This window comes from Lepidothrix coronata, unplaced genomic scaffold (assembly GCF_001604755.1).
Source record: "Lepidothrix coronata isolate B3197 unplaced genomic scaffold, Lepidothrix_coronata-1.0 Scaffold74, whole genome shotgun sequence".
Classification (NCBI taxonomy): domain Eukaryota; kingdom Metazoa; phylum Chordata; class Aves; order Passeriformes; family Pipridae; genus Lepidothrix; species Lepidothrix coronata.
This window is the reverse complement of record NW_016690254.1, coordinates 2,791,164-2,935,342: the sequence shown is the minus strand read 5'-3', so window position 1 is coordinate 2,935,342 and position 144,179 is coordinate 2,791,164. Positions and strand designations below refer to the sequence as shown.

The 144,179-nt window shown below is 40.9% G+C and overlaps 4 protein-coding genes and 1 long non-coding RNA gene across 11 annotated transcripts in view; 3 read left to right on the top strand and 2 right to left on the bottom strand.

Annotated features, from left to right (window-relative positions):
* Positions 1-36,860, top strand: part of ADARB2 (adenosine deaminase, RNA specific B2 (inactive)) — a 303,731-nt gene extending 266,871 nt beyond the window's left edge. The window contains exons 6-10 of the mRNA XM_017819415.1: positions 476-627; positions 16,745-16,913; positions 27,371-27,552; positions 32,720-32,898; positions 34,642-36,860. Coding sequence (XP_017674904.1) covers positions 476-627; positions 16,745-16,913; positions 27,371-27,552; positions 32,720-32,898; positions 34,642-34,818 — 859 coding nt within the window. The 3' untranslated portion in view covers positions 34,819-36,860. The remainder of the gene's footprint in view (positions 1-475; positions 628-16,744; positions 16,914-27,370; positions 27,553-32,719; positions 32,899-34,641) is intronic.
* A 28,924-nt stretch (positions 36,861-65,784) lies between these two features.
* WDR37 (WD repeat domain 37) lies at positions 65,785-111,074 on the bottom strand. 4 transcript variants are annotated; one of them, XM_017819409.1, is made up of 15 exons: positions 110,912-111,074; positions 105,713-105,744; positions 101,693-101,870; positions 98,225-98,321; positions 95,648-95,743; positions 95,421-95,485; positions 91,635-91,770; positions 90,259-90,330; positions 88,272-88,316; positions 85,952-86,028; positions 84,136-84,373; positions 83,464-83,605; positions 71,603-71,737; positions 70,811-70,925; positions 65,785-68,958 (listed from the first exon to the last, which is right to left on the bottom strand). In XM_017819409.1, exons 3-15 carry the CDS (start codon positions 101,828-101,830, stop codon positions 68,827-68,829), a joined length of 1,488 nt encoding a protein of 495 aa, XP_017674898.1. In that variant the 5' UTR covers positions 101,831-101,870; positions 105,713-105,744; positions 110,912-111,074; the 3' UTR covers positions 65,785-68,826. The 4 variants fall into 4 exon arrangements, with proteins under 4 accessions (XP_017674898.1, XP_017674900.1, XP_017674899.1 ...); XM_017819411.1 differs by lacking the exon at positions 105,713-105,744; XM_017819410.1 differs by lacking the exon at positions 110,912-111,074 and having other exon boundaries at positions 105,713-106,076.
* Positions 111,075-111,143: 69 nt separating this feature from the next.
* Positions 111,144-112,260, top strand: LOC108499507. 2 transcript variants are annotated; one of them, XR_001875553.1, is made up of 2 exons: positions 111,144-111,378; positions 112,067-112,260. It is a non-coding gene; the product is annotated as an uncharacterized LOC108499507 (long non-coding RNA). The 2 variants fall into 2 exon arrangements; XR_001875554.1 differs by having other exon boundaries at positions 111,144-111,427.
* A 4,684-nt stretch (positions 112,261-116,944) lies between these two features.
* Positions 116,945-123,523, top strand: LOC108499498 (isopentenyl-diphosphate Delta-isomerase 1). 3 transcript variants are annotated; one of them, XM_017819396.1, is made up of 5 exons: positions 116,945-117,057; positions 117,950-118,110; positions 119,108-119,200; positions 120,483-120,613; positions 121,659-123,523. In XM_017819396.1, exons 1-5 carry the CDS (start codon positions 116,957-116,959, stop codon positions 121,974-121,976), a joined length of 804 nt encoding a protein of 267 aa, XP_017674885.1. In that variant the 5' UTR covers positions 116,945-116,956; the 3' UTR covers positions 121,977-123,523. The 3 variants fall into 3 exon arrangements, with proteins under 3 accessions (XP_017674885.1, XP_017674884.1, XP_017674886.1); XM_017819395.1 differs by having other exon boundaries at positions 117,947-118,110; XM_017819397.1 differs by having other exon boundaries at positions 117,048-117,141; positions 117,947-118,110.
* Positions 123,524-124,914: 1,391 nt separating this feature from the next.
* On the bottom strand, positions 124,915-135,919 carry GTPBP4 (GTP binding protein 4). Its single transcript, XM_017819394.1, has 17 exons — positions 135,795-135,919; positions 135,014-135,184; positions 133,664-133,767; positions 133,452-133,588; positions 132,729-132,829; positions 132,244-132,336; positions 131,538-131,729; positions 131,385-131,450; positions 130,576-130,665; positions 130,020-130,130; positions 129,682-129,759; positions 129,521-129,572; positions 128,832-128,932; positions 127,771-127,968; positions 126,807-126,872; positions 125,595-125,729; positions 124,915-125,112 (listed from the first exon to the last, which is right to left on the bottom strand). Exons 1-17 carry the CDS (start codon positions 135,840-135,842, stop codon positions 124,960-124,962), a joined length of 1,896 nt encoding a protein of 631 aa, XP_017674883.1. The 5' UTR covers positions 135,843-135,919; the 3' UTR covers positions 124,915-124,959.
* Between the last annotated feature and the right edge of the window lie 8,260 nt (positions 135,920-144,179).

The window sequence follows — 144,179 nt, the reverse complement described above, 5'->3', positions numbered from 1 at the left end:
CTTCATCAGAGGCCCTTTTTGGTGGAACATATAAACTCATATCTTGGCTGCGGTGACTGATGTTAATGGTATCTAAACATGTGCCTCAGCATTGTGATGAGCAGAGCTGACGTGTTCACATAACAGCCTAAGAGAACTTTTTTTATGCACCAAAACCACTTTAAAATCAATATGTTTATGCATCCCACACATGTGAGGAAGGAGAGTTATCCTTCAAAAATCCACATGTTTTATCATTCAAATGTTTTCTAGGTAAGCTAGCCAAAAGCACTTTGGCAGTTTTGACCCCCTTTACACATTCCTTCACTTGGAGAAGCTTATCGTTTTCCTCTTGTCACTAGGCAAAATATATGATGCCAGGTGCTAATAAAAACAAACAAACAAGCAGAGGGAGAAAAGGAGAGAGAGAGAGAGCACAGAAATGTTTCTGATTTGGCATGTAACAAATGACCTGGAACCTCTCTTGTGATCATAGCAAACGGCGAGAAGACTGGGAGCGATCAATCTTCGTGCGATTAAAAGAAGGAGGCTACAGGCTGCGGGAGAACATCCTGTTCCATCTGTACGTGAGCACTTCACCCTGCGGAGATGCGCGCCTCAACTCCCCCTACGAAATCACAACCGACTGTAAGGAAAAAGCATCTTCCCTCTTCTTTTGGTGTGGGCTTTGTCTTTTTTTTTATTTTTTTTTAAGATCAGTCTTTCTTTCTCTCTTTGTTTACTGGCAGAAAGCGTTTTGCTTGAGAGCAAAAACAGTACTACGAGTTTTGGGGAGGGGGTGTGAGTGTCTGTAGAACACACCCCATCTGCTGGGGCAGCCAGGGTGTGCAGGGAAAATCAGAGCTGGGCAAGGCAGTGGGAGACTGCTCTGCACTCCTGAGGCTCAGTGGTTCTGCTAGGGAATACATCCCCAATAGCCTGCATTTCCTGCTAGGAGATGCAACCCTAACAGTAAATAAATGCCTTCCTGTGATGAAAGAAATCCTTGAAGCCATGGTCATAGGCTGGGCTAGAGGATCGAGACTCTAGTTGGAGATGCATAGACTCTTCTCAGGGTTCACACAGTATGTGTGGTTTGAAGGGCTGCATCTACAATAAACCTGTGCTGTCCAGGCTGCAGCTGCTGCAGTAATGAGATGGTATGATATGATAAGATATGTTGTGATATGATACGATGTGATACAGCACATCTGTAGTGTTGATTGATGGTCAGACTCTCCAAATACTACCTGCACTTGCAGCGAATAATGTAAAAACCCTTATGGAAAGGATCCTTCCCAGGCCATCTTGCCTGTCAAATCAACTGCACAGTCACTGCAAGGCAGATGGGCTATTTGGAGTCCACCAGGTCAGCTTTGGAGTCCCTAGACCCATATCTATGGCATTTAAGCAAAAACACAGTTTTTCAGGGGATTTCACCTCTAGAGGTGATCCTGCAAATGAGGCAAATAAAACAGGTCTTGAACCAGTGTGTGCCACCAACAGACCTGCAGGGCTTGTTGTCCATGAAGACACATCCCATCTCCACCACATGACCCGGCACTCTCACCTCATCACTCCCCCAGACACGCATGTCCCTGTCATTGCCCTGCCATGGCAGAGGCATGTCCTTGTTGCATTCCCACTGCACCAGCTTTGCCCCTGCCTAGCCACAGGGAATGCCCCCAACAAGGGACAGGGGACTCCAGGGATCTGTGGCTTTTTTATCACACATCTGTCACCCCATGATCAAATACACAAGGTGAAAGGTACACTCTTATCTCTGCCCTTAGGTATTGCTTCTCATACATGCATTTTACAGTGCTGCAAAACCCACAGTGCTGGATGCCAAATGTACACATGAGAAATAGTCCTTGCCCTGACTACCTTGAATGTGAAGCAGGCAAGAGAGAAGAAAAGATGGAGGAGGAAGCACAGGCAAGGGAATGTAAAATTAGACAGAAGAATAGATGGAGGAGGAAGCACGGGCATGGGAATGTAAAATTAATCATCCAAGGTCACACAACAACCTCACCTCCTCACAGGCAAATCCATCAGATGGTAGTTTCACTCCTTTCTGAATTCGTATTTGTATAAGTTATTTATTAAGGATTAGGTATTATTCTGCCCAGACTGGAATCTTTTTTTCATATGTGAAACATGGGGCAAGAAAGCAGAACTCGCCTATTCAGGAAGGAAATGCATTTCCTTGCCTAACATGATTTCTACATTCTATCAGCAGGGTTTATAAAATGAAGAAAAGCAACTAAATGCCTAAAAGGCAAAAAGCACATTGACAAATTCCTGATGAGGTAACAAAATGAGAAGACATAGCAACATCTTAAAAACAAAATTAAAAATAAAAAAGGGAGTGATTATGAATATCAAAAACCAATAGTGATTTTTGGCTTCCCACTTTATGGGTGTATCAAGAGACATCTAAAAAAGCTTTTTGTTTGGTTAAAGGCCCTCATGTTTTCCAGAAGGCAGGTTTCCTAGGATGCTCTTTTCTTGACATCACAAGTGGAAGCACCAAAATCTGTACTTATTTTTAAAATGTGGTCCATTCTCAAGAACCTTTAAACAGCCTTCTCGTCAAAGGCTGTCCAGGCTCAATTCTGCTCGTCCATGCATGACAAAGCAGGTGCTTTGGGCAGCTGACAGCCAGTGTTGGCCATTGATAGGCAGCAGAACCCAGCCCTGCAGGTGAACCCTGCTTGACTCATGGATTGTTTCAAAGAGCACATAAATCTCCCAGCTAATGAGGGAATGCATCTTTAGATAACAATATATACAAGAAGCTGTGTTTAAAAATATATACTCACCCCATACTTGACACACACAGTAAGCACTAAACTTGTAGATAATCACAAAAATACTTTTTCTGTTGGTTATTACACCAACTATTGTCCTGATGCAGAAGCTGAGGCAGAAAGGGCTGTGTGGCTTAGCCAAGGTTACATGGTGATTCAGTAGTGTTACATCAGGTTCATAATTCACTCTTTTAAACAGATCCCTCTACCTTTGTCCAGTGCTCTTAAAATAATTTACCACTGTGTAGAAAGCCGTCCTGCCAAAAGCTGTCCTTCAGTGAGATAAGCATTTCGTTTTAGTTCACGTTATCCCAGAGACATCTGGGAAGATAAGTATTTTATAATGTTTATCATTCAGATCTTTTCTTTTTTTTTTTTTTCTAAAGAAATAACCTTTCTTTCATCCAGTAATGACAAGAAACTCCAGATGAATGCTGTTTCATTTCTTAAACAACAAAGAAGCCTCTCCTAGAGCTAGCACAGCCATCAAACGTTACTGATTATTCTCTAAAGATGCATTAACATTTAAAAACAGTGTCTCGCCATGTGGTTTCTGGTTTTGAGAAGGAATATGATAAGCCTTTATCAATATAAGAAGTGAGTAAAATCCACTTCTCAAATCTCCTTCCAAAAATTTCCTATTATCCACCGTGTCTTTCCAGCACCCTCAGGGAGGCCTCACATTTCCTTCTTATGAGCTTTGTTCTGGTAAGGGAGAGGTAAGCTAGCATGCATTTGAAACCCAGTTTATTTCTTACCAGATAGAGGAGGGTACAAAGTTAGTGGCATGTGTAAAGTCTGCCCTTCCCATGGTTCATGTGAACAGCTGCAATGCAGAAGAGAGGTCCAGGGAGCCCACACCATGCCAGGTTCATGCAGGAAGATAGGAGATTAGGAACAAAGAGGTAAAATCTCACTTTGGTTTGCAGAGATGGCCTTCTTGGATCTGTCAGTAAGATGACTCATTTGTTAATACCTCCTGAGGCAGCTCTAAAAGAGAGACAAAATCCAATTGGACCAGGGCTGCTATGAGCATGGAGGGGTTTTATATCTCTTTTTTGGTGCCTGCAAGTCAGGAGGTTGGAAAATGTTACAGGGGGAACCAAGTGAAGTCAAAGCTTTGAAAGAATACACAATTTGAAAGAGTAGGGGAGGAGGTTGAGAGGAGAGGGGCAGGAGCTGGCTGGTGAGAGCAGGAGAGGAGACCAGTCAGGGTCGGTGGTGTTGCAGGAATAGGAGGCTGGGAAATGCCAGAGGAGTTTCAGACGTTTGTGAGAGTTTTTACAGGTTTGTTCTTGCTCATTCTCTCCAATCAGTCTCCTTCCCAAGAATTTTTTCAGCATTTTCCAAGGTCAACCTCAAGGTCGTAGCACAGCTATATGGCAAAAAGGCAGCATGTTCGCAGTGTTCTCACACACTCAGCTTCTGCCCCTGCTTCAGTTAAGTGCTGCAGGACAGAAAGCCTGGCACATCTCCCTTTCTGGTACCTTCTCCCTTTGTGTACATCTGAGCCAGGTGTTCCTGGATTTTTGACTTCTTCCAAGGACAGTATCATGGCACCAAGTTAACACAGGTTTCCTGAAGGTTCTAAGGGGGCTGATGTTTCCCATTACAGCATACATGCACCAGCTCATGAGGTGGAGCCCTGGGGGCAGCTAGCCCTGTAGTATTTGTTGCATATTTTACACTTTCTCCTGAATCTAGGTCAAGCCACAGAATAATCAAGCCCTTGATTTGCTAAAGCACCTTCCTAGCTAATTTAGTGGTTCTTGACTCATTGGCTTTTTTTAAGCCTCTTCAAAAGCAAAATGAATTGCTTGAAAAACTGAGCTAAAAAGCCCTCTGCTTCCCCACTCCCCTTCTCTGGCAGGATTTTACCTCATTGTCCATCTTTTTTCTAGAGATGCACTCTCTCTTTTTCACTACATGAATTGCCAAAGAGGCAAACAGAGTCTGCCCCAGGGCTTGTCTCAGTTCTTCTCCCCTGGGCTGCTTTTCTATCTCTTGCTAACATGCTGTATTGCCTTGTACCATTGATTCCTTGATAGCCCAGCTCCTGTTTTATCCCACACTCCCTTTAGGTCTGAAACACACCATTGCATCTGCTCCACATGGGGTCTTCCTCCTGCTTGTCTATTAACCTACAGCTGTGCTGAAGCTCTCATGCACACACATTTGACAGAGCTCTCATCTAAGCAGGATCCACTTGCAACCACGTGAGCCAGATCATTGCCTTAGTAGGTGATGGGATGAGATGTGCACTGCAGTTTTCAGAGAGTTGGGAAGCTGAAGAGTACCCAGGAAAACAAGTTTGTGCTCTCTATTTCAAGTGTGCTTTCACTGTGCAAATCTGTGCTTTCCCTGCTTGCGACCCGGCTGCTGGATTTTCTATTCCATTCTCAGAAAACATGCTCTCTGTTAACCCCCAAATCCAGGGCTGCCTTGAAGAGTTGCCCTGCTCACACCAGTAACTCAGCACTCTGTGTTCAGATGGGGCTGACCCAGAATTGCATCACTGTATGATCCTCAGATCAGATAGCCTGAGCAGACTGGATGGACAGGGCCAGATTCAAACTGAGGCCATCTAAGCAGGCTGTTGTCCATCTCCAAGAGATGGACACAAATGATCTCCCACAACTGTCAGGAGACTGTCAACCCCAGAGCCCAGAATTCAGGGTCCTGTAGGCAGCTATCAGGATAGAAATACAATGAGGATGTTTATGGCAGCAACTGAGCTAGTATTACTCCCAAAACCATTGGGTTTGTTGAACATCTCTGGATTTGCAAGGGAAAGAAATCTTTGCCTGCCTTTTGTCAGTCCCATATTTTGTTTAAATGCACAAATTATGTTCTCATGAGTAGATAGTAAAGGGGGAAAGCATTTCAAGAAGAACCATCTAGTTAACTTAGGGAGCTGATAAGAAATTAGATACATGTAACCACAAAAAAAATCAGGTTCTAACAGATTGATATACTTCCCTGTTGCAAAAATCAAGGGTAACCATAGGTCATCCCTTGGACTTGGACACTATTATTTTTTTCCACTGTACGAATGCTCCTGGGTATCACATCTCTCTGTCACAGCTGTTGGCCTGCTGCAGCTTGGGAAACCATCTTGGAAATTTGTAGCTATTCACTGCATGGAGCACCTTCCTCCTAGGCTGTAAAGTTGATTTTATGCTGATGAATGGCCCGTCTGTGGAACTGGGATGAAGGTGCATTATTTTCCTATTTTTCATATGACTGAGCAGAACAATACCTCAGGGGATCTCAGAACAAAATTATCACAGAGAGCCATGCCCAGAAGTAACACGAAAGAAAAAAAAAATGCATGCAACACTGTAGGCTGTAGTGCTGAATACTGCCTCGGGAGAAATAATCCTAGTGCTGGATGAATTATTGCGGTCAGCCCAGATCGCTTTGTCATGTAAAGGATGCTGCAGAAATTGCAGATACAGCACGAGGCTGTTGGATTACTTCAGGGGCTAGGGAATTGGTTTTAAAGAAAGTGGAAGGAAATTGTCCTTTCACTTCATCAAGGCTGGACTGGGATGTATACAAAAGGTGTGGGTTCAGGTATAAACCCTTTGTCAAACTTCTTTAAGACCAAGTTCTGTGGAAGCAATGGCCCCTTCCTGCTTGTGCTGCTGACACAGCCTCAATTTTCCTAAGTAAATACAAGGGGAATTAAACTATATTCTACAGTTAACTACAAGCTGGTCTGTCAAGAGACTGTGTCCCTTCTCAGGACTGTTAGCAGGCATTGGTTTTATACGTAATTGCTCTGTTTTCTAACTCAGTCCTCCCAGGCTGCTGAAATGCTGTTTCAGTGTGACTGCTTTCACTCAAGTTAACTTGATAGGGAAAGAATGGTCACAGGACAGTAGTCTCGGGTGAATTCGTTTCACCACTTACACACATCACCACATTGTGGCTGGGAGCAGAGGTGAAGTGTGCTCCTACCAGGATGGGCAAAGAGGACAGCAGAGCCCAGTCTGGATGTAGTGGTCCTCTGTGCCCCCAAGCACTGCGGGTCTGAGCAATGGCTGGATTTAGCTCAGGGCTTCCCAGGTGTGGAGGTGGTACTGCATGTAGCCAAGCTCAAAGATTTCTTCCCAGCATCTAAAATAAGTCCACACTGGGACTGTGGGGGAGCCGCCTTCTTCTGGGGAAGGTGGACAAAGGGATCTCAGGAGAAGGAAGTGTGGCTGAGAGGGATCAGTGGGACTCTGGAACAGGAGGGCCACAACAACGATGGAAAAGTTTGAGGGAAGGTGGGTCTGTGATGTTCAGCTATGATAAGGAAGTGGGCGAGAGACAGCAACATAAAGCCTGTGTGGGGACTCTTCAAGATGGGTGGAGCCCCTCTGCTTCTTCCAATGCACAACACCCACACAGGACCTGCAGGCACTGGTTTGAGCCATCTCCAGCACTGCAAGAAGCTTTTCCTCCCCCAGCATCTCCTACTCACTCTCTGCTCATCCAGGGCTGCAGAGAAGATAGAGAATGGAAAAGGGTGGAAAGATTCATGTCAGGGGTACTAGAATGAATAGAGATGGTGACTGGGCCAAACTCTTGGCTGTGAATCCTGCAGCCCTTCTGATGCCCCCGAGGGGAAAGCTGCAGAAGCAGCAGCTGTCGCATCTCAGTGCTCAGATGTACCCATTGCTCAGAGTAGCAGTGCCAGAAGGTCTGGAAAACCCATCAGTTTGGATAATCCAAAGGAGAGGTCCGAGGCCCTACATGGCCTGCCCTGATAAACATTTTGCCAGTCACTAGGGTCAGCTCCAGCCCCTAAACCTGACAGAGAGACCAGCAGTCTCCAGGCTTAGGAGAGCTATGAAAGCACTTACAGTTTTATTTGTTGGTATTCCAGGCTAGAGCCTGGAATACACCTCAGAAAGAGGCTCTCATTTTGCTACATTGGAAGTCCTGAAGCTTTCAGTGCCAATTAATCAACCTGTGAAAGTTGCTCTTGCTTTTTATTCCATTATTAATCTCCACTAGGTTGGGTAGTTAGGTTTTTAGTGGAGTTTTGCTAAAACTGACTAGTAAATAACCACTTCATGGACAATTTTCAGGTCTCAAAATACTGACTGGCTGGAAAGAAATCAAAACCTCTCAGGCAAATTTTTTTTAAAAAATAATTGTGTGAAATTGGGATCTCATCTTTCATGTCTCCTGGTCATCAGCACAGTAACAAGGGGTAGAAAAACCCTATTTCATTTCCTCTCGTGCCTAGTTCAGGGTGAGCTTTTTCATTCAAGGCCACTTAGAATCAAATAAAAACTTGAATCTGTGTCTCCCAAGTCGTGGATCAGTGAATTCCCTATCAGCTGAGCTAGACAGCTCCCTTTCTTCAGTCTCTGTTATAAAACTTTGTCAGAACCGACACATCACGAGAAAACCCTTTGCCTTTGACAATGCATTGAAAATGTCCCAATTCCTTCTGCTTGTGATATTCTTGGATGCTTTTGCTTTATTTGGGTTTTGTTGTTTCATGGGGAGTTTTAAAGGAGAAAATAAGATTTTTAGAAGTATATGTCAGTGCAGGAAAAGAGAAAGAATATGCTGAAAAGTATGGATTGCTCAGAGCCAGCACTGGCCACATCTTAGAAAAGCTTTCATGTAAAGCAAAATGTGTTTGCTAGGATTCAGAAAAACAGGTTTCCACAGCTATAATCAGATCCTAATTTTAACAGAATGCTTGAATCGCCAAAGGGCATTTCACTGTATTTATTGATTCTGCTTTGTTATGGGTTTTGCTGCTTTGTAAAACACTGCATTTGGATGCAATGTGCAGATGTGATAAAAAGGCTACATTAATCAGCAAAAGACCATGCCTGAGAAATTTTCAGAATAATAGCAAAATATTTCACTAAGAAAAGCTCTTTGTCCCTGAATTTGTCCAGGACAAGGAATAGTCGTGTCTGAGGTTCTCCAAGGTCCTCTGCAGCAGGGACAAAGAGACAACATGCTCCTGGATATGGCTTCCTCCTTTCCACCCCCAACATCCCATAGCCTGCTACAGATATGCACCTACTGAAGGCACATATTTTGTGTGGAAAATATCAAACCATAGCATAGAAAAATCTCTGTAGGCAAAAACTACACTCACTCGGATCTAATTTAGTTTAATTTACCCTTCCACTGAGTTGGAATCACAGGTAAAATTCATGAGCTGAGTTTTATAAAGGTTTTCAGGCAACTCCAGGTCCAGTTAAGATCTCTGTGAGACTCCTGGAAGTCCCCAGACTCCTGGGAAATTTCTCAGATTCTTAGGAGAAAAATCTGAAGACATCTGCATAAAAGCCTAAAAGAATTTAATTCTAACTAGGACTCTGCTAGCTGCCTTCTCTAGTCAGGCTTGAGCAACTACCTCATCCTGGTAATTTCTATTTCCATCCTTTTAAAATGGGAATTAAAGGTATCCAGCTATCACAGCTCTGAGAATGGGTAATTAATGCTCAGAGTAGAATATTGAAATGGAAAGTACTATATATTCTAAGCACTATTATAACATTATTCAGAATAATTTAGTAACTATAATCTATAGATTTTTAAGCCCAACAGGGACCATTTCCTGATGAACTAGGTTTAATTTCTTCAGCCAGACACCATAGGACTCTACAGCTCCTCCAGAAGCTGAACTAGAATATATCATCAGATGCAACTAGATGCATCAGGAACCACAGCCTCTCTAGACTCATACCAACCATATGGTGGCTGAAAATTATTGACAGATTGAAGTTGTTTCTGTCTCATGGTGTTCATTTTCTGGTTTCATATTTCATTGACTTCTTTCACAACATTTTTCTTAAATCACTCTTAAAGATTTCAATTTCACAACAACAACAAAATCCCAAAGCCACATGAATAACAGCATGTTTTGTTGATAAAAGAAAGAGGGTTATGATGAATAACACATTCTCTTTATGTTTGTGTAAACTTTTTGATTAAAACATGGCAGGGGAGAGAATTGTCACCAAATGGGCAATTCCAGTGATCTTGATACATTTTTCACACAAAGTATTTTTAAAAGATAAAGCCTAACTTTAAGAGAAAACATTTTTCATTAACAAAAAAAATATAGCAATGCATAGCTTAGGACATAAGTGAACAACTGGTCCCCTGTGGCCTCCAACTGATGCAGGATGTCTCTCTCCACATGGAGCCTCCAGCCACTGCCCTGGCTTTGATTAGCTGCTAACCTGGGAACCAGCAGCATCTCTCTACTCTGTCAAAGATGAGCTGGTCATTGCTGGAGACCAGTTAATGTGCCTCTGTGACTGGTGACAAGGCTTATGAAAGCTTCAGAGGCAGAAGTCTTCTCCATTACAGAGTTCACAGCACCTGTGCAGCCCTTTGCCAGATCTCCAGACTTTCCTCTGTGGGAGCAGCTGCACTTCCAAAGCAGTGGCATGGCATATCTGATTTTAGATGAGAGGAGCAATTAGTAATTAAAAATAATCATCTTGAAGTGTTTGAGTTGCACTTTCCTTGATTGCCACATGCACAGAATCTTAATTCCGCTGATAAATCTTCTACTTTTGGCTTCAACATATTAATGCTTTTCTACTCCAGAGCAGGCTGGAGTCCACAGCCTGGATTTGTGGGTGGCACGAAGGTTCTCCCTGATGCCTGACCCAGTATGCTCATTCCTCCTTGCCTGGAACAGTTATTTATAACTCTTATATGAAGCTGTGCATGATTTTGCTGCCAACACGTGCTTTTAATGTGAATTTTAACTAGTTACTCACATTTGAATCCCAGGATTCCTCAAAGACAGCCATTATAGAAAACCTATTTGTAGGGTACATGTTTTGAGCTATTTCTTAGATCTTTTTGTTTGTCCCCTGAAGTGATTAAAGCTTGCTGGGAGTCCAGGGCTTACTTAGAAGTTAGTCCAGTGGTAAAATGGGTTTCATGTGTTAAAGTGTCATTCTCTGCTCTAGCAGTTAACTCAATAAAGGTATTTTGGCACTTCTCCCTAGGATGAGCTTTCAATAATTTCATATTAGTCTACAAAAATAATAAAAATTCACTGTAAATTGCTGTGTCATCTGAACAGATGAAATTTTGCCCCTCAGTGATCATATATGGAAGTATTTTGATGGACCAAAATGGAGAGTTTTCATAAAAAACACCACTGACATACTTTAACATGTTGGAATTGCATTCTTACACCTTCTTACAGTTACTGTCTCTAACACCACAGTTCAATCCAAAAATCATAATTTAATTAATAGGTACTTAAAACAGATGAGGACAAATAATGCAGTCATTTCCTTTATGTTCTTTTGGATTCAAACCTCAAATTTTTCCCTTCATTGGTTTTTCTGGATTAAATGCCACATATTGATAACCTATGAATGGAAAAATTGCTTTTGCTTTTACACCTTGTCAGTACATCACTTGAAACTATTGGCAGATGAAAAATAATGGAAGAAGTAGAAAGAGTGAAAACTGTTATTTGAAGATTAAGAATAGATTGAAGATAAAGAGAAAGAATAATATGCCGAAGGTAACATCATTTATCAGATGGTAGATTTTATCAAGGTAAGGACTGCTGTCAAAAGACAGTATTTCAGCAAGGAAAGATGCAGGAAGGAGAGAAAAGGTAAAGAAGTTCAATCTCAATTGTTAATTTCAGTTCAAAAAATTACAGGTGTCCCAGGTTTTGTAACATTCTCGGATGAAGTATATATTCAGCATTTATATTTGTATATAGGGCCTAATGATAAGGTCCAACATGTCAATCTGAACTGAACTCTGCTACAACATGGTAAGCAGCACATGACCCTGGGAGCAGGCAAATCCCTCCTGGGACTGCATTCAGATGCAATAGACCTCATGGCTTATATTTAAAAGTCTCATCTAGACTTTAAGGGATTCATCTCAACATAGTTTTAACCCACTTAACCTGTGCAAGACACGTGCTTGTGTTCCCTCCTGGGAAGGACACATCCCTGCACTCACCACAGAGGCAGCACCGCAGACCCTCAGACAAGGTCACTGCTTTTCCCTGTCCAGCCCTCGGTGTGATGAATCCTACCCTCAGAAGCCACAATTCAGCTTTGCATGTTGTGAGATTGCCTATTCTTTTTTCCTTAAATTCAGGCTTCTTTCAGAATACCCCTAAAGTTTCTTGCTTCCAAACCTGGCCCATGGCATTTTAGGCTGGCTCTGTGCTGATCACTAAGCACAGCACAGCAGTGATTTGTCTGACCAGCCAGCCCTCCCAGCAGAGGAGACACATCCAAAGTGTTTGCTGTGCCATGATTCTCACTTCAACACCTCCAGAAACAGTAATATTGTACATTTATTCAGCACCTAGTTGAGAAAAGCGCATCTCTAATAACCACCAAAATACAAAGGCAGTCAGATGTTAGCGTTCTTCTTTCCACCCCTTTATCTCAAACTGCTCTAAAGATGCTTTATAAACCATGCTGAGGAATGGAGGGTCAACCACGGAAAAAAAAAAATGCAAGATAGGCTGTTTTATTTCTTCCTTCCTGAGAAGAGAGCAGCTTCCATTGAAGCGGGGAAACAGAAAATGAACATCTGAGGCAGTCATGCAAAATTTCAGACAGAGTGTGATTCTGTTTAATCACCTTCCATTTCCTCTTCACTCTTTAACTAAATAATAAATATGGAGTGGGTTTTTTCATTACCATGTAAGCCATAACTGGTCCTGGAGAAAATACAAAAATAAGGGGTGAGCCTTGAAATCAGTGGGTTTCACCGATTTTAAATACAAGGCACCTGTGTACATTTCTAATCTAATAATTAATAATCCAGCACCTTTTTATCTTAGGAACTCTCAGGAGTAATTTCCACATCTGAGTGTAGCACACATCGTAAATCCACTCCAAATGATTTTTAAATTTGTCCTTTCCAATTCCGGCTTGAATTGACATTTTGTTCTGGTTGAAGTGGCATCCACAGACACCTTCTCCCCTGCAATTAGCTGAGATTAAGCAGTTGGAGAACCAGCACAGCAAAGATCAGAAGTGCTTATAGTCACTGATGCTTTGATCGTACTGAACAGCAGAACAGCAGTAGGCTGTAGTTTGTGACTTTAAAATGCATAAATAAATACATTTCTGAGACTGCTTTAAAATTATCCATAGCAGGCTGTGCCAGAAAGTGGACTGCATTTTTTACTGCTGTCATGCAGCTTATGTGCTGGAGTCTGTCTGCAGTTTCAGTGCAAAACTCACAGAGCCTCATCTTTTCCTTTGTTCAATATTTATATCTTCCTGTGCTACTTAACAACACGCTAAAAAACAACTCAGTGTGTTCCAACTGCGGATCTGGATTTATTTAATCATTGGCAATCTGAAAGTGTTCAGAGCTTTGGGTTATTAGTGTTTTATATAAATGCCACAGATAATCTTTTGGAGCATGCGTGCCAACTATCCCAGCGATGTGAGCAGTCTGAGACAGGCAGTACTGCACAAGGTTTTAATCACACCCTATTTGTTGAATTTAATAGCAGCTGAGCAGCTAAAACCCCTTATCAGAACTGTGGAAGTGTATGCTGGGGTGAGTGGACACTGGCCACAGCTGCCTGAATCCTATCAGCCAACGCCCTCTGCTCGGATGCACCCTGAGCAGAGCGTGCATGACAGGGAGTAAAGTTTGACACATGGCTGAGTTAATATGATAATTCAGAAACTGAGATGATCAGTGCACTTGCACATACTTCCTTGATGCTTTTAAAAACTTTATTGTTCAGTTTTTGGTACTTGCAGGCCAGGCCCAGAATGCTGTAAGAACCACCATACATGGAGTACTTTGGCTTTTATACTTCCTTTGGTCCTGAGGGAAACTGAGAAGACCAGATAGACAAATGAAAAATTAAATAAGCAGACCCCCCCCATCAAATTCACAGAAGTCTTTCAGATTCCTCTCCCCAAAAATTTTTGGCTTTAAATTCTCCAAGTGCTCAAAAGTTGTTTGCAGGGCTGCTGCTATTTCTTCTCCTGAACTGGTTCCTCGCCTCTGTCAGCATATTGTGGGATGCTTTGCCCCTCACTTAGGTAACATTTATATAGTGAAATCAAAGTTATGTAAATGATGGGCTGCTCATATTATACTGCAATGAGTAGAATTCCCTAGCAGTTACATGTCCTTTTTCATGTATGTGAAATGTGTCTGTATCAACATGGTGAACTGCCCAAAAAAGAGAGCAATCTAGGACATCAAGGCAGCTACAGGGGAGGGTCAGAGCAGGAGTGAGGAAGTGAGAGGAATGTATAGCAAGAGAAAATATTTTTCTTTTAAAAAAATGGAGAAAGAAACACTAAAAATTCATTTTATCCTGGGGGATTTCCAGCAGGCAGACTCCTGTGGTAGATCTTTACTGAAAGAATAGCATCTGTTTTTCATAAATAGTTGTTGAGCAGTACCTTTAAATGAATTTGCATAAGAAGGAAGCATCATTATCTTCATTATACCTGTGGGAAAGCTTAGGAAAAGAGAACTGATTTGCTTAAAGTCAAACTTTCTACCAGACAAAACAGCAATAGCCTCTTGAGTCACTCTTCACTGCTTCCCTGGCAGAGATCTAGCTCTGCCCTGCCATCGGTTCGCAGGATGTGCAGACAAAGGCAAAGTGGTTGTGTTATACATTTCTCACTCTTGCTCAGCCAGATGTGTTTGCTAAGCAGAAGTGATCACTCTCTACTTTTGTTGTCCAAATTTCATGCTACCTTTTCGAAGACTCTGTGGTTTAATAATAAAAAATGCTGCTCACCACTGTTTCAAGTTTTTAAAAAATGTTTCCCCACGGAGTCTCAAGAAAAATATGGACCAGTTCCCAGATAGCTAATTCTGTCCAAAGAGCATCCTCTGAATGATACTGCAGTAAGCACCCCAGACAAGAGGGATATAGAAAGGATCAACACACACGGCCATGAAAGTGATTTCCTGACAGTGTTGGCACAACCAGGAATTTTGAGAGTAGAGGGATCTAAGACATTTGTGAGACTTTGGCGTTTTTGCTTACTGATTTTTTTATTTGCCCATTGGTTCTTCCCAGTTTACCTCATAACTGAACTTTGAAAATCCACAATACTTCAAGTCTTGTGGTTACTGCAACGTCTCAGTTTGTAAGGTACTCTCTGACAGCTGGGCACAAGGCCCCTCCACATCCCCTACTGGGACATGGCTGCTGATGGAGATAGCAGTGCAACAACAACTCTTCCTCAAACTCAGATCCCATAGCAGCACAAACAAACCCAACAGTATCTGCAAATATTTTGGAAATGATGGAGCCTGAGTTTAGGTGGAAAGCAGTTTGGGCCATGGCCAACCAATCTATTTGATATCTGGTCCAGCCCCCTACTGGCACGCACACCCCCATCTTAAATTTAAAAAAATCAGGAAGGAAGTGAAGAGGCAATGATCAACTGGTGGGGGCCCTGCTGCCCATCTGCTGGCAGGTCACAGCTGATTCTGCTGTTCTACATATGTTTGCTGCCTCTGCTAATCCCAACAGGCTGAAGCAATTTATTTTTCCATTCCCTTTTTGCAAACCATCCATTGGCAGCAGCCAAAGTCAATCCATTGCTTCCATCAGAGCTCACAGCACAGACAATAGCCATACAAAGCAAAGACAGTACAAAGATGACAGAGGGAAGGAGTGGGTGGCTGGGGATCATGCACAGAGACACCTGCTCGTAGCCAGAGGTTCCATCAGCCCCCTCTGACACACCGGTGTTACTCAGTGCCAGGAATGCAGGCAGCCCCGTGGGCCACCGAGGAGCATCACCTTTAGCTGAGGAGCATCACCTTCACATGCAGAAACCTTCTGGTACAGCTGAGGGGGAAGGCATGGAAAAATACACTGAACGGCTGGAAATATGGGCAAAAGCCTCAGGTCTGTAGAAGCAGATCTCCTTTTCCTCAAGCACACAGAAAAGGCCATCATGTACTGTCTTGCATTATTTTCCTTTGGGCTAGAGGGAAACTGAAAGGTCTGCTTCAGGGAGAAGTTGTCCTCCAGTGAAATCCTCTGAGGCTAAGGTGGTGAGCAGAGCCATTGAATTTCCTCACTGTTCCTTGCTGTTCTCTTAAAATCCAAATACCCAGGGGTAAAGTAGCAGTGTAAGGAGGGTAAGAGTGATTTTGATCATGAACTTCAGTTTTTCTCTTTTCATAAAAATGAAGGTGAAGTGCTTTTGAAATGTCATTATCTTCTGTACTTACTGCATATCTGCAGGACTCAGTTCCTTGCAGAGCAGGACAAGTGCATAAGCTGCCCTGTGACATCCCAGAGGTAGCTGCCTTGCACTCAAATATATAATATCACTGAAGTGATAAAAGGTATGACACAAGGCAGGAGGGTACATCATTTCAGGTAGACTGCAGAAGGTATTTCAGCGAGCAGTGAATAACTAGCAAGTTTTGATTTGCTTTTGATCCAGAGTATAAGCCTTTAGCTTTTCAGAATTTTCAAAGAAATTTTGTGATAAAAAATCAAAACCTCAGTTCTGAAATTATTCAGGAAATGTCACTGATTATCGCAGTGGAGTATTGGGCTGGTTGGCATCATACAGCTGAGTCTTTGATGGCACTCATTGAACCAAGCTTTTCCAAATATTACCCCATCACAGATCACTCCTAAACCAAGAAATTGTACTGATTCTTTAAAAAACAAAGCTTCTCTGTTCTTTTTAAACATATAAGGGAAATAGAAGGGGAATGTGAGTTCTGCATGTGCTGTGTGTAAGTTTTAACTGATGTGAAAAGACAACCATGCTAGGGAGCACCTTCTTTTCTGCACTGTGCTGCTTTCATGGGCCGTAATCTCATCTAATTTTGCATCCAGTTTAAAGGACCTCCACAAGTGGTTCTGCAAATGCAAGCTATGGCATGAACACAGTCTCTCAGGTTCTCTCTAAAAAATATTTCATTACTGTCACTCCTGTGTTTATTTTGCCCAGTGAACAGCAGCAAGCACATAGTGAGAAAATACCGTGGGCACCTCCGAACAAAGATCGAGTCTGGGGAAGGAACCATACCTGTCCGGTGTCACAACGCAGCTCAGACGTGGGACGGGGTGTTGCTGGGAGAGCAGCTCATCACCATGTCCTGTACAGACAAAATCGCCAGGTACGTGACACATAATACAAAAGTCTTTACATGCGGAAATGAAGTTTGATGCCAAAGAGGACTGTGGAGACTGGTGGGGAATATCTAGCAGGTGCTGACAAGCCCTGTGGAAACAAAAACCTCCTTTGTATGCAAAAACAGACCATATAAACAGGACGGAATGTAAATAGGACATTTTCCCAAATTCTCTGTGGGTCGTTAGTCGCTTATTACAGTGTGACAAAAATATAAACTGTCTTTGCAGCTTTTTTTGCCAATAGAATTTCACTGTGCAAATAAAATACGTCCAACTCTGCGGTTCTTGGATCATTTACCCCAAAACTTGCAAACCAACTATCACACAGATAAACGTAGCTCGTTTGTACCCAACTGGATAAAGTGTCCTAAAAGCTGCTAGGAATATTTCTACTATTTCAAATGTCATTGCAGAACTCTCATGTCACAGCCCCCTCTGCAAGTTTCTGTTCTGTCCTGTAAATACAACACATATTTATGTAAATAATTTCCATACAATAAATATTTCATAATTATTCGATGGTGGCACATAAAATGTAGATACATTCACCATTGTCAACTTAGGATGTTAGCTAATGGTAAATGATGGCTATCATAAACCGAAATAAAAGTGTGTGCTCCTGGATGCTTACTTATTGCACTATTAGTATATATCTATACATGCATGCATACTTATGCTCATAATTATATACATATTAAGTGCAGTAGCCATAGATGTTTACATGATCTACATGTAAAATATATCAAATTATAGCTACAAAAATGTAAATGCTATGATCAAATTCTCTGCTGAAATATCACGCCTAAGAATTCAGTTAAATCATATCAGCCAAGAATTTGGCCCAATTACTAAAGGTCAATATAAACATAAACTTTTAAAAAAGTATAAATCTTTTGTTTAATGCAAATGCATAAATTCTGCTCTTTGCTTTAACTGGATGACCTACTGAAGCTAAATTAGTCTGTCGGCTTAGCAATGCCTGCCATTTTGGCATAAAAATGTAGGAGCAAATCAACAAATGGAAATACTACCACAATCACAAAATCCACCCTCTGCTAAGTGTAATCATCACAACTGTTATGTTTAAATGAAGGATAAAGAGCTACTTCTGCTGTAATGTTTTCATTTATTCATAAGGAGATAACAGGAAACCCAAACTGTATTCAGTGGATGTCCTGCACTGGATTTAAGTGCAGCTGGGTTTTCCAAATTCAGAATCATATGGACTCAAAAAACTAAACAAATTTAAGTTCAAGAACAGAAATACTGCATTCTCTGTGGTTTTGAATTACATTAGCTAGTGAATTATATATCAGCTTTGCAAACACTAATACATTTGCTATTGATGGGGATGGTGACAATAATGCACAGTCTCAGGAGCTGGGTTTTCTCCAAGCACATCTGCTAAGAACTTTCAGTGAATCCTTTCCTTGTTGCCACGCATCTGAACAGTATTAAAGCTGTGAAGAAAAAAAGAATCTGCACAAAGATTTTGCAAGATAAAAAAAAAATCTCACAGCTCTCATCATTAATATTATTATTTCATAATTGTACAAATTACTGCAATTTTTATTATTTATTTGCACTGTAATTCAAATGAGCTTGGATTTGTCTTAAACCAAAAGACTTATTATTATTCCCTGCTTCTAACAGCAAATGTTTACTCTCACCAGTAAGGGCCAGTTAAAAAGAGGCTGAGAAGAGAGGATACGCCATCTGCATTATGCTTTATCCGAAATTTCAGTTTAACACATTAAATGCCATCTATGATAATTTTTTACCATTAGTATCCTCACCTGTAAGGGGGAGAAATCAAAAATTTCTTCATTTGGCCTTTGTATCAGCACATACATGACTGTTTTCTGCCTTCTTTACCTCTGGTAATAGAAAGTGCAGGCAGGAAAGGAGTTCAGTGGACAAAGAGATTGCTGTGTAAGGACCTTTTTCCTTCTCCTGAAGAGATCAATAGTTGGCTTCTGTGCCACACTTCAGACACCAAATATTTGCCCTACCACGTAGGTAGCTGACTCTTCAAATGTCTGCAGGATAGAGGAGTCTGGTTGCACATCATCTGGGCTTGTCTTGCGACGAGAAAAAAAAGAGATCTCTGAAACTGAAATTCATGTTTGTATAAGTGAGATTTGACTAAAAATCTGGCTTGTATACTTTGGATTTTATTACTTGTAAAAGTCCCTCAGGAGCACTGGGCTATTAGAGAATGCTTCCTCTTGAGAATCTAGCCAGTAGCTGCTAAAATATACATCATCTTGCATTATTTGCAAAGGACATTGCTATCAGAATATCAAAGACCCAAGAACATAGAGAATTACTGAGAAAATCAAATAATATTCTATAAATCACATATCTAACAATTTATGTTCTTTCTTGCTCACAGGATAGCCATAATCACAGAGTAGCTTAATCAGATTTATTTGTTATTCAAAGACATTTAGCAATTTTTATTACTATCACCATGAGTTCGAGAGAATTTGATGCTTGATATGCATTATTTGTGTTCTGTGGTTTTGTTGATACAGGCTGGTATCATACCTGTTCTCTCACTGAATTAAAGCACAAACCCTTCTGGTATGAATAGTCATGTTATTTGGCTCAGGCAGGGAATTACAAGGTGAAATTCTGTGGCTGCATTATAAAGGAGGTCAGACTAGATCTTGGTAGTTTCTTCTGGCTTTAAAACCTATGCATTTATATGTGTAAAATTAAATTTTGGGCTCTGTGAACCCTAAGAGAGCGTCAGATTTACACTCACAACTGCTGTGAGTCTCACAGTGCAGCTGAAGTGAGTTCAGCCTTTCAGTGCCATAGAATTTAGTATTAAACCACATTCTTTAGACCCATATTTCATTAATTACGCTAACACCTTTGACCTCCATTTTCCTCTGTAATGTATACATTTGTGAAAAAGCAGCAATAACATAGGAAAAATAATTTTGAAAATTATTATCTGGGGGTAAATTTATGTCATTTAACATTTTCTTGATGCTAATCATAACCTATATTAAAATCTTTATGTCAACAGAGACATTACAGCCCTAGGGGAGTTTAGGCTTTTTGTGACAACAAACCCATTCAATGGGCCAAATTAAACCTCCTTTCATCTCCGTGTCTCACACTAAGGATGGACGCAGGAGCAGTTCATACCTTGCTTATTAGAAGGTCAGTGCAAGGTTAATGCTGCTGTTGCTGATGAAGTCTCTGCAGTTGCTATTTGGGAGCAGACAAATGTTTGAAGGAAAATTTTCATATGCACAGGCATACACACACACAAGCACACGCATCTAGGGGGGAAAAATAGACGTCTCTAGAGCTCAGACGCTGATCCTCTTTGAAGATCTAAACAATCTAAACACAATAACCAAACACTAGGAAGCAGCAGCACTACATTCTTTCTCTGATCCTCCAAAACTTTCAGGACTGATTTGTGCACAGGTTTCTGCCAGCTTTAGGGGTGGCACGTGCAGCACATCGTGGGGTCTCAGGGACAGTGGCTCTCTGTGTACCCTTCAGTGACATAGTCTCCAGATACACAAAGCCTGCCCATCTCTGAGCCTCTCCTCCCTGCTGCACAGCCATGCTGGCTTCCCACAGCACACAGTGTGTATGTGTATGCCAGATTTGCAGGTGACAGTTCACACAGTCAAATGTTTGCATACATAAAATAATAATTTCCAAATGTCTCCACTTCTTATTCCTAAATCAGAAGAAATATGAAAGACTGGACAAAATATCAAAGAACTTTGCACTTCTTCTAATTCCATCACCCCTGTTGACTGCTTGTAGATGAAATTCAGTCTGTCACAGAGTAGAGAAACCATTTTCCCTTCCATATGCTTTGTGCTCTGACTCAGAGGAATACTGTCTGAGCTTCAGGCTGGTCTCCTTCCACCATGGCTCATCCTCTAGGCCCACCATGCCCTGAATTTGACAACACACATCTCCATTCTGTATAAACTTTCCTGTTCTGTGCTCATCTATTTATTATTTATTCATCTCATCACCAGCACCTGGGTCCCTTCTTCTTCCATGCAGAAAACTGGAGAAATTCCCTCTCCCAGTGTCAAGCAACCCAAAACAGCAAGTGGTTCTCCTCTGCGTAGCTGTACAGAAAGGTTTAGTGATTGCCATTGCCCGTGGTTTGGTACGGAATTGCAGAAGTGCTGGGAGCACACAGACAAGGCCACTACAGCTCTCCACAGCACAGCAGACCCATGGCACAAACAGGAATTTCCAGGTCCCATGTCACCACATCAACTCCACTACCATGCGTGCAAATTATTTTGAGGATCTTGGTGCAAGTATTTAGCACTAAGGATTAATCTAAAAATTAGTTCTTGTCTGGGTGTCCCAGAGTTCTGCATTGCACTGCTCTTACCCAAACCTTCTTCCTTGATAGACCTTAGCAAGGGGACTGGCAACCTCATGCTATGGTCAGGGCAGAGCACATTCACATTCACTGGATGTCTAGCTGGTGTATTCACTTTGGAGAGAGGCCAGCCTTCTGTGCAGCAAACTTGCATCTTACACACTAGCAGTGTGTAAACTTATTTGTAAATGCATGAAAAGTGACATTTGTCCTCTTTCAAAAGACCCCTGACAGCATGCAGGCTGAGGAATGTGCTTTGTGTATTGCAGGATTTGAAGGGAACTATCCTCCCAAACACTGTCTTTATACAGCAGATAAAAGCCAGGATTCAGTGTTTATTTTGTAAGCTCCGGCCTTAAAATTGTTGTCTTACTACCACTTCTCAAAAGGTCACCTTTAAAAGACTGTGTATTTTCTTGCCACCAGGTTAATGGTCATCCACTTCCTCGTACCACACAAAAAAAAGTGACATTAAGCCCGGAAGTCAAATAAGACCTTGAACATCTAAATTATACCTCACCTACAAAACAAAACAAACAGTAACAATGGACCTCCAAACTTTGCCTTACAGCATGAGCAGTCTATCCAAGTCCCATGGCTAAGGTTTGTGGATTATTTGAACCCACAAGCTAGAGAATAGGAAGGAATTTTTCTTGAGAATATATTCAGAGTATGGCAAGGTAATGTAGCCTTAAGGCACCGTTTCAGGAGTTAGCAGTGGGAGTCTGAAGTAACATTTTATAAGATGAGTTGAGTACATTAAGCTGTATTTAAATGTAGCATATAAAAATGCAAGACTAGAAGTCAGTGTTAGAAACTGGCATTCTTAGATCTATTTTAGTGTTAGCCTGTCGACCAGAGCCATTGTTAACAGAAGGCTGAGCCTGACAAGGTAACTTAAGAAAAGCTACTTCAAAGGCTGCATATTAATGCAAATGAAAATCAATTAACACAGCTAGATCTTCAATTAGAGATGATTTGTGCCCATAGTTTGTAATTTTCTCTCTTAACCCCTTTCTGTGTGACTGAGAGTTCAATTTCAATCTTTCACCAAAAGGTATGTTCCAGAAAACATATATAAACCACCCACTGTTAAAATACAGATCAAAAACTAATGCACTAGTTCCAGTTTCCAAACCAATAATAGCTAAATGGTCATATAAATAGGAACACCACAGGTGTTCTGCTGAGCACAGGCCACCCTGAATAACAATTTTTGTTGTGTGAAGCATAGCTGGAAATATTGGTAATAGAGATTGTGGTACAGGAGGTTAACAACACACCAAGTGGATAAGACTTAAAGCTCTTAATAATGACCAAAAAAAAAAAGTATTTTAGAAAAAGCCTTAACAAAATAAGCTTTGAAATTCATCAGTAGTGCTTTTTAATGGGCAAGGTTTCCAAAGGTCCCAAGGAAACACTTCAGCTGGACACAGTTCCCTGAGATGTTTTGAAGCCTTGTGTGAATTTCTCCACATTTCAGTTTCAAAGGGGTTTGAGGGCAGGAGCATGTCAGCCTTCAGCTCTGAGTAACTCTATGTGCAAACCAATGCTAGAAACACCACCAAAGGGATTCCAGGTGTCACACCATGTCTCAGCAATGGGCAAGGAACCACATGCTGACCTGAGGAAGGCTGCAGCCCTCTGCACCCCCACCGGTTTGCCTCCAAACCCCTTCCTCATTAATGTTATCATCCATATTTCTATTGGTCCCAGGGAGGGGGTGTAGACAGATTCAGCATGTAGAGGCTGTGCTGTGGTTCTGGCGTGGGGGCACATTTCCCTGCACACCTCACTGGTGGTCCGAAGCTGTCAGGAACATGGGAGCTGGGAGGGGCTGCTATGGGGTCTCACCCCCACCCGCTCTGCATCCAGGATTTGGGGAGCACGGCATTTAATTAAAGAAAGGCTGCTTGCTCTGGGACACCTCCCAGCTTGTCGCTGGCATTTCTGTGATTGACAAACAGGCAAAAATATATTTATTCAAGGATTATCTATATTGAAAACTGGACGCGGGATTTTGTCTTTGTAAACAGTGCAGTAATATCTACTGTTTGAACAAAAGGAAGGCTATACTTTCCTTCCATTTAAAGCACAAAAAGCTCTCCTATTTGAGTGAAAAGGGAAGACATTCTGTTTTATTGATCCAGCTTGCTGAAGATTTGGGGTTTTTTTAATAAGATCTGTGACTAAGGGAGCAGTGGGTTGATTTTCACTTTATTGGAAAGGTTATTACAAAGCACATAGCATATAAGTTATTAGAGAGATGTGTGTCCTTGAAAACAGCCCTTAAAATCTTGAACAATTAGGAAAATTCAGAATGATCCAGCATATTTCCTCATAGCGAGAAAAGTCACTTTGATATATTGAGGACCCAAAATGTAACACTGCATTGCTTTGAATAATAATTTTATTTTGAAAAGCCACATTTGAAGAGAGTACTTTGTTACAGATGGGAACACAGCTACTTTCATGGACCTAAATTAGACTACAGAGAAATAGCTCCTTCAAAATTAATACCCTTATTGATAGTTTCATTGTTGCTCAGATGGACCTTTCTCTATCATCTACCTATAAAAAATCCCATAGCTGTTCATATATCAAAGGACATCAGCCACATGTGTTGGTCAAGGGATGAACAATACAAAGGATTATAAAAGACATTCCCCCAAATATTTGTCAGTAAAATCTATTGTTTACGCACAATACTGGACTGGCTGCCCTCCAAGGTAGGCCTTTTTAACCACAGAACAGCAGCAGAATGAGAAACTGAAAATTTCCCCCATCATTAATGTGCTTTTTCTGTGCTCTGATGGTCAACAGCAGCAGTGCCAGGGTCTGGTTTTGGCCAGCTCAGCACAGGATCTCACCTTTCCTAGAACTTGTGCTGACTTAGTGGGACTCACACATGCTCAGGGCTGTTTTCCAGAGAGAAGCAACTGTCTAAACACTTTGACAAACCTGGGCTAGATTTGGAGGCAAAGCTCTTTCTCTGCTTCTTCATCCCTTTTCTCTGATTGAATGCTGCTAAACCAGCACCGTGTTGAACTGGGAAGTGGCCACTGTACAGGTGGCCATCACCCTCATCCCCTTTTACACCACCACCATGCTGATGCTGGACATCAGCCTTGGCATAGCTCAAGAAGACCCAGCAAGCAGTCCCTATCAAATATTGCCTTCTCACTGTCAGCACATTTCCTGATTTCTCTGTCCTTCCAACCTTGGGATGGTGTCTGATATTGGGACAGTCTCTTTGTGCACCACATTCTACCCATCAGGTACTACTTGCTTTTGTGCTCTGAAGTCTTTGTTAAATTTCTTCTTCCTCATTTTTTTAGTCTGGTTCCTCTGTCCAGTTTATCTTGGAGTCAAACTTATACCCTGGAGTCAAAACCCACTGTGTGTGATACAGAAGCTTCATCACCCCCTTCACCTGCCTGTGCCTTCTTTTGGAATGGGAAAACAGAATTGTCTCAAGGAACAACTATTTTGTCCAGAAGCCATGAACTCTTGCAGACTTCAGCAAATCATGCTGCCTTTCTGCCCTGATTCCTCAGGGCTTAAAAATGAGGCTTTACCTTACAGCAGCACCGCAAGGATTAATTCATGTTTATGGAATGCTTTCAATACATAGTGGGTGACCTGATCATGCTTATATTATGATTTCCAACAATGTAATTCCATTGACATTTGAATGGCTTTTTACACTAGGATGAATATGCCCAGAATTAGGCAAAGAAATATGTCTAAAGAAAAAGCAGGTTCCTTGTGAAGAATTTAAATTAAATAATCATTATAACCTTCTAATTTATAATCTGAACACAGTCCCATATTTTGGTAAATAAAGCTCAGATGATTTCTTGTGATTTGCATATTGCTAAAATCCCAATATTGTTGAACATATGTTGTTTTTCTGTTTAGCTGCTCCTTTTCTCTCCTTCAATCCAATATGCAAGGCTTTTTTTAAGAAAATGTCAAATGTTGAAAACAACACTGATATCTTACAAGTTTCCATCTGGACAAAGATATATGTCTAATTTTTTTACTCTCCTTAGACACTGGTTGGAGGCATAGTACTGTTAGCTGAATTTAACTCTGTTTCTTAAGCTTGCATTATTAATTTTGCATCATGATAAGATATTTATTCAAAGAGGCAACTAGTTCTTTCTTTTAAAAGTGATGTTATTGCAGAAATGACCACACTTTTTTTCCCCAAAATGAAGTTATGCAAATCTGATCGACTAAAGTAAATGTTTCATAAAACCAATGACTGTTTAAATTGTGGGACTAAATTGTTTGTATATAAATATTACCTTTTATATTTCATTTGAGTTTTATGTAGATGAACACATTACTTTAATGGCCTGCATTTACAGAGGGAGACAGTGAGAGTCTGACTCTGAAATCCTCAGCAGCCAGATGGCTGCCTTTTCTTGCATGAGATTAAAAGATGTTTCTCATTCACAGCCCTGCTTCGGAGGCAAATTAATATAGCCAGCTAAATTGCTTGTGTTTTTGGAATAAAATTTAAAGAGAACTTTTTAAAGCAATTGGTGTCACAGGTTCCTAGAGCAGATTGCTCTCCAGGTACAGCATGCTGGTTTTAAACATTCAGTAATTAATGGAAAGTATTCCGTGTTAATTGACTGCTTCAGGAAAGGGAAATATAATGACTCCTTATTAATCATGAAAAGAGACATACAGCACGGAGGCACTGCAATAATTGCACTAACGGTTGAGAAATGTTAATTAATGAAAAGAACAATGATGTAAGAAATTAGCACCATAATGCTTGCTGCTGATGGAGATTCTGCTTTAAACACATTATTTAGCATGGCAGCCACTGGATGATGCCTTAAATAGCAGGCAACTCATACCCTTTCCTTCAGTCAGCTACGGAGTTCCAAATGTTGCTGGTGTTTTGGTTTTTAATGAGCCAAAATATACTCTCCAGAACTACATTTTCTGAAGCATTTTCAGTTTGAACTCCTGAACTCAAAACTATTCAAACAGATTGACTGGTTTTGACTTACATAAAAATATTATCAAGTGTAAGAGAACATGTTAGCATTTGTGTGGAGGAGAAAAACTTCTTAAACGGGCTGAACTGAATAGGTTTGCCAAGAAGATAACTGCAAAATTACTTCTTCCCCCTTTTTAATTTTTCCACTTTTTAACCAATTAGCTGTCCCCTGAAGAATTTAGAGCAAGCGTGCTGTCATATTTGTGTCTTGCTTGATGTAAAAAATCATAGGCTACTAAAATGCAGAACCATTCTGGCAACTAATCCAACACCAGTAGCATGGAGCTCACAGTCATTAACAGGCAGAAGGCCCCAAGGTTTCCACCACTGCTTTGCTGCACCTTTAAGACAGCAACAGGGTGAGACGTATTCATCACTCCAAACATTTTAAATCAGGTCAAACTATTGGTTAAAAATTAATTTCCTAAAATTGTAAGTCCTTCTTTTTCTCTATTCAGGGCCAGGATTTAATTCTTATGAATGTCTTCATATATTCATGGTCATTTCTGCAAAGAAATGTCAGCCTGTGAGGCATTCAAAAATTTTGTGTGAATTTTGGCCACTTAAGTCTTGTGTTAGCTTGACTGTATGACATGGGGATGGTAATATATGACAAACGGGTAGAGTAGTAAAAGCTCTCATTCTAGCTCTACCATTGCAAGTGAAAAACTATAGACGCAGGAAAAAACATTAAAATTCTGCTAAAGACACACTAAACGAACATCCATTGAACACAAAATGCTTTGAGAAAGAACAGCTCCCAATAAGAAGTCTCTGCTTGTAGTGACACAAGACAGAAATACATCCCTTAAGACAATGGCACCACAGCAATCGAAAATCATCACAGAGGGGGAATCAGACCATGGGTGTATAATAACCCAGCAGTGATTTGTGTAGCATAGGACAGGGCCAGGAAAGGTTTCATCCCTCATCTCTCTAAGCCATGTGCTGCCCTATGCTGATTTTTCCAGGGTAGCTCTACTGTGGCTATTCCTCCATCCATGTGCTTTATTGCTGCTGAATTTCTCTTTCAGATGGAACATCCTCGGGCTCCAAGGTGCTCTCCTCAGCTCCTTCATCGAACCCATGTACTTGCACAGCATCATTGTGGGAAGCCTCTACCACACTGGTCACCTTTCCCGGGTAATGAGCCATAGGATAGAAGACATTGGTCAGCTGCCAGCTTCGTACCGGCGCAATCAGCTGCTTCTCAGTGGTAAGCAAACACCTGCCTGCCAGACAAATGATCCCCTCTCCCATCACTAACTGTGCTGGTCACCAACAGAAAAGTTTTTTGGGTTTAAGCAAACCATTATCTCATGTCTTCTTTTTTTTCCCCTGGAGAGTGTGAATTTGTAGAATGAAGAAACTGTTTAAATCCAGGTCTGTTTTTCATATGCAGTGGCCAAAAAAAGGATCAGTAGTTGATACAAGCTGACTAGGAGAACAACCACTGTACACTGAACAAAGTGGGGGAAAAATGTGCCACCACTTTTCCTAACCAGTCCCTGTCCCTACCCCAGGTCTCTGGTCCTTCTTCTCCATCCCCCTTACTCCCACTTCTTTAACCCCCATCCAGTAATAGCACTCCAGCCTCATCCCAGCAAAATCCCATGAAATCTTGAATGCCTTGAGGTCCTCATGAGGCATGTGAGTGATAAGGGCCACCAGTTCTGCATCAGATTAGATCCCTATTTTACTCTTAGACTTCGATAATTGTTCTTTGGGAGGATTCCCTGAGACACCAATAAAATGTCAGCTTTACAGAGCTGGGACGTCAGGAAGCTTTAGTGTAGTACCATTGCCTTTCAAAGTCCTCTAAGTTCCTCAATCAGGAGAGTGCTGGTTTATCCTTATCTATTTCATGGGCTTTTTTTTTTTAATATGTCCTTGTGACAAAATTAGTTTGGCTGAGGCAGAAGTGATAGTTTAGCCACTGGGGAAATTCTCAGTTTCTGTGTGGTTTAGTACATCTGGCAAGTGTAATATTCATGTAGGTGTTATGAGGCGAATAGGTCAAAAGGCTTATCTTTATTTCAGCAGCTTATCTCCATTTTTTAACTCTTCAGTGCAGCTAGCCAAAGACCGTGCAGTGCAAGTAGGCAGGAAGCTGTGCTCCACACTCCCCCTCCAGTCTATATCCCTACCTGTCCCACCTACCCTGTTCCAGCATGGACATGACCCAGCCCCCTCTTCCTTCCCACATAACATCGTGGCAGGGAGGAAAGGACTCGCAGCTGGTCAGGAAATATCTCCCCATTTCCCAAACCTGACTGTTATTTTGACAATGCAGCCCTGGCTGCCAGAAGCCTCTGCATCTTGCACTGGGAAAGCGGATCTCATCCTGTGCCAGCCCTAACTCGTTATAAGTGCTCCCATACATTAAGATCAAAGGCACACACACCACCACTGTGTCTGCAGGATGTACAGGGAAACCCACTTGAACTGTGGGAGGGCTGAAAACACATTAGAGGATTTTATAAGAGATTTCACCACACAACAGCTATTTCTTTGCAGGGCTGGCCTTGCAGAGTAAAAGCAGTGGGTAATACTTGGCCCAAGTGTGTATGTACGCCAAGAGTTGTTGCCAGAGTTTTCAAGGCAATTCAAAATGCATCAGAGGGGCCCTTGTGCCACTTTAAACATCTGCATGTTTCAGGGCTGTCTTCCTCCTTCCGAGAGACTTCTGTCTGGAAAAGGATTTGCTTTGCTTTTGGTTGTGTTTGTGAGTTTTCCCCAGCCCAGGAGCAGTGGGAGGAATCTCTCTCTCTCTCTGTCTGCACTGTTTTTGTCTCTAAAGCCATTATTTGTAATCTTCCCTCCCCCACAAATCCCAGGGAGCCAACGCTGATTAAAACTTACATTGCTGAGGCTTATGCTGCAGTTCTTTTTCCTGGGAAACTGTGCTGACAGCATATCCAGTGACTAAGGAGATGGACATTGAGCAAAAGACACGCTGAATGCATTAGAAACCAGACCTCCACAATCTCAGCCAGGCAACTCCACCTCCCATACTTGTCTCAGAGATCAGACCAGTCAAGGATTGCAGGAGTCCTTAAATTATAGGGGTGTCAATTATTTTGTCACTTGATCATAGCGGTACAAACATTTCAACGGAGAGGAGAGGCATGGCGTGTGATTAGATATCCTGAGATTAACTCCTTGGCTCCACTGAAAAATAATCAGTGAGGTTTTCCACTCACACCAGTCCCAGCGAGATGGAACTCCACTCATTCACTGATATTACTCTTGGGTGTAATTTTTAGAAGAAGAAAAGCCCTGGGTATTTTTTATATCCTCTTTTCTTGAGACTGAGGCTGTTCTAAAGGGTATCCTGAAGAGACACGAGGTTTTGCTGGGAGAGAGAGGACAATGAGGACAGATTTTAGTTCATATCCCACAGTACTCAAATTCATATTATTTGTGCAAAGATGTTTCTTTTCCTTCCAGTTTCTATGGCCTTCTATTGTACTCTGTCATGAGGATTTTAAGGAGGATGTATTACATAAAGGAGATAAAATCATCTAGGTTATTTGGGTGTTACTTTCCAAATAAAATTAGAACCATTGAATCAAAAGGAAAATCTGGAAGAAGTGTTTAAAAACGATAAAAAACCAACAGAGAATATATCTAGGCTCTATATTTGTGTCTGTCATGAGTTTCATGGGTTTTTTCTTTAAAACATCTTCTCTTGCATTTGGAAAATGATATGAAAATATCTTCTACTTACCTAAATACGTATACTTATATATGATAGTGGGAAGAGAAAGCATGAAAGCCAAACCAGCCCAGAGGGTTTTCCAGGTACTGGTACAAGACTGGACTACTCTCACAGTCCAAGACCAGAGGGAGGTCCTAGGCTGGGCAGGGGTGCACAGCCCCCATCTGATGGGCATCCACAACCTGCTCTGCCCTCCGTGCAGCCTTTCCTTCTGGCCACTGCTTTCACAACATTTTTATGTATTTAGTGGCCTGTGGCAATTTTTCATGGCAGAGTGTTTGCCATCATGTTTTTTGGCACTCAAATGCTCTAAGCTTTTGGATGCTATCTTGACAGAGAGTGATGCATAGTGTCAAACAGCTGATTTTGATCTGTTTGCATATCATTCTGTGTAGAGGCGCTCTTCAAGCGCCACACAGCTATCTGATTTTCAAGCTCTCAGTTTAAATCCTGTTGCCTAGGTGAACCGGAGTTTTAGATGCAGACTGATCTGTTATCTCAGGGGGGGAAAATTGAAAGAGGTATTAATACGACATGAATGTGTTTACAAATCCTGGGTGAGGTTATGACTTAGCTGTAATTCTCTTCTACACACGACAGTGAGTTCAGTCCCAGTGACTGAGATGATTTCTGCTGTTCCAGCTTTGTCACCAGTACAAAGTAAAAAGTGCTTGCGCCATATAATTTTTTCCCTCAGTGGCCACCTTTCTGTCTCTCTGTGTGCTGAGTACCATCTGGCTCTTGCAACTCCCTCTCAGAGCAGAGGTGACCGGGGAGAGAGCGAGCATGTCCCTCACTGCCATTGCTTCCCATGATGCAGAGGGGGCCCAAGTAAGACACAGGGGCTACCTGCAGAAGCAGCATCCTGGTCACCACAGACCCTGCACAGCCCTCTGCTTCTCTTGTGGTGTCTCTCAGCAGCTTACCAAGCTCAACACATTCGGCACAGCAACAGGTGCTGCATTCCCACCAGCTCCCATCTCCTCCCATTCTGCCTGAGACCAGCACATGCTTATGGTGTGAATCTGTTTTGAAAATGAGATCCCTGAGTGAGAAGGGGCACTTTGGAAAGGAGGGGCTTTGATGTCTTTTCTTTAATTTCCTTCTCTCTGAACAGCTCATATCAGCACTTCTCGCCCTCTGCAAAAGTTCTTTGTAACTCTCTCAGTAGAAAATTCAAAGGACCTCTCTCTGCTTCCCTGCACCCAGGAGCAGTGAAAGCAGGTCCCACCAAGCTGTGCAAACCATGAGCTGTCACTGGAGCTGCTGCAGGCAGGGGCTCCAGCAGGAACTGCCATTTGGAAATAAAGACCCAGCCCTGGCACTGTCCTGTGCCAGCGTGGCTGTGCCAGGCAGCTCCTGCCTACCAGCACAGTCCCCACCTGCCTGCTCACCACACTGGCTTTTGTTTTCCAGGTTTGCAGGCTAGTGGCCCATACAGCAAATTAGCAGAGAGAGACACAACAGCTGGATCCAGACACATCATCCCATGTTTTCAAAAATATTCAGACTGCTTCAGGTCACTCTGTTTTTTCCAGCCTTGGAAGCTCTGAGTGTTGATTCTTTGCTCCAAAAGCACTAATGAGCAGGGCAAGGCAGAGCTCGCTTGCATTTATCCTGTGCTGGAAAAGAAACCAACCAGTTCCTTTATTCCTCTTATTTTCTTGCAAAGGCTAATCATTCCCTTGTTTCAGGTACAAGAAATGAGAAAGCAATAGGATTCATGAGCTACACTAAATGGTTAAAAAGAGACAGGAGTTTACCTGATTAAAAATAACTCATGTACATACCAACTCCTGATCTTGTAGCCCTGGTCTGCATTTAGAACCAGGGGAGATCTCACCCATGATGCAGTGGTTTAGTATGTAGCTCAGATGTCCAAAACTGTCCATGTGAATGACACTAAGGTCATGCAATCACTTCAGGTGACTGTAAACCTTATCACTGCAGCTGTCTAAAATTAAATAAGATTCATTCCACCTAAAGATGTCCAAAATATCACTGTTAGGATACTAACTAGTTCTTGAAGAGCTGGTGTTCCCATACGGGGTAAGAATCTTACAGGCAGACACAGGGCTGGGATCAAAACTATTCTGTGTAGGTCTTGTGATGTCTAGAAGGTAATTATTAACTCAGGTCTAACAATCTCTCTGTGATGAGGAAGTGTATGTTTTGTATTTTCTTATTCCCTGTATATATCCCCTGTGATCTCGACATCCCATCACAACAAAGGCCCTAGGAGCTCATAGCAGATAAATATGCCAGCATACTGTGGAAAGCTCACCTGAAGGGACACATGGCAAAAGCACTTTACTGCTTAGTTCCTTTTAAAAAGCTGTTATCCCATTAAAGCCTTTCTGAAAGATTTCACTCAGCAACTGTCACACTGCTGTCAACAGCTCACACTACAATCCAAAGGCTTTCCTTAGGCTAATGAAAGGTTTGCCTGCAAGGTGGAAAAAATCTATAGGAATTGCTAAATTATGTCTCTGCAAGGCAGTTGGTCTGGTAATGTTTAACCAATGGTGACAAGAGCACGTGCAGTCCACGATGCCAGCAGGTTCACTCAAGGATGTCCCATGCGCCACAACAACCCGCCACATGTCAGCACCCTCTGAGTGCTTTGAACCCTGGAGGTTACTGGTGTCCTTCTCTCCTTCAGGGATTAGCCATGCTGACGCCCGGCAGCCCGGAAAATCTCCCAGCTTCAGCGTGAACTGGATTGTAGGGAACACCGATCTGGAGGTTATCAATGCCACGACAGGGAAGAGGACCTGTGGGGGTCCCTCACGGCTCTGCAAGCACATGTTCTTCACTCGCTGGGCAAAGCTTCATGGCAAGGTAGGTCTGATGCACTAAGAGGCTTGTCAATAATTGTCCTGCAGTCCATGTAGAGTGAGAGAAGGTGAAGACGAGAAAATATTATTTTATTAAGTGCCAAAACCTCCTTCCTAGTGGGAAATGAGTGGAAACAAACAAGACAGAGCAATGGCATGGAAGTGTGGAGACACTCCCATCAGTGAAGTCATTAAGGAAGGAAAATGAACCTGCAGGGTGGCAATGTTTGATGACAAGCCCAAAGTGTTGTTCTGCTCTGCAGGAGATCCCTAGGGAGGGAGGCTGATGGCATGGTCTGTCCTAGCAGGGACTCTGAGCCTTGAGGTAAACAGAAGAGACTGACCTGGGCTTTGTGCCCAGGGCTCAGTCACAGTTCAGTGACACAGGTCCCAGCCTATTTCCTGCAGAGAAGGTGGAAAGCAGGGCGAGGAGCACTCCTGCCACCCCCAGAATGGAGTGATCCTCACAGGAACAAAATCAGGGCCACGGCTGGAACTATGGCCGAGAGAGCTGGACTGCATCTGGCTCACACCAGAGATGAGGTCGGGGTGAGCAGAAGGCTCACAGGTGGCTGAACTTGTGGCTGAACAGAGCACTTTGCTCTTGACAAAACAGCGTTTGATAATGTCATCAGTGTCCACCTCTGGGGAGCAAAGAGAACAAAGAGGCAACCAGAGAGAAACCACTGCTACCAGGCCAGCTTGTGGCTGGCACTGTCACCCTCCCTTGCTGACTGGGCCAGTACTGCCCCAGCCAGTACAACTCCATGGAATGCTGGCACACGCAGATGGGAGCAGATCATTGCAGGCTGCATGTTCACGTTCTCCTTTAATCTGTCTCTCAGCATCTCTCCTGTTTAGAGGGAAGGAAAAGAGTGCTGTTTGCTCACCAGGCTGTGCTTTGAGGGTCCCTTTCCCTGTAGGGTGCTATTCCCCTATCATGTAAGCATTGAGCATTCATCCAACTGCTTGTTCCAAGGCATTTTTCAGACTTTGGTTTCTTTTGCAAAACATCAAAGCCTCACTGCTGGATTGGCGCTGTAGAGACTTGGGCAGGAGTCCATTTATTTAGTTATTCTGCAGAGCGAAAGGTGCTCGCTCCTGCGTGTCCTTCCAGGGGATGAGGGGTACTGGACACTGGTTTGGCCTGAGGTATCTCCTGGTGGGTGACTCCAGTGCTTGAACAGAACACTTGGAATTCCTGCACCAGCACAAAACCCGATGCCTGATTTCTGCCCCGTCCAGGGCATGTTTCACAGCATTTTCACCAATAACAGGTTACAAAGGTGAAATGGTAGAGTGTGGAAGGTCTTCTGTCTCTTGGCATTACTTGGAAGCACTGAGCTGCTCTGCTTCCCTGGCTAAACTGAGTACATTCTTCAAAGATCTCCAGAAAGGATTTTTTTTCCTTTTTGTCCCTAAAATTCATCTTAGCTGAGAAATAGCGTCCTGCCTTTTTAGAACACACCAAGATTTGCTACTGCCTATGCCCAATCCAAGGCAAAGCTGTTCACCCCTTTGCTCCTTGCAATGGCTCAAAACCATGCCATTGGCATTTATTGCTCCCCTGTTTTTTTGGTTGTTAAACTAAAAGCAAACACACAAAGCACAGTGATAGTTTGTTTTCTGCTTATGAAATGTAAGAAGATTATACAGCTATTGAAGCCTCCTGTTTCTTTTGGCTCGTTGGTTGTTTTTTTTATTATTATTTCATTTTTTTTCCCCTTTCCTGATTTTTGTTCTGCAGCTGAGCACACGAGTACTAAGCCATGGAGACATGCCATCAGTGTACAGCGAGGCAAAGCTGGTGGCTCAGACGTACCAGTCTGTTAAGCAGCAGCTGTTTAAAGCATTTCAGAAAGCTGGTCTGGGCACCTGGGTGAAGAAACCCCCAGAGCAAGATCAGTTCCTACTAACTGTGTAAATCACTCGGCATCTTTGCTACACAACTGGATCAAATCAGCTGGAGAGAAGGCGAAGCAGGACGCATGAGCAGAGAGAATTGAAGCAGTCTGAGATTTAATAGCAACCTCCATTGGAATATTTGCTTTTAATTCTGTATTGGAAATACATAAGTAGAAAGGTGTCTGATGCACTGAACTCAACCTTAGAAAACTGATTTTTCATGATCCCTTCCCAAGAACGTACCTGCCCAAATTACAATGCCATCCCCACCAAGATTCCGCTTTTCATTGTTTATTGCTGTTGGTTATTACTGATTTGAGGTGTTAGTGGATCTGATCAAAAACAGAGTTTGTTTTCCCTCACACAATCAGTGCAAGAGTCATCACTGAATAATGGAAAATAATGAGCAGAGATGGAAGTACCCCGGGCACACAGCATGGCACCCAATAATCTCAGAGCACCCAATAATCATTCACAATAAAAGGTGTTTAACCTCTATGCAAAAATCATTCTGTTAGATGCCTAAATCTGTGATAAAGAATTTGGACCTCAAAGATAATGAGCACTTTTAAATTCCATTTTCCACTGCTGGCTCTGAGCACAAAGCCAGGCGTCAGGATGCCCTTGGTTTTTACACATATTCCCTCTGACGCCCTGGACAACCACTTCCCACCAAATCTTCAACTCTGGTCACAAGCCTCTGCATGCTGCAAATTTTACTTTTCCAGGCTCAGTTCATCACACATGCCCTTTAGACACCAGCCAGGATGCAGATCCTTGTCAAGAGGGCAATTCAACCCTGCGCTGCCTGAAGACCAGTCTGACGATGCTGCTGGCTCTGGATCTTCAGGTAGCTGCCTAAAATCAGGCAGGCTATAGTCAGGACCCAGAGCTTCAGATTTGCAAGCTTCTGATGATCCACAGCTCTGAATTAAGTGGATGTGAGCTCAGGATGCTCCATGCATCTGAACAATCACTGGGTTGGGTACCCACAACTAAGACATCTCCAAACGAGAGAGCACATTTGATACTTGGCTCTTTCCTGCCTCAGTTTCTCCACCTGTCAAATGGGGATAATACTGCTTAAATGCTTCACATCTAAGGAATTTGGTAGGATCAAAATGCCTGGTCATATGCAACAGTGTAAGCCAGATTCTGTCACTTTTGCAGTGAGTTTTACCTCCCCATACAGTCCAATTGACATAAGCACAGCAGATGCAACTACAGGCTTGGGTAAGGTCTTACTCAATGCATGAGCTTTCAGATTCCAGCTCTTTGTAAATGCCAAGTATTATTATTATTATTCATGTTCATCTGCAGCCTGAAAAGCAGATGGAGTTTTTCACTTAGGAGACAAGTATACCCCAACAGTTAAATATTTTTTTCATAACTGTGGCTGGGTCTGATACAATCTCATCTTTGAACCATCCCAAATTTCATCAGAATGCAGAAGCTACAGTCATGAGAGAACTGAGCTTTGGTAGTCCCATTGCAAAACCAACCTTCAAATGCCCTGTACATTTCTCTAAGTTTTTGGGTTTTTAGATTACAGGATTTGCGGGTATATGACTACAGTTTTCTTTTTATTCCTGTGATTCTCTTTAAATCTGTATATAACATGCTGCTACTGATTTGTGATAATTGTCTTGGTATTTTCTCAGAACTGTCAAGCTGAGTTACTTTTCAAACAACACAAGGCTCATATTTTCCATGTAATTTCCTTTACACGGGAAACTGTTCCTATCAATAAAGATAGATGCTCTTTGTATAGGGTTTATCATGTTTGGAGAGCCATATACAGTAAATACATTGTTTATTGATGCCCACAATAGAATAGCTACAGTATTTTGATGAGATTTTATTTTTAGATTATAAACTACAAGATGTATCTATAGTGTCTTGTATAAAAACAATTGTGATAAACTAGAATTTTTAAATTAGATAAAACAAAGCTCTCCCCTTCTAGAAACCTTTTCAACAAAATAATACATTCCATATTAACTACCAAAAATATTTAAAAAAAGTATCCTTAGAGTAGAAATAGTTTAAAAAAAAAAAAAAGAAAAAAGAAAAAATCAACCAAAAATCTGAGATGTTTCAATAATGGAAACACCTTGCAGTAATCACTTTCTCAATACTTTGACCACTTTGTAAGTTCTGCTGATGAACATTCAGAATATTTTTGGCACCTTCTGGAGCTTCCAGGTACCTCTACATGGTCCTGTCCTCTAACAAAGCTGTCACTGGTGCAGACCTCCAGTGTGATCTGGGCACCAGAGGGGCTGTGGGCAGGTGGGGGGCCAGGCCAATGACTGGAGGTGTGGGACAAGCTGCTGGTGACATTGGCAGTGGTGGTTCCAGGGGCTGTGGCTGCTCCCACCGAGGGAGAGAAACCACAGAGCGACCAGAGAGGAGGACAAGATTTCTCATGCAGAGATCCACAGGGCAGGAGGAAGCACATCTTCTGCTTTTCCTCTCCAAATTTGTCCTTATCTAGCACAAAAGAGACCTCAATGGCTCTTCCTTACATCTCCCTGCCCTCATCCATTCTCCTCCAGCTGTGGCATGACGTCAACTGAATTAATGCATATGATTCCACAGGCTGGTGTTGCAGCTACTGTGACAACAAAGCACCATGCCTGGTTATTTTTAAGGACATAAAGAAAAGTGCGATGGGACTGAATTAACCTTTGTTGCAAGAAATACATAAATGCAACCCTGGATTCAGCTGCCAGAATGAATTTAATACTGGGGACCAAACCAAGTCCCCCCTGCAAGTGGGCATCATCTCATCTCATTGAAGGCAGTGGAGTTGCACCTGCGTGCACCAGGGTTGAATATGACCTTAAATATCTGTTTCTTCTCCTTATGTGCAGCAACAGTGTGATGGGACCTCATCCCAGAAGCACACATGACCTACATGCAGCATTTCCTGAAGCAAAGGAAAAAATGCTCAGTAGTAATTCTGCAGTGAAGATTCTGTACATAATACGCATGAGTGAATGGCAATACTGTACTAATGGATGTACATTTGTAATATTTGTAAAAAAAAAAAGAAAAAGAAAGACAAAAGACAACAAAAGAAAATAAATCTGAATTTACATATGTGAATTTGCTGCTAAGTTCTGTAAATTGCACTTCAGTGATACCTGATAAGTGAATGTTTCTGTTAAGTGAATAAAACACCAAGTAAAATTGTTCTTTCATTGTTTGTTGACCATTTTTCCCTATGATTTAGCAATCAATTGGAACGTGCTCCAGAGTGCTAGTATGTACTTTAGCACACACCTACTGTAGATCTACAGACATGTTCTTATTCAGTTTGGATTTGATGCATTGTGGGAATGACACCCTTGTATGTCAGAGAGAGGGATCTGCCTGCTTATGTAGATGAAGCCATAAAGGGACATAGTGTTATCCTGGAAGAAGAGTGAACTGGGTACATCTCTAATTTAATTCTTCCAGGTTACTCTCAAAGATCTTTCTTAATAAAAATTAAATACATTTTTGCAAACTCACACTACACGGGACTTGGTGTACAAATCTGCTTAAGAAAACTGAAGTGATGAAGAAAAGGTCAGTACCTCTCTGCAGATTTCTGCTTCATTGATGGAGTGGCCTTGGATTACTCCTGCTTTGAACAATCAGTATTCAGCTACAGCAGGCTAATGTTACACTGAACCCAAACCACACCATCCCCACAAAGGTTTAACATTGTTGTATGAGCATCACCTGATGCTTGGCCAGTCCTTATAGAGGTCATTGGTGTTACCAAAGCATCCCAGGCCTTTCAGCAGCACTCACTGTCAAAATATGAATATACTAACAGTGAAAATTGTCTAAAAAGAGATTTCCCCATCCCTCTCCTTGTGAAGATTTGGTTCCAAAATGAAATTAGGACCAGCAGATCTCAGGGAGCCCCACCAGCTCACTGGCCCCACAGTTCCTTGGTTGCTCTCGTTGAAGAAGTTGGTGCCGGACCCTCACAGACCATCCCATGGGTTTCATTCCCCAGCAGGGGCTATACTTAGCTTTATTTTCAAGTGAAGACTTTGCTGCAGTTGTATTTCCTTAGCTTGGATCTATGTCATTAGGCGTTTGGGCAGGATAAGGAGGAGGGAGAAGAAAGCACTGACAGGGTGAAGTTGTTTGTGTGGAAAAAAAGTCACTGTGGGCTGACCTGATTCCATCAGCCATGGTGGATTTTTGCCTTGAGCAAAAAAAGCCACAGGTTCTCAGTATTTGTCAATCTCAAAGTGTATTTGCACAAATCAGTTTTACTGCTTTAATTGTATATATGTAAAGTAAACCCCACCCATAGTCTCATCCTTACCACAGCCTTCCTACCAGTAGAATGGTCACAGCAGTATAACACTGTCTTAAAGAGACAGAAGAGAAGCAACACCAGTGGAAAGGCAGCTTGTGGCATTATCCACCCTCAAGATGATGAGCTTATTATTTTTGTGTTAAAAAATGTGAACACCCGAATTCTTCACTTGGCAAAAGCCTCGCACAGCATCAGCTCTCTTTGCAGAGGGGCTATGGAGGGGACGTGCTGAGATCAGCTTTGGTCATGAAGGGCAAAAGGTGGAGGTGAGGAGGTCTCTGGGGGGCTTTGCACAGCCTGGCAGTCCCTCAGCCCACTCCTGGGCAGTATGCCCATGGCTGGGAGCACAGCAGAAGGCTCCCAGCCTGATTTCTCCTCCAAAAGTAGCTGCTACTGCCTGACCATGGCACACACTGTGACACAATTTGGCTGCTGAAAACAACTACAAAGCAGTCATTAGGGTGAATTGTATGGATGGATTCTGTGTTTAATCTCATTAAGTTTAAAGGCTAAATACCAGAACTGCATTTAGAACTTTACAGGTGTTCACCCCGGTGTTATCAGGCACATTTATTTCTTTTCCAACTGTATATTGGAAAAGCAAAAGCATAAAACATGAACAAGATGATATATTGACTAATAGAGGGTTTCAGAGAAGTGCCTGTTTCTAAGATAAAACAAATAAATCCTTCCACTGCAGTTAAAACTTGATAGCCATGCTCGTGTGTTGAAGAATGAAATGGTAATTTAAGAGCTTTTTAAGCTTTTTGATTCATTACCATTATGCCTACTGTCCAGCCCCTTGATTACTTTGGCTGGTTTCAGCTTGATCATGTGGATACACGAGTTTAGCTGGAAATCTGAGTAAAGTCAGAGAAAATCTGAGACTTTTTAAAGAGTAGTGACAGTCTGTTTGGATGCAAACAGAAAAAAAAAAACCAAACAACACAAAGACATACAAGCAAATGCACTCCCATAGATACATGTGGTTTCTTAGTACTCCAGGTCCTCCTGAATAAATGACGTGGCCTTGGAGAAAGGGGATTAATAATCATCGTCTTTTCAGCAATGAAATAGTTCTGCTCAAATGCTTCATTCGGCCTGGCTTTCCTGGTAATTAAATCCTCTATTAGAGAAGTTTATGTTCTATTTTATCAACTTCCTTTGCAATGCAGAATTACTACCACTGGACCATTAAAGTCTTGTTCTGCCATGGAAAGGAAAAAGTCCTGTTCGTTCTCCTCTGGCATTGAACAGATGCCTTTACAGCCTATAACACTGTGAAATTATCCAAGCCAAGAGGAGACAAATCCTTCCTTTACATTCAAATTTACCAAAAAATACCTCCCTCAAAGGAAAATAAATATGTGAAGAATGGTACCTACTGCTGTATTTGACCAGTGCCTCTGACAGGCTAACTGGTGCCTACTTCTCCATCTCTTGCAACCTCAAAGTCATACTCAGGTGTTTGCATGGGCTTTATTTGACATACCATGAAGGAAGTGGTGTAGGTGCAGCACCCTTCCTTCCCAGCACCACCAGCCCAACTACACCCAGCCCTGCCTTCCATGGCACACTCTTTACTACTAATTGCTTTTATTTCATTTTATTTTAACAAGTAAATTCAGTTGTTTACTCTTTTAAGAGTGTTAACTCTTAAATCTATAAGACAACACATTTTTACTGTGGATTCTAAAGTAATTTTTTTTTTTTAAAGCAAATAGTTTATTCACATCCTGGTCTCAGTGGTTAAGGGAAGTATTTTCAGGAGTAACAACAGCACCCCCTTGTCACCACAGGCTCCTAAAATTCTAACTATCACACAAAATAGTGGGAGGACTTGGGCTCCTAAATCTCAGGTTTCAGTAAGAGATGGGCTGATATTCAAAAGGGACTTGCTAACCTAACTTTCATTATCAACTCTAAACCCCACATCGTTGGGTACCAAATCCCTGCTCAGCCTCTGATGTTAAATGTCCTATAGAGTCTACAAATCTTCTTCTAGGCATGCCTTGACTTGGCTGCCTGGTCTGTGGTCAGGTGCTGAGCCCCACCATGCTTTGACCTATCCAGATCCATGAACTACACCTACACTTTCTACCTGTGATCCTCTCAAAGCCTCTACAAGATCACATCCCAGCAAAAGAGGAGGGTTCTTTTGCATCGAATGACTCAACTGATAAACCCCGCAGGCTGCTGCCTAAAGGGACAGGCAACCACCAGAAAGTCACGAGAGAAAAAAGCTGTGAAGAGGATGTGCCTCATGCTTATATCATTTCACAATATATTATAATATAATAACCTTTTGGCATGAGAGAGAACAAAAGAGACTTGATAACATAGCTGGTTTGGGGATACTTACCTGGGAAAGAAGAAGACCTGAGTTCTTGTCTAGATTTTACCCTCTGAAATGAGGAAGAGATGAACAAGTGAAGACCACCAGAGGGGGGAGCAGCTTCCCTCCAGTAACAAGTTCACAGCACAGGAAATTGCTCCAGGACCATTTTCACCTTAACCATTTCACCCACCCAGAGGACAGGTGCTTAGTTTGAATCCATTTTGGATCCATAAGGTGATTCATGCCACTTAAAACAGTGTCTAAGAGACAAGGAGAACTTGCCTTCTCAAGGGTCTGCTTCTCCCACTGAGGAGAGAGGGAATCTGGACTCCTGCATTCAGAGGGCTGGGCACGGGGAGATGACTACCAGCGAAACTATCTGCAAACCACAGGACCTTCTGTTTCTCCATTTTAAAAACCAGTAAGTATTCCTTGTCACAGGAAGCTGGCTTTTGAGTATTAATAATATCAGGCTGTAAGAAAAGAATACAGTATGCATGTGTATATATATATTATATATATATATATATATATATATATATATATATATATATATGTGCAACAGATTGACCTGCTTTTAACATTGTGTGAACATTTTCAAATTCTATAAAAAAGACGTTCCAGCCATCAGTTTTGGTGGTTGACTAAATTAATATATACTGTGCCTATTCAGAGTTTTGGTAAAGGACTTTATTCTTAACATAACTTTGCTGCCATTGACATCATTGTAAGAGTCATTACTGGCAGAAAGCAACAGGGTTAGGTGGATACCAGATTCATGTTTCAACTTGAGAGCTAAGAGTATTAATTCCATGTGAATGATTTTTTGTGCCAAATCTTCATTCCTAGCCCAGACACATCTGTACACACTGGAAAACCAAAATCATACATCACTGCCATCTGAGCTTTTGCATTAGAATTTCCCTGTGGTGGCTCAGCATTTCCCAGACCTAAGTTTTTCATCTGACCCAGTACCTCTTTGACCCTCTAACAAGTGAAAATACATCGGAAGAACCTTTCTCATTATTTGGGACATTTGCTGTAGTTCAGCTCTGTTTTCCATGTGTGGCTTTCCTAAAATACTCTTTTATCTTCTTTTTCAGTTACTTGAAGGGTGAGGCACAGAGCAGAAGTAGCTAAATTGTACATCTATTTGTCTCATAACCTACTGGTCTTACTTGAAGAACTGTGGCAAAAGAGAAGACTGAATCATTCTGAAAATGACCCCTTTTTCACTCAAGGAGGGATGTGGAGATCACTCTATCCCAAAAATGTTAGTGACATGCAAAAAAAAAAAAAAAATTTGGCTCACTAAATGGAATTGTCCAGCTAAGGTAAAACTCTGCCACCTAAATGCAAATCTATGACTTCAAAGGACTTAGACTAGTGCAACTGAGCAGAATTCAGTTTATGAAGGGAATTAGGGGGTTAAGGTCACAGGAAAAAGGTACATGAAAAGGCTTCATCATTCCCTCTCCTTGTACTTTCACAGAGTAACTCAATGATTTGCACCACTGAGCGCCCAAATCAGCCTGTGAGTGTCTCCAGACAAGGCTGGCTGAAGATTACCCTGTGAAATGACATTAAACTGGTGAAGCATTTTAGTGCTTATGGGATTGGCCAGGGAGTGCCATACTTTACTCCTGCTGCTAATTTCTCTCCTCCTTTGTCATTCTTCATGCAGTTTTCATGGGGAAAAAGCTCTATTCAGCTGCTGCAGGTAAGATTAGACAAACCTTCCTGGGAAGATGGAAAGGACAATGAAGTGTCATCCCCTCATCACAGCAGAGCAGTGCCTCTGTCCCAGGATCAGGTCCATAAGGTCAGCTTAAGTTTCCATAAACATGCTTAGTTACTGCTGCTGAGCTTTTCTCCTTGCCAACTCTCACTACAAATTTACCTGACAGAAAGATGCACAATGATGTCCCAAACCAACTGTTGTCAGAGCCACAGTGCCACTGAGGTCAGGCGCGTCTGTGTTCCCCTGCTAGCACTGCCAAGTGCCTACTGCTAATATAGATAAATGTAAAACAACACATGGAGAAACAGTAAACCAAACTAAAAATACAGCTTGAACTGAGCAGTTCTGTGTGTCTTTTACAGGGAGGTTTGAAATAGTTCCTGACTTCACAGTTATTCTTATTACTGGGTGAATAATTTGACAGCCCTTTCAGCCTTTAACCTAACTTTTTTACTGCTAAAGGCGTCCTAAACCACATGGGGACAAATTGCTGCAGAGATGCTTGAGTTACTGCTGCTGCTTGTCTTGTGCCTGCAGCAGCTGGAGAAGTGTTCATGGTCCTTTGCCTCCACCCAGCCCTGCCTGTCAGCTCCCCCCACCTGCAACAGGGCTGCAGGAGCCTCCATCAGAGGTGATTAACGTATTATTGCCACCCATGATAAGATAGATCACGCTTATGAGTCATACTGGCCTTCAATATCTGCAAGCCAGAGAAAACTGCATTAATTTATATTCATTAAAATAAATTAACAGACTAGAGCCCTTCAGTCCTTCGCCTCCTTCTCCGCAAGCACTGGCAGCAGCAGACGGCACTGGGGAAATGGCAGGAGTTGCCCAGGAAAAGCAAGCAAATAATCCAGCTGCCTCCAGCTTGGTAGGGCCAGCCTTTGGTTTGCTTTCCAAAGGAAAAAACTCTCAGTGTATCCAAGGAGCTGCTGCAGCCCATGGGCCTGGAGCTTTGGCATATATGTATGTTTGTGTTTGTATACATACTCATATTTATATATATTTGCTTAAGGACTCCATCCTGTGTGCTGAACTAGGACACTGGTGCTCCATGGCCCATCAGCCCAGAGACTCCTCTCTCAGAAAAGGTGGAGTACAGGGCTGTATATCATGCTGTTTAAGCAGTAGCTTTACTTGCATTTAACCCAGGACTACCTCTGAAAAAGGTATGGCCCCCTAAGTCTCTGGCACTGGAGTCCAGGCAGGTCCCCAGTGGTGCAGAGCAGGAAAGCTGATCCTGCTGAACACCTGGTATCCTTTTCTTTCTCTTTTTTATCCTGGGATATTCTTTCAGAGTGGATCCAAGTGTTCAGTCTGGTTCATGACAGCACTACACGTGTACCTGTGCCAACACGATGAAGGGGGCTAAAAGGAAAGCAGGAGAAGGAACCATTCTGTGCAGTGATGGCAACACTACATACACAGGTCCCCTTACCCCCTTTTATCTACACTCAGACCATCAGCCCTCACCTCCCTGTGAACACATTTAACTGAAAAGCACTTGCAAATGACCCTGGTATAACACACATGTTCACTTGTGAGGTCTCCGTATTTGTCAGAGCTCCCTACTGGGGAAGCTGCTGTTCTCCTTCTGATGTTACTTCTCTCCCTTGGAAAGAAACGTCATTAAATGTCTACATGTTTGCAGACTAAGAGACGCAAATGTATCAGGAGAAGCTGGAGAGCCTGTACATTGCAGCCCAAGGGCGTGGTGCAGGGGGTCATTCTTGTTTATCTGCGGATGGGGGTTCTTGCTGCCTGTTCTCACTGAAGTATAATGGAGTGGTTCTTCAGGCAGGCACCGTGACAAGAGCACCTGCATTTAATACATTTCTGTCAACTGGAGAATTGTGTGTATTCATGGTTCTGGCCATTTAATGTATTTTGGATCTCTGAGACTTTCCACCTCTCAGCATCACTCACTACTCCCTTCCTGCTGCCTTCCATAAAGCTAGAGCAGGCATATGCTGCAAAGAAGGATGGCAAATTTATAACCCAGGAGAAAGCAGGAGGCAAAGGCCTATTCCCACATGCTCCTTTCCAGGGTTCAGAAAAATCATACGAACCTCCTTTTTCTTCCACGTGGACAATAAACACTGAACTGTTGTTGAAGTCTCTTTATGAATGTGCTTGGGCTAGAATTGTAAGCGTCAGACTAGGAAACAGAAGAACTTTTTCTTCCCCACACCTCTAGTCAATACCTGCTCTTAATCAATTAAATCAAAAGTTGGAGCCAATCTTCTCTACCTCTCTTTGTGTACATTTCTAAAGGGCACAGCCATGTGAAGCAGGTTCAGTCATCCTCCCTGCTTGCTGCCCCAAAAAGGGAAGAATCCCTTTTGTGCCTCTCTCCACCTTCCTTTCCCTGCTCCTGCCTGCATCTACCACCCTCTCCCTACCATCCTCCCAAACTACTTCAAGTCACTAAATGGGCAGAAAACTGACACAGAAAAAAAAAAATAAGATAAATATCTCTTAGGCTGGGAAGTTGAAGTTGTTTTTCCATGGGATCAGCATGTTGCAGAGCCGGGGAGGGCGGGAGAGGGATGAGGATGGGGACACAGAGAAGGGATTTTCTTTCTCCGTGGCAAAGAGCCATTTGCTCTGTGGCTTCCTCCTTAAGCACCAGTAGGTTTTGCCCTTTTTCCCCCCACCTTTCAACATTGCATGTCTCTGTCTTTCCTCACTTCCCCAGAGTGCCCTGGAGCTGTCCTGGGACATCTCCAGCCCCATGGGGAGCGATGTGGGCACTCAGCACAACCACACCTCTGCCCTGGCAGCAGCATCCGGCCGGGGGAAAGGGGGAATTGGCTGAAATACCAGGGATACCCTGCCCCAGTGAGTGACCAGCAGTGCCATTTGCAGAGATGCTGGCAAGAACAGAAGTCTTTTGGAAATGCTGATGTCAGTGCACAAGATGGTTTGTGAAACAGAAGTGACAGAAGGACCAGCCTTGCAGACTTTCCTGCCCCTCCCAGGTCCTTTCCTCTCACCTCCTGAGTGTGCCAGAGCCCTTCTAAGACATTTCTTTGGCAAGGTTGAAGATTTTATGCCTAAAAATACATTTTTATGCATAGGTAGGATGTTTATTGTTCCTAATAGACCCATATTAGCTGTAGTACGTCTAATCCATCCCCTGTCCTTACCTGAACAGTACATATGCTGATCCCCTACTGATGGGAAACTGAGGCACAGAGTGCCAAGGTGGCCACACCAAAGTTCTGCTTCCTTTCAATACAAATCAACCTGGGAAAGACAAAAAAGATGGCAGCAAGCCAGAAAGGGCTTAAGATAAAACACATTAAAATACATTAAAGAATATTTAAATGCAAAATCTATTAATTTGTCACATTGTGTTATGGTATGTAGGTGACAGCTACAGCACATTAGTAACAAGTATATTATCAACATGTACATACATATGTATATTTTGTAATAGGCACAAATACTAACATATCATGATGTAACCCATATTTTTGGCATATCAGGAAAAAAAAAGACTAAAAATTCACAAAGATAAAATTCCGTGGAGTTCCTTGGCACTATATGACTGTATATATAGATACATAAGAACAAAAGCTATAACAGATATGTCCCAGATTCTTCCCAGTGGCAGTTCAGCACTTCAGTCCCCCTCAAGCAGGCAAGTTGTGGGGAAGCATCCAAGGTGATGGGAGCTGGATTTAATTCTCAAGGGTTCCTCAATACTTCCAGGCTCAGGACTGATCTAAAATAAAGCTTCCAGGTGTATTTTGTTCTTACACAATCATTATGGGCCTGAGGGGCTGAAACAGCCTTCTCTGAACTCACAGAAATCAACAGACCTAAAGAGCAAGTCCTGAAAAGAGATAAATTACAAAATGACAACTGTGTAGTGTTTCAAAAATATTCTGGATTATGTTCTTAGTCATATGGTTTAATTTTAGGTACTCCTTAACGTAGCAGGGAGTTGGACTTGATGATCCTTATGGGAACCTTCCAACTTAAGATCTATGATTCCACAATTCTATGTCTCTCCCTGACTGCTAGTAGCTATCTGGCATCCTCTGTGTTTCAGTTGAATTTAGTACAACATGTATTTTCTCAAAACTTTCTATCCATCATCCATAATGTATAGCTGAAGTGTTTGGCTTCAGTACATTTACATGGTAATCAAATCATTAGCCTGGGGGAGGCATAACACATTAATGACTTTAGAAATGTTGGTTAAACTCCAGTCCTGATCAAAGAGACCAAAATTTATTGTCATTCCTCTAATAGCCATGTGGTAACCAAAATGAAATCAATTTGATGAAGATAATTAGGTTCCCATCTCCATCACCACACGCTTAGTACAATTAGGTGGAATGAGCTTCCCCTCCTAGCAATATGATATTCTAGCACAGATGAAAATACTCCAGCAGCACCAGCCAGGAAACACTTACTGAAACAACTATTATTTTTCAAATTAAAAGCTGTTGATTCATCAGAATCTGAATACTCCCAGGAGTCTCCTTACCACACACATAAGTCCAAGGCAGAGCTCACAGGCAGACACAAGCAGAGCTGTTCCCTAGAGCAGAGAGCATTATTTTAGGACCTTGCCTGGGCTGCTGAACGTGTACAGTTGGATCCTGGATCTCCCTCAGGAGCCTACTCCAGTTCCTGTGGGGCTGAGGAGACAGTGCCCACCCCAGGGGCACTGCTGGTCCCTCCCTGCTGAGCCAAGACCAGCCATGACTGTGAGTGGGGTTGGTGGCTTTTTGGTGATTCTTCTTGCTGAGTCCAAGCCAGGTGCAGGAGAATGCTGAGGCAAAGCTCTGCAGGCAGGAAGGTGGCTGCTTTCAGCAGGGATGAGGTTGGGAAGCTGGATCCTCTCCAGGTATTAGCATATCCCACCAGCTGGGATGTTTGCACACTCTACACCCTGTGTCTCCACATGCCAAGCCCTAAGCACAATTATTTTTCTCACTGAGAGGTCTTTGTATCAGCTTGGTGCTGAACAGGAAAAGGAATTTAAATCTTTGCGGAATAAGAAAACCTTTTTCCAGCTCTGAATTGACTGGGCTCAGCATTCATCTTTGCATCATAGCTTCATAGGCAGAATATATTAGTGCCCCTGCTAATCAAATAATGGGAACCCTGATTTGTTAACATGCTCATTACTAAGTAGTCAAAATACATTTCCAGTTTTCTAAAAAATAATAGATTCCATTTGTGAATATTCAGCAGATACTCATTTAATTTATTTTGAATGTTTGAAAACTTCAATAATTGCATGAATTTTAGGAGAAATGACCCATATCTTTTCAGTGCAGACCTTCAGCTACACAATAAGTATTGTCAACACTTTGAAACAGAGGTAAAGATTAAGTGACTTAGGAACCTAAAACTGGTTTTTGGTCAAAGCTGTTGAAAACTATTTTTGAAGTTTCATTCCTCATGTTTTATTAAACAAAATATTTTTCTCTCATATTATCCTGCCACTCGGAAGTAAAAGTCTTTGTATTTCCCCAGATTTTAAAATCCTACAGAGTATCCATATCTTAAAACCTGACTTTCCAACAGAAAACTATTTACTACAACTTTTCTATGCAATTTCTCTCTTCAGATTTTCAAAAATACCCTTTACAGAGTCAGAGTCCTGTGTGTGTATGATATTTGACAGAGGTTTTCCAATAGTACCCATTGACATCATAGTGAGAGGATTTTATAGGTACAAGAAAAACAGGCCCAGAGAAGCTAGTTGTGCAACCTTTTTGTTGCACTCAGAGTACTTCCTAGGCAGATTTTGGACAAATGCAACCTATGCTTCCATGTCTGAAATTTCCAGCAGAGCAGGTCTAGCTTCAGCAGAGAGAGGTTTTTCAGTCAAGTTTATGGAAACTGGTGGGAGAGGAAGATGGGAAGAAAGGAGAACAGCAGCACCAGGACAGACAGGGCAGTGATCCACACCAATCCCTCCCAGTGACAGTGATGGAAATGGGTCCCACATCTCCCAACCTGCATGCTGGGACAGTTGGCAGAACATCATATTGCTCCTTGTGAACTGAATATTCTAGATCTCTCTCCTGTCCTCATAAAGGACTGTGGTTTACTCCTCTCATGATGCATATATTGAACAAATTAATATAGGACAATTCCATCTAAATCTATGAAATATAAAATCATAAACATCTCAGGAAGGTCCTGCTGCTGGAGGATGGGACAGTATTCTTTAGAAGTATCACTGCTCACTTGTCCTGTTCTTACACTCTCCTCTAAGGGCATCCATTGTCTGCTGACAATAACAAACAGTGGGGTAATTGGAGGGATCTTAGTCCAATAAAGACATTCTGTAATGTTTTTACATTAATCTTAAGGATCAGGACTAAAGCAGGCATCCCTTGGGGCTTATTCTGGCTTGTTTTGTGGTTCTCATACTTTATTAGACCTTGCTAGACCTTGAGACTGTGGCTTTGAGGTTTTTCCAAGTAGGGCTACTGGTCTGTGTTGCAAGCAGAAAATAACCTCAATCAGAAGTTGAAGAGTATAGTTTATGTGCAGGGCTCTATGCATATCTGCCATAAGTACCTCAGGAATGAAGGCTGTAAAACAATTAGATCCCAAAAAGGTGATTGAAATCTCAAAGAAGAAACTACGTGAATTATTCCTGCACTTAATCACAGCCTCTGCTATTCTCAGAGGAAATATTATGATGAATAAGCAGAGAAAATGATCAAAATTCTTGTGTAATGAGCCCTGTGTTAATTGTCCCGCTGTCCATTGAAACACAAAAGGTGCTAATGAAGCACAGTCTCATCATCCCTGACTGGCTTTTGTTAGGTCTCTACCTAAAGAAAGGTGTTCAGGAGAAACTGTGAGATACACATCCAAGTAAAGGTACTCATCTCTCACCTGGAAGTGAAATGTCCTTCACTGAGACCTGACTCAAAACCAGCCAGATCAGCTAAGGTGAACTGTGAGTGCACTGTGAGCCAATGGCCACAAAGAAGTATGGAATAATCCTCAATTCTTTCCCACATTAAAAGGTGGTGCACAACGCCCCCAACCCCTCCCCAACCATCACTTCCTTATATGCCACTAAAGGTCAAGATTTCCCAGTAGCAGGAGAGATAAAAGTAAATTTTTTTTTTTCTCTGTACTTGTTCCCTGTGGCACAAGTCGTTATCACTGGAGCTCTGTGAGAGTTCTTGCTGGATGTCAGACCACATTCTACTGAGTAAATTAGCTGTGACACAGACACACCCCCTGTGAACCTCACCAGGGTTACCATGGCCAAAGACCAAAGCAGGTGAGGAGCATGTGCCTTCAGAGCAGAGGTCTGACAACAGAGTGGTCCTGGTGATGCTGAGCATTTGCTCTTTGTTCACTGTGCAACGGTGTGGGGAAGGAGGGCATCTGGAGTTTCTCTGGACCTGCCTGAAGGTTACTTTGATCATCTGAACTGGAACTCACTCTGACTGAGATTTCCTTAATAAACCCATTGGTATTTTGACATGACACCTCTAGTTTTCCAGCCAAATGCCCCAAAATATGCAACAAACCCTTTGTACTTCTTCCATATCACGGATTCAAGCTGCAGTGAGAGCTCACCACTAGTGGGGAGGAGGATGTGGAAGGCAGATGTGTCCATTCAATCCATACACCAGCTCATGGGCTGGACATAGCAAATCCATCCCCACTGGAATCAGGTCTGGAGGAGCTGCCTTGAAAGACACAGTGCCTGCTATTAGCTGGCAACAGGCAGTAACATCAGTTATTCCTTCCCCTTCCCCTAAAACTCTCCGAGATCCCAGATGAAAAGGTACTTCAAGCACTAAATAGTTTTGCTTATAAAGTATTTAAGGCACATCAGTCTGACTCACAGAACTCATTTCAAACAAATGAACAACCTTTGAAAACATTTTATGGACATTATTTCCTCTCCAGCTGAACTTCATCTCTTGAATTTAGTCTTGTGTTATGGTCTGATTATTCTCAAAAAGAATTAAATTGGAGGAGGGAAGAAATGAAGGTATTCCCTGGAAATCCTTTCATTTTATTAAAGCCTCTGTTATTGCTTGTGTTGTTTTTGTCCAAACCACTTGTCAAGATTTCATTACCCCAATTTAAAGCAGCAGCACTATGTCTAAATGTGGTTATGACTGAAAATGAAGGTACACTGCAATATTCCCACAGAGAGTAGAGTACGCTGTTTTTCTGGGCTGAGCTCGGAGAAAATAGGTTATAGATAACATACACATTCATCCATCAAATATCACACTACAAAACAGTGCTAATGTGCTAAAAGACATTTTACAGCCCCAAAACATTAGTGAGTCAGATAGAAGTTACCCTTTTTAAGCCAGGAATGACCAGCACTAATCAGTACAAAATTGATCAAACGCTATTGATCATTAAAGGCCAAGAGTGAGCATGGCCCTCTACAAGATTAATTAGCAGCAGCAACTTCTCCAAAGGAGCTTATAAAGAAAGAAAGTCTTGGTAAGAAATCAGCCCCAAAATTCACTGAGCCAACAAGTCACACCAGCTGCCCATTGACACTGTTGGGCACAGACCACCTGTGAAAATGAAGCTTGGGCTTCAAGGGACTGAGAAAGAAGGGTACAGCCCACTTCACTGCAAGGCAGGAGTGGAGCAGGCATGAAACCAGAAATGTTTAAGAACAGACTACAAGCTGTCTGCCCAGAGCCAGCTCTCAGAAGCAGTGATCTGTCCTTTCCCCTGTGTGACCACTTGCTTGAGACCCACAGCAGGGAGGCTCGAGCAAAGCCTGTCACCTTGGGGTGATGGACATGGGCTGGGCAGAGCTGTGGTGGCCCTGCATCAGCTCCTGGACAACACACATGGAAATGCCATGGTATGAGCTTCATCATGGTCTAGCTCTGTGCTCTAAGACAGTCTCCTGCACTCATTGTCATCACTGTATGAGATGCTGCATCAGAAGTTTTGTAACTCAAAAATTTGGGAAAGAACATTTCAGATAAAATTTCTGAAAAATTGATTTATTTGTATTTATTAATTTAGCTATAGGAGATGTCCAGTTTAAATAGATTGCTGCACATTCATACTTGATCTCTGCAGACCAAAGTTTGTATTTCTTTAATAATCACATGCTTCAAGACAAACACCTAACTTAGACGTACACAAACTTATACTGCTGCTTGGGATGATGCATATTTCAGTGTTATTATTAATCTCCAGCAACTATGGATTCTTGGTATCAATCAAAAGCAAAATTCATGACTGCAATTCTACTGTGCCCATGCAGTTTGTCAAGTTTAATTCCCATTCCCCATAATTACTGAACTTGTTATCATCCTTTCTCTGTAGGAACATATCATTTTTGTTAACCGTTTACTAGAACTGTATATACAATTATTCCAGTTATTTGAAATTTACTGAAAATGTGTTCCGGTACAAATGTAACTACTGCAAAATTCTGAACAGTACACAATATCCAGATCACAGTCAAATGCTTCATTCCCACATAGTAACTTAAACATGCATACTTCTTCATTTTATTACAATTTTTGTTGTTGAAATTAGCTGAAGCCTGATGTTGATGTCAATAGGAAACATTCAAATCCCAAATAACCTTAATTCAGCAGTGTCATCCTACAACAGTAGTTTTGCCCTGAATTCAGAAAGCTAACTTAACGTGTAATTAAATTGATTCTTGAGTGCTGGTCAATGTATTTGAATAGTTTATGGCGGCAAAATCATGGAGTTGAGATAAAACTAAGAAAAAAAACTTGGGAAGCCACAGGGACCAGCTACATCACAAGGAAAGGTGAATCAAAGCAGTTCTGCTGATAGAAACCAGGAACAGCCACAGCACAGCAATTGCTGGGCAAGTCAAAGGTAACAAATCAGGTCCATGGTCAAATTAGGAAAACAAGTCTTTGGGTAGGGGCAGATGAGGATCAAGGGTGAGAGACTGAGCTTAATGCAGCTCCTGACTCAATGGGTGCATCACTTACAGATCAGCTTCTCATAGTTCTGCCTCATAACTTGGCAATTTTCTAAAGTTACCTTGGCACCATGCCCAGACATCCCTGAGCATCCAGACCCTGGGGGTGCAGGACAAGGTTGTTCCCCTATTACACAGCCATGTATCATGTGACTCTGGCCACCCTCCCCCGCTCCTGTCAGTGCACTCTGGTTCCCACCTCCCTACACCCAGCTGCAAAGTTGGAGTGTTTCAAACAGCATCATCCTTATAAAACAAAAGGTCACATTATTGCTCACCCTCAGTGCAAAGTATTACCCATCCCCTCTTCTCTGCCTAAAACCAGGAAGGGGAATGGCTGGATCCTGCTCAGCACAGGCATTTCTGTCACAAGCTGGGTCTCCATTCAAACCCTCATCCACTCAGTGTTCCAGGAAAGGCAGGAATGGAGGCTTCATTCTGGAAGACAACAGCAGTTCATAGATCCCTTCTGGGAACCAGCCATGGCCACATCTACGGGACTTTAAAGCATGACTTTCTGAGGGCTGAAAAGCTATTTACAAGTGACTATTTATGGACTACCAACTTATATTTTCTCTTTTAGGAGCTTGCATGATTTGCCAGTTAGAGGAGCACAAAGTAGGCCTAATGATTGTATTCTAAGACATTTCTGAGATCTGTAATCTATAAAGAATATAGGATAACTTAGGTTAATAGCATGGAGTGGCTGTCACTTAGTCTGGGACTAAGTTGTGATAAACACAGACCTCACTCATAGAGAAGAAAAAAGGTAAAAGAAGGGTGAGAAAAAAGGAAATAATTATAGGTAGATACTTTGCTTCTTTAACCACCTTCCTTATGCTAGAAAAACCACGATTTCCTGCCATTTTGCTGAATACTTTGTTATAATGGCAAGAGACGTAAAAATACAATAGGTTTTTCAAATTAACTTTGTGTTTTTGAAAATGTTTCATAAAGCCCTCCCACCTCACTTGCTAGGAACAAACTGCTAACTTAAAACTTTATACCTACAGAGTGTATGTGGGAATTTATCTCCCATGGCATTTGCCACCCACAAGCCAGACTTCTGGTGTAAGCTGGGGGTAAGTACCTATTGCTATCACACCTCCTTTTTGGAGGGAAAGAGCTGAGATGAATTATCTGTTAGCGCAGACAAGTGCCTTGCTGGCATGTGCTGTCAGCCCAAACAAGATCTCAGCTGCCCAGTGCCAGACCAGAGGCATCCTGGTGCTAGGGATAGCCTAAGGCACAGAGCAAAGGCACAGGCAGCAAGGCAGGCTGTTTCCCTGATTGCTCCATTGATTACAGCAATCATTTAAAGGAGGGATCAAAGCGAGCTGTGGGCATGGCAGCGAGAGAGGTGGTGGGACTGCTAGTCACGCTCAGCTGCTGCTCCTCTTGCTGCTGGCTGAATGTTTAGGAGTTTATCCTGTTTAGGGAATTACAGAGCAAGAACTTGGCAGAGTAGACAGCATGAGACAAAATTGGTCCATAAGTTTACAGGGCAAGGTTTAATGAACTCTCAGAGTCCACGGAGGGTACCAGTGCCTTAGGTGTTAAACATGTGTATTTATTGCTCCACCAGTTCTCTGTCAGAGTTTATGCATGTTTTGGCCAACCAAAACAAGTTTTTTGAGGATTTTTTGTCCTTATTGTAATTCAGCAGAAGGCTTATATTAGGAGATTGATCAGGTACCAAAGGCAGTATTGAAAACATTACTGTATCTGAAGAAATCTTCTCATAAAGTGTTTGATGCTTTTCACCTACACATTGCTTTTACAGGCACAGTTTGGACTATCCAAATATATCTATCATTTCCTTTCTGAAAGAAAAAAATAAATTTTTGACTGGATTGAAAAAGATGTTTTGGTTGACTTCAGACTCATTTCGTTTGGGAATCTTTTTGCTGCTTAGCTAAAAGAATCAAAAACTGCTCAGTTACTTTGAAAAAAACACGTTACTTTAATGCAATGCAGCTTTTCAGGGGTAGAAATTACTTGATGGATTTGCAAACTATGTTGGCCAACCATAACTACAACAGGTAGTTTTGTGTGGCAAAGTATTTGTCAAAGAAATATTACCTGAAAAGACAGCAAAGACTTCAAGCTGTCCTTGAAGTAAATCCTAAACGAGTAATGATAAACACCTTAGAGCCGCTTTCACCCATGGGTTTGTGCCAAATGACAATTAAACTAATGACAATTAAAAAAAGCCCTGAAAAACCTAAGTCAGGTACTGTTTTGTACTTTGTATCACCACCATGCCTAGGTAGAGGGTATGTGCAGGCTGGTTTACCTGTTTGGTTCCTGCAGTAAAGTGCTCAATTCAAGCCCATGGCGGCCAAAAAGAGCCATTGCAGGTGTTGGAGTTGCCACCTCCCAAATCAGCTTTGGGGTTGGATCAGCCATCTCCCAGCTGATTCCAGGTGTCCACCTGAACACACCAGGCTTTCCTGGTGGAGAGATATCACCTTACTCCATTATAAACACATACAGATAATATTTATGAGGTTCTTCCCCTGTAAATCAAGACGGTTTTAGCCAAGCGATTTTTACCTGGAGCCCAAACAACAGGTACAAGGCAGGGGGAGAGCCATTACCTATTTCTAGAGAGTAAGGAGTCAATTATGCTGGGAGTTTGCAGAACACATTCCTCTTGAGGGAATTTGAATTTTTTACATGATCTGTTCTCCCTGGGGAGAGGATTGCTCTCAGGAAAGCCCCGTCCCACCAGACAGGGGGAGCTGGCATGGAGCCAGGGGCAGCCATCTACTGGGGGGTTAAGGCTCTGCATTTTGGCATCCTGGTATCTCGGTCCAGCTGCAGGCACTCCCTGTGCTCTCTGGCAGGTATTGCTGACCATTTTGGTGGGGAGGACTGGCACTGCCACTGTGTCCCAGCATTTGTGAGCAGGGACTGAGCAAGGAACTTCAAGTCTGACCCTTGCTTGGGTTTGCAGCACGGCCCCGAGCAGTGCAGTGTCTGCTCCAGACTGGTGTCAGCTTGGTGCAGTAAGGATCAACCTCCCTCTATCCAACTGCCAAGTAAACCTGTATTTCAGTGACTCCGAGGTAAGAGTTGTGTTCCTGATCCATGAGCAACAAAAGTGCAGGAGACTGATTAAACAATTTACCTCATTAGCTAAAACATTTTACTATCTTTAAATACTTTAAAAAACAAGCTTACAGTTTTCTTTTTTTAAGTGCTACACGTTTTTCATTCCCTCTCCACCCACATCAACTCCCTTGCTCCTGGGTTGGTCTGGGCCATGGAGTCATCTTAGCACCTCATCCCACCAGCCCCTGGTCCCATCACCACCACCTGGTCTCACCAGCAGCAGTGGAGGTGCAGCAGAAGGCAAGCACCCATCTAAAGCTCCCAACCCATGGACACAGAGGGTAAGGACAACCTGGACTCAATGGCTTTCCATGGGGTCCTTTAGGCAGAGCCATCCATTGCTGAGTTTAAAATTACAGCCAATGCATTAATAGCAGTCATCAATATTTCTTTTGGAGGTGGTTGTATGTTGTTGCTAGCCAGCTGCTTGCATCTGCTGTTGCACAGACATGTGGGGATATTCTATTCCTCAGGAAGTTTCACATTTGGGTGTTGGATGTGCACAGTCCCACCCAGAGTAGCACACAAGCTAGAGAACAACTCACACCACAAACTGATATAGTGTAAATCCAGCCCTGAATTGCAAGGGCACTTCAGAAGCAAGCTAATCTATGCTGAATTCAAATGATATAAAAATGAGAGATGTATTTATTAAAAACTAAAAAGCTTATGTGCCTTTAAAATGGCCAAACTATGTTTGCACTATTGCCTCTAAGTGTGCTGGAGGAAAAGTTAGTGGAAGGGGACCAGGTGAGCCAGGGGAAGGGAGACTCTTTTCTTTCCATCAGCACATCTAAAAATCATGTTACATTCATAGATGTTTTAAGATATTTTGCTGATTGCTTTTTCAAAGCAAAAGACCACCACTGCCCTGAACGACCAATTATATTACCTTATAGTGTCCTACAGGCACATGAATTATGAACCAACAGAGTTTTGCTTAACTCCTCAGACAAAACGAACAGACACAATTTTACGTTTTTCCCATCTGCATATCTTGGCGTGCCCTCTGCTGGCATTTATTCCTAACGACACATCCCCGTGTGCCTAAACATTCCTCCCTGGGAAAGACCTGGGGCCTGCAGCTCTGCTCACCCAGGAAGAGCTTTTGGTAAACACACGTGATACGAATTTTTTTTTTTTTTTTGAAGGAAGAAAAATAAGGCAGGTGCATTAGCAACAGGGCAGAACTTGGGTAGAGCTGTCAGATGAGGGCAAACATCATGTGAACATTGAAATTGGTCTCCCCAGCCCTAAGCCAGGGGCTCCAGGAGGGGTGGATGGGGTAGCTGGAAGTGGTGATCCCAAATATGCCCACCTAATGGTTTGTCAACAAGTCTTTGACATGGGTAGGAGAGATGGTTTGGCGGCCACCAGGCACTGACAAACACCACGTTCTGGCACAAATACAGCATGTACCTGTTGCCCTTAAACAGCCAGAACATTTCTTTCATTCTTGCTCCAGGTTTTTACAGAGATTGGAGCTGATTTACCGTTTGAAAATCAGTTAAATGGAAAAAAAATGGAACATAAACACCAAAAATTAATAATTCAGTCTGGCAGATTATTTGTTAAATTACGGAGCTCTAGGGTCAGTGTCAGAAATGTCCTCATTTAACATCTTTTAAGTGTGTGCTGACTCCTGAAGAATCACATTTTTAAAACAATAGGATCTTTACATTGAAAGGACCAGGGTGCATACAGACAGGAAACTCAATCTTTTCCCTGCAGAGCCGTTCCTAATGAAGAAGAAAAGACTTGTTTTCTTCACAAATAGGAAAAAGAATCTATCTCTGCTCTCAGATGCCCCATGCAAAGCTGATGTTGGCTAACGGAGGTACATCAGTACAAAATCAGCGTCATAGAGAAGAGATGGGCTCTATTACATGGAAAAATGGCCCAGCCCTGGAGCAGGGCTCTTGGCATGCAGCACATTTGCAGTGTAAAGCCCTTGGACAAGGGTTATTCTCAACACATCTGCAAGAGCCAATCACTCAGTGAGCACATAACACTGTCCCAGTGCCTGCAGTGAGCTCTGATGGCCAGAGCTCACTTGCAAGTCTGGCAATTCACAGGTATCTTGTAGACCTAAAATCAGTAGACAAGCCCCATCACTTCAAGTCGCCCCTGCCCAGATAGTCAGATCCCCTGGGGCAAGGAGCTTGCTTGTTTGCTTCCTTCCTTCCAGCATTTGGGTGCTAAAAACTGCACACTCCCATTCATCTTCTAACTACCCCTCCACAAGTCCCCAGAGTAGGCAGTAGAGTTGCCTCTAACCACAGAGAGGGAAACTACCTACCACCCGCAGAAAAATCATAATACCAATTTTTTTCTGTAAATTACCCACCTTATGGCAGTTTCTTCAAGTCAAAGCTTGCACAGTTGATGGAACTACAGGACTGAAAATCTATGCCTTGATAGGGCTCCACCGAGCTCAGCTGGATTTACACAAATGACTTGCAGGATCAAGGTCTCCATCTGCATTTTGACATTGTTTATTTCCAGCAAAAGCTCTGTAACTTTTTGGCAAGACTGGTGGTGTTTAGAGGTCATTTGTTCTGTTGCAGCTGGAGAAGAGGAGATAACTTTAAATACTTGTAAGCAGCATATTAACAAAATGGATCAGAAGTTAGATACCATTTCTCCTATGATTTTATACTTGTAAATTTCAGGAAAACAGGTTAGAGGAAAAAATCAAAAGGATATTAGCTAAAGATCACAATCAAATTAAGCTGCATTAAAATAGCTCTACATCTTATCAAGTATAACACAAGGCTGTGTTGCAAGGTGGAGTGGACCTCCAGATAAATTAATCTATGGCCTTCAGTAAGGGAAAACAAATATAAAGGCTATTGACAGAGCAGCTTGGTTGTGGCATCACAGAAGCTGCTTAGGAAAAAGTCTGACAGGGACTTGTTCATGTGTTTGGCTTTACCTTTCTCTGTCCCCTCAAGTCACTTTTGAGACAGTGAGACTTTTTCAGCAAGGGGGAGAAATACAGTGGAAGGAGACATCCCAGTGTCTGTGGCTTTTAGTGGGAGAGCAGAAATAAGTTATATTTCAAAGACAGTTGTAGATGGTTCAAGGTAAAAACCCAAACGGGCAGATGAGACTCTTGCAAACACTTGATTGCTGGAGGCTTGTTGAGGCCAACAGCACGGCATGGTAGGATGGGGCTTGGAAGAAACAGAGTACATTTGGACACCAAAGAGCCCAACAAATAGGGCACTTAGGTACCTTTAACACTAAACAGTGTTCCTGGAGCACTCGGGGCAATGTGCAGCCGTGCTGCAAACACAGTATCTTGTTGGGGGGGAGCTTATTCACAGAGAGATTACTAGAACAAATGCTTGACCTTTGGGCAAAGTCTCTTGTATTCAGTAATAGAAACTGTGGCCTCTTTGGTAAGGCAGAAATTATTCCAATCTTTCTCAAACTTCAGCTGTAAGACAAATCTATGAGTTCAGGGAAGTGTGTCTTTTTTTAAAACTCACATGAACCTGATTTCTCAACCTGTGACAACACCAGTCAGGATCTGCCTGAACTGAGACTCGCGCCCACAGCCTCAGCTGAGTCCTCCTCAAATACATGGTGTTCCTGCTCACTGCTCTGGATCACATCAGCTCCTCCAAAAGAAAAGTAGGGCAAAAACATGATGTCACCCTCCCCGTCCCACAGCCTGTTCTTCTTTTCTCTCACAGACACTGATTTAAGTCAATTTTTTCATCTTGTAACACCTCCGCTCACCTCAGTGACTAAAGCCCATCACCTTCACACCTTCTCACCCTCTCTTGTGATCTCATGCCAGAGCTGATGTGCCCTTCCTTGGGGTCCTTGTTCCAGCCCACTGCACAGCCACCAGCCTCAGCCCTGCCACTCCTGCAGAGCTCTTGAGGGATGTTGGACATGGTACTTCTGCAGCACCACAGGGCCCTGTCATCAGTCTCTTCGCAAACACCAGCTGAGCTTTTAGACTGATGGCTCATAAAGCCACCTCTTTCCAGAACTTTTACTTCTACCCAAATTCTTGTTGAATTAATCTCTCCCAGCTCTCAGCTGACACTGAAGTAGAGGACAACTGCTTCTCCATAAGTTTGGTATTGCCTTAGATGTTACCTTTATTTCAGAGTTTAGTTCTGGACTTTTTTATTTATGTTATTTTACATCATCAGTGAATCTCTACCTTTCCCTCTTCAGCCAAACTAAAATGATGGTTCTGTTCACACCCCAACTTACTGTAAACTCCTTTCCTTTGCCTTCATATGATACAGCTCGAAATGGCATTCTCCTCTGATCATATCAAACATCTCTTTAAAAGCTCTGCAACATCATAAGTTGTTCTCTTTTATTTTTTTTTTTAAGGCTGCACAACCTCACAAGGTTCTTGTTTTCACTGCAAGGCCCTTTGCAGCTGCTTCCTCCCACCTCTCTCTCAGTTTCTTGGATGCCCCCCCTAACCTGTTCCCTGGCAATTACAGACACTCAATACCTTTCCAAACAAACACTTCTAACCAGTGCCTCGTGATGCCAACACTCTTTGTAAATCCCTTGTTATTCTTCTCCACATTCTTCTGCCCCCGTGGCTCCCACACAGCCCGGCACAGTGCAAAAGGCTGGTGTGAAGAGGTGGAAGGAGAAAGAGGGAACTTGAAAAGTTCTGAGGAGCCTGAAAAATGTGAAGGAGAAGCCTCCAATATCTGTGTGTGTCTGTGAGCATCTGCTTGCTGTCTAATGGCTTCAGCTGTGGAGCAGGAGCAACCCTTGGGATGCTGTGCTTGCAGGGTGTTTTTCTCAGTACTCCCTTGCTGGCTCTATTCTCCACAATTAGCTCTATCTGTCTCTATTTCCAGCAGAGCAAAACTTCAAGATTTTGGATGGTCTTGCCTGCTGATATTCATATTCTTCTCATGACTGCTGGCTTTATGTGGACCACAGTTCATCTCTGCAGGGATACAGCTTTAACTGGCTCTTGGTCTTAAACCTTCCTTTAATGCACTGTTTGTAGTTGATCTGTTTACAGCTGCTTCATTGCAGACCTTGCCAGTATGTTTTTCAAAAGAAGATACTAGTTTGACAAAATAAATGGAATCATTAAAAATACTAGTGCAAACACAAGCCTTCATGAAATAAGGGAGATGCTGCAGTTGAGCAAGAAAAAGAGAAGAAAAAATTCGGCATTTAAAAGGTAGATATAGGAGGCCCTTCCAGCCTAGTTATTCTCTAACTGCAAAATCAGGCTTTGCTACAATGGCTGCCTTGAGCATCAGGAACATAACTCCAGGTTTTAATGTGGACAAATGATGTCCAAGTATTGAGAGTTGGACTCAGTTATCCTTAGGGGTCCCTTCCAACTCTGTGAGTCTATGATTGAATAGGAAAGAGTCTGTGTAAATGCTTGAAGGTATTCTTAAAAATGCCTCTCTCCGAAAAACAGGTACTCCTGGGGTCAATAGGAGTCCTGGGGAAGAACAGTGCATCCTCAGCTCTGCACACAGCTTCTCAGGTCCCTTCTCTTCCAACAATCTGGTGTAAAAGCAGGCTCTTTCCTCCTGATTTCTGTACACCTGCTCCTATTTGGCCTGAACACCTGTGGAAGGCAAAGCCCTTCACTTTATTTCCATGTGGCTCCACCTATTGTTGGTACAAAAAGTTACAATCAAGTTTCATGTGATGCCATTTCAGATGCAGTAACTGACATGCAAGGTCAAGGTCCTGTGCCTGCGCCAAGGTAAATAAATGTTGTGGACTTGCTCAGTTCAAGGGAGTTGTATTTTCTGGTCAAAAACTGTTTGGATACATATGTATGTACCTCCTCTGTGACCTGCTGTTCTTACACTTGTTTTCAGACATCAAGGATGCCCCTTGGTAGCTCATCTGCAGATGGGCATCCAGTAGGTCAGCACAGGAGAGGTCTAACCAAAACCTCACGTTTTCACAAAAATACAGCATCAGTTTGAATGGTCAGAGCCACATACAGATATACAGTCAGGTCTGATTTCCTCAGTTTTGCTGATATGGGCATAAATGTGGGGGATCTTTAAATATTTTTTTAATATGTATACATACATATATTTTCAGCTCATCCTGCAGTTGCCTTTGCTATGGAAAGCTCACACTATGACGTTTGCTTGGGTAAGATTTTTGCAAGATGAAAAATGATCATCTGAAAGTGTTTATTCAGTGATCAGTAAGTAGTTATATCTGGGACTGATGCAATGTAGCTCCAGTTTTCCAACAGTAAACTCCACGCAGCCTTATATAATTTGGGAGGGAAAATCATCTCTCTGGTTTTCTTATATTTCAGTAAACCATGCATCTGTGTCCAAGAACTTTTCAGCTCATTAATTCAGCCGCAATATAAAATATATACAAAATTAGGGTATCGTTTTCAAAAACAGACACCTAAAATGAAGTTTCTAGATCCATATTTAGACCCATGAATCTGATTTTCCAAGCTACTAACCACCCGCCAGACTGCGCAGGACACTGATGGGAGCTCAGCACTTCTGAAGGTGGCTCCACTCAATGACAGCATCCAACTTTCTGACAGCCTTCTGGCAGAGACAGTTTTCACAAGCTTCATAAAACACAAAAGGCCAAAACAACATGTCCTGCAATTATCCACACTGAAAAACAATCTTAATTAATAATGATATCATCGCTACTCCCTCTATCCTTAAAGTGCCGCTGAGTTTTGCCTTTCCTTCATTCCTCTCCCTTCTCTCTAATACTTAATCCTGTACTTCAAGTTTTTATCATACCATCGACTTGATTTCAGTGCTGTTTGTTGTGTGCTGTGTAAGGTTTTACTCTTTCTTATCATTGGGATTACTCACCTTCCTATATGCTCAGCAATTACAGCCTCAGAGGACACACATTGTCCCACAATGGTTTTGAGTCTGTACAAAGCTGATCCCAGTGACACAGCAAAGATTTAGATAAGGTTTAAAAAAAACTAACAAGAAAATTGAGATCAGATTTCTGCCTTTATCCAAATAAGCACATTAAGGGAAAAAACTGAATAAAAGTATTAAATGCTAAACTCACATAAGTTTAGAACATTAATTTGCTGAAGTTAGCCAGTTATTCATTCTTCTTTCCATAAAAATGCCACCTCTGTGTAAGACTGATCCTCTTTGTATTTAAGGTGTATACTTTGACCAAAAGTCGTTGGGGCCAACTGGAGTCAGAAGTTTGATCACTAAAGCCAATTTTTTTTCCCATTGGATTTGTGAAGGAGGATGTCAAATTTTGACATCTCAGCAAGGTGAAAATTTGAAGGAAAGGCCAGTTTGGCCTTTCCCAGAACTAAGACCCTACTGAAAACACAGCAGGACCTCCCTGATGTAATCTATACATTTGGATGCCCCTATTTTGGCTCAGCTAGAGAGATTCCCTAGTCAATTCAGACTGCTCAAGCTTAAAATACAGAACCCTTCTGTACTTGAAGGGGGCCTATATGAAAGATGGAGACAAAATTTTTAGCAGGCCCTGTTATAATAGGACAAGGGGTAATGACTTTAGATTAAAAGAGGGTGAATTTAGACTACATATAAGGAAGAAGTTTTTTAAAAACTTCACTTATGTCGATGATGAAACACTGGCACAGGTTGCCCTGAGAGGTGGTGGATGTCCTGACCCTGGTCAGGTTGGACGGGGCTCTGAGCAACCTGGTCTAGTTGAAGATGCTCCTGCTCGTTGCAGGGGGTTGGCCTAGATGACATTTAAAGGTCCTTTCCAACCCAAACCATTCTGAGTCTTACTAGACAAATACAAATGGGAGAAGGGACCCACACAAAATCAATGCTAAACATGAGCAAATACCCAGTGTGTCAAGTTTTGGCAGAAGCAGGTGGAGCTGTGCATTTTCAACAGCTGGAAATGAAGCTTCAAGTAGAGTCGAGCAGCACGATTAACACACAGTTCTGTCATTCCACTGTGCAGCAGTCGCCAGCCAGACAGAAAACAAATTTCCATTTTCAAAGCAGTTCAAGTCAGAACTTTTGTTTTTCCTACTTGTAACTCCCTTCTGTTGTACACGCCATCACCAACACTTTGCACCACTTCCATTTTTCAGCAGTAAATCTGAATGCTTGAATTCTAATTTTACATGGCACGTTGAACCACCTTTCAGAAACTCCCCAAAATTGTACAAGGTGTCCAAGCTGCTAATTCAGGCACTTGGGTTCAACGCTGCAAATGCTCGCCAGCCTCACCTCTGCACCTCTGAGAAACAGTCCCTCCTGATACTCCTCAATATTCTCACTCTGAGGACTCTGACAAGCAGCAAATCTACAGAATCCCACACCGCTCCAGTATGACACCTTTCCCAGTCACTGGTATGTTTTGACCAGGATTTACAGTCTAAATTAAAACAGGATTTACTCCGCAAGCTCCTGCAGATTAGTTATGTTCCGAAAACTCTGACCTGTGGGAATTAGAAAAGGTAACATTACTTAAAAATAAAATATCACAAGGCTGAATAATTTTTTCAGTGACATACTCAGGTCTCAAAAGAGCATTAAATATAATTTCTAGACCGGCCTAAAGAGCAAACCATGGTGCATGACAGAGTGGTTCTCCTGCAGCTCATCTCTGAGTTTAAACACAGATATCTTGAAACAACTTAGTGCTATTTACTCACTGGTTTAAAAAAAAAAAAAAAAAGTTTAAGCCAGTTGACAGTAAGTCCTGTCTTGATGGGAATCCCTCAGTTAAAATCATCTAAAGCCCAGGGACTGGCATTCTATCTCAATCCAGCCCTTATGTCACCTGTGCCACCTTGTAACTCTGTTCTTTTATTTTCCCAGCATCCCTGATTAATTCCGAATGTGGCAATGAGGGATCCTAGAGCACATCAAAGGAAAATATGGTGCACCTAAAGCAAAGTCCTGCCCTCAGATACTGACCAGGCCAGCACCACTTTGGCTTCTGAAACCCAAGGCCATGGCCGCCTACAACACCAAGTTTTTGGGTTTTATTTCAACACTACAAAGCGTTGTTCAGAATATGGGATCAACCATCATTTTAACCTACAGAAAAAATGATGGTGGGGTTTCTCCACCAGAGTAGTTTTGCAACACTTTTGCTGTAGTCTAAACATATTAAAAAAACCCTATATTAAAAAACCTGCTTAGATTTCATTTAAAAATGTCAATTTGTACAGTGCTGTGAAAAGTCACATGGACAGTTTTGCATAACAAAATGCAATTACAATTTCTTTCCATACAGAACTGGAGAAGACAGTACAAATGCAGGCCTGAGCACCTTTTCACTCTAGATACCTTACTGGCAGCATGATCATTAGCACTGCAGAACTCCTGCTGTAGTAAACAGCCCTGTCCCTCTCTTCCAGAGAAGCTGTGCTCATCAATGCCTCAGAAGCAATCTTTTTGAGTGAAAAAGAGTGCAATGTGGATAGGAAGATCCTTTGACTACTAACGAAGTGAAATACTGACACCAACCTTAATGCAACACAGAAGAACAGCAACTTGCAAAAAAAAATTGTTGAATGTTTTAATGCATTTTGAATTGTAATGAAGAAAAACATTTTACATCTAAAAACAAATTAGCAGAATAATAAAAAGTGGTTCCACATAACTTATAAATTCTTTTCCCCAAAAGGTAGTTTTCACAGATTTAGGCAACAAATAAGACGTTTCATTCCAGATCTTTCTGACTCTATATTATACACAAACTTTGTGAAAACTGATGTGCATTGCTTGAGAGAAAGACACAGAAGCTTGGTTTTGCCCAGTGATGAGTTTTCTGTGAAATTCTGCACAATACTGAAACTGTAACTGCAACTCTCCTCCATTTTATGAAATGCTAGACATTGTTCAGTGCTGAAAAACACTCTTTAGAACATTAAAAGCCATGAAATGCTTTCCACACATTAAGTCAATGTTGTATTATTCACCATGGCTCACATGTTTTGCTTCAAGGGGAATGGCAGTTCTGCTTACCCTTCAGTACAGCATATAAAATTAAGCTACGTGATAGTTAAGTGTTCAGCTGATTTAAGTATTAGCCTGCTCATAAGAACGTGGCTCTAGCACCTTGTTTGCTTGATTTTTTCAAAATGAAACAATGTAATAACCCATTCCTGGTACCAGAGGACGGTCCCTCTGGTGATATAAAAAGTTTGCAGCAATGATGATTAAACTGCATAGAGTCCAGTGGTCCTGTATTACATATGTATTAGAGAAGCTTAAACAGACACTTTAGTTTAGCAGGACCAAAACCAGTGAGCCTCTCCCCCACCTCAGGTAATAAAGGACAGCCATTGCTCAAGATACTACATGCAGGCCACGCTGGAGAAACTGCTTTAACTGGCCAGACATTTTTCTCTCTATTTTTAAACAGCATAAACCTTTGTAAAATTCTTCCTGTCACCAACTAAAAGAAAATGAGTCTTGTCTTCTTAAGGAATAAAACCTGTAACTCAACATTAAACGGCTTTACCCCAGAGTTAAAAACCCAGGAAAAAAAAAAAAAGTGAAAATAAACTTTGACACCATCATTTAACTTTTATCAGCAGAAGACTTAAAACTCTGCAGCTGCTTTGTGCAACCTCACTGGTTTTGGTATTTAAGATTACTTCAGCACAGCTGTGTATGTATCTTGTATCTCAAAAAAAACCAAAAAACCAAACTCCACAAAAGAAAAAAACAAGGGGTCAAACTACTATGATGACCTGTACTATACAGATACTGCATATATATCCTCCATTAAATATTTTGAGCTTCCTTAATGCTACACTCCAAAACTATGTCTAGGACCCCTGCTTTCCTACAGTTCCTCACTGATGCATTCATCATCCAATCCCATTGCACTCCCATGCCATATATATGTTAGTTAACAGAACCAGCTAACACATCTGTCTTCATGTCATTATAAACAGTGCTGTAGAGGACATGAGCACAGCTGCAGTTTCACAAAATCATAATGATGAGATAAAACGCTCCTAATACTTCTGCCAACCCACCATAAACCCCATGATTCCCACTGTAAGAGTGTACCCTTGGCTTACCCTCACCCTTCATATTATACTGTGATATGTCAGACAGTTATAGGGGCAGCATCTCCCTTTAGCCAAAAATAGGTGTCTGTCTGAAGCAGCCTTTCTGTTCTTTTGAAGACATCAGCTGCCACCTGCATTTACTTACATCATAAGCAGCTGCAATGTAACACCCCACTGCCAGTGCAAAAAACAGCCAAGTACAGTGAGGAGCAAAACCAGAGGAAGATCATGTGGGAGAAAGAAGGGAGACCTGTGTTAATTATCCCCTTCTGGAACAGGACAGGGACTGCAGCAGCCCTTGTGTCCGAGAACAGAAAGGTAACAGATGATGTTTACTGACTGTATTGCTCCACTAGCTTTAAGTGTTAATTACCTTAAGGATCACATGTAGCATGATTGTCTTTCCTCTCGTGTCAGAGATAGTACTTCAGGCAGAGACCAAAAGTGCTTTTTTCTAGGCTACAGAGAGATTCGACACATCTTGACCAACATTCATTTTTGAGGTAGTACTCATTTGCTTTGTATTGCTGGCTCAAAATAAAAATATGGGAAGTGAACACAATTAAAAATATGCTCACTGTAGGTACATAAACAAAAACACCACCCCCCAAAAAAACTATTTCCTTTCTGGGCAGATCACCAAAAAGAAGTAATCCTTCTTACAAAGGTCCGCTCACATTCACTGGTAAAGTCAAACTTTCATAAACGGTTTATAACAACAGCTATAAACTAAAGTGCTTCAGAATTTGTTTGACCAGATTTCAGTGATTAGATTTATAATATTCTGGATTTTTGCTAGTATGAAATGCAATGAGGTTTTAGAATCACTTTATATAAGAAGGGCAGAACAAATATTTTTCTTTTTTCAAAAGAAAAAGTACAAAAAGCATTACAAATAAACCTGGCAGTCTATATTCACTACAAGTTGCTTGCATTTTCCTTCTCAAATCTACTATTTCTCCAGTAACTGGAATAAAAATGGAGCTGAAGTTGCACTATAACGCAGCACTAAAAAAAGTATTCCAAATCAGATGCAAACAGGAAAATGTTTACAATCATACAACTAGTGAAATTCACACTTCATTTCAAAGTTTTAGCCCTGCAGATTCTTTTTAACACAAGGCAGATATGTAGAGTCATGGAAAAACATAACAGACTGCTATACACTCTCTACAGTAATTACATAAGTTTCACATTTATGTCACAAATGTAATGCCCTACTGTGTAACTATTGAATGCTAAATAACTTATGGACATTTATGTGCTCTATGCAACAGTGAACATATTGACCAGTGGATGCCAAAATATAAAAGTTCATACACAAGACAAACTAATCTTTAAAAAAATCACATCTTCTGTACAACTCATGCAAACTGTGCACAATGTGGTAACAAGAACAACATTTGCTCAAGCCTCCCCTTATGGCAGAGCTTTTACAGCGGGAGCAGACCAGTGTTCAGAGCAGTCTGCCAAAGTGTAGAAGTCCATGGCGACACAAACGCAGAAACTCCTTCAGGATTTCATTTCTCCTGTAGCAAAGCAGGGATGTTGATGTTCCACCCGATAGCCTGACGATCAAACCCACACGTGAAGAGGTTACATATGGGATGGTCCTCACACCAGGCGGAGCAGCACACCATCCTCCTGTGCCCCTGCGACAGCCGGGAGACAGCAGTGTTACCAACACGGCACTGGGAAACCTCTGTGTCAGCAAGGCAAACTTGCCAGTGCTCATCCTAGTTTTTACAAACAGTTATTGAGAATCCTAAAAGTCACTGTTACCTTCATCTGCAAGGTAAGTCTTTAGTAGTAGTATAGTATGGCCAGTCTTCGCGGACGAAGATTTGGGAAAGGTCATTAACCCTTCAAGCCTGTGCAGTGGATTTTTTAGGTGAGACCCAGTGTGCACTGAACTGAGCCCACCCTTTAATACTAAGGTTCATCTACCGGGGCCGAGCAAGCTTGGACAGTGGCAGTGAGGTCCTCAGGATGTAGGTTTGTTTAGAGTGACCTTCTCTTAGATGGATTGCCTTACAGGGCTGACGAGCTCCATCTGCCCAGGGGAGTTTCCCTGACCGGGATCCGAACCTGGGTCGCAGCGGTGAGAGTGTGGCATCCTAACCACTAGACCACCAGGGGTCCCCAAGGTAAGTCTTTACAGTGATGAGATCCAGCACTGGATCAATAAGGACAGAGGCACAGAAACAGGTGCATCTAAACTTTTGAGATTTCCAAGGTGTGTTTGCTATCTTTTATTTGCAAAAGCAAATCGAATTTTGATTTCAGAATTTTTATTTATAAAAGCAATCTTAAAATATGGAACTACTTGCTGGCAAATACATTGTTACAAGCCTGCAAGAATAAGTGTCCATCATGTTCATAATTCAGAAGGGATAATACTACAGCAGGAGGAATATCACACTGACAAGTTCAAGTCCAATAGTAACAAGTGTCCAAAATAGGATTCTGACCAACATTTAAGTTAAAAAATTAAATAAATAGATATATAGATAGACAGACAGATGAACAGATAAATTGGCCATGGTTTCAGTAGTGTCAGTCTGAATGGAACTACTAAGAAAAAAAAAAAAGACATGCACATACACACAAAAAAAAACCCTCAAGACTACAACGAACTAAAAAAAAACCCCAAATTAGAAAAATCCTAAAATAGACTAAATAAGTCTTAAAACTCCTTCCTAAATTCTGTCAAGAACTGCTGAATCAATCCAAAAAACACCCACTGAAGTGGCATAAACAATTCATTTCACTTAGTCTAATTTGCTCTATTAGTGATGCTTGCCATGCTAAATAGCACCACAAATGCACAAAGCTTGATGGGCCCAGCAAGGCTTTTTTATTATGTAGTACTAAATATCAAGAATGTACACGCACAAGCATGGAAGAAAAAAAAAATTAAAATTTATCACCAAATCGTAAAAGGTGAGCTCACAAAACTGACCCCCACTTTTTCCTTCTGTTTCTGCATCATGGAATCATAGAATGGTTTGGGTTGGAAGGGACCTTACAGATCAAGTTTCAACCCATCTACCATGGGCAGGGACACTTTCCACCAGACGAGCTTGCTCAAAGCCTCATCCAACCTGGCATGTATATCAAATTAAACTGCGTAATTAAAAAACCCCAAAACACAAATACAAGAAAACCACTGTTATATCTCATAGTGAGCCACTTTCCTGACACAATTCACATCAAGGCATTGAAACTCCTCTGAAAGGCTCTTACACACTTCTTCCATTTCACTTTAGTAAGGAGAAAAAATTATGAAAGGCACTCGAAACATTATTTGCAATTCCAATAAAAAAAGTTCAAAATGTTTCATATTTGCATGTTGGTTCTTTTCAGTAACCAACGACAGCGCGTTTATGTAGACAAGTGTTGTTCATCATTTGTTCAGCTTTTAAGCTGGAGAGCCCAAATCCTGCTTTTAACCTTGTGTGAAATAAGAGCAGACATACTTGAGGGCTATAAATACCCAGTTACCTGTCTGTTACTGCGAGGGAGCCGAGCTAATCGCACTCCTGACATGTCGAACAATCTGACCTGTCGGTTGTCATGTGGAAGGGCGATGATTCTTTGGCCAACACATACGTTAATCCTGCACAGAAGAGACAAAAGTAGGTTACGCGCAAAACAACGAGCCTGCCAAATAGAACTTGACAGCACAAATTTAAGCTCACGGGAACGGACGCAGCTGAATTTTTCCTGATCAGAATTCACAAATGGAAAGAGGAAAAAGTATTGAACCATTAAGGTATTTTCTATTGTACCAGATCCTCAAACAGCCTTAACATTTGCATCCCGTATACAAAAACCTCAGAAAAACAATGCTATGTATTTACTGAAAATTAATGCTGACTACACAAGCATTTTATAAAACCATTTCAGACCTTTCTCAAATTCTTACAAATCTCAACTCCAATTTTAGGGACTAAAATTAAATGTATATTCAGTGAATTAACAGAATAGACTATTTCAGTTGGAAGGTACCTGCAGCAATCATCTATTCCAACTGCCTGATCAATTTAGGCCTGACCAACGTTTAAAGCATGTTATTAAGGATATTGCCCAAATGCCTCTTCAAGACTGGTAGGCTTGGGGCATCGACCATCTCTCTAGGAAGTCTGTTCCAGGACTTGACCACCCTCTTAGTAAAAAAATGTCCAGTCTAAACCTTTGTGTCTCAGCTCTGAACCACTCCCACAGGTGAAAGAAATTATGAATTAATTAAGAAGACATGAATGAAGAAAGACAGTAACTCAGAGATCTGCTTACCTGTTGACTGCAGAATCTGTACGGATTGTTGCAATAGGAGATCTCATGTTTTTCAAATCCCAGACTTTTACTGTACGGTCATCACTACCAGAAACAACATTGTCTCCCACAGTGAAAACTGCAGATGTCACAGTGCTAAACAATCAGAAGTAAAGAGAAAGACATTAAGCTCTAAAGTTTTTTATTAAACTAACATCTGATTTAGAAATTGTAGTTTCTGTTCCTGTGTTTCCTTTAACATATGTCTTTTTTATTTTATTTTTTTAAAATAATCTGACTGGCCCAATTGCTAAGAGAAGCAGCCCGACACTAGAGACTCACTCTGTAGGCATCTTTCATATTCCACTGATCCTGATATAAGCTAAACATGTCCAGTCTTGAAACCTGAGTTCACTTTTGAAGTTCTGCACTAATGTCCAGTAGTTATCAGACAACACAAACTGAATTTGTAGCATAGAGTACAATTCTTCCTCTTAAGTGCCTTGAGACTAGTAGTCAAGCTCTTTTCTTTCCATCCAAAGACTTCTGTAGAACTACCCCAGGCATTTGTCACTCCCTGCACAGACACCGAGGAGGTCCCAATACCTACCTGAGGTGTAGCTAAAGCTATTTTGTACACACACATAAACATGCTGTAATCCACACACAGAGCCTCCAGTTTAACTCCACTGCCAATAGCTACAGCAATCTAACAATTTCTAATTGTGATTTCTATTCCTGTTTTACAAGCAGGTAAGTCTGAGAGTTGGATGAAAAAATGGCAAAAAGTAGTAAGAAGGACGATCATACAGTTCTTTCAAACTGTACCCATTATGTCTATAAATGCACAAGGGCAGTCACAGAAAGACTTATGAGAATATTTGTAGCAACTGAAAGTGCAAAACACTACTTCCAGAAGAGATTTTATAATTAATTTTATTTTAGAATTTTATTATCTTTGTATTTTATACTTTCAGAAGACAATAAATATACTGCTGGGCTCAAATGAACAGTTTTCATGATTAGTCTATGGTGGGTTTTTTTAATCTTTTACCTTTACTTCATATTAACCAAGTAAAAGCTTTTGTACTACTATTTTCGTTGTAATTGTGTGAATTCCCAATCCATAATCAGTTATTTTCTGCCCACATAATGTACTAACAAAGCATTTCTATCTCTCCCTACAATCATTAGGGAAGGCTTCTCAACTCTGTTTCTACAGATTTGATTTAATGACCTATCTTGTAACTTGGGTCACGCACGTCAATTCTTAGAATTTAGTAATTTTAATTTAAGTTGTCAGTTGTTACTGTCACTTTTGTTGTTCTGCAGAAATTTGAATTCATGTCCTATCCAAGCTGCTGATTGAGATTAGCACAAGCCAGGTCACAATGGACCAGTTTATGCAAGCCTCTTAATTTAAATTGACACCAAATTAAGTTTTAATTAGGATGAAGGCCCACTTTATTCATGATACCAAGTTTCCTAATGCATTATTAGAGTGCAGCAAAGCTACCAGGGAGATGATTACAATAAGAACCAAGAGGTCTTTGACTAATCTTCTGTACTTTATGAACCAAAAGTCAAGAAGTTAAAACATACATGAAGGCTACAACTACTAAATCTCTTTCATAAGGCACCTTTGCACTTAGGAAGAAAACTCCATGCAGTTTGAGCTGCTGCACAACACAGTTGGCATTTCTTAGCACCAACCTTGTCTTCTACCAGCCCAACCTCCTTTAAACTTACCAATATCTGCATTTATCTTCTCACTATTTCTTTACCCAAGCTGCAAAATACCTCAGAAAAATATTTCAAGCTTTCCCTTAACTCTACACTGCTGCAACACATTTGAAACACTGTTCTTAAGGTTAAAATTCTCTTCTCAATCTCCATAATTTGCACACACATTGGGAGACTTCCTTGTACACAACAGCATAAGGAATTCAAGTCATACAAAATTCTCCAGATGAGTGAATATACTGTGCTTTAGTATTGTGCTGCCAACAAACAAATCTGATCTGTTTTCCCATCATACATTTCATTTCAATTACAGCTGGAATACATTGTGAAACTGTCTTAAAATAACCCTCCGATTTTGGGTGCTTTCTTTTTCAAAACTTTAAACAGCTTTCCAGCTTCTTTGATCTCATAGTGGTTCTCCTTTATCACTTATCACTTTCAAACATGGTTTCTTTGACTACATAAAGTTCTCTAATCCTTAGGTTTATAATTTTTAAAATTAAAATACTCAGAACCATTGCCAGGAGAACAGAATGTCAGCCCTAGGTTGAAGCTCAACCCTTCCTGATCCGGTAAAATGAAGACTCCTAAAAGATAACAAAATCCTTTTCTGTACTGTTTTCAGCTTAACCATTCAGATATTACTGCATACACAAAGAAAAAGTTTGTAAAATAAAAATGCAATTAAGTTCTGCTGTAGCTCTCTGGCAACAGGGAAAGTGACAGAAAGGGAAAGGGAAGGTTGCTCTGTTTTCACCGACAACTTTAAAGGTGTTAAGTGGTCTTAGCCCTCTGTCCACCCTCAGTTTGTCCCTGTAAGGCACTGCAGGATGGGATGTGCACTATTTGCAAGCACACGTGACTATGGAAACAGCCTTTTACATACGGAGCTTTGCACTTTTTACTGAACCCACTGTTTATGATGAGGGATTTTGGTCCCAGTTCCAAAGCAAACAGTATATGGATGTCTACATAACACTTCCCAGACACTGTGCTTTTAACAAAATGAAACAAGACTCTTCTAGGAGAACCTGTAGATACACTTGATTCAATTCTCAAATATATCTCATTTTCAAAATAAGATTGCAAGACTTGAAGTTTTATGTAACTTAACAAAAAGTCAAGAGAGGCAAAAGCAGTATCATTCTCACAAACCTGACAACTCTGGGGAGGGTTATCAGCACTTCATTGTCATCTGAGTAAAGACCAAGTGGTTTTTTGGCTGATTTGTTTTGGTTTTTTTTTTAAATAAAGTGAAACATATTGAGTTCATATTTAAAAAACCATATACATGTAAATTCAAAAATATGCACAACACTACTGACTTAAAAAACATGAGCAATTGCTGAGCTCATAGATCTTACACAGTACAGACCATGTTTTGTGTCCTCTGCTATTCCAAACTGAGGTATCTATTAATGTGAGATAGATGCATCTCATCAATTTTTTTCTTATTTTTGTGTTTGTTTGTTTTAATTAAAACAAAATAGCAACAAGAAGAAAAGCACTTTCTATTTATAAACTAAAACAGGACTTCAGCCCAGATAAAGGGGGAAGTTGAGAAGAAAGGGAAGCAAAGTCTGTGTGGGAAGAAAGAAGTTCACAGAGCTGCCAATACACAGATAACCTTTCAAAAGTATTGCCTCTCTAACTTCATCCATATCACAAAAATTAAAAGCCTTCTCCCTATATTTTCATATGGCTACATTTTATTTCTGTTTGTATTAGTCTTCAGATAAAACTCTGGTTAACATCCCCTTGGCTAAATTAATAAAAAGTGTCAACAAAAGATCATCAGACCCCATGTTAATTGAATGCTAGAAGACATTAGGTTTTTAATAACTCAAAAAGATGACAGGTATTGTAGGACATTAAAAAAAAAACAGGCAAAGAGGAAGCAGTCTTATGACACTTCAAACTGTGCGTCCCACAGGGAGTTTGGTGTGCTACAACCATTCTCCAAAAAAGCCTCAGCCTCCGCCAAACCCCAGCAAAACTCATTTATCTTGTCATAGGGAGCAGCCGAGCGTGTACTTCCAGCTGACAGCGTGGCACTTCCTCACCACACACCGCTGCCTGGCCTCGCACATCCTGCTCCCTCCGTGGGTCTCAATCACCAGAAATACCGTGGTGCTCGCACTCCTCATTAGGCCGAACAGCTGTCTCCCCAGTCACACTGAGACACAAAACTGTTTTGCATAACAATCTGCTGAAATTTTACACATAGGGGAAGGGGGAAAAGAAACAAACATTGGAAATGTTGGACCATGAAATGCTGATGCAGAACCCTCGCTGGCAATGCACCAAAAAAAAGTTAACACTGCTCTTTCCGTTTTGATTTGCAACCTAAACTGGGATTTGCCACTGAATGCCGGGAGACAACATGTTTTTGCACCCTTGGAAAGGCATCTACATACAGGCATTAATCTGTGTGTGGGATGAAAATGGATAAAACCAGAGTTTTCAGATAAATTTATTCAAGGTACATCAAATTGCGGGTAAACAGCAAACTTTGAGCGCACAAATATGCCTCTCTCGTTTCAAGCAGGAAAATTCAGAAACAAAACCTAAAGGAATCTCTATTTAGGATGAAATTTCCTGCACCAGGGGAACAAAGTGTACCCCCACACTGAGCCATCTGCAGCCTGGGGGGAAGCCAGGACCTGTGTTTAAAACCTCCAGATATGGACAACAGGCTGCCCATCTCACAAGGAGATGGCAGTGAACAAAGGAGTCCCACGTAAGGAGAACACCAGTACCTCCACATTTGAGTGCATTCAGGTTCCAGAAGTGCTAAAAGCACTTGATTCCAGAAGGAGCTACACATATAATTGCCAAAGTCTGCCTATGGATTTATATCCAAATACCAGCAAAGCCTTTTTCTCCAACTTGAGAAACAGTAAGAATGAACCATGAAGGAATTACAGAATCACAGAATCAATTAGGCTGAAAAAGTCCTCTGAGATCAGAGACCAACCTCTGAACAAACACCACCATGTCAACTAGACCATGGCACTGAGTGCCACGTCCAGTCTTTCCTTACACACCTCCAGGGATGGTAACTCCACAACCTCCCTGGGCAGCCCATTCCAATATCTAATCATATTTTCTGTGAAGAATTTCTTCCTAATGTCCAACCTAAACTTTCCCTGGTACAGCTTAAGACTATGCCTTCTTGTCCTGTTGCTGGTTGCCTGGGAGAAGAGGCCAAGCTTCACCTGGCTACAACCTCCTTTGAGGTAGTTGTAGGGAGTAATAATGTCCCCCCGAGCCTCCTCTTCTCCAGGAATTAACACAGAAGGGAAAGGGAGGGAATTCAGAGATGACTCAAGAGTCATTTTTTTTAGCATTTAAATCAACAATGTGTATTCCAGAGATGTGTTTCATGACATTTACAGAAAATTGCCAGTCTCCCTTTCTCACTATCTTAAAAATAATAAAATGATACAGCAATGAAAACAGTAACTAGGTTGTATGAAGATTACTCAATGGCAAGTTAGTAAATTAGTTAAGGTGCAAATATTTTTAAATCAATTCCATTACATTTGTGATGGGATAAAAAAGGTCCATTTATCCCTGCACTACTGCTGCACAGATAGAATACAAAGAAAGGACCCCCTTACAACCTTCTTCTGTGGGTCAGCTGAAAAAAAATCATAGCACTTTTTACTGCATGCATTCAAGAATGGAATTAAGATTCTTTCCATCTGTTGTAGTGAAGCTTAAAGCAGTCAAAAGCAATTGGATACAGACTTATCATCTACATCTTTTTTAAAGCAACTGACAAAACTCTAATGGCTAACACTGAGTGCAATCAAACTTTGCATGTTACACACCCCACACCCCAAAATAAAACATTTTTTTTTTCTTTTACCAATAGGGCTTTTAAGCACTTCGTCTTATAGTTTAAGAAGTAGATTATTCAATTTCTTATATTTCTCTATTAATTAGGAAGCCATTTCTGCCTTGAGGAGTTCACCAATGACACCAGAGAAGGTTCAAGAACATAAAGAATTGCTTTTTGTGGCACTTTGGCAACTCCAACATTGGGTTGGGGGAAGGTTAGAAGAGATAATGGGGTATTTCAAGCTGTGCAAGAGAGCAAAGAGAGGTAAGTAGGATGAGTTGAAGGCACATAAAACATGCTGGCTCTAGTCTGTTCTGACAGACTGACAAAGAAGTGAACAGCACGGGAAGTGAGACAAATTCAAAGCTGGATGCCTGAGCTGTCAGCTATTAAGGCTGCTAACAAGGCTAAGAAAACTGTTGAATCCTTAGTATGCTCAGTTACATGCATGTAATAAATGTAAACCAAAAAGGTTTTGAAACATGTTCAGAAGCATTAAAAGCATTAAAAAAAAAAATAACCCTGGAGCTTCAAATCCAGACCATAATCTTCACTTAAAGAATATTCAACATGGAAATGTGGGATCAGAACAGTGTGTGAAACATGACTTTGTGACTTTGGAGCCTTTTTCAATGAAATGCAAGAAGAAAAAAAAACCACGGCAGACAGAATAAGGTAGAAATATTAACAGTAATATCAGAACCATCTAGTTAATCAGTGAGGCTTGGGGAGAAAACTGAATGTTTCATCACAAAAATTTTGCACTTCTTACAGAAGCTGGATTGAGATATCTGCACATGGTGAACGCCTAAGGCACTCTTTGATGAGAAACAACAGAAAAATGGTAGACAAAGCATCACTGATCACATTAATAGCTGAAGCAAAAACAGGACTATCTTGAAAAGAACAGATGCTTTAAACTGGTCAAACTCCACTGATAGCATCCAACTTGTTACGTTTTGTTTGGCACAAAATTTTGACTAAAAGCGCAAGCACAGCTTTTAGTCAAAGGTGCAAAGCTTGCATTTTTAGAACTACATCTACATAAGCTTTAACTTCACCAAGAAAATGTGGCTGAATAAAAATACCTAACAGTGTCCTTGCAATGTTAGGCATATCTATAACAAGACTACTTTCCAACAGGGATGTCTAATGACATCACTGCCTGCAGAAAAGACCCTTCCCCCCTCCGTGATTTGCTCCTTCAAGAACAATATATTCAAGACAGACACATATAAGGTATGAGAATTAAACCTTGCAGAATCGAGAATCCGGGAAAGCCAGCTGACCTTGGAATGCTGAGTGTCCACGAAACTAAAGCAATTATTAGTCTCTTGAAATGGAATGCCATTTTGACATTAACTCTCAATTCACTAAATGCCAAAATTCAGCCCTGCATCCTAATCAGCAGCTGCTTAATCATTTTTACATTTTTTAATTGAGATTTTCCAGCAAGTGTAGGAGTTTGAAAATGAAAATATGAAACAAGACATATTTGCAGCTCTCTAATTTCAAAGTTCTCTGGATGAAGCACAACTCACCATCCAGCTGCATATTCAGAGACATTCAAGCAGCAAATGAACAGGAACTTTCCCTTCTGGTCTCCTACAGCCACACGACCAGAGTGAAAGGAGAAGGAATATGCCATAGTCCAAAAGAGCTATAAGCCAGCTTGCTCAGCTCTTTGGAAGAAATAGTGTAAGATTAAGCAATTTTCCCCCTGAGTTTTCTAGAAAGTAACACAAAGATACAGATTCCACAACTAACACACATTCACACTTGATGCACTGGTTCAATCTAGCCACAAAGATCAGTAAGTTTGAAAAGCAGTAAACAAACTTTGTAATTTTTTTCAAGCTAGGTCAAAAGTACCTAGTCAAATTTTTATTTATTTTTAAGCCAAAAATGCATTTAATCGCCCAGACAAGGTGGTGCATTGCTATACACTGAACAATCAAGAAGCATTAACAAAGGATATTCAGTTTAGGATAGCAACCCACAGCTGCTTCTTAAGACATCATTTTATTCTTTGAAGGATGGTATTTGCAAGTCCAGACTTGGAAGCCCTGCATATTTTTATTCAAGCATTTCAAGAGAGATGTCCCCAACCACTGTGCACCTTTGATGGTCACTAAGCAAAACAAAACCCTTTATTATTTACCAAGTAATTCATCAGCTGCATATAACCATCAGCATACAAATATACAGCAAAAGGACTGTTCAGTTTAAAAGCTGTATATAAATCCACTAGCTAATAAGCATTCTGTTGCCAATTTATTTCCAGTGTTACTGAATTGACAGAACAAGTGAATAAAATCTGTAAAGTACTTGACTAGACCTGTACAGACTAAGGGGGATTTTTTAAGCTACAGATAGTAAAGATTTCCAACATTAGCATTTTAGAAGGTTCCACACATCAAGCGCATGCAGAGTACTTAAAGGGACAAAAAATCTCATCAAGCACATATGCAAGAGCATGTCAACACTGGTCATTCAACTAGGTCACTGTGCTGGTAAAAGAAAGGCCTTCACAGCCCCAACAAGACACAGCTATGCAGGCATTGGCAAACAAAAACAAAAATGAAGTTGCAATGAAAATTGCCATGTAGATGCCAGAACCATTTTCCTCTTCAGAACAAAACCTTAGTTCAATTTGAAGAGTTCTAATCAATAACCACTAAATTCAAAAATTTCTCAGTAGGAGAACAGCTGGTGCTGGGGTTGTTTAATCTGAAGAAGAGGAGCCTCAGAGGAGACCTCATCACTCACTACAACTCCCTGAAAGGAGGTTGTAGCCAGGTGGGGGTTGGTCTCTTCTCCCAGGCAGCTATCAGTAAGACAAGAGGTCTTAAGCTCTGCCAGGGGAGGTTTAGGTTGAATATTAGGAAGAAATTCTTTACAGAGAGGGTAATCAGGCATTGTAATGGGCTGCCCAGGGAAGTGGTGGATTCTCCATCCCTGGAGGTTTTTAAGATGAGACTGGATGTGGCACTGGATGTGCCATGGTCTAGTAACTACAGCAGTGTTGGATCAAGGGTTGGACTTGATGATCTCAGAGGTCTTTTCCAATCCTGGCTGATTCTATGATTCTATGATTTTAATCAGTAGAGAATAAGTAAGTGAGATGAACATGGCAAATGTAAACCAAAATGTGACAAGGTATTTTTATGACTATGTGAGCAAGGCACAGGCAAACAAGTCATGTACTGAACTGAAACAGTCATATATATGAAAAATGTGAACAGATCTGGAAACTTCCATAGGAAGATGTAACTTCGAAAAAGACCTTAATATACTTTAAAGACTCAGCTGAATGTAGGCTTGAAGTGCAAATGTACTGTCAATGTACTATATTGGTCTATAAATTTCAAAATATATTCAAAAACACACTTTAAGGCAAAATAGGTAACTTGTATATAAGAACTGGTAATTTGTACAAAAGAAAATACAGGAAACAAAGCTCTTCAAGATAAAAATCAGAAGACAGAAAGTGAAGCTGGACAAACTCGGACTAGGGAGGCGCAAAAAGTTTAACAGGGAAGTTAATTAAACACTGCAATAAGCAACATACAGAATTTACCAAGAAATAAGCTGGAATCTTTGTCACCGAAATAACTTCACATACAGTTAGCAATTCTCCCAAAATTGCCTCCTAATTCCAAACAGTTATCAATGCAAGAAGCTCAAGACAGATGTGTCGATCACAACGATTCCTTTTGGCCTTACTGGAAGATAATTTATTTTCTTAAATTGTCACAGTAGTAGACAATAAGGAACATTCTGCTTCTAATAAAGAAGCTATATGCTCAGGACACCAAAATAGTAGGTGATTCCTTAGTCCACTTAAGATATAAATAATCACTTAAAAAATATACACTGCCTTTGATAGAACATTATAGTACATGACAACGCACAACAACTTTTCATTTTTTGATGTCAATTTACTTTATAAAATCATGTAACAGGATTCCTTTTTCTCTAAACAGATCAGCATCGGTTATAATTTTAAGACGATAATGAGCCATTTTGAATAAATCTTCACTTTAACACATTAAGGTAAATAAAAGGAAGCTGGAATTACACCCTCCCCCAAATTCTTCAGCCCGCGGACCCTCACACAGTGTAACAGTGCTGACACCTGCCGGCCAAGGCGCGCTGTGCAGCCGCAGTGAGAAGGAATTTCGGATGGAATAAGATTTTGCCTTGTAGTACACAAAAAACACGGTATGTTGGCCTCATGATTGAGATGTTTGGCATCTAATTATATTGGTTTAACGTATTAAGAGTTGATCTGGTGAAATACACAGGGAAAAAACAGCTGCTCTATGAGCTCCTCGTCAGGTGCTGCTCAGCCAGAGGCTGTTAAAACCGATGGTTGAGGACTTTAAATCATCAGTGTTAATGACTGTAACATCCAATTTACAGAACTGATGCCAAGGGCCTATCAAAATATTAATAGCTTGGCAAATTGTTCAAAGAGACACTCAGGAAAGCAAAAAAAAAGTCTTGTGTGTATCCATTTTCTAGTCAATAGATAAAAGTTTCTTCTATGCTGCTTAATGTGAGGAGATTGTTATAGCATTGATTAGAGAGTAATTTGAAAAGATTTTCCCACAAGGCAGTACAGTTAATGTCCAAAAATAAAATCCCTCAAAGCATGTCTCAACTGCCAAATACCACCCTCATCTCTGCTCTGCCTGCACTCCTCAGTGAAACACTCACCTCCCTAACAGAATCACCTACTCATGAGAACAGAGACATCAGCAGCCTTAGCCACTGAATGGTAAAGTCAGTTTTGAGACCCTTAAATTTAGGGTGTATTTAGTGGAAAAGCCTATGTCAATACTAATAACTCATACATTCAAAGAACAAAATGGAGACAGGTGATGCAACAAACACAAATATGAAGATGATTAAAAGCTGGAATAAGAGTGACTGAAGAGGTTGCACAAGGTCTATTCCATTCATAAAAAATAAACGCCCTGCTAGCTTGTAGGTCTCAGCAATGGAGGCCAAAACACCGGCTAACAGCTTTTACAATCTGCACCATCACCCCAGATCAACATCATTTGGCCTCAGCCAACATACAGAAAAAACATGAATGTCAATCTTGATCCTTTCTCTGAAAAAATGTCCTGGGACGAAGAAGTGAGAAAAAAATGCAAGCACGAATTGGATACAAAACCTTCCAAGTTTTGCAAGTCATTCTAGAAAAAGTGACAGAAGAGTACAAAAGTCATGGCACGAAACAATTCTAGGATGCAGGCCACAAAATCAAGGTTATTATTCTATCAGGAGACGATGTCTACTTACATGGGATGATTGTGATGCACCAAATAATTTATCAAGATGAGGAGTCTGGGGCAGGGAGGGTTAAAGAGGTTTTACTTTATATATAGGTTAGCCAATAGCTGAGGAAATGAAGAAGTGGATACTGAAACTCAGTCATAATGCAAATTATACATTTGAATTAACAAAAAACCAAAAATGTGAATAAATATTTGTGTGTTTTGTTTTGAGCTAGGATTAACAATCATCTTTTATTCTGAAGAAAGGAGGTGAAATTTTTTCTGATATAGTCAAGCTTAAAAGTCTTAACAAGTTCTGAAGTCTTAAAAAAAGACTTGCTTCCTTGGGTAAAGTATTTCCAATACTCCTGTATTTTCCATGTATCAAAGCTGAGATAAACAGAAAGTTAAGTCAACACTGTAACAGATTCTCAGGACTACATTTGTCCCTCTTCAACAGTCGTCAGTATAAGTTAAGCCTGAACTGGTAACTAAAAACGTTGCATCAAAATCACTATTTTGACAGAATACGGCAATCAGTGTCCTTACTTTACTTTCCTATTTAATGTAAAAATTAGAAGCTTTCAAGGGTAAAAATTAATCCTGCTTTTTGGTCCACTGGTTCCAAAGAAGTAACCTTTATTTCATACTGAGTATCACGGCAAGCAGAGGCAATCTGCTTGACCCACTGTATCACAGCAATAATCCCGAACTATAGGCATAACCAGTGCCAAAAACAAGCTCATACCTTAAATCACCTTTAATTATAACAACTTTTATCGAGACTTAACCACGTAAGCAATATCACATCAAGAGCCCTGGCTGCTATTTGGGAAATTAAGTGCTGCTGTGTAACATCTGAAGGAGGACAGTTAGAGGTTTCTGTGAGAATCAGTCTCGCAGAACAGGAATGAACTTAAATACCTTAAAAAAAGCACTGGAACAGTTTCTTTCAGATTATACTTTTGGAACTTGTAAAAACCTGTGAAGGAGCTGTCACTTACTCTGTGTGGCCCTGAAAGACATTCACGGAATGGATAGAAGGATCTCTGAAATCCCACAGACGGAAGGTTGTATCGCGTGATGATGTCACCACAAGACGCTGGGTGGGATGTGTACAACAATGCGTGAGCTCTTGGTCGTGCCCTACAACCACAGATGAGAACATGTAAGGCAATGAAAATAAGACTTTTCATTTCCAGATACACTTGGAACAAAATGCTGATGATTTTTTTTCTTTTTTCCCCAAACTGAGAAGTACAGTGATCATTCTGAACTTTAGTGTTACTACCGGTGTAAAAGTTTGGGACTGTATTCGAAGGGAAAAAACCACACTACTCATTTCACACCAAGTAGTACAGGTTATTGCTGCTTTATACGCCCTGAACACAGCAAAAGCATTTTGCAAGAACTAGAATTTGGGTACATTCAGTTTAAAAACAACTACTCTCATTGGTTAAATCACAAGCTTAAAGAGAAGACAAATTCACGCTCAGGGGATTTACAAGGTGGTAATTCTAGAAACTACTACAGCATTGAGCAGCAGCTTCAGTCTTGTACACATTCATGTTGTGGTCCAGAGAAACAAATTACTTTCCCAATGTTTTTGTATCTACAAATAATCCCACGTATAAAAACAAACTACCAATTTAATTTTTTTGTGAGTGAACAAATACCTGTAAGAGAATGGACAAGTTCAGAAGTCTCTACATCATACAGATTTGCTGTCCTATCCCACGATGCTGTCACAGCCTGCTTCCCCCCAACCAGCCAGTCAGCTGCTATGACCACTCCTTGATGGCTTTTCAGAGAAGTTAACGGCGCTCTGACAGTGGGGCAATCACTGGAACCATCCCCATCTCCATCAGGTTCATCTTTATCTGAGAACTCAACTTCGTCTTCTCCAGTCACTTGCTATAAAATACAAGAGAAAAAAAGATTTACTATAGAAGGGAGGGAATGTCTCAAAGTTACATTTTGCAGCGTAAATGCTTCCCAATCCCCTCAATGAGAATGTGTGTAACTTAATTCTGCAGCACCTGGCCTACTCAGGTACTCACTATCACAAACTTAGTTGAAGGAATATAACCAGTGAGTTAATTTCAGTTTTAATAACTCCATTAACAATTTTGTGAGGAGCAGCTGAGGGAAATAGGTTGTTCAGGCTGGAGAAAAGGAGGCTTAAGGGAGACCTTATTGCTCTCTACAGCCACCTGAAAGGAGGTTGGAGCAAGGTAGGAGTCAGCGTCTTCTCCCAAGTAACAAGCAACAGAACAAAAGGAAACGCACCAAGGGGAGGTTTAGATTGGCTGTTGGGAAAAATTTCTTCACCAAAAGGTTGTCAAGCGCTGGACCAAGTAGCTCAGGGAAGCTGGAGTGGAGTGACCATCCATGAAGGTGTTTAAAACACATGCAGATGTGTCATTTAAGGACATGGTTTAGTGGTGGACTTGGCAGTGTTGGGTCAACAGCTGGACTTGATGATCTTAGGAGGGTTTTATTTTCTAATCTAAATGAATCTACAATTCTACTTCATTTTAAAGTCTCCTCTGAACTCTCTAGCTCTGAGGATCTGTTCCCTTTACTATCTGGAAAGGTTTCTTCATATTCCCTTACTGTATTACCCTAGAATTTCATTGCAGCATATTTATCAAGGGACTTTTTTCCTTTCAATTTTTAAGGATAGGAAGCATCTAACAGGACACTGACTATTTTAATCTTCAGGAAGACAGTCATTTACAGACATATTTTCATCCATTAAACTTAAATCATTACATCAATATTTGTCTGTTGGTCAATACATGGTCATCATGCAGTGCTGATGTAAACTAGATGCAAAATAAATTCTTTTGTCAACCATGAAACATCAGACTCTGAACCTCTTTTTCACTTACACAAGACAAAACCATTTTTCTTTTATGTTTCATGGATATGAAAAAGATAACATTTGTACTGTTCTTTCAAAATGGGAAATGCCAAATCAAATAAACTGAATCAAATATTTTCCATTCAGAAATTTGTCTCATATGATACAGCCATCTCTTTGCCCCTGTTTAGCTTACTGAGAGGCTCATGCTATAACCTCTGTTTGTCTTCAATATAGCTAATACAGGTGCCTCAGTAAGTAAAGCTACAAGAATTTAATTACTTTAAAAAGAACTTCATTATTTATAATTTGAATTATTGCCAAAAAAAATTACTCATCTTCATTTACTTACACATTTACTACCTTGAAAAAAAATTCAATTAATGCACTTGCAGCTGCCAATTCTATTCTGCACGACACACCTTTGAAAATGTGAAGCAAGTCTATTTTCAAAGAAAGGCTGAAATACAGCTGTTAAATTAAAACCTTAAAATCCCACCTTTGGCAATCCTCAAATCATGTAATTTTTTAATTATATGTAAATTTAACATTCAGTCTTATCACAAAACCTGTATCTGATGAAACTGCTGTGCAATTAGTTCAGTTGCAGTAAGTTGATTGCTTACATTGCAGTCTGCAGTTGGCTGAGGTGTAGGCAACTGTACTATGTATCTCCAGATGTGAGCTGTCTGGTCTCCAGATGCTGCACAGGGGGAAGAGAGGTAAAAAAGAGAGAGAGAATAAATAAGAGCATTTCCATGGGCAATAAAAACAACCTTTAATGTTACATTTGGCAATACTGTCTGAGTTCCATCTTTTTTTAACAGATACCACTGCAAACTTTATGGTAAGCAAGTCTCAACATCAACAGTTACTCTCCTGGCTTCAATACTGATTAAGAACATAATTCATTTTGAAAAATATAAATAGGTACCAAATTAATCACTCCTACAGTGAAACATCCACTCAAATACTACACATCAGAAGACGAGTACCTGCGTTATTCCAATATGTAATATTTGAAGAAGGCATTTAATACATCACAGGTGCCATTCTTCATTTGCCATTTCTCAAAATATTTTGGTTCTTCATTCAATTATTTCTTCCATTAGATGCTTTTAGCAGGCTTTTAATGAGAAACTAAAGAGCAAGTGTGAAGCTATTCTGCTTCTGCCTTGAAATCTCAGCTTAACTGACACTAGATTACAGCTCGGGTTTTGAAAAAGACTTACCCATTTACTAAGGAGAAACTCAAGATTTTCCTTATTATGGACAGAACAAACAAGTTCTAATACCTGGGGGTACAGTGCTGAGTGTTCTAGGTTGAGAAAAACAGTTTGTAATGAGCATGCAAAGCTCTGGCAAGTGCAATGTACATGAAAGCACTAAGAAAAATAACTCATCTAACAGACCAAGAAGGCTAGAAGAAAGGTCAACCTTACATTATGCCTCATGTCACTATTCTGGATTAGGGGGAAAGTTTTCTTATTTTAATCAGTTATAAAATCAATTATCACTGAACAACAAGACGCCTGAAAATTTGCAAGTGAAATACGTTGCAGAACCATCTCTCAAAAAAATAATGGAAGAACAAAAAAAATCTATCTACAGGCAGCTTTTGTTTGTTTAGTTTGGTTTTCACAAGTCAGTTTACATAGCAACATTGCTTATGGTACTGAAACAAAGGCTAAGGTTAGCAAATGAAAACAGGAAAATCCAAATAAACTTAAATCATTAGCCTACATAGAAGGTCTGATGCTCCCTACCTTCCTTTTAAGTGATCAGTGCAGATGCAGAAAGCAGAAGTGTTTTCATTTCTAACCTCAGTAATAATTATCCTCATTTTACAATGACTAACCTAGTAGCAGCAAATTCAGTCCAGACCTCTTTCATTCCAAAGCTAGTGGCCTAATTATTGAACTATATGAACCACAGTATTAGGCACACCAGAGAGTTTTCAAACCTGAAGCTGCACTGATGGTACACTCAGGCCTGAAAACACCTTTACACTAACAATCATATTTTCACACTGCTTTTTCTGCACACTCAGTAGCACAATATTCTTTTCCTTTACTTCTGGGAATATCATGTATGGATATAGATAGATAGAACAGATTATTTCAGTTGGAAAGGACATAAAACCATCAACCAGTCCAACTCCCTGACCACTTCAGACCTGACCAAAAGTTAAAGAATGTTGTTAAGGGCATTGTCCAAATGACAGCCTCTCTAGAAAGCCTGTTCCAGTGCTTGGCCACCCTCTTGGTAAAGAAATCCTTCCTAATGTCCAGTCTAACCCTCCCCAGCACAGCCTTGAACCATTCCTGTGCATCCCATTGCTGGATCCCAGGGAGAAGAGGTCAGCATCTCCATTTCCAATTCCCCTCCTCGGGGAGCTGTAGAGAGCAACGAGGTTGCTGCTCAGGCTCCTTTTCTCCAAAAGAGACAAACTCAAAGTCCTTAGCTGCTCCTCACAGGACAGCCCTTTCACCAGCTTTGCTGGTCTCCTCTGGATACATTCAAGGACCTTCACATCTTTCTTAAATGTGGGGCCGAGAACTGCACACAGTTCTCCAGGAGAGGCCGCACCAACACTGAATACAGCAGGACAAGCACTTCTTTTGTCCACCTGCTTGTGCTGTGTTTGATGCATCCCAGGATGAGGTTTGCCCTCTGGGCTGCCCAGGCACACTGCAGGCACATCAAGCCTGCTGTCAACCAGCACCTCCAGAGCCCTTTCTGCAGGGCTGCTCTCCAGCCACTCCAGTCCCAATTTATACGTGTGCTCAACATTACTCTGTCATAGGTGCAGAATCCAGCATTTGAACTTGTTAAATTTCATCCCATTAACCATTGCCCAATGCTCCCACCTACACAGATGCTGGCAAATCACACTTATTTTCTACAATAACTAAAATAATCAGCATATGAAAAAATTTTACATACCTGTAAGAGCCACTTGCTCAGTGGGATGAAACTTTATGGAGTTTACTGTGTGAAACAAAGTAAATTTTTAAGTTAGCATACAAAAAGAATTCTTTCACAATGTTTTGTTTTAAAAGCATTGAAAAATCAAGTCACCTTGAGCCTTGAGTAATTTTTATAGTAATAACTTAGGTGAGATAAAGGCATAGCATCAAAGAAAGCAGCTATAGTTGATTATACAACAATACATATTTTCTAGAAAATGATTTCCTGAATCTAGTACAAATGGTTCATGTTAGAGAGGATAAAGAAACCACATTCAAATAATCATAAGTGAGCTGACAGTGGATAATGCTCTGGACTTCCATAAAGAGAATTCCAGTATTCTTAATTATTTCTAACTTAATGAAAACTGATTATATAGGACCATCAACGTTCTGATTGTTACTTAGGATTGCAAGATAAATGCCTGAAAACCTGATGCAAATAATACAAATCAGATTTCAGTCTTGCAACCATATGTAATCAAAATATGATGGACTTAAAATAGTCCTGCAAGAATTCTATCAACCTATAAAGCTCTTCATTTTTATTTCAGTGCATAAGATTCAATTCAAGAAAGAACTCTGAAATTATTTCCATCCATCATACAAGTAAAATAGATGCTTATGTTGTTGGGAGAGTGTGGTGTAATAAGTCTGAGAAGACGCTTCTTAAACTGAACTAATCAATGGTGCATCAACTGCTGGCACCTTTGCATCATTTTAAATCAACTGTCAAACAAGAAAAGTTTTATTAAATGAAAAATATATTATTTCTAATGTAATTTTTACATGTATGTAATTATATAAAATCTCTATACAGCATAATTTATAATTTTTTTGTTTCAACACAATTTTTAAAATACAGGTTAGAACTTACTATTTTCATGGTTATCCAAATAGCAATTTTAAAAGAAAACTATCAGCATGACAGTGCAAGTGATTGAAGTTTTTAAACACAACTTCATAGAAGCTGAAAGTCCATGCAGCAAGCAACCTGAGATATCTGAACAAATTAAAGTGTTGCCAGTTGTTTATCTGCATCTATCTTTGTGCTGTAGGAACTAGAAGTCATATAGAAGGAAGAAAAAGTAGAACACATGGCTGAAGCAACTGACCACTCCCTGGAGAACTTAATTCTACTTGTATCCTTGCCACAAGGGTCATGTAATGTGCTATTTAACCAAACATTCCTGGTCAATAACTGCATTTCTCATCTTCAGGGTGCATGACTCTGCACTCAAAGTGCTCAATTCTCAACAGCAAGTTAAAGCTAAGGAAAACCTCTTCAATTTTGGTCTATAAAATTCTATATTGTAACCCACTATGAGAGAGAAGAAGGCTAATTGGGTGCTTGTCAAATTGGACACCAAAATTTAAGATTAACATAAACAGCACTCATTGCACTGCACCTTTCCACCCAAAGAGGGGTTTAAAAAAAATTTCTGAAATATTCATACTGGGATAAAGGAAGACAAATGCCAATACATAAGTAACTGACTTCAAAACAAGATGACAATTTAATATTATGCAGCAAATTATACGTGGGATCATGTGTTAAACAAAGAAGTGCAAACAGATATTCACGCAGCATCTGTATTTTGTATCTCAAATATGACACATATCCTGCAAGACAGTTAATTTTCTGGTTACATAAGATTCTCTTGTTTTGCATATGCATGAGACCTCAAAGAGTCCTGACATTTAACTTCTGAGTGTCATAACTGTGCCTGTAAATTTCTTTATATGGAGTTGTTTATTCATTTAGCATTTGCAGAACTGCCTTAATGTGCCTCTCCAAGAAAGAATCATATTGCAGAACCTTCTCTGTATGAAAATTAGTGGAACTTCACAACTGACTTGTTAATGGTGTTGGCAAACCTGCAAGTGAAACCACAATAAGCATTTCTGTAATTGTCCAAAACCCACTTTCCCCTCCCAGTTTTCACAACATGCCCTTATCTTACCTGATCCAACATGCCCTACGTACTTGACAAGGCACTTCCCTGTTTCTATGCTCCACAGTAAAGCAGTGTGATCTACAAAGATTAAGAAGTAGTTGTAAATAGTTACAAATGTATGTTTTTAATTTTTAATGCTAACAAACAAGTTATCTTCGACTGTATATAAAATATAAAAGCTTCTTATCATTATAACTTAATACATATCTCCCCCAAAAAATAAAGGTGTTGTCCTAATCAGATTGATTTGCAGAAAGTATTGAAAGGCAAATTCTACTTTTGATATTTTTCCTAACTTGGTTATATACTTCTGTATAATGTTCCACCTGTGTATCATGAGATTCAGGAAGCACAGAGAAAGCATTCTGTGGTGAAAAAGGCAGTCACTACAAGCAAGAATTCTATGCACAATCTATTTGCTTCCTGCATGGAAGTCCCAAATGCACACAGGTCACTGCAGAGCACTACAAAAATTTATTTAAAGAGGAAATCACTCCAAATGCCACACCTTTATCCTGCCGCACCCAAAAATATATAAATAATACAAGTATGCAAGTGGGAAGTACTTTAATGCTGAACTGGAGAATGGCTGTTTCCAAGTTAAATCAGGACAAAGACAAGACGTGCCCGTCGGTGGGCACATAAAAATTCTAACAGTTCAGTTACGAAGCCAAGGTTTCTAGTCCATAATATTCAAGTCCCTGTTCCAGCTTCAGGAGACTATCACTTCAAACTTGAGCAATTATATCTAGTTATGGTTTATTTCCATAAAAATTTTCCAAGACTAAACAAGCCTCTAGATTGATTTTTGGACTATAACAGATTTAGTGACTTATTCACTAGTACTTGTTCCCCCTCAATGGGAAGGAAGGAGTCTCGCAAAGTAAAAAGGACTGAAAATTAAGATTTTTAGCTGCCCCTGTATCCTGAGGCAAAAGTGAGATGAATGCAAGAATACAAGAATATGCAAACTATGACCAAACCTACAGCTTCTACAGAACAAAGGCTACACAGTACTAGGACAGAAAGCCTACAGGGATCTCTGTATCCAGCCGTAGGGCATTCTGTACTCTACTAGAGACCAGCTGCCATCCCACCCACTCACACCATCCAACATGCTAGAGCTGAGTAAGGAGAGTGTGACCTGCATGGAAGTTAACTGGCACATGCTTTAGAAAGATCAACAAGGATGCTTGAACTTTCTACAGGTTAAATGCATTTCAAGGAAATTCCAATTTTAAGACATTTTCAGCTACAGAACTTTTTTAAAAGGACTCTTTCAGTGTGGAGCTCAGTATTCAAGTATGCTTTGGATCTGTATTTGCTAGAGCTTAGGGACTAAATCAGATTTTTCTACATATTCAAGCAACATAAAATTTTACCAGCAGATGCAGTTCCCAACACCACTGGCTGAGTTTTTGCGACACTGACATCCCAAATACCATCCCTGTGGCCAACATATTCCTTTACCAGTTGACAGATTGCCCTTGATGTTGTAGTTTTAAAACTGGATACAATCTGAAACAGCAGAGACCAACATTTTTTTAGCACACTGACCCAAGATAAAGTAATTATCTCACAAATACAAGTAGATATTAACTTTTTCATGATTCTTTAATGTTCTGAAAGTTCACTTTTGTCAAAAATTTCACCTTTGATGATAGAAGAGTGAGCCTGGATGCAAGCATATACCTTAATTTTTTTTTCATTTTTAATAATACTCCCCCTTTTTCAGAATGCAAGACAAACTATTCTGTACTATAATAATGCAATGTCATTGGAGAAATGAGTTGTACAAGTGCAGAGTGCACTTCCCATTCAGTCTGGGTAAGGACTATAATGAAAAAAAAAAAAAATAGACCAAACCCTGCAAAAGACCTTAAAACTTTCTTTGCCTATTCCCAAAGAAGTACATTTGACAACTTAAAGACAGTCCATGCTACCCAGTGTAATGTCTTTGGAAAAAAATACACTTATTACTTAATTCTAGTAAAATCCAGAACACTCACTGCTGTTTTTCTTTAAAACTGCATGAAGCTAATCAAACCAAACATTAACCTGAGAGCATATGCCTGTTTATTTGTGTAATAAAACTTATTTTAAAAATATATGTCAAACTCATCTAAACATTTGATAAGCACACTCCCTCCTCAAAGACAAGCTATTAAGAGAAAGGCAGAGAAGACTCATTAAATCCAAATTAGTATGTGCATAAGTAATACCAAATGAAAGGAAGTCTAGTAAAATGGTAAAACTACAAAGCGCTACAGTACAGGAAGGCTGAAAACACTCAGTATCTACAGAAAGGAACCAAATTTCAGAAATTCTATATTTGCAGATAAAGTGGAATGCAATACTTAGGGGGAAAAAAAAACCAACAAAAAACCCCAAACAAACAACAAACTGGAACACTTCCAGAGACAACTGAAACCAAAAGTCATGACTTAAAAGTAAGAACACCATTACAAATACCCTATTTTTAACCCACAAGTCTTCAATCTCATAACTGTTCTTTGAGAAAAACTACCCGAAAAGCTTTGTTAAACTGGAACAAAAAGACAACTTCCATTTATCAGTGTTTTCCTGTGCAAGCAATTACAGGCAGGTATTTATCTGACCAGCTAAATCAAAACCTTTAAATACTTCAACACAAATCACATTAAGACTTATCTACAGCTTAGTAAAAGTTAGGAAGTTAATTAAGTCTACATTTCAGTTACAATAAACCAAGGTTAAAATCCCATTAGGTTTTGGTATTAAAATAGAAGGTCTTAAGTACGTCATTAGAGCAAATTACTTCAAAAAAGGTTTTTAAAGCTAAAAGAAAATCTGCAAGAGCATTCCAAATCCTGAGCAAGTCAACTCTCCAATGATGAGATGATAATGCCCTAGTTGAATTCAAAATTAACAGCTAATATGCATTCTGGTTTCACAGCAGAAGAAGAAACAGTCATTAAGGAAGCATTAAAAGGAAAATGGGTTAATGATAAAGATTATTAGTTCGACGACGCTGCAGAATTTCACAAGTTTTGAACAATTCTACAGATGCAACTTTCGCATTGAATATAGTCCTTAAACTAAAGGGACTTATGGATGAGAAGTGGAACAGCTGAATTAAGTATTAACAGTAAAGGACTAATATAGCATTCAGGTCAAACTCCAAACTTGATGTTTTCCAGCTCTGAACCCCACACTCAAACTATGCTTGCATTCTGTCTTTCTAATGTGGAGTCAAACCCTCATGCTAAAGTTTTCTAGGAGAAAGTATCCCCTACTCATCACCAAGCACAGATTTTCCAGAAGTACTGGACAGGGGTTTCACTGATCATTTAATGTCAAGGACACAAAATTCCTTTTGGAGTACTAGAAGTTTTGAATGAACATACAGAAGATAAGAGTTCAAGAACACTAAACAATAGTAAATATCCTAATACAGATATTAATTCATCACATACTTTTTCTACACCTTTTTTTTCTTTCTGTTTTTGCTGTTCCTCACTTCACATACCAGTAACTGGATAAACTAGGCAGGGCCTGGATTACTTCCTGCTTTGTTAACCGTATATAAACAATTTTCCAAGTCAGGAAAAGAAATATTTAAATAACATTCAACTTGCTAAAAAAGAGGTCTCTGTACTGCAGAAAATTTTTTAACTAACCTCAGCAGATCTTGGATTATCATACAAAAATAAGTGGGCAACCATATCCTGAGTGTCTTTTACCTTTGTCCTCTTACTTAAATTCACACAGTTTCATGTGCTTCCTTCTACACAGAGATTTTTTAATAAGGAAACAATTGTTTACTATGTAAACAAGTGAAAACTAAATACAAATTGAAACAATTTGTAAACAAACTGCAAACAAAGTAAAAATGTTTCTTATGCAGACAGGACACACTAGAAATAAGAATGAAAACTTGGTCAACTCAGGACAGTAACAACAAAAACTATGTAGTCCAAAAAGTTTTATTACTTTCAATTACTGGGTGAAGAAATACCTTCTTTTAAGAATCTTTTTCTTGATTAAAAAGAATCAGAGATCCTGGAATTTAGTTTAGATGGAGCAAGTTACATCATTTCAGTTTATTTTAGGACTCTGCATAAACAGTTGATGCATAAACAGTTGATGCTTTCCTGATGTTTAGCAACTGTCATAGCCAGAGATTGTTAACAAACATAACATCTTGTTAACATCAAAATATGAATTTCACATAAGGGATTCCTGCATCTACAAACAACTGCAGTTAAGTTAGAGAATCTTGCCCATTAACACACACAAAAAAAATTGGTTTTAAGAGTACCAAGCACTAATTCTACCCTGTCTCTTCAGAATTTGGACACTACTGGACAACTCTTGCTGCTAAAAGCATCCTTTGATATGAGTTTTGGCAATATAATATTCAGACTCTTAACTAAGGGATGAAAAGTATTCCGGTATGGAAATTTCACATGAAGGACTCAAATTAAGAATGTTTACCTCAGCATTTCCCAAAGAAAATGAACAGATTGTTTTAGTCCTAGTATTTTTTACCAATATTAAAGCAGTCAAGGATCAGCCTTCTCCTAAGAATAAGCAAATAGTGAAAGTTCTTTGTAGAAAAAACCTAAACTCTTTATAGGTTGGCAATGAGAAAAATGTAATCATGTGCAATTATACAAAACAAGTGGTTTGTGAAACTTAAGTCTCTTCTAATTTCCCCCGGGGCAAAAAACAACCAATCCAAAAAAACACACACACAAAAAAAATCCAACGCCCTATACGGTAGCAGTATAAAGGATGGACTGAAGAGAAAAGTTGTGATCCACTACCCCAGTGAGTTTGGAGCACAGTCCATTTTGGGAAACAGCATTGTTCAGTCAATACCCACTGAAGTATTTATTTTAGTTCTCTTTACAAAACAGTAATCCCACATACACACCTATGCACACTCTCTCCCCTCCAACATTCCTTCTTGAAAAGAGGCAAGCAATTATTGTAAAAACGCCATATAATATGGTTGAAGTAATGGGTATGAATGAACCCAAGGTAAAGATATGGCTCCTTACGAGGCAGGTTTACTTACACACCAGCACTACTCAGCTTAAAGAAACCACAATTTACAACTTAAAGACAGTCATGTTAGTCTCACAAGTACACATTGATGAGTAGAGATTTAATTTGTCTCATACCTTGCTAGTAGATGCCTTGTAAGTTGTCTTTAATTTCTGAGAAAGCTGACTGGTACTATGACTGGCTGTTGAGACAAATAAATTCAAAGGCAGATATTTCAAATACAGTATTAGCTTGTTTAAGTAACTGGTATTAATTCCCTTCAATAACATTTTAAGTTTTGGCCAGCAAAGTACAAAAAGTGAAGTTTAAAACAGTGGTTTAGGATTCTTTGTGGCTCTCTTACCTTTTGTTTTCAGCTGTCCTTTGCTCAGTTCAGCTCCATCAATTGTCTGTCCGTCACCTGCTAAACGCTCATTCAGTGTATCGATCTCTCTACGCACTAACAGAACCAAAAATTCACATTATTACTAAAATTTAAGTATCATTAACAACATCATTAACATACTATTTAAGAATTGTTATGGTTAGTAAGTAATCTATTTTATGATAAGGAAAGGAAAAGAGATCAACTGCGATTTTATAAAAGCAGGTCTCACCAAGACAAACCAAGACCCATGCTGAACTTTCCAGAGATCAACCTTGACCCAGATTCCAAGGAAAGTATGGGTGGCTTCTAATTACTCTCACTAATAAATGAGGCTAAGGATTAACAAAACAGCTTCTGTGAAATGCATGGCACATCTGTATTGAATTAAATCCAACAGAAGAAAACTTGCAGCATCATAAATATTTCGGCCACAGAATTAGTATTCCTTTCTCCACAAAGGTTTTATTCATCACCAAATAGCATCCCCCCCGAACGCCTGTCCACTGTTAGTTTCACAGGAAAGGCAGTGCACCAAATGTATATTATTTGTACTTTGAAATATATTTTTTAAAAGTGTAGAATGGCACCTACATTTTACATGCAACTGTTTTAGAAACACTAAATAAGACAAAAATATTTTCATTGCACATCAGACAAAGCATGTATATGTAACAAGATTACACTTTTCTGTCAACTACGAGTCTCACCGGTGCCATTTTAACACAAGAGAGAATGATGGCATTGATGAACAAATCGGATACTCATAAACAATCTCCAGTGGCTGGGTTGGCTTAAAGTTGCTCAATTTCATTTTATAGGAACATTTTCGGTGGCTTAAAGATTTTTTTCTCAAAATCTGGGCTGATCTTTAAAGTGTTCTCCTCACGTGAAATCTTACTGAGAGGCTTTAACCACGCATTTTTTTGCTGCACCTGAGAAGAAGTGTAGGCCTGTCTTTCACAAATTCTTTGGACTTCTTTTAAAAAAGTCATTCACTCCCAGGTTTGGAAACATGGGAGAATGTGACAGAGCAGCAGTATGACTCTTGCCATTCTGAGAATGAATTCTCAGTTCTAAGCACTATAAAAGCCAGTTTACACTTCCATGCCACACTCAAGTACTTGAAATAAGCAAGGCAAGATTCTCTTTCCTGTCTTCCTACTCACATAAATCCAAACTTTCATGAACCATAAAAAATGTGAAAGAGAAGTAAACAAAGAGAGAGGCTTGTAGTTACATATGACTGAAACAAGCAGGTAGATACAAGAATTGCCTGAAAGGACTAAGACTGAGGTCTGGAAGGGATTAAGAAAAGGAAAAAAATAGAAATAAGCTGCCCTAAGGGAAAGGGACTGTACAGTTTTTCTTTGTACAGTAACTGCAACACTAGAACAAAAAATAACAGACTGAATATGAGAAGAGAAAATTTTAGAAATTGTCAGAGGGGTATAAAAAGATCACAAAGGCCAGGAGTGAATTAGAACTGTGAGGCAGAGAAAGAAGATGAAGAAACAGAAATGGAATAGAAGAAAAATAATCATACTCTGGGGGCTACAAATCCACCACTTGTTTTCTGACAAGCATTTCTGAAAGTTGGGCAAGGAAACCCTACTTTTTTTGCTACCAGGCAACTTCTCAGCAGGGGGCTGAGAACTCAGTTGTGCAGATTGTCACTAAAAAATGTGTTCTTTTGATAATAGCCTTTAGCCAACACAATCTCAGGTTTTAAGAGAATAAAAAACCAGCACATTTTGAAAAAGCAGGCAAGAATGGCCTTTTTTTTTTTTTAACACAAGTGTTTGGTTTAACTGTGGGAACAGATTAGGTGTGGAAAAAAAAATTGACTTGGAGCCAAATCAGACAGATTCCACAATTCAGAAGCCAAGCTATGCAACACAGCTTCCAAAATCCAGCAAGGGAAATTGAGCAGAGGCTTTACTGTATTACTGTACGGGCTTGTGTTACTTAACTTTGGATCCTCTTACATCACCTTGGATCACCTACATTATCAGACAACTGCACTGTCATTAAACAAATAACACCTGGAGTTTTTATCTGAGTGCTTGACTTCAAATCTCATGAACAGCTGCAGGAGCTGGTTATGCAATGTATAAGCAGGATGATACAAACCCACCCCAGTATACACTTTTTCCAGCAAGTCGCCTTTCCAATTTTATTTACTAATACATCACATCATTAACCTGTAAGCATAGAACAAAGCCACAAGCTTCAAAGGCAAAGGAGTTTCTGCCACGTTAACATGGTGTCCACCAGAGCCTACAATGACAAGGAGAGAGACCCTTCGCTGGCTTTGCCCAAGAGTCAAGAGGGGTGACACACATCAGTTCTCTCTGCTTGTGCCAAGGACTAAGAAAGCAATTTTTCTGAAAAGGTACAAACTCCATCTTCAGCTACAAGTTCAAAACAATACTTAAACTCCCCACAGAAAAGCAACGCTAACTGCACTACAATACACAAGGTAAAGCTTTAATTAGTGCTACTATGTACTAAATCCAAACAATCCATAAGTTGCCAGAAAAAATAGATACTCACATTCCAAATTTTCAATATACAGGTTTTCAAATTCCCGTTCTATTTGCCCAAAAAGTTCAAGGAGTGTATTCCGGACAGAAGATGGTAGCTTAGAATCCTAGGAGACAAAATATTGGGGTTTATAATTTTCTTTACAGATATTTTATATAAATTGCTCTTCAATCTTAAACTGATTTTAACAGTTCTCTCCATGTCCCAGCAAGAAATTAGAACTACTGCTAGAGTAGAATACAAACCAAAAATCTCTGTGCATCATAGGATTATTCAGTTTACATATTTTTTTTCTCTTTCAAGGGACATCACCCATAGGTTTTGGGGATTTTTACCTAGACAAAAATTACAAAACCAAGATATATGTACACTTCATTTAAAAAAATAAAAGGTGGAAGAAAAGATTCAATATACTGTCAAGGTGTTTCCAGTTCAAGAAGAAAAAATACCTTTGATTAGCAAAGTAATTCAGAAGTTGACTATGCAGTAAGTTAGGAAGTTGTCAACACAACACACCAAAGCTTGAGACAAACTAACCTTTTAAATGCATTTTTAACATTTACCTACTTTTGTCACTAACTATAGGCAAGTGTGAAGAAAACTGCAATTTCTAATCCTTCCCTCCCCAGATATTACTCAAGCATCTCTTCTTCACAGAAAGTATTTTGAAGCACATTCACAGCACAGGGCTTATTTGTTTTCTTCAGCATAACGACACAGCAATTCCAAGGTTCAAAAAACAAGTACGTAATAAAAACTAACACAGGATTTAGATGATCTGAGCTCACCATGCAAAAAAATTCTACTAAACCTGTTCTATTCTTCAGTTGCCTGTTATCTTACTGCACTTGTTATTTACCCAGGTACCCAGCTATAAGCTCTTTTGAAAAGAAGTTTTCAGGCTTTACCGAGCCTCACCCTGACAGTGAAAAAGCTCAATTTCTCCTTTGTAGCAATCTAACCCATTATCTCCAAATTAAATAAGAGAACAGCTTTTTACTGGACAAACCTGTAAATAATACAGCTGTATTCAAAAACCAAGAAATACATGTGTAAGGAAGTAAGTTAAAGAATTTAAAAGTGAATTCAATAGGGCATTATGTATTATCAATATACCAATGGTCATCTATCAAATATGCAGGGAATGTGCCCATCTACTTGCTAGAGAGCAAAAGTATGTAATTTCAAACTCTTGAAATCATCAGCTATGAGCAAAAAAAGAAAACTGAGTCAGTTTCTGCCACAGCCCAAACTACTCTTTTAAGTCCAGAAGTACAGAAGCAGCATTACTAGAATGGGAGTACCAGTGTTGGCAGAGGAAATCACCCAATTTCAAGAGAGCTTCAAGATTCAATGCAAGCTCAAGGATGATTATAGCTTGTTTTGTTCTTCAATGTTCCAGCAATTCCAAATCAAATGGAATTGGCTCCAATCCTATGTGAGTAAATTGGAATGCGTGCGCATTCCAGTCACCAGAGAGCGGCAGCAGACCCTCCAGAATTCCATCCCGCCCATGCCTTTCTCCATAGCCCAGGTAACTGTCCTCAGGAACAGCCAGAAAGGCCTTTCATGATCCCGATTTTATAAGTTATTTCTGAGCAGAAACCACTAACAGCCATGGCACAGAAGACACTTGCTTTGTGCACAATTCAGTTTCACACCAGTTTTGCAGCTGGTTTAAGCCGTGGCACTGGGCTGAAAGAAGTGGTACCACACTCCTTATGCCCCCCCAGATCATTCCTTTCTGCATCTTCATCTGCCTCGCCTTTGAGAGGGTACTTTTGTTCACACATTTATAGACAATGAAAATACAAAACATACCCAAATTAAAACCAACTTGAAACAAAATTGTTTAAATACTAAAGAAATGAAACGCTATTAAGAGAGACACTTAAGTTAGAGGAATTGTTTCTAATTCAACAACCCAATAATTTTATACATCAAGGTTATGAAAGAAACTAACTTATCCTACAACTTTGGAAACCAAAAAGGAGATGTAGAAAAGTTTTACAGTCCTATTCTCAAAATCTGAAAGCATAAGCAAATCTAAACTTGTAATGAAATAACCAGCATAGTCAAATGCATCCACTTCCTTTATTCTCTTTAAAGTTGGCATTATTTAAATTAGCTTATTAAAATAGCATGTAATAATGTTATCTGTTTATCTGCAAAAGCACTTAGCTAGATCTCATGCAGTTTACAGCTCCACTGTGAAAGGGCATTAATACTCTACTTGTTAGAATCTGCCACTGGTTGTTCAAGGTCAATGAAATTAAAGATGGCAGATAAAACATTTAAAACATTTATGTATCACTTAGAGTTTCCTAAGAAATACTAAAATAGCCTGAAATTTTAGTGTACTAGGCAGAAGCGACAGCATGTCTTGACCTCTCAGCTGCCATTCATTCCTTTCCTGAAGTAAGGTTGCCATAGGTCCCAAATGCATGAACAGTTTTCTATCCAAGTATTTGCATTCTCAAATCTCCAGATGACTGGAAGTAACAACTTGGGCTCTGTTAGTTCCCAGAAAAGTAATGCTATGATTTACTGAATAATAGATTCAACTAAAAAGAGTCACTGAGAAGACACTCCATTTTCCCTTCAGAGGATCTGCAGACTCCAGAGTGAGGTTTCTCACAGCAAACACTAGTAGTGTTTTAAACCATCTCTCTGATAGAGTTTTGCATCATCTTTACCAGGCCCACATTAACGCTGTGTAGTTAACTTGACAATAAATAGTCTTCAAAGGGGTACTTGCTTATCTTTGCCATCACTGCTTCACACCCTTCTGGCAGAAGCCTTATCTAATCTCAGAATTGTTAGGTGAAACATTCCAAGTCCAGACTGCACCCACTACATAGACTGACGTGATTAAGAGAAGCTACAGAAGGCAGTGGGTGCTGTTCTTTCCCTTGAGTTTAATACACAGAAGAGCACACCTTCATTTGAGACAAATAAAAAATAAATAAAGAAAAAGCCCTACCCAAACAAAAACCTGAGTTAGCTCACACCTCTGTCAAGCAGGCACTGTTTGTTTGCTTTATGGAAAGGAATGCAGAACAGCATTCCAAATAATATTTTTCCTATTAGAGTCGCCATAAGAATTATTTTGGTTTATTCATATTATTCCAAATTCAAACTTAGGAAATCAAGAAACAATCTTGAACCTTTTTTGGGGGGCGCAGAAGGTTGCAGTGAAGTAAACAGGCTGTTTCTTTGTATTGCTTTATGGGTCTGTGTATTCATGGAAGAATACACACAAGCCCATAAAAAGGTTCAATCTCAACATAACCTGAAACACCATCAACATCCACATCAATGGTCTCCGAAAGCAGCGAGCACTTATAAGCAACAAAATCTGCTGTTTCTGCAGCTTTACTGGACCTATTTAATTACTTAAGTTTGTTTATTTTCTCCCCACACATTAAAGAAAACACACATTAAAGTTACAAAGTTGCCCAAGCAGCATCACCTTACCTGCCCTTCCAACATGTCTCTCTGCAGTCCTGCCCGTTCCTGCTCAGAACTGTTGGTTCTCCGGATGGAAAGACTGTGTGATTTACGTTTTTGCTTTGCTTGGCGAGCAGATGCACAACTTCCACTTTCTATTGGCATTACTTCAAAAAAACAGCTTCACAGAGGCTCCTATGATAAACTAAGGACAAGTATTACACATCACAAAGTGCTCTGCCAAACCAACCACAGTTCAAATTTTTTGTTCTCAAAATAGAAATATTTAGTTCTACTAAACTTTTGAGTTGTTTGGGTTGTCATCAAAAATAAGAGATCCCTCTTACTTACATTTATTCTTCAAACAACATTAAGTTAAAAACCATATGCAGACTCATAAATACAGTGGAATCACTTCTGCATTGCTTATCTGTTAGCTAACAAACCTCCACAAAAGGAAAAAAAATTCCACTTCCTTGCTCATTTTGGAGAACACCAGCAGAGAGAGCCCCAAAATGCTTCCAGGAAACAATCAATATGCATACTAGAGTTCACTGAAATGCATGCAAAATTAAAACCCAGCTGGAAAATGAAAGCAAATAGACATGGTAATTTAGGGACACTGTCAGGTTAAAAATGTATTATTCGACATTAAGTGTTACTATACACAATTTAACAGACGTCCTTGTTTACTCATAAGCAAAAATTAATTTTCAATATGGAAGTTCTGAAAACTATTTTCTGCCATTTTTGGCAGCTCTCGGTTTCACTTTCTTGATAGTGAAAGTGCCCATGAACTTATGAGAACAGTGAAAGTGCACCTGACTTAACAGGTTGCTGTTGATGTGGCTCATTTTTGTCATCTTGTTAAAGCCAAATATATGCATTTTATTATCCCTAAAAACATCTGACAGTATCACCAATCAATATTACCATGCATGATCTACTGCTGTCCCCTGTTTAAGAAAAATCAAATTATGTTTCATTTATTGCATAAACGTGGAGAATATGTTCTTTATTGTCAGAATCTTATTTTTTACAAACATTTAATTACAGGATTTTTTTTAATTTAAACCTGACATTCAACAGAAATTAATTTTTGTTTCATGAGGTACCAGTTGTTAAACATTCCAAATGTTTTAGGACTGATTACTCAAAATTTTTCAATCATGCAAACTGAGAACAAAATAAAAATTCATTCTCCAGCATAAATGATTTCTGAAACAACAATTACAACTTAAAATAGGTGCAACAGCCTGCAGAGAAATAGGAGAGCAGAGTTGGCAAAGCTAACAAGGCAACTGAGCTTCCCTTCAAATAAGTTGATCAGAGAAAATTTAAACCAAACCCAGGGCCAGTTCCAGTTTAAGATCCACCAACACGCTAGGAATGAGCACCATCACTATTAACAAGACCAGGCATTAACCAGTTTGGGGTTTTGACATGGTATTTTCTGCTTTTTAACAGATCATAAAGCCAAGGAAAAGCATACCTTACTAAAAAGACAGTATGCATCATGAATAAAAACAGCTTGAAATCTCCTTTGGGTTGTACATCACAAAATGAAAATGCATGAAGATATAAAAATTTATATTAAGATGTATGAAGATATAGAAATTTATATCAAAATGAGACTAGATTTAGTTAAGGTTTTGATGCCCATCCATCCTCATTAAAAAGCTTGATATTTTAATTAGCTTTTGGAACACCTGAATTACAGGAACCTGACACTAATTCCACAGTGAATCTAAAATAAAATTCAGGTTGCACCAGTGACCTGTACTGTACTAAAATGATTTTGTTCCTTTCCTCTGGACTGCACAGTTCTCCACTGCACCTAATCCCATCAGAGTTTTTTATGTGTGATTAATCAGTAGTAACTAATTAGCTTTATTCACAAATTAAAGAATAATAGAAAGAACTACCATCGGGCAGTTTCTTATTTGCCTAGATTTCTTTATTCACTGTGGCTAGACTCCTCTATTGTAGAAAGATAGGACCAAAGTTAAAAAAGCTCATCCCGCAAACATTTACTGCCAATTTTCTGGGCTTCACTAAGTATCTTCCTGTTCATGGACATATGGTCAAGAATTAGGAACAGGTTTTCAGTGCTCATCACATTTCTATTTCTTTTCAAAATAGGATCAGATCCCAAACACGTGTATATTCTCCCCTCTTCCACCCTACTTCCTATCTGCCTTGGGAACCTCTTTTTCAAGAGCTTTCAGTTATCATTTTCTGCAATGTTCAAGATTACTTTTTAAGGCCTAAAGCACTAAATTCTGCGTGCACACACAGACATTTGTTAAGAGTTTTATATCTATACATACACATAACTACACATAATCCCATAAACCCATTAATAGCATTTTACTTAGGATCTGGGGGGGAAAAAAAGCCTATTTCTAATCCCTGCCAGATATGGCTCCTGAACTGCAATTATTCATAGAGATGTTCATGTGAGTTATGCCTTACCAGGCATTGTTTTAACTGTGTTAGTTTCCACTTGCCTTCTCTATCAAGCTACTCCATTTTGAAGGATTTTACCATGAAATACCCTTTTCTGGATTGCTTCATAAAATCATAAAATTATTTGGGTTGGAAGAAACCTTTAAAGGCCATCCAGTCCAACTCCTCTGCAATAAGCAGGGACATCTCCATTGGCATCAGGTTGCTCAACCTGATCTGGAATGTTTCCAGGGATGGGGCATCCACCACCTCTCTGGGCAACCTGTGCCCATGTTTCACCACTCTCACCATAAACAATTCTTCCTTATATTTAATGTAAATCTACGTCCTTTTAAGTAGATTTACCATCACCCCTTATTTTATCGCTACAGGCCCTGGTAACAAGTCTCTCTCCATCTTTCTTAGAAGCTCTCTTTAAGTATTGAAAGACTCCAATAAGGTCTCCCCAGCAAATCCTCTTTTCCAGGCTAAAAAATCCAACCCTCTTAGCTTTTCTTCACAGGAAAGGTATTCCAGCCCCCTGGTAATTTTTGTGGCTCTCCTCCGGACCAGTTCTAACAGATCCACGAACTTGCCTAGGACTGGCTTTCTGGGCTGCAAGCCCACATTGCTGCATCATGTCCCATTTTTCATGCCCCCGTATCCCCAGGTCCCTCTCTGCTGGACTGTTCTCTACCCATTCACCCTTCAGCCTACACTGAGATTGGGGATTGCCCCAGCCCAAGGTGCAGGACCTTGCTCTTGGTCCTGTTGAACTTCGTGATGCTCGCACAGCCCACTCCTCAAGCCTGTCATGGTCCCTCCGGGTGGTGTCCCTTCCCTCAAGGAATGAACTATGCCACTCAACATCAGCACGTACAGATTTGGCAGCTATACATTTTAGCACACAGAATTTAAAGGGACACAGTCAAATGCACAAGATTACATCTTCACATAGTGAAATTCTCACATTAACTACACAACAGTTTGTACTTTCACAGCTTGTGAGCAAACGGAACGTTTTAGGCAGGACACACCTCCATCACTGTCTCTGTTTGGTAGCAGCACTTCACCTGCAGCCAGTGTCACTGCCAGGGACTGCCCTCTCCTCATGCACCAGCAGGACACATCCCTCATGCACCGTTCTGGAGAGAGCAAGCATGCACGCTGTTCCCAGGCTCGGCAGGAGGGTGCACACAGCCACAGCAAAGCTGAAACCAAAGAGGCCACAAGCATGTGCATACAGAGGATGGGAAGGAGACACCAAGGGGACCAGCTTCACTACCTTTAATATAGTCCTGAATTCCACCAAATAGCCTTACAAACTTTAGGTAAGGGAGCAATAATTAAGGGTTTTTAGAGCCAGGATGTAAAGTAAGTTTAAAAAAAGTGACAGTGTCCCTTTAAATGTTAACTTCACTTTGACAATTTCGGAACTATTTTGACTCTAATTGTAACAGTCAGAAGCTATAGGTTTTTCATGAGTAGATTTCACAAAACAGATCCTTGGCAATATGATGCTAAAAAAAATAAGGTGCTCATTTCTAGCAATTACCTGATTCCCCTTATTATGTAAGGTTTTCAAACAATGAAAATTACCTGTCCAGAATATCAGTGTCATGTTACATATCCTATGAAAACCATATTAAATATTGATTAGTAAAACAGTCAGTAGTATACAAACCAGTCACAGTCTTTCAATTTCTTTAAACTTTTGTAGTTAGAACAGCCAGATGACAGGAAAGGGGGGCAAGGGAAAACATCAGCTCAAGTCTAAGCACCAAATCTCAGTCAAACAAAATAAGAAAAAAGTGCTTCAAAACAACTCATTGTATATTATGTCAGATGTAGTTAATCATGACTTTTAAGCGTTCCCAATGGGTCCTGCGAAGAAAATTTCACTAAATTCACTTTCCTTTTCTACTTAGTAATACTACAAATAGGACGGAAAAATCATCAAGAACTGTTGGAATCTTCTTTCCTGAATCGAACGAAGCTGAATTCACAAAAGCGAAAAATTAGCAATCAAGAGTAAAAAAAGCTGAACAAAAGTACTTTCTGAGAAATAAAAAGGGGAGGGAGGAAGTGTTCACTATTGCTAAACTATATTCATTAAGGGTGGCAGTTCACAAGTTCACAAGTACTATATTATCAAAAAGTGAGCTTATGAGACATATTGAGCTCTTCTGCTCAATCATTTTGGAAAATGCTACGTTTGCATAGTGTTCCTCACACAATGATCTGTCAAAGTCTGGAGAGAACCCTTCTGATAAAGTCAATGAGCACAAGTAGGGGAAAAAAGGATGTCCTGGAAAACATCTAGACCACAGGTGATTACTACTTGCTGAATGCAAAGATATTTCAGTATTTCAAACATTTCAATTAAACTCACAAGATATGTTACAGTGTGTTAAATTAAAGTTCCGCCACCTACCTTTCTGTAACAGATGTTACCATGTATTCAGTCACAGGAAATACTTCAGAGTAACAACAGCTAAGAGCAGATGTGTATCCAATTACTGTTTTAGTCAGCTACAACAGAGAAACGGCACTAACGAAAAGTGCACACACTGGCCTTACCAGACTTAAAAATTTACTGCAGGAATCAACTAATTCTACTTGCTTACTTCTGCTCTTGAACACAGAACAGGAAAACTGCTGAAAGGAAAGAATTCCTGGGGTATGCATGTTGCTGAAGCCAGGGAGAAAATATGTTTTAAGATGTGTCAGAGCACAGACATAACAGCCACAGCATTGCATTTCCTTTTTTGTTCATTCAAGACAACACACAAGTCTGTAAAGGGAAAGCATCAGGAAGTTTCAGCAACATCTTACCCTAGATCTCCCTACTCCATTTTGTTTAGAGTTTAGAAATAGTAATACTTACTATTTAAACGATCGTGTCAAAATTTAAAAAAAAAAACAAACATACAATTTTATTGTATCTGTGTGCTTTAAAATCTCTTAGTCCTATGTCTCTCATTTTCAAACATGGCTTAGAAGAAAATGTCACTGTTTACTACATAAAACACAAAGGCATTTTTGCAATAGTAATTATTGTCTAGTGCAGCATTAAAACCTTATGATACAAAGATCCCCATTAACATCGGGCATGGTGGTTGGTTTGGGGTTTTTTCCAGAAAGCGGGGAGAGAAAGGAGAAAGAGGAGAATGATTACAGTTATTAAGTTCCTAATTGCATGTAACTCAGTTTGACAGCATTATTCATGAGTTAAGGGAATTTAAGTATCAACATACGCCACTACAATCTTTATTAATATGCAAAGAAATCAAATTTAAAGGAGTAAAACTTCCATTTTGTGGTCTTCGGTGAACAATTTCCTTCAGTGATGCTGCATATTCAAGTGCCATTAATTCAATGCAATCCCCAAGAATACAGCACACCTGAGAAAAACCAAGCTAAACAGACTGCTTTGTAAAACTAGTTGTTTGGCTAAAGGTAAATATTTAGGAAACAAAACCATTCCAGATCATCACAGATGATACTGGAACCACTAATGAGTGTACTCAAACCTTGTGGAATCCACTCAAGCATTACATTATTGATTTTTTTTCTAAATTTAGTGCAGCATTCTTTCAAGTGAAACTGGAGGTTCCTCGAAATGTAAAAGGGGAAAGCAAACATCCACCACTGAAGATGACAACCTCCTTTCAATAGAAAACAGAGTAAAGAAGCTGAACCAATGAATTGTAAGTACTTTATACAGCTGAAATCAACAATAAAAGCTTTAACACATTAGTAAGTAACTACCCTAAGCAAGCTTCTAACACCAACATCAACATGTAAGCCAGCCCAGTTTTGCTGCCAGCAAGCTTTGATCTTGCTAATTCAACTGTGTCAGCAAATGCTGCAATCACACCAAAATGCAGACCTAGCCTGCCATACAGTCAACTAAAGCAAGAAATGGTACTCTCACCATACAAGCTTATATTAACTAGTATTAGACAACTATAACTATCAAACTTGCATTTTTTATTTCTTTTTTTTAGAATACAGAAAAAATTTTCCTGAGTCCACTAATTATCATCAGACTAAGACCTATTCAGTGAAATTGCTGATGTCCTGAAAGCTTCCCTTTGAGACCTGTGCCATGATGCTCACTGAGGATGCTCACTGTTTCAAATACTTTAAATGGTACAGGGTATGATATAATCTTATTCAACACTAATTAGTTACCTATGAGTACATATCCTGCCTTTTTTATTTATAGGTATTGACTCACTGACTTTATTGAAGAGTTCAACAGACAGCATCACATCCTGCTAAATTACTGGTTAAATCCTAAACTATGTTTGAAGGCTACTTTATTTCCTTACCTGTTTCACAGCCATTTCAACTCCCATTTCTGTATTACCAAATCCCCAACAGCCTAGAAGTAGCCTACATGCATACACGGGTATGCAAATACAAGACCTGAGGGTGAGGAAACTTAAGTTCAAGAGGAAAGGTGGTTTAACCAGGTATTTATTTAAGGAACCACAGCACTACACTCAGAGGCCAGAATCTTATTGTGCTAGTCTCTAAACACTCAATATTTATGTACTTATTAGAGATGTACCAGATAAATTGCTATTATAGTTTTATTGAGGCAGAGTGACCTCTAATATCTTTGCTCTTCATTTGGGAATATATTACTTGCCAGTAAATTAGAATCTTATAGTGCTTAAGACTTCAACAAAAGCCAAGTAACTTTAACTATAACACATTTAGCTGTTCTGAAGCACCAATAAATAATCTCTGTACAGCACATTCTTGAAGCATTACCTCATATGGCCTAGCACAGAGAACTACAGAACCTTCCAACAGTCTGTGTGACAGCATTGTGAGTACCCAGTCCTACCCTCTTGAAACACTGAGACAGCCTAAAAATAGCCTGTGTGTATTACTTGGGGATGAGAAAACACAAATCACTCTCGCTTGCAAGGAGACCATCCTTATTCTTATCCATTCCTCAGCGGTCAGGCAGAGAGTACCAATAAACTCTCCCCAGAGAGGTGTGAAAAGGTAGTCTCCAGAAGAAGCCCCTCACCCTGGCCTTCACCTCACAAGATAAGCTACTAGTCTTAGCTCCAAGACTTAAAATTCCATGACATAAAATGATTCCAATCTCGCCTCGAACTTATAAAATGCAATATCACTTAATTACTCCTTACCTGGCATGCACTAGTTCTGGCTTGCAATTTCAGGATTTCATAAAAATAAGCTCTTCTTGTAAGACATTATCACCACACTCATGAGTATTTATCTCATGACTGTACCAATAAATTTAAGTGTCTCAGTCCCTACTAAAGACTGCATCCTTTAAACAAATCCTAAATTTAAGAAATAGATGGTGGAAGGGCCTGTCTACATTGAAGAGACAGTCTCATCTTAGAATCTTTAGATTTAACATGATAAACCTAATTTAGGGACAAACGTACACATAAACAACTGGCATTAAAAAACAAACAACATGTTTGTGGCCTCTGCCTTAAATTATAATGTTTGGTGCAGGCACCTTTTCATAAAATAATTGCCCAAGTCCACAATACATAAAGCTACATTTAAAGTTATTACCAGACAGGTTAGAGTTGACACCACGCACAAAGATCTTATCTAAGCCAAACTACTCATTAGAAAACATACTTGTGGGTTCTTGGGGTTACCAACTCGTTTTCAAAACCATCAAGAAACCCCAACAGCAAGCTTGCTTGGAAAACAGTTTCAGAAATTTGCTTAAGGAGAAAATATTGCTGTGATGTTGTAAAATGCCTGAACAATTGACATTTGTATAATTTCAAGGTGTACTCAATGACACTGAATCACTTCAAAGAAGCTGTTCCACCAGTTCTTTAAGTAAACCTTCCATGAAATTACTGTTACAGAAAGCCCACTTTAAGCCACAAAAACAAAACAAATTTGACAAGCTGGAAGATGTACCAAGAGGGATAAAAACACATGTAGAAGTTTCTCTTTTCTTAAAAACACCAAGATGTCCTTGAATCACAGATCAACACTTAACTTGAAAAAGTTTTCCTCGTCTTTGCATAAGGAACTGGAACCTAACCTCTACTCAAGCTTTGAATACATTAAGCATATCAATTCTTCCCTCAAACTTGTTTTCATAGGTCTTAGCTGAGAAAAAGAAAGAAATACTGAAAATGGCTCTTTACAGACAACTTTTACCCATCTTGGACAGTGCTAGGTCATTCTCCCACTGCTGGAGGCCAGATCCACCCCATCCCACCACAAACGGTGCTTCCCTTCCTCATTCAGCTGTGCCCCACTTCAGGGAATTTGGGCGTTTCATCTTTACTCCATCTGTACGTGTCAGATGCTCTGAACTCAATCTGTAAGATAACGAGGCACTACGCTGGGCTTGTCCTTAGGATATGCAGCAGCACACGAACAAAGTTAGCGAGCCGAGTCTCCTCAGCACCACCCTCGGCTCCGCCGTCCGCAGACCTGGAACCATCCCTACAGCCTTGGGCTGGGAGCGCTAAAACACCCCGACACCCGGGAGCAGAAGAGGAAGGGCTCGTTTTCGGTTATTTCGGTGTTCAAGGAATACAGTGCGAGCCATTTCACGTGGAACCGAAGCGGAGCGGGGCGGGCTGGCAGGGGGTGCTCGGCGGGGGGAGCCCCGCGGGCCTGGGCGGTGGCAGCGGCACCGCGCAGGTACCGCCGGGGAGGCACCGCCGCTGCCCCCGGACCGCGCCCGGACCCCCGCGCCCCCTCGGCGCCTCGGGCGGCCGCGAAGATGGCGGAGGGTCCGCGCCCCGCTGCCCCCGCACTCACCTGTCAGACACGGCCGGGTCAGACACGGCGGGCGCGGAGGGGCAGGGCCGCGGGCGGCGCGGAGCAGGAGGAGGGGGAGGATGAGGACGGCGAGGAGGAGGAGAAGGGCGGGAGGTGCAGCGGTAGCAGCAGCAACAGCAACGATCCCGACGCCGCTCGGGCAGGACGCGCCTCCCCGGTGCGGAGCCCTCAAGGCGACATCCGGCGGAAGCGGCGCGGCCCCCGCTCCGGGCCGCGATGGCGACGGGCAGGGAGCGGGGGAGCCTCTCGGGATAGGGAATGGCACTGGGCCCGGGAGAGCCACCCGCTGGGGGAGCAGCCCGCGGGATCGGGAATGGCAGCGGGCAGGAGCTGCCCCGCCGCCGCCCCGCGGCTCATCCCCGCTGACCCAGGTCAGCCCGGGGTCAGCTCAGTGCTGGTGTTTAAACAGCTCAGTTGTGTTTCATCCCGACTGTCGCCTCTCGGGGGTAACGCTGTGTTACGCTCTACAACTCCCTGAAAGGAGGGTGTAGCCAGGTGGGGGTCGGTCTCTTCTCCCAGGCAACCAGCGACAGGGCAAGAGAGCACGGTATTAAGCTGCGCCAGGGGAGGTTCAGGTTGGATATTCGGAAGAATTTCTCTACAGAAGGGGTGCTCAGACATTGGAATGGGCTGCCCAGGGAGGTAGTGGAGTCACCGTCCCTGGAGGTGTTTAAGAAGAGGCTGGATGTGGCACTCAGTGTCATGGTCTAGTTGACAAGGTGGTGTTGGTTCATAGGTTAGACTTGATGATCTCAGCGGTCTTTTCCAACCTAGTTGATTCTGTGATTTACTGTTTACTGTTAACACTGTTTTAGTATATCCAGTAACACTGGGGGGTGAAACTTCCGTGAAACACCACTGGAATTCCATATTTTTTAATAGAAAATGGCTGGGAAATACTGCTTTTGGTCTTTACTGTGTCTGCAGACGGTACGACAGAAGCAGTGTATCAAAGCTAGCCATGATTTGCAAGTAGGCTGTTCGCTCTGAAGCCTACAACGCATAATTGAAATGTGATTAATTCCTCTGCTGATTAACACTTAGAAAAAACCTTCACCTAAAATTCTTATTCAACGTAGCAGATAGTGAAAGTCAAAAGAGGCCTTTGCCTAATTATTTTCCCTCTTCCTGCAGATTATCTAGCTGCCTCAGAAGAGGTCTGTGAAAAGGCCAGAAGAACATGTGCCTCAGTGAGGGCTGGAAATATTAAATTTTCTTTTCATGTGCTTCCCAGCTACAAGTCTGCCAGCAGTTCTTTTTTGTCTTCTTTTTCCTTTCTATCCACTTCTGTGCAGTCATGTCTTAATTAAAGCTGTATTAAACACCGACAAAAATAGTGATTTACCTATTTACTAGCTTATTTTTCATTACTGGAGGTCATTCTCCAAGATAACCAGCCTAACTGGTTGAGCACTTCCCATAATTGTATCCTATTCGCTTCTTCAAAGCCACCAAAAGGGAGCAAAATGAATAGCTAAATGGCTTTAAGGAGTGGAAAAGAAGGGAGACTGAACAGGCAAAAGAAAAGGGACAAGAGGTAGAACAGAGTTGCCTGGAGGAAGCCTGAACACAGCCTGACCAAATGCCACCGTTTGATGCTTTGAATTCTTTCCCCAGATGGTGCAGTTGCAGTGGCTCAGCCATCTCAGCCAAGGCACAACTCAAGTCCTCAGCTGTTCAGTTCCTAACTAAATATTTTTCAAGCCTTATTATCCCTACTAAAATTACTTTGCCCCTAATATAACACTACTGTACCATAACAGCTTTAGCTGTAACTGTGAAGGAAAAAACTGTCCAGTGAGAGCACAAAGACCCATGTTTGAGATTTCCCTGGGAAAACATCTGGCAAATTTGTTGTCCTCTGGAGCAGCTCTCTCTCTAGCAGCTGGGCATAATACAGAGATGACCATTTTTTTCCCGAAGAAATGTAAAATACTAAAATAAACAAAGACAGGGGTTTAAATAACTTTATCCTTGGCAGAGAGTGCTTCACCTGAAAATTAACAGGAAATCCCAAATAGCCTGGAAGTATCCTACATCTGTACAGATGCCTTTGCTTTTTCAATGAGAAAAGAACAAGGAGTGGCCTGTTGTCACTCCAGCTCTACTACTGGTTTGGTTTTGTTGTGGCAGTGCAAGAGTAGCAAGCACTGTGTAATGTACAGGAGAAAGAGCAGAACAAAAGACTACTTTTCACAAATTACCTGTTTTTAAAAAAAGAGACAAAGATAGGAATACAGGAGCCTGGGGAAACGGGAGGGGCAGTACCAGTCAGCATCTCTTCAACAGATAAGAAGCCTTCGAAATAAGTCTTGTAATAAGTTGAGTGAGAAAAGTTAGGTTGTCCTGGACATCACCTTCCAGACCTACTTCTGAATAACAGCTGAATCTCCCAAATTAACATTTTCCAAAGCTGTAAAAGTAGCAGGAAAAAACAAATCCTCCTATCAAGAGTTCAAACCAAAAGTAAGAAAAACAAACAAACAAAAAGATTTAAGAGGTCAAGCATTACTTCTTCCTATAGGATTGCTTCTAATAACTCCTTCCTAAACGAGCCATTTCCTATATCGTTATTCATTCACCTTATGCTGTACAAAAACATTTGGAAGCTGTCCATCAAAGCACTCTTTCCATCACACTTGAGATAGCAAACCTAAATGCAAATACAACATCCTACTTATGTATTTAGCATACACGTATTACATTTTTACTACAAAGCCATCTGTCTTCTCTGGAGCAAGCTGAAGCCAACCCTCTTCCCTGAACCAGGCCATTTAAGAGAGCAGATTCAAGTGAACAACAGCAGATTAGTTAAGAATGGGAGGTATTTACCTCCCATTTTAGATAAAACTCAGGTTGTTGTTTGCTCTCCACCTAAGTGGATCACTTAGACAAATATTTTCTGGAGAGCTATGACTCCGAGGCAGGAGCAGACTTCCGAGAGGAATTCTCCAGGGAGACTAGGAAAAAGGATAGCTCTATAGCTGAGATGGGTGAACTGCAAGTCTTAAATATCAGAGCAAGTGAACAGGAAGATGAAAAAGAAGAAGGTTGGACATGAAGTATGGGAAAAAGCCCTTAATATTCCTAGGCAAATCTGAAAACCGAGGACAAGCATGTTTCAGGAGTCTATGCATTCTAGGCAGGGGTCAAATACCAGGTTTGTTCAGAATTTACTTCGTCCTGTGGTTCACCATCTTCTTGTTTAACTTGCAGGAGAACTAAAATGTTCTCCTCCAGTTTGATGGAGGTTGCATTTCCCTTTATCTTCGTAGACAGCAAAAGTCTGTCACTGATTTGCAGCTGGTTGGATTTTCAGGTGAAATTAAAGTCTTCCCAGTGGTGACAGGAAGCAGTTTTCCTCTTGTTTGTAGTGTTTGAAAATAGTCAGCAGACTTCAGGAGATGCATAAATTAAGTCTCAAAGGCATTTATATGTCACTTCAGGCACTCTTCTGTTTATGCGGTGTGGAGTAAAAGTTCTGAGGTTTCAGTGAGGTGCATACCACTACAGAAATTAGGATGCTTTATTTTCAACACAAAGAGCTTTGAAAGTACAGAGCAAGTCTGGAGGGGAGCGAGATGAAAGATGAGACAGGTGACATAAAACACCTGATCCTGAAAGTGTCTTAGCTTAAAGGCTTGGGAGGTCTCTCCCTTGTTTGTTTTGTGAAAATGTTTGGGTTTGTCTCTGTCATCCTTTGTGCCTCCTTCTTTGCCTCTCATTATCCAGGATTTGTCACTTGGTGCTCACCAGCCTTGCTGCAGGTGAAGTGCTTTGTTTGTCTGGGCAAGACAGAAACTGTAGTTGTTTCTGACTGTCAGGTTCTAAAGTGCCTGTATAGAAGTTCTCAATAGCTATTACTAGGAAAATAAGAATCTCTTTTCTTTTCTCCATTATCTATAAGGACTTTTTTATATATTTCCCTCTGCTGTGTAGCCTGAACATCACTGTGTACACCTGCTCATTGGTGTGTGTCACACATCCATTTTGCCTCATGTACAGACCCACCTCTGCCTTTCAGGGTAGAAGTAACTACTCCAAAAGAGCTTTACTTGCAGGAGAGCTGCTTGTTAACTCTGTTGTCTCTCTATGAAATGCTGGTTTGTATGTCCATCTCAGTAGTTATATTTTTGATGGATTTGTGTAGCTTGTTTGGTTACATTAGGAAAATCATAGAAGAAAAAATTACAGATTTTTTTAATCTGGAACGATCAAATGAGCAACTGATTGATGTGGTAAAGGATATTCTCTTTATTTCTACAAAGCTCAGTCTCCAGGTACTGTGTTTTCGTGCCAAACAGTGACTCAGCAATAAGTAATCTGTAAAGTAATGATAAGTAAAGTCAATAAAAAGTAATCTGTGTACATTCCAGTCCTTTGTGAGAGTACATATTTATGTTAATGTTCTTGTGATAACATTAGATTTGTAATATTGTTAATTTATACTAATGTTCTGATGTTATATTTTGGGTAGTTTAAGGGAAATGCAGCAGCTTGGCCATTCTTATTCTTTTTTTTTTCTTCTACTTTTGATGCTCTGCTGGTTTCAAGTGGCTTCCACTTAAACCACTTCCACACTCCTCCCTCTGCACAGGGAAACACTAAGATACCACCCTTGTAAAATATTAACTGTCCATTTGAACATTTTGTGCTGATAATGGTATCTCTAAATGATAGGCCATCTGTCCTGTTCACAGGAAAAATCAAACCAACCAGATGGAAATACTGGAACTTGAGCTGAGAGACAATCAGAAAGAGCCATGCCCCCAAGGCATGTGAAATGTCACTTCTAGGCATTTTATGGAATCTAATTATAAATCCAAATATGTGGACAGGCAATAAAGTAAAAGTCTTGCAGTAAAAGTCTTGCTGAGAAGGTACTCAGCTGTGGTGGCGTGAAGTTTCTAGAGGCTGCTATTGAAGTTTCTCTGCCTCTATCTGTGCATATCTATAAGTCCCCTATCTGACCAGTTCATCTTGACGTCTGGCCTACGCTCCATTCCTTCAAAGAAACTGGGTGTTTCTTTCTCTGCCCCTCAAGAACTCGATGAGTCAGGCAGTTTCAGAGCTTGACTAGCACAGGAACTGTTTTCCACAAGCTGTAGTTCTCACTGCAGGAGGGGGGACAAGTGGCCTGTACTGCCCCACTCTGAGTGCCACAGGCTCTGAGCTGTATGACACACATGAATCTTTGGCTCAAGGGATGCTGCTGTGGAGCAAAGAAAAGCATCCAAGACTAGATGTGCCAAAACACCCTGTGACTCTACAGACTCGTGCTTATGGCTGCTTCTTGAAACACTCCCAGAGCTGAACAGAAATTGAACAAACATCTGTAGGACCGGCACTTCGGAGTGGTCCTTTGGTTTTCATGGATGAGTGAAAAGGCAACAGGTAGCGCTCAATGTTAGAAATGGGTCAAGCTTCAGACACTGGAATGGGATGCCCAAGGAGGTCCCTGGAGGTGTTTAAGGGAAGACTCGACGTAGCACTAGGTGCCATGGTCCGGTTGACCGGCAGGGTGATGTTGGGTCATAGGCTGGACTAGATGATCTCAGAGGTCTTTTCCTGCCTCTTTAGCCACCAGCGCGCTTGTAGCAAATGCGGGTAGAGATCTTCCCAAATCTTCGTTCGCGAAGCCTAGCCATGAATTCAGTGATCCCTGGCTACTAGGAGAAGCTGAAGGCTTCTCCCTGGTAATGGAGCCCAATCCCGATCCCCTTCTCATTCCCGTTCCCTATCCCGACCCCGGTCCCCCTGTGTCAGGCGCCACCTCAGAACGCCCCTCCCGCCCTGCCGGGCACGGCCCGACGCGGCCGCCCCGCTCCCATTGGCCGCCCCGCCGCTACTCTCTCTCTCTATTGGCCAGCGCTCCTGCGAGGCCGTGCTGCGATTGGCTGCTCCCGCCGCCACTCCTCGCTGTCACTGCTGGTCCCGCCCCCCGCGCCGCAGTGGGGCGATCGGGCGATATGGTGACGTCAGCGCCGGGCGGTGCCGCCATTGGCCGAGGCGGCGGGCCGCGCCATGTGGCGCGCGCTGCGCGGGGTCGGGTGCGGGGCTTTGCGGAGTTACCGCGGCGCGAGGGGACTGAGGGGCTCTGAGGTACCGCCGGGGCGGGCACGGAGGTGAGCGGGGACTGCGCGGAAACGGGACTGCCAGAGGGGCAGAGGGGGCCGAGGGCGTCGATCCTGCTCCTCTCCTCAGCCCTGGTGAGGCGCGTCTGGAGCGCTGTGTCCAGTTCTAGGCTCCTCAGTACCAAAGGGACGTGGAGCTGCTGGAGTGGGTCGGCGGAGGGCAGCGAGGGTGATGAAGGCACTGCAGCATCTCTCTCTTGCGAGGAAAGGCTGAGGGAGCTGGGCCTGTTCAGCCTCGAGAGGAGACGCCTGAGAGGGGACCTTATCAATGTGTATAAACGTCTGAAGGGGGGGTGCCTTTAGACCAGGCTCTTCTCCATGGTGCCGAGCAGTAGGACGAGAGGCAACGGGCAGAAACTGATGCACAGGAAGGCCATGCGGAGGAACTTCTTTACTGTGTCACTGTGCGGTGACCGAGCTCTGGAACAGGTTGCCCAGAGAGGGTATGGAGTCTCCCTCACTGGAGATATCCCAGGACCGTTTGGACAAATCCTGTGCCATCTGCTCTGGGACGACCCCGCTTAGGCAGGGACCGGATCACCCGCCGTGGTCCCTTCCAGCCTGACCCATCTGTGGCTGAGCTGAGGGAGCACGCACGGCGGCAGAGGCTCGGAGCAGGGCGGGGGTTGCTTTTGAGGTGCCTTGGGCTGCGTGTCCTGGTCAAGGAAATCTCGTTCCTGAACCCTTAGGGGTGTGCTGTGTGATTCGTGTCGTGGGCAGGAAATTTCAGGAACCTAAAAGCATGTAAACCCCCCAAAATACAATTGGTGCACAGTTTACACCATGTCAGAAAACTGAGTCATTTGATTATTTCTCACAGTCTGCCCACAGCCTTGCAGATGTTGTTATTCCTGAATGACTACTCACTGCTTGTTTTCAGTAGGACCTGTGCTACCATCACCATGCCTGAAGTAAACACAGACCACCTGGATGAGCAGCAGGTGCAGCTCTTGGCAGAGATGTGCATCCTTATCGATGAAAATGACAAAAGGATTGGAGCAGACACCAAGAAAAACTGTCACTTGAATGAAAACATTGATAAAGGTACAGCTTACTTACCTTCTAACTGAACCATTAAGTTGACTGGATATTTTCAGAAATATAGTCATGATTAAATTGAAGCCTTAATCTCAGGTGAGTGTTGGATCAAACCAGAGCAAGTGCTTCCCCACAGCTCCTCCTCCCCAGCGAACAACATCTAATGTTAAAATTCTGTGATATGAGGAACACTGAATTGGCAGCAGTTGCAAAGGAGAGAAATGTGTGATTGCAGATACAAGCTTTGTGTCTTGATAAATACTTTTGAATCACATTTTGAAGATGAAATAGTATTTTTTTCCTATTATAGACACCTGATTCTTTGTAGTTTTTTCTGAAGAATGCCACTTGCTTCTTTGCTGAGTTCTTTACAAGTAGAGGCTTTGATTTTGAAGTAGTTCACACCGAGTTCTACTTCAAATACTGATGATAACAAGGGGTTTAACTGATTGTGAGTTTATTTGAGGGTTGGTCACATTCATGAATCTCTCATAGATTCAAGGTGTGACCTCCTTTTATGAAGCTGGGGGAAACATCTTCCTGGAGAGTGAGGAATGATAAACTTGAAAGGTGAAGAAAACAGCAATTCTGCACTTATACTGTTTGTAAGGGAGCCTGTTTTCCTTGTGCCTTTTCAGTTCTTGAAATTCCATAGTTTTTTAGGAATTTTTGAATCATCTCTTTTCGATAGTAAATTTATGGATGCTGAGCCCTCCTTGGAAGCTTGCCCAAATGTGCATATTCAGAATTGTGAACTGAGTAGAGTAGAACTCTTCTGTTGCATTGTCATTCCTTACACTTTTCTAATTTCATAGTGTTTTGCGTAAGCTGACATAGAAACCTGAATAATAGCTCTGAGTTATCAAATCCTTGTTTTTTAACATGTATTAATTTTAAATTGGGTTACCCAAAAATGAGGCCATTCTAAGCCTTTAAAGTGTCTTCATATGTTTTTTTTCTTTTCTGTTAAGTAGCTCAGGATTTTTTTATTTTTTACTTTTAGGTTTACTACACCGAGCTTTCAGTGTTTTCTTATTTAATACAGAAAATAAACTGTTGCTGCAGCAGAGGTCAAATGCAAAAATTACATTTCCAGGTTAGTAATGAAATGTATTTATCAAAATGTTTTATTGAAATCAGTATTTAAAAGAAAATATGTCAATCTAATCCTGCAGTTTAATTCATTCTGAGGTTTTAGAATTTACTGCTTTGGAGAGGAGATACTTCCAGTACTTTTAAGAGTTCAAGTTGTACTTATCTTGTGGATGAAGTAAGATAATGGGAACACTAGGGTATTGTTATTTATATTCTTGGGAAAGGATTGTTCCCTGACAGGTTTGATCCTGTGGATGCAAGGGCAGAGGGTGTGTTGTTTACCACTTCTGCTGCAAGACATATTTACTGGAGTTGAAGAAATGGCTCTGGTATCTGTGGAGAGTGTCCCATTCCACTGTAAAAGCTGATGTCAGAGCCCTGGGGCCTGGGAAATCTGTGGACCTTTGTCTGTGTATGTCCCAAAAAACACTTAGTTAACTATACAAGAAGTGTGATTTAACTACACAAGAAGTGAGACTGCGTGGCCAAACTATACAGTGCATGATTTTTGAAAACTCCTGAACTATTACTATCAAATGCAAATGGAGAGGCATAAAAATAAGAAGGGGAATGAAAGAAAAGTAGCTTACATGAGATGTGTCCGAGGGAGCATTAAGCTGTCTGTTGCAGAATTTTCAATGGAAAACAAATTCAAGCATTTCCAACTTGAGGAGGAAAGACCTTTTTCTTCCTTCCAAGGGAATCTTTACTTTAGAGATTGATTGGTTAGCAGTGAAGGAAAAAATTAAACCCAAAATGCTTGAGTATAATTTGTAGATATTCTAACTCTATTTTAGATGCTTTTGATCTTGATTTTTGTAGACAAAAGGTTGAGACAGAGTATAGATGGGCTGTCATTTAAACACAAGTATAAACTTTGTATTTAATTCTACTTACTGTCAGCTGGTCTTGAAGCTCTGGGAATATTTTCAATATTCAGTTGCATATAAACTCCCAAAAGTAAATTTTAATTAGCATTTGAGGGATAAACAAGGTCTTTATAAACTGGCTCTCTAAGTTGTCTTGGGGATAAGAATGCCTGTCTTCACATGCATCCATACTAACCTGCAAAGCAGTGCTTGGTGGAGGCAAATCCCAGTGCAAAATATGTAAAGAAAAATAATAAGTGAAAATATCCTCCACCTTCTGTGACCCTTCTCTGGGAAAGCGAAACAAAGATGTGATGTGTTGAATAACTGGCCTCTGGGGGGTTTGGTTGTTGTGTTGTTTTTTTTCCTGATGCTTTATACATGTCAAAATGTACCAATCCAAACTTCTTGCAGATTGTTTTACCAACACCTGTTGCAGCCACCCTCTAAGCCATCCACTAGAACTGGAAGAAAATAATGCCATCGGTGTTCGGAGAGCAGCACAGAGACGACTGAAAGCAGAGTTAGGAATTCCCATGGAGCAGGTAAAGGAAGGAGGGAAAAACAGGAATTCTTGTCAACGTTTACCAGTTTACAGACTAACTGTGTCTGGCAGGCAGGGTCAGCCTCAAACCTAAAAATGCATTTAGCTTTGGAGGGGTAGAGAACTGAGTGAACTTGAGTCTTCTATATTCCATACTCTCAAAAGCTTATCCCAGTAGGTTGTATTTTAGAGTATTCCACTGCTCAAACTGAATATGAGCCAAAGAGTAAACCACACTCTAATGAAGGATTGCATTGCTCCATGTGTGACTGGCTGCTGTTGGCAGAGTGAGTGCTGTACGTGCTCACTACACCTGGTGCTCCTGGAGGGCATTGCTGCTGCCAGCACCTGTAGACAAGCCCTCTGCAATCCCGAGCTTCCTGTGGGAATTCAGGTGACCTGAGCACTCGGTATTTCTCCCAGAGCAGTTGCACAGCCCACTTCTGGTACCTTCCTTTCTGGAGGCAGTTTGGGGGTGCACAGAGAGCAGGGTGCAGCTGACTGAATTATGCTCTGAGTTGAAATCTCTTTCCACATTAATTACACGTAAATTACATTTCTGCCATGGGACACAGAGCAGCAGCTCCCAGTGCTCCTGGGAAATATGGTGGTGAGGTGGTGCCCAGAATTCACCACCCAGTGTGCAATTCACAGGGATTCCCTGGAGCTCAGGGTTACACAGCTCTGACCTTGGCTTCAAGTAGTTGCCAGGCCCTTTTCCTGGGAGGTGAGGGGTAGGTGCAACTGTTTGTGCTCAGTAAGCGTGTGGTAAGGTCTGGTAAACATTACTTAAAATTTGCTGTGTAGGAGAAATACACTGAAAATACTACAGGGCAAGTCTGACTAGAGAAATGCTGTGCCACTCATGCCATCAAAGTGCTTTAAAAGTTTTTTTCATAGTAACTTGTGAAGAAGTACATTGCAGTTGTACACTTGGGAGAAAATAACTTCTGAGGAACAGGATGATGGCTGATAATAGTATTGCAGTGCCCAGCAGGGCAATTGTTCTGGTCTGGCACCGGTTCTGACAAGCGTTTTGGTTGTAGGTAACTCCAGAAGAAATCTCCTACCTGACACGAATTCACTACAAGGCCAAGTCTGATGGGATCTGGGGAGAACATGAGATAGACTATATCTTATTTGTACAGAAGGATGTGACACTGAATCCCGACCCTAATGAGATCCAAAGCTACTGCTATGTGACACAGAAAGAACTGAAACAGCTCCTGGACAAAGCTGCCAAGAATGAAGTGAAGATCACTCCGTGGTTTAAGCTCATAGCAGAGACCTTTCTGTTCAAGTGGTGGGATAACTTAAGTAATTTGAACAAATTTGTTGAGCATGAAAAAATACACCGAATGTAAATAGCTGGGGTAAAAGGTGCTGAAGGCCAGCAATGATGTGCTGTCTCATTGACACTGTGGTAAATCATGACTTGGGTGCAGAGAATTGGTCTACCTGGAGTATGTTTAGTATCTTGGTATAGAGGTTGTTATAGCCAGCGTTTTTAATTCTGCTTTCATCACCTCCTCTGCCCCCTCATCCTTGTTCTCTTGTGCAAATTACCTTGATCTAATGTAAAATGGGTATCAATGGCATGAAACCCCTGGGTTCCTCTTTCCCCATGGCCTGGTGAAAGATCCTCACCCTGTGTGTGCCCTGCACACCTGGGGAGGGAGCCTGGCTCAGCTGGGAGGGCTGGTACGTTCCCACTGAACACGAGTATGCCTTAAATGATTACACAGGAATTTGGTTCTGCACTGGTGTTGGGAAGACGAGTTGCCTGAAGAAAAAAACAATTAGTGCAAAGTAATCAGGATTATTTTAATTGCAGAAAGCAAATTCTTCAGCTACCATACTCTATAATTAACCAAACACATAAAAGCTTAAGTAATTGGGTTGTCAGGGTGGAGTGAGTTTCACTTTGGAATGCTGAGTTGTGTGTCAAAGCTTCAGATAACAAACAGTGGGTGGTCTGGTTGGGGTTTTCACCCTGACACCCTTTTCTGGTTATTTGAAGTCTGAGTACTGGACATCTCTTACATAACAAAAAGGGTTAATTATGCCAAATGTAAATGGTACCTGTCTAATACAGGAAGTAGCCTGTCTTTGGAGATGGGATATGCACTAAATGGCTCTTCTCCATTTTCCAGAAAACAAAGTCATCTTGAAAAAAATTTTTTTTCCTGAAACATCTGTAATAATCATTCCCAGACTACTCAAACCCACTGAACTCCAAAATTCAAGACTGACAATTTGTGGGCTTACACTGAGTCTTGCAGTACAGTTAGTTAGAAATTGTACTGGAGGTAATCCTTTTTGATCTTGCAGTCAGTGGCTAGTAACAAGAGTAAAATGGAAGCTGTTTTTTGATAAGACAAATACTCAAGTCTCTCAGTTTGAATTAGATTTTGGGGTTGTTTTTTTCCTCTAAAAAAGCTTAATTGTTATTTCTTCTGTTATCACACTACTCAGACTAGATTTCTTAAGCCAACTTTTCCTAGAGGTGTCTTAATGAAAGAGGATGTTTGTCATTCCACTTCTCATTGCATGGAAAACATTTGTAACTGGTTGTGTCTGGTTTAAGGGTGAAATTAACTTTTTCCAGTGGTCAAGGTTTCTCTTTCTTATCCCCATTGTGACTGCAGCACTGAAGCTTCTCCACACCAGCATCTCCAGTGGTTCAACACTTAGAGGTTTTAGAGCCAATATTGTTGTATATTGGCCAGAATTGATGTATTGTCTTGAAGTAAATAATAGTGGGTGAGGGAACAATGATGTGATGTAGCAGCTCCCTCCACTTCACTGCAATCAACTGCATTGCCCAGCTGTAGGTAATTACAGTACTTTTCAAATACTTTTTAAATCTAGGATTGTCTTAAAGATTATGATTAAAATACCTAACCTAAAACCTTGGACTGTTGTTTTTTTTTCAGACATGAAGCCACATGAGAATAATCTCTGTCATCACTACACTATAAACACCATCCTGCCCCTTTTACACTACTGAAGCAGCACAATGTGGGCAGCAGGGCACAGATGTATTAGAACAAAGTTCTGCTTTTCTAGTTCAAAGGGCCAGCTTGGAGCAAAAGCTGGCAAAGCATATCCAGAAGTGGAAATACTGTGCATAAGGCAGGTGAAAGAAAAGTTTTGCCAAACAGTTCCTCAACATCCCTTAGAAGTTCTGTTATCAAAGCTTTTGTCGACAATGAACATCTTTGCAGAATTACAATGTGTTTTAATACCAAAATTATTACACAAGGTAGATGAGGGAAACAATATGGATTTACACACGAAGCTCCAGTATGCTAAAGCTGACATCTGAACACTCTTCTTACTTATTGTATTTAAAAATAATAAATAAATTTAAGGGTTTCCCCCCTTACTTTTTACAGGTGTTAGTTTTCAACATGCATTTTAAGCGTACTGTTCAGGCAACACATTTAGAATGCATAATTTTACTAACCTCTGGGTAACTATTGACCAAGTAGGGACAAAAAGGAAATATTTCACATTTGACAATATCTTTTGCCTTGAACAGGTATGGAATTTTTGTCTATCAGCTCCTGAAGAGAAATTGTCTTCCTAGGCAGAGGGTGACAGCAGCATAACTCACATGCACTCAGGACCAAAAGTCAGTCTGACCCTCATTCTCTGCATATCTGAAATGTTAATATTATACTGAAAAATTAACAGTTTTAAGGTGTAACCTTCCCTGCCCATGCTATTATTACAGATGGCAGGTCAGTACTAAAACTGCAATTTCTCCTCCAGTTTCAGTCACAATTAAGCTTAGTAAACTGGCAGCATTTCTCCCCTGCATTCAAAACTGGTTCAGTGCTCCAACACCAACCTTGTGCAGTCCTTGTTAAGTCCCCTATTACTTCCCCACCAATTTCAGCCTTCACCTGCAACATAAACTCATCACATTCTCTACATTTAAGAATCACTTGCACACAGAAACCTAAACCTTAGTGAAGCTGGGCATTTTTAATTTTGATAGTATTTTAACAGGTAGTTCACATTTTTAGGTTTAACTTCATTCTAAATTAGTTTTATGTAGAAATCTAAATGCTTTACTGATACATCAAAGCCAGGAATAAGAAAATGACACAAAGTAACTTTTATGTCTGTTCAGAAATGGGTTTCTGCCACTGGTATTGAGAAATTTCTCATGGTATTGCTTAAAAGAACTGCAAGATCAAGGTATTAGAACTTTCAGCTTGAATTATCTTAACCACTAACACAAACTACACGCTTCTTAAACACTTTCTATTAGAAGGAAGACAGGACTAGAAATTAGTTTTAATAAACTTAGTTTTTAATTTTGACTCACAAGACTGCTTATCTTCTCTGTGTTTTACCAGATTTTCTCTTTCCAGCCAGCAGATGTTTTGGCTTCAAGTCAAATATGTGTCTGTCTGCCTCTCCTTTCCGACCCAGGCGATTCATCTTCTTCTGAGCTTTCTTTGCCATGGTCTTGACCTTCTTCACCATCTATTTAAAAACAAACAAACAAACAAACATGCAGAGTAAGTTCCCCAGTAACTTGGGTAACAAGCTCTACCTTTCAAATACCCACAAAGCTGGATGGTTTTAACAAGGACATTCACAACCAACACATGCCACCGTGTGCAACTCTGGAGCAGTATCACTGCAGGTGGCACTAACTCTCCTTAGCAGAACTTTTTCCAGTAGGATCATGTTACCCCTGGAATTCCTCACTCACTAGAGGTGGAACTCCACAGTTTGTAGAATTCTTCCCTCAGACTTGGATTTACAGACAAAAATTTAAGATGTGCTCCCTTGGTCTGTATTGTTACATGTTACTTTTAAGAGGGAACTTGAACATTTAAGAGTTCAAATGAAAAGGTGCTGAAGCTGCAAAGAGACCCAACATGAACTCTGGACAAACACAACCAGCCTGCTCTGAAGTTTCCCAGCAGCTGGTTTAAGTGCCATAGAGGTAAATAACAAACCTTTTCATCACGAAGTCCAGACACATCCCGGGGTGTGCGGGAGCAGCTGCGGCTCCGCGCCACGGATGTGGGGGTTTCAGACTCATCACGTTTACGTTTCCTTGTGGTGCTACGGGACCTTCTCACATAATGTGCCTGAAATTCAAAGCATCACTTTAGTCATTAAAACCAGAAACAATCAGCTCAGACACGCTCCACTTCTAATCAGAGGAAAAACAGGATGTGTACTGCTGTGATAAATTATATCGGTTATTTCATAGTAGCGTAAAGATATTGTCAACTGTTGGTCAGTGACTCCCTGTCCTCAGTAACACTCAAATTTCAATGAATATTAACTTTTTTCCTCCACAATTACTAACTACAGTTTTCTGGCTTTTGTGAGTAGACTGGATAAGTAATCCATAAAAAGATACAAATTAATGGACAGCAATACTGAAGCAATTTTGCAACAGCAAAAAAGCAATGAAGAAACCTACCCTGATTAATGTACTGTGTCCAGGGCAAAGCCCTGAGGTTTTCAGACATGAAGACTTATCATGCTATAGCATAAGTATTAAACTCCTTCTCACTGAGATCATTCCTACATCAAATGGATGTCAGCTCTGAGAACAGTAAGTGCTTGCTTCAGACAGTGTTGACATTCCTTGTTTCCTAACTCCTTGTTTTGCTAAAGAATTTGAGGTCTCAAGATCTAGAGAGCCATAGTACTGCTGGATTTGCTGCACAAAATGGATTTTTTTTTAATTTCAGTTAAAATGAAATGTCTCCTGAAGGCAAATCTATGTTTGAAGTACTTTAGCTTTAGTTACTTTATCTGAAGATGCCAGCTGCATTACAGCTCAGAGAATGAGTGAACGGTAAAAAGATAAGCCTGACCTGTCATTATTACTATTTCTGGCAGTCTCATCCAACAAAGCAGACTTGAAAATTAAGAAGTATGTTTAACTAAAACCATTCTTGAATCCTACATACATTCCAAGAAAGCAGTGCACATATATATGTGATTCTTGCTAAATGTCAGTTTAGTTTTTTAGCTTACCCTACCTGTTTTGATCACATTACTCAAAAAATTCCAGTACCAACTGCCTCATCTGAGGTTCCTAGTCTGTCCTTAACAGATCCCCCCCTCTCTTGTGCCTACTGTAATACACATTTAAATTTAAATCTAAATCTCTTTTTGATAAACATTGTGTTTAATTAGCAAAAACTTACATCATCTTTATTAGTCATGTCAAGTCCAAGATCGGTCATTTCTTTCTCTAGCACCTTCCTCTGGACCTGCAAAAAGACAGTTATGAAAACATATTTCTTTCAGAAAAGAATGGTTCCACCTTATCTTTTGTCTCAATATACCACCACAAGCCCATTTTATTCACTATATATTTTTTTCCTTTGTCACATCCCACAAGCAGATAATTGAAGTCCTACCTTCACATTTCATTTTTTTGCAACTTAATTCTCTTCACCCATAAATCCTGCTTCACAGACTGCAATGGCCCAGCATTTTCTAAATACCTTATAAATAGTTTGCCTTTTTTGAAAGGCAAAGAGAGGTATTTCGGTCAGAAATGTTTCCTTTTCTCCCAAAAGGCACACACTTTGGAGAAAGTAAGAGATACCAGGAGCAACATCAGCTAGATTCATTTTCTCAAAATGTCTGGTTATGAGCTTAGTAATTTGCAATCGTCCTGGACTGGTCACAAGAGATTCTGCTATCAGAAAGAGTGACACCCGGCTTCCAAAAAGAAACATCATCTTTTCAAGCACTGGGAGGGCCTCAGGAAAAATTTTACGTGATTGTGATTTTAAGTAATTATCTAATTCTTCTAATTATTTGAATTTAAAACAGCCAACCAACAAGAACAACAATAAAAATATACAAACACCCCAATTCAACAAACTGAACTGTGTTGTTCAAAAACGTTTTCTGCGATATATGTAGAATTTTACAAAAGAAACACTTATGTGACACAAAAGTAAAAGGGCTACTATCCCTCATGTGGTATGGCCTCCACAGCTAAGTAGTTTCCAGGGAGGACAGAGGGAAGCAAGCAGCAAGTGAGAGGGCCAAGCATGGAAAAAAAGCCATCTTTTCCACTAACTGGTACTGTTCCAGGTTTTCATGATGTTATTACACAGCAGCAAGATTTTGTTACAGAACATGTTCTATACTCACCTTTTTAGCTGTTCTAGGCATCCTTGGACCATGAACATCTTTTTCCTTTGACTGCAGGATTTTCAGTTTCTTCTTTTCTCGGATCTTCTTTGCCAATCGTCGGATTTCCATCATTTCTTCATCTTCACTCTCTGGCTCGCTGTCATATTCTCCAGCAGCTTCTCTCAGCTCTTCCTCTTTCTCCAATTCTTCCAGTTTCTTAGATTTTGAAAAGGTGAAATGGAAATCAGATCCTTGACCTACAATCCTTAACACTACATTTCTCCATGGCCCAAGGCCATGACACGCAGGTCCTTCCAAGAAGGGACTACATTACCTGATAATGAATGACCCCTCCAGCCACAATTAATGCAGCTGTGAACCTGTGGGCACATTACTGTGCACACTTTCTCCATCACATCACCTTAGAGTTTGGCTGCATTTGTCTGACTGCCCTGAAGCTGCCCAGTGCATGAGAGCAGCTTTACTATCCTGTGAACTCTGCCAGCTGTACCATTTCTGGAAACACTCTGAAAAACCCTTCTCTTTTGACATTCAGCAGAGACTGCAACGCCAGCTCAGAGGAACCCAACTGCACAACTGGCAGGCTCCCTGGGCTGCACTCACTACTCCTCCTTAACAGCCAGCAAGAAATCCAAGCAGTGCTTGTTATTAAATCAAAACATTATAAATTGAGAATTCAGTCCATTTCCTTTAACATCATACTCCAGCAGACATAAATTTGATTGATGGCCTTCATATTATTAATAATACATAAATTTTAATAGCTACATTTCTTCTGGCTGCAGTCACAGAATGAAGAAATACAACTTCTTGTGCAAACCTCATATTTTAGGATGGAAAAGATAAGATTACCATCATTCTGACAAGGTAAAGCAAATTTCCATTCTGAAATTCTGTCCTTGATCATTCAAAAAATAGTATCTTCTCTCATGGCAAATGCAGACAAAAAGGAACATGTTCTTATGATATATTGTTTTTAATCTGCAAATAGTAACTTACACTAAACAAATGGAGATAAAGAGGCAAGAAAAGTGTAAAACAACTAATGGAAAACTCACTTTCATTATTTCTGGATCAATGTAGTCAAGTATATTATGACCTTCCCATATCTCTGGTATCTTATCGTACTTCTCAGATGCATTCATTAAGTCCCAGTATTCTTAAAAACACAAGACAAGTTAATAAAGAGACAAAATTAATTTCAAAGAATGTTTAGTGACAGAAAATAACCCTCAGAACACAACTGGGGAAAAAAAAAAGCACCATATCCCCTAAGGGGCAAGAATTTGGCAGCATCTCTGACATATTCACAAATACTTCTGATCTCCATCCCACCACCAAATACTGTTCAATAATAGCATAATCCACTGCCAAGCCATAATAGGCAACAAATACCCAGCTGAAACACAATCAGGCAGTGTCTCTCATACTGATACTTTCTTAACAGAGACAGCATCAAGAATTAATGACAATGGAAGGGAAATGAGAATGGAAGGGAAAAATCACTTGAATCATCAGACCAGTCATTTTATGTCTGTGAGTCTAAAATGGGAAACAACTGAGTGACATTATGAAACAAGAAACAGTCACGGAAGATCAACAGTTCTGGAACAGAAGGATAATATGCAGTAAAATGAAGGCATGGGTATTTAATTGAAAGGAGTCAGGTTTAGGTATTTCCCCTTTAAGACTGAAATAGCCAAACTTTACTGCTTAATAATAATACCAATTCTTATGTAACACTTACTCTGAAGATCCAAAATATAATCATCTCCCATTTCCAGTTCAATATCTCTCTCCTGCAAAGACAGACATGGCTTTATATACCACCTAATCTAGAATCTAGAGGCTAATATAGCAAATCTAAAAATCCATCTGCCAACTTCCTAATTAAGAGATGCCACTTACCAACTTCCTCTTGGGAGTGTCCACTTCCATGCGTTTCTTACGTGCTACTACTCCCTCGGGTATAAAAGGCAGCCGCTCCTGGAATTAATCCACCCCAATAAAAAAAGGGAAAAGAACTTTGAATCATTTTTTTTTTAATACTGCTACAAATCACCGGCTACATTGTAATGTATTTCTGAAGAATATAAAACCCCAAGCTGACTCTCCCCCCAGGAAAGGAACTTAAAGATAATAAATACGAAAATTTCACCACATGAATCTGTTCGCATATTGAGAGATTTCCTATCCTACCTAAGAGTACTGGGAAATACATTAAATAGTGTAAACATGTAGCCTACCTTGTTATCTCTTTTGGTTGGCATGGCCAAGTGTAATCTATTCAATACTTCATTCACTTTATTTCCTTTCATTTTAGTATCAACACGATGGGCCAGCAGTCTGTCACAGGCCTGAAAGTGCACATGGCAACATTAGGTGAGGAATGAAGCCTTCCAGATACAACAAACGACACCACAAGCTTTCAATCCCAAATATCCAGCTTCACATCTTCTAATTTCTTACCTCTCTAACTCTAAAGAAAACATTGGAGTATTTTATATTAAAAGTATCACGGGAAGATGCATATACAGATACCTATTTTTTTAGCAATGATCTGACAATAAGAGAAAGCAACAGGACTCAGAAAACCCTCTTTTTTTTAATTATTATTTGTATTAAACATTGTTTTCCATTTTCACCCGAGTCCACTGGAGTTCAACCAGCTATGAAGGAAAACATTTTTAAAGTTTATCACTATAATGCTGCTCACTATTAATTGAACTGAGATTGAATTAATACAAGTGAGGCAAATGTTAGCTGTTCATTTGGAATGAAACTGAGAGAAAAGAGACCTACCTCTGTTTTAACTTGAATTACACCTTCTTCAGTTAGAGTACTTGTCTCTATTACAGAAAATCCTTCTGCTTCAAAAGCTTCAAAAATTTTCTAAAATACAAAAATTTTCCCAAATAATGACATTCTGTGCATTTCTTAACATACTAATGCATTAAGAACAGAAATCTTAATCCAGTATTAATACATGCACCAAACATGTTGCTATTTTATTAGGTCTCTAAAAGGGTGACAGAAAGTTTACAACTACAGCTCTATTTAATCTCTTTCTTATTTTATAAGCAAATAACTACTTTCTAAAAAGCACCTACAGACAATCCATAAGGGCAGAAAAAACCAGTGAAACACAAATCCTATGTGTGCTATAACCTGTTAATACAAAAGAATTAGCCCTGCAGGACCTTCTACTGTGACTGTTCAAGCAACACCTCTCAGTCTAGTGCTGACTGTCTCTGAACTCTCACTGAAATAACTGAACAAGGCTATTGTCTAACTTCCAACTACAGCACTAATTGAAAGTTCTCACAGTGTCAGAAATTCCTGACACAACTAAGGACCTGCTGTTTAACATTTATGATATTCAAGCAAGGATCATATGATATTCAAGCAAGGATCTGCATTAGACAGGAGCAAATAAAAATGGGGTCAAGACCTGGAAAGCTGCTTTCCATTGCACTATTAAAACAGTTTGATAAAGAAATGATCATGTAAAAGTTTTGGCCCAAGAGAAATTATAACCATCCCCAACACCTGAACACAGTATTTTTGTAAATGTCAGAAGATAGGGAGAAAGGTGGGAGAAGTATCCTAACCTGACTCTCTTCAGGAAGTTCTGCAATCCTCTTCACATCACATTTGTTTGCAACAATTATAAGCGGCTGATAAAAATGAGAAAAAAAAAATCGTAACTCGAGTTACCATATTATAAAACCCTGGGGTTCATTAATAATATGAACCAAACTCACCTTGTTAGCAAACAATGGCTTAATGTTCCTGAAGAGCTCCACCTGCTCCTCCAGGCTGTGCCCACACTGCTCAGACACGTCCATCACGTACAGCACAGCAGCACGCAGGTGTGCCAGGGCAGTGATGGCCTGCATCTCAATGGTGTTCCTGTCCTCCAGGGGATGATCCAAAATACCAGGAGTATCTACTACCTAAAATCAGCATCATTAAGTCAGGTGTTATTACAGGATAATTGACTGACTATTTTAGAACTTGTGCTTGATTTTCCATCAGTATTGTCTTTTTTAAGACAGCAATGTTTTTTCCTTTCAGTCACAAGTGACTGTAAATTCGCCCAAGCTGAGAATGTGAAAATGGAGAAACGGGAGAACAAGGTTTCAGCATAACAACACTGCAAGTACTGAAGAGGCAGGGAAAGCACTGCCCCAGCCTGGCCCAGAATTTGACAGTGATAAAAAGTGAGCAGTCTTTAGTCAATAATTCCATTTCCCTTCTTCCTTCAAATTGAAAACATACCCATACGTGTTCAGTTTTATAACAGATTGTGACTGCTGCCCTCATTTGGCACACTGTACCTTGCACAGCAGCTCTCAGACACAGCACATCTCACCAAGACACAAAAACACAACTCCCATTACAAAATGGCAGGTCAGATTATGAACAATTCATTCTTTCAAGGAAATTCAAAACAGTAACAGTTCTTACCTGCCAACGCAGATACCTATAATCCATATGTCCCACAAAGAGAGATTTCGTGGTAAAGGCATAAGGCTGCACTTCTACATCTGCTCTTGTCACCTTAAAACAAGATTTAGTCACACACATTTATTTAAAATTTCCTGAAGTTCCAAGTAGTGTATCATAATTATAAAGCACTTCCTTTGCTACAGAAAAAAAAACTAAAAAAAGGCTAAAAAATGGTTATTCTACTTCTCTGCAAGCATCTTTTCTATCAGAAAATATGCTCATGGGATACATGCTATTTTGGAAAAGACAGGGATTTTTAAGGGTGAAATCTATAATAATTTTCCATTTATCCCTTCAGGAATTTCATTCAACCTCTACTCAGACAATTGAATTTGCTACCGCTCACGTCAGGCACTACCACAATGACACCAAATTCTTTAAATGCTACTTTATTTTAATTAAATGGCACCTCAGTATTATTTTTCAGAAAACCAGTCACATACCTTATTTATAAAGCTGGATTTCCCAACATTTGGGTAGCCACATAACAGAAGAGTTCGTGTATTGGGGTCAATGGTTGGCAAACGAGACAAATGTTGTCGCACTAAAATGTTAAAAGATGTTTTTAAATATCTATGATAATTTAAGTTTTACTGAACTGGAATAAAAATACATATGTTGAGTTGTTTAAATACAAATTAATAACTTTTCTGATATTATTATATGATCATTTATGAAAACGCAGAGTAGTCTGCAGGCTACACAAGTATCTATGTACAATAAAAATAAAATTTCAGAAATATTTAAAAAATTAAGAGCTATAATATTATATATTATAGCTAGAATAATCACAGCAAATCAGGCAACATAACCTGAAGGATCAGTAGGTCTGAAGTAAGGGATTATGTCTGCAAAATGTTTAGCACTATTTTTTTAATATATGTTAGTGAAAAGAAAGGTAAATAAAAGCATGGCTGTGACTTTTAGGCAAAGAAAAAAGTTTTATAACTTTTTGGGTTAGCAATACCATAAAATTTAAAGAATATCCAAAGAGAAAACTATTTTGTTAAAAAATAAATTCTTAAAGTATTTGGGGATTTTGAAACTGTTTCTGTGTTTCCTGTGTCTATATTCTGCACTAAACACATTCTTTTAACTTCGATTAAGCATAATAAACTTTATATCCAACTCACATGTCTTTTTTGTAGCCTATATGTAAGACAAACCTTGTTCCAAGTATTCCAGGCTTTGTTTCTGCCTTTTGATGATGGTGCACATCCGTCCCAGGGCTGCACGTTTGAGCTGTTTGCAGCGGTAAAGAGAGTCTCCGTATTTCATCAGCCGCACGTAGTCCTTGGCAACACTGGGGACAAGAAGTAAGAATTCAGCCAACAACCAACCAAAGAGGAACAAAGTCAGAGAAATCAATGTCTCTTACTTGTCAATCAGATTCTTGGCAATATTAATCTGTCCCAAAGCCAGCTTGTAGTGATCTTTGTCATACAGAACGTTCATCAAATCTGCATAAAAAGGATGAATATCCTAAAACAAAAGCAAAATATTAAATTAAGCCTTGTATTTTCCTTCTTTAAGATGACTATTTCTTGGACACTATATAAGTTCTTTTTTTTTTTCTCTCCAGTACAGCAACACAAACGACACTAAAAGCAAACCAGTTTTCATTACTATATTATGTAAGAAAAATAATCTGCTTGGTCACTAAATGCATAAATCTTCATCACTTTGAATTTCTTGTGAAACAAATCTTGCACTTACTCATAGGGAATTTCCATTCGATCTTCTGCTTTGAAAATACTTCATATTACACTTGTAGGCTTTAAGTAAGAAATTGCAAGAAGCTTACAGACATAGTCTCTAAAAGGAAATTCATACTATACTGGAAACACAGCAACACTATTTAGTCCTCATTTTTTTGGAGTGCTACATTAAATTCTGTGCAAGACTAGATAAAAAGGTTTAATACCCAAATAAATTCTTTAGCTTTCCAAAGAATCAGCATCTCTGGTTCAAACCTTTTAAACAAAGTATTTCAGCTACTTATGTATTTACTTGCAGAATTTTCAGTACATGATGTTAAAAAAAAATTCCAGAAGATATTTCTGGGAATTCTGCAGTAATACTCACTGGGTATGAAAACATAAAGAAAAAATATGGTTGCAGGCCAACAATTTAAGCATAAGCAAAACACTATCTATAAAAAAGCCCCACTGGACACGCGGATCCAGTTGCAGTTGTGGGGAAATTAATAGTATGTGCACCTTGTCAGACCATGTTTGCAGCAACGTTCATGTTGTCAAAGTAACTTCTGAACACCTGAAGATGGGAAGCAATGTGATATATTAGGGTATTTCTTACTTCCTGCACATATTTTCTAGGAAAGGCTAACCACAAGCACAATTTACACAGGCATACACAAAAACGAAATAAGCAGACACAACATATTTAAAAAACTCCACATACTTTCTCTTCATTCAACAGCAGTTTCTGGCAAACATATTTGACCAGCTCAAAGCCTGTAAAACTTTTAATGACCATCCATGGGCATAGACTTCTCTTCTCAGTAGGAACACAGTATTTTTTTCAGAACAAACTTGCCTGAAACTCCTCCCAGTAAAACCTACTGGGAACTAGTCAAAATCATCTACGTGGTGAATCAACAAGATGCTGCTCAGGCCAAAATAAATTCAAATAAAAGCAATACACTGCTAAAGTATTCCTAATGCTGCGCAAGCAAAGTTACTTTATGATGAAGCAAAAAAACACTTACATCTAACTTGGGGAAATCTGTTAAGATCTGTGTGAGCCTGTCGTGGTAATTTTGTTGAGTATATTTGACTTTTCGCATATAAAAATGCCGAATCCGACGGATTTGATAATGTTTATGAATCACAGTGGGCGTCTTCCGCTGGGTCTTTGACAACGTCAAATCTATGAAGTCCTGCAATTAAGGAAACGTGATTAATCACACGAATTGCCGGGTTCTTGTAAAGCCGTCGATTTTATTCTGGTGGAGGAGAGCACTGACCAGCTGAGCACGCCCACGGTTTGACAGGTGTGTTTCAGGGAATTTCTACATTCCCTGTCGGGTTCCCCTTTCAATCAACCGCGGGCTGCCCCCCGTCCACGCCGAGCCACCAGTGCCTGAACCCCTCGATCCAGCAGAGGGGTGTATTCTGAAAGAACACGCTGCGGCGAGGCTCGGTGTGACACAGGTTTGGAAAACAGGAGGGATTTTCGTGAGGGCCACCCCGACACCGCGCGGGGCTGAGGAGAAGCGCTGCCCCGGGATCCCCGCTCAGGATCTCATCTGACAGAACCCCCCCCGCGCTGTACATGGTACGGGCCGCCGGGCCCAGCAGCATCAGCCCAGGGCGAGTCCATGGCTCCCGCGGCAGGGGAGGGAGGCGAAGGCCGAGGCCACGCCGGCACCGCGGTTGGGGCGGGGAGGGCAGCGCGGCGCTCGGGAGTCGCCGGGCGGGACGGGTGGTGCGAAGGGCCAGGGCAGGGGCCGGGGAAGGGGAGGGTACAGGAGGGGAGCGCGGCCGTACCTTGGCAGACGGGACCACCGTGATCTTCTTGAAGTTGTACAGCGCCATTGCGGCCGCCGCTGCCGCGCCACGCGCCGGAAAGGGAGCGCGGATGGGGCTCTCGCGAGAGGAAGGAAGGGAAGGGAGGGGAGCGAGGAAGGAAGGGGAGGGAGAGGGGAGGTGCTCGGGGGCCAGTAGGGGTTTTCCCCGAGAAACTCCTGACCGAGAGGAGGGTTCGGGAATGGCTCCCGGGTGTGGTTTAGGGCAGGTGTGGCTTCTGCCCCGTAGGGCTGAGAAGGCCAAATACACCTTCATCCAGCTCAGTGATGTGTAAAGGTTGATTCTCTTTAGGACCGCAAATGAGCGGACAATAAGGAAAGGACCCCCAAAACTTTATCAGGACCAAGGGTTCCCCGACCCATCTCCTCCCCAGGTTGTCACAGCAGGTGGTCAGCTCCGTGTCCCCCAAGTGCCACCCACCACACGGGTCAGCAGGAGCAGCTCTGGGTCACCCAGGGTCACTGCCTGCAGCCGTGGGACTCCTCGTGGGATGCCTGGAAAAGCATTTTGGGATTGTGCAAGAGTCACAGACTCAGGTTGGAAAAGCCTTCTTGAGATCATCGAGTCCAACCTATGACTGAACACTACCATGTTAGATAGACATGGCATTGCACATCGAGTCTTTCCTTAAAAAACACCTCCAGGGCCAGTGATTCCACCACCTCCCCAGGCAACCCATTCCAATGTCTGCGCACCCTTTCTGTAGAGAAATTCTTTCTAATGTCCAGTCTAAACCTCCTCTGTCACAGGTTGAGGCTATGTCCTCTTGTCCTGTCGCTGGTTGCCTGGGAGAAGTGACCAACCCCCACCTGGCTACAACCTCCTTTCAGGGAGCTGTAGTGAGCAATAATGTCTCACCTGAGCCTCCTTTTCTCCAGGCTAAAACAACCCTGGACTTGTGCTCCGGACCCTTCACCAGCTTCCTTGCCCATCTCTGGACACACTCCAGCACCTCAGTGTCTTTCTTGAAGAATATGTCTTAAAGAATGTCCCGAAGGACATACAGGATGTTAAGAGAAAGGACCAAAGCTGGGAGGAGGGAGGGATTAAGATGGAGCAGGGAGGAAAAACTGTGGGAAAATGGAGAGAAAAGGGGATAAAATAGGCCAATAGCACTTTGTGGTCTGACCATGGCCTGCACACCCTGTTGCCACAGTTACTCTTACTAAACTCTGTTTCTGACCATTTTCCTGATTGAAGGGACTCTCTATTCTCCTCATATGAGTATGAAGCCAAGTGCTTGCCACAGGAAAAGAAGCAAAGATCCACAGTGGCCGTGTTTCTGCAGTGCCAGGAACCGGAGGGACTGAGGTACATGCACGCTACATGTCAGTGTACATATATATATGTACATACATATATCATACATATGTACACACTCAACAGGCTGAGAAAGTTGGGGCTGTTCAGCCTGGAGAAGGGAGGGTTGCATGGAAACCTCACAGCAACCTTGCAGTCTCTTAAGGGGGTCTAAATGAAGCCAGAGAGGGACTTTTCATCACGAACTGCAGTGACAGGACAAGGAGTAAGTGATACAAACTGAAAAAAAGGGAAATTTAGGTTAGATATACAGAAGAAATTCTTCACTCTGAGGGTGGTGGAGGCACTGGAACAGGTTGCCCAGAGAAGCTGTGGCTGCCCCATCCCTGGTAGTCTTCAAAACCAGGTCGGGATGGGGCTTGGAGCAACGTGGTCTAGCGGGAGGCCTCCCTGTCCATGGCAGGGGGGTTGGAACGAGATGATCTTTAAGGTCCTTTCCAAACCAAATCACTCTGTATGTGTGTGTATGTGCAGCTGGGAGACCATGGGCTCCAGGGTCCAGCTACTGACTGATCTAAGTGCCAAGGGTCTGTGTGGGTGGGCACAGGCACATCTGTACTGTGTGTGTATTCCCACTGGGGTGTGCACTCAGTCCTTCCAACTGGGCCTGGGGCCATGGGGCTGCAGCAGCCTCACCTCCATCAGGCTACTGGATTCCTAACCCCAAACACACACACTTTTACTTCTCTATTTATTTAATTTTTTCTTTCTTTCTTTCTTTCTTTTACATAGTAACTTTCAGTGACTTGTCTTATACTAAATTGTAAATCCTTCCAGATAAAAGCCAAGCATGACGGAATTCTGTAGCAGTTTATGAACTTGACTATACCCTGTGCTCTGGGTTTTTTTGTGTATCTTCAGCAACCATGAGATCCAGAGACCTAAAAAACCTGAATGTAGGTACCTCCTGCAGTCTGCATGTCTATCCTGCTTTTCTACTTGACACTATTAGAAAGCTGACATGCACATCAGTTTAAAATAAATTACAAATTACTTGATACACTTTGGGAGGCAAATTAGATTAAAAATTAGGAATTGCCTTGGCTTCCATGCTGGTTTTTTTTCCTCTTTCTACATAAAGCATGACATTTTCCTCTTGAGAGAATTTAGTCATGTATTAAATCTGTCACTGCACATTTTTATTCTACAGTACTAGAAATTTAAATGCATAACTCCTTCTGCATTTCCTTTATTTCACCACACTCCCAATTTTGCTGAAATGCTCCAAACAGCTGTCCAATGCAGTGGAAATTTGTAAGGTATTTGAAAAGTAAGAATTCATTTAATCAGCAAGCCTGTAGCTAATCCTTTCCAGCAATTAATTTCAGTAATAACTGTGTGAGCACTATTCAATAATAAACATAAGGTCAGAGCCATCCCTGTTTCCACAGCTGCCCTGTTATGAAGGGACGTGCAAACTTCATAAAAGTTTTGATGTGACCACTTCAGTCTGCCTTCTTGAAGTGTTCTTGAGCAGTGAGATTTGACTTCACACTTCATTTATATCATGTTTTGCCTGCAAAAACATTGTTTTATAGAGTAGAAGGAGCTTTTCTCCCCAGTTTCTGGAAAGATCCTTCCAGGAGCTGGCCTGGGGCACTCAGACTGCCCAATAGCTGGGACCAGCATCCTCAGCCCCAAAAGCATCTGTCACTTTTAGATGTGAACCTTTGAGGCCCAACTATCCAGGAGCAGGCCCTGGGGCCAGGGCTCTCACACTGCCTGTACATTACTACTTTCTTAAGAAGTTTTCAAGAGAACTAGTTCCAAAACAAAATTTGGGTACTGTCCTGGGTATTGTATCCTCTGGAGACTTATTCTAGGAGTCAGGAGAAGTAAGGCCATGTCAAGTTCCATTTCTTTTGGTTCAGGCAGTTCATTATCCTGGCTGGTTTTCTGCACTCAGACATTCTCATTTGTATTTGTGATAAACTTCAGGCACGTAACACTTTTTCTCCATTTAACATTTAAAACACCACTCCAGTAGACTATAATTCCTATAATTTTGAAATTAAATGACACAAAATTATTCTTGTACCTTGCACAAGAGCAGCTAATGACACCAAGAGGTTCAGGTTGGACATCAGGAAGAATTTCTTCACTGAAAGGGTGAAGAATGGACTGCCCAGGGAGATGGTGGAAACAGTGTTTCTGGAGGTGTGCACGAAGCGACTGGATATGGCACTTAGTGCTAAGGTCTAGTTGACAAGGTGGTGATCAGTCAAAGGTTGGACTCAATGATCTTGGAGGTCTTTACCAACCTTTGTGATTCTATGTTTTTATGATTCTATGTGCCGTGCCAATCATCCAGAGGGGAACTTGGAAAAATGTGCACCAGAATGGACGTGGCCCAGGGAGCCATCCAATCACTCCTCTGTAAGAAATGCTTCTGCAGGACACATGCAAGAATTTGTATTAAGCCTAGATATAGCATTGGCTCAATAACCGTAGTTTCTCTAAAGTTTTAGCTGAAAATTCCCAAACTAGCCTCAGATTTGGGGTATCAGTTCTGAATCATAGAATCATAGAATGGTTTGGGTTGGAATGGACCTTAAAGATCATCTAGTTCCAATCCCCTTTCCACAGGCAGGGACACCTGCCCCTAGACCAGGTTGCTCAGAGCCCCATCTGGCCTGGCCTTGAACATTTCCAGGGATAAGGCATCCACAGCTTCTCTGAGCAGCCTGTTCCAGGGCCTCACCTCCTTCACAGTGAAGAATTTCTTTCATATATCTGACCTAAATTTCCCCCCTTTCAATTTGAACCCATTACTCTTTTTCCTATCACTATAGTTCCTGGTGAGGAGTCCCTCCCTGGCTTCTCGAAGGTCCCCTGCAGATATGGGAAGGTGCTATGAGGTCTCCACAAAAAATCTGAATCTGATTTGTGCAAGAGTTGATGGTGTTTGACATACTTAGTAAACTGTGTATTTTAGTTAGACAAAATAGTTGCCACCAGTCCCACAAAATGAAAAGACCTGCTCATGTTGGATTCTTCTATCTGTAAGGACATTCATTCTGTACAATCTCATCCAAATTCATCTAAAGTCTAAATCAAGATTGTCTGCCATTGTAACAATCTGCTGTTGTAAAGCTGCTTTCACTGGAAGTCCTTATGTGCTCATGTTTTAAAGCTGATTTATGAAGCAAATGCTGCACGCAAGGAACCTTGCCCAGGAGAAAAGCTCAGCCTCTGGTTTCGATAACAGAAAATTCTTTTGAGGGGAGTGATTTGATAACCTGTTGGTCTGGCAGCAATATTCAGTGCATCTCACCTTTTGATTTCAGCATCTTAAGTCCAACTAACCAGCTGATCAGAAAGCAGTATTTCTGAAAGTAATTTTTCTTCAGTTTGGTTTCTTGGGTTTGAAAAGCTGCTCCATGTCAGTAGCCACGTTGCAGAAAAATACAGTCCTATTCTGGTCATCACAATGAAGAGACACGGTCCAGAACAGACCTGGCAGCTTCCCTAATCTCTTGCTCTATAGGTTGGATGGAAAAGGCCAGGACCAAGGGACACTGGTAGATGGCAGGCACAGAAACTACTGCTTCTTCTCAGAAAATCCTCCAGGCTTCAGCAGACAACATCGATCTCTGAACTGCCAACCCAGCAGCATCACATTAAATACAGGAAATAAAGCTATAAACAGGCAGTAGTGCTTACACTTATCTGCAGTATCTGAAATATCAAGAGCATGATTTTATTTGGAAATGGTGCCACTTCATATCAGCACACAAGAGGTGCAGAACACACAAAGAAGAAGTTCCAAAATTGAATTATTAAGTATCGGACTTACTAAATTATCATTACAAAGGACATGCATGGTGATAGATCAAAGAACTGCAGGGAGTGACAATACTGCTGTGGAGGAGTAATGCCTTCTAATATGTCTCAGTAACACGGCTGAGACACGCTTAGGAACACACTCAGGAATGCAATATGTGCATGGTAATAGTTGTAGTTACTGTGTAACTCCAGGAAAGCTTTGAAGTTGCTTAAGGAAGTAAAATAAAGGCACACTGTGTTCTTTACCAGCTGCTCTTCTGTGTGGTTGTTGGGGAAGGAGACGTGTACCAAAATGGAGATCATAGAATCATAGAATCAGCTGGGTTGGAACGTCCTTCTGTTCCGTGATTTGCCATCACAGCATTACAGAAATCGGTGATGGCAAGTGGAGAATTTGTTCTGTGTCTGGCAGCAGTCCCTGCTGGAGCCCCTCCAATAAGGGGGTGCCCTTGTTGAAGGAGCCCCTCATCAGGATAAACAGGGGCACATCCGTGCTGCTGGGTCAGGTCAGAGGCACATGGGCAGGAAAGGCTCATGAACTGCCTTCTCCTGTGTCCTGTCCTCTGCAGGCATTCAGCCAAGAACACGGGCTGAGAGAGTCCCCTAAAAGCCTTAAAGAGCCATGTGGAGCTTCTGGAGCATCTTGCCTCACCCTCCCTTCCCCAAGGAGTCCCCAGGAGTCAAACTGAAAGAGAGGTGAGCCTAGCAGATAGTTACTGACATTTGCCACACTGTACATTCCTGATATTAAAAAAAATCCCCTGAAGTCTGGTGATTATTCTGGTCAGGAAAGAGTTGCTTTGTTAATCTTTCTGAATATGGACACAGTCTTAGAGCTGGCAGACTTTTGTCATGCTTTAAGGAATAGGTAATTCTTCTGCAAAAATAGTGCCTCATGTCAGCCCTGTCAATGCTCTAGCCCCGACACAGTGGCACCAGTAGGTCACAATTTCAAAAGGGGCCGCATCCAGGCTTCCTTTACTGGAAGAAGCTGCTCACCACATGCGGTACAATGCAGCATGCCCTGGGCAGCTCTCCAAGACACCTGAAGGGCATGGTAGACTATTGCATAGCTCGTTGGTCCAAGAGAGGGTTTTTTTGTGTTCCATTAGCTCACTTTCTTATTTTTAATTATCACCCTAATTTTAAATTACTTTACATCCTAGGTTGCTGACCCATTCATGACTCACTGTAGCTCCACGGAAAATGGAGCATTGGCAGAGACCGCACTGAGACTGCTCGTGATCAGAGGCTCTTGACAGAGAGGCCCAAGGTGTGGATTCATGGGCACTAATGATTAAACTGCACTCACAAAGGGCTGATCACTGCTGTGAGTCTTCCCTGGATAGTGGCAGGAGGAATCAGCCTAGGAACATTTCCATAAGAGAGGGAGAGAAGGAAAAGAAGACAAAAGGGAATAAAAAGGAACAAACAATAACAGCAGTATTGGGAAGTAACACAGAATTGTACCATATTAAGATTTTATTTAATTATGATTTTTATTTTTCTTGTTTAAGACTTAAAAGTCTTTAAGATCCAGAAGTGTAAATATCAGAAGGATTCAAGATTACTGACTGGAAAGCCCTTCAAGGGCAGAAGCAGGATGTGCTCACAATAGATATTCATGTCCTACTTTTTTCAAACTTCACATGCTTGGAAATGATTTCAAGTGTTCCTAGATGTTTGCACTTGACAACATCTGCAGGTGTCATTTTTGCTGGCACATATAATTGCAGGCACCTTTTATTGTACTTAGATGCCTATTTTGTTTTATCTGGCAAATGAGCAGCTTGACATCTAAATGCACCTGCAATCAGCTATGACATAAACTCCAGCTACAGATGTATTTTTGACATAAAATTGGAAATGAAATTGATGTCCTTTCCAAAAGTAGTGCCTTCATCCTCACATTGCTACACTGAAGATGGCAGGTTTCAGGTTTTATAATAATACTCAATCTTTGTCAGTGTGTAGTTAAAATATATTAGCAATGACGTTTTAAAAATATCACCCTGATATTGCAAAATGCATTGAAACAGCGAAGGAGCTGCAGGATAAAACAATATTTGATGAAGATGGCAGCTGGGAAAGCTCTGGTATGGTGCGGGCTCAGCAGATGGGGCTTTAGAGTCCAGAGTAGTCGTGCTGCCAAAAGCAACACTGTGCAGTTCTCCAGGTAGTTTCAGAGAAGATTTATGGCATTCTGCAGGATCTTTTGGTTGCAGTGTAAGGCACAGTAGTAATATTTTTGCCAAGTACTGGATTTTGAGCTACTGATATTGCTGCAATTTGCCCGAACAACTCACTCTTTATGGACCTAAATTCTGTGGGTGGCCCCAGGATCTTGTGTGCCTGGAACCTCATTTGTCTGGGTAGCAACTGCTGTTTATCCAAGTACTGGAACAGTCAGTTGTGTTCCCTGGTGCAGACACCACCGAAGGATCTGCCAGCACCACCGGGTTTTGGCCCTGCAAGTCACTCTACTATGTCAGGCCACCAGTGGTCTGATGATCAACTTCAACTGCCCTAAAGAGCATGAAAATGCTGGTTGAGGGCTGTTTTTTTGGCCAGCTAGAAATAGTTCTGAAGTTCCCTATCCTTGCAGCCACAAAGGTATGAGAAAAGATGGAACATTTCTCCTGAGACAAAACAGAGACTCTCTTGGATGAGCTTGGACTCTCTTGAACAAGCTTCCCCTTCTGAACACAAGGCCACCAAAAAAGTCTACATTCCACAATTTTAATTTTGTATTCCTTTTACTTTCTGGTCACTGACCTCCCTCTCCCACAGCCCTTCAGCTGCCAGTCTCTCCACCCATCACAAACCCTTTCTTTTCACATCTTTCAGTCCTGCCTATACAGATCCATATATCATTCACACCAGTATTGTCCTTGTCAATCACATGAATGCTGACTGGTATTCTTTCTGAAGAAAAACTAAAAATACCTGCTAATTACATGGCTGTATAACCTCTCATTGTTTTAATTTTTTTAAACCTTTCATTGATTCTTGCTCAATGAGAATGTTTGTTAGCCATTAAATCAGCAAAACTCCCTGAGACATAAATGTGATTTGGTACTGAGCATTTTGGGCTTTCCTTTGCTGTCACTTCTCCTGTATTAACATGTGGCACACAAACACACTGTACTGTGAGAAGATGCCATTTGTATCACAGTGGGATGGAGGAAAGAAAAAACCCCTCCTTACCACTTTCTGACTGGGTTTTTATAAGGTCACCTT

Bases quoted from the DNA above. Each gene is read 5' to 3' on its own strand.
- LOC108499498 (XM_017819395.1), top strand. From the start codon at position 116,957: ATGTGGCGCGCGCTGCGCGGGGTCGGGTGCGGGGCTTTGCGGAGTTAC. The intron at 117,058-117,946 runs GTGAGCGGGGAC...GCTTGTTTTCAG, and splicing joins CCGCCGGGGCGGGCACGGAG to TAGGACCTGTGCTACCATCA. The intron at 119,201-120,482 runs GTTAGTAATGAA...AACTTCTTGCAG, and splicing joins TGCAAAAATTACATTTCCAG to ATTGTTTTACCAACACCTGT.
- WDR37 (XM_017819409.1), bottom strand. From the start codon at position 101,830: ATGCCAATAGAAAGTGGAAGTTGTGCATCTGCTCGCCAAGCAAAGCAA. The intron at 95,486-95,647 runs GTAAGAGAGCCA...TTGTCTCAACAG, and splicing joins AGGACAGCTGAAAACAAAAG to CCAGTCATAGTACCAGTCAG. The intron at 71,738-83,463 runs GTAAGTGACAGC...CTGATTGTTTAG, and splicing joins GTCTTTCAGGGCCACACAGA to CACTGTGACATCTGCAGTTT.
- GTPBP4 (XM_017819394.1), bottom strand. From the start codon at position 135,842: ATGGCGCTGTACAACTTCAAGAAGATCACGGTGGTCCCGTCTGCCAAG. The intron at 133,768-135,013 runs GTAAGTGTTTTT...CTTTTGTTTTAG, and splicing joins CAGATTTCCCCAAGTTAGAT to GATATTCATCCTTTTTATGC. The intron at 131,730-132,243 runs GTAAGAACTGTT...TGCTGATTTTAG, and splicing joins ATAGGTATCTGCGTTGGCAG to GTAGTAGATACTCCTGGTAT.